The sequence below is a fragment of the Chroicocephalus ridibundus genome, chromosome 8 (genome assembly GCF_963924245.1).
Source record: "Chroicocephalus ridibundus chromosome 8, bChrRid1.1, whole genome shotgun sequence".
Lineage (NCBI taxonomy): Eukaryota > Metazoa > Chordata > Aves > Charadriiformes > Laridae > Chroicocephalus > Chroicocephalus ridibundus.
Genome location: NC_086291.1, coordinates 33167798 through 33276282, shown reverse-complemented (window position 1 = coordinate 33276282; position 108485 = coordinate 33167798). Strand labels below are relative to the sequence as shown.

Here is a 108485-nt window from a genome sequence, read left to right as displayed (position 1 = left end):
GCCGTCCCAGGGCAAAGGCGAGAGCCGCCTTCTCCGCTCCTCATCCACTTCCTCCCTCCCCACTGGGTACCTGCCATTGCCAGCTCCGCAGCCAGCACGGACATGTTTCCAGCGCTCAGGTGGTCTCCCACCCTTGCTGCCTGCAGTAATCACGCACGGGACACCGCCGGAGCATCTTGCCAGTGGGAGATGAGCCGTGCCAGGGAGGTGGAGGCACACAGCCACCTTGGCCCCAGGCTGGGGAGAAAAGCCCCTCTTGAGCTGCCTTCAGGGAGCAGAAACACGAGGAGATCAGGACGGGAGACGCACCTCAGCTCCCTTGAACTGTAACAGGGACTCCTGTCTCTCCCATCTCTTCGTAAAAGCCATAAAAGTGTTTTGCCCACAGCTGGCCAGAAAAGACGCATCAGGGATAAAGACCAACCACGTGTTTTTAGCTCCTGTCTCAGCTTTAATGGCAAGAGCAGCCACTTTCCCAACAGCTCTGTTTTCTTTCACTTGAATAAACAAGTTCAAGGCTTCTTGGTTAGCAGATATTCAGCTAATAAATGATAAATAAATTATAACTGTTTGGACCTACAGAAATCCCTTGTCCCTGTCTTCCTTGGGCCTTAAAACCATGATTATAGCTGTGGATTTAGGGAAAGAAGGGGAAGGGAAGTGCTTGACCACGTCAGCCTGGTGCTCCACCCCAGCTCACTGCCGTGCTGGGAGCACTGGTGTCGCAGCGGCGGTGCCATGCTGTTGTTGGGTACGGGCTCCTGGCGCCCACAGGAGAGGGTCGTGCCCGGTGTTAAGCAGGATTTCTTCTGTGTCCTTTTCCCCTTTAAAACTGTGCTTACAGGCTGCAGCCCCTTCTCCCACCTCCAGGTGTGCAGTCATAGTTGTGGCTGCCCCATCCCTGGAGGTGTTCAAGGCCAGGCTGGATGGGGCTTTGAGCAGCCTGGTCTGGTGGGAGGTGTCCCTGCCCAGGGCAGGGGGATGGAACTGGGTGATCTTTAAGGTCCCTTCCAACCCGAACCATTCCGTGATTCTGTGTGACTCTCCCCAGGGTTTGAGTCATCCCCTGAGCAGGTTATGGCGAGAGGAAAACCTCCGAGAGGCTGGGCACATCGCACATGCCCGCACACACACAGAGTGGGACGGATGACTTCTGGCAGCAAGACCACGGTCCCCGAGACGGCCGCTGTGCTGGGAGCCACACGCTGCTTGAAGGAACCGGGGAAACGCAACTGAATGGCAAAACCACAGCGGGGCCGGCAGCAACAGCCGCAGCCCATGGGAAAGGGGCACGGGCGATACGAGCCAGAGAGGAGAAACTCTGCACATCTCCACCCTGGCATGACAGCCGACTGAAACCTCCGCTTTGCTTCAGCCCCTGTCTCCCCACTGCCTTTCCCCATAGAAATAAAGTGATTTGGGCAACTGCATGCGCAGCTTTACCTTGTCCCTTCTGTAGCAGCTTTTGAAGCGCTTGGCTCAGGTGAGGCAAAGCCGATGGCAAGGAAGAAGCGAGGAGACACCTGTGGTGATCCCTGCAAAGCCCCCCCGAGAGGGAGAGACCCCTACAAAACCTCAGTAGGAGGGAAAGAGTCAATCGAAGGCTGTGTCATCTTGGGCACCGCGGTTGCTCAGCTAGAAGATGCACAAAGCCATCGGAAACACCGCGCTCACGACAGAGTCTCACACTTGGGTGTTTGAAGCCCTGCGACACGCCACAGTGCCCGTACCGCACACGCGGGGCTGATCCCAGGATGGGATCGGGCTGTTGCGGTGATGTCCTCCCTGCCAAGGCCGGGACAGACCCTCTGCCACGGCCACCAGCCCCCTGCACAAACCCCTGGCCGGCGGCTCCGCTCCCTCGAGGCAGCTTTTCAACTCTCCCCTTGGATGGGGTGGGAGACGCTGTTTGAGGACAGGCAGCTCGCCAGCGCTGGATGCGGTAGGTACAATATAGCCTTCTGTGGTGCTATAACTGGTTGGCTAGATGAGGGCAGAGCAGCAGATGTCATCTACCTTGACTTCAGCAAGGCTTTTGGCACTGTCTCTCAGAACGTCCTCCTTAGGAAACTGAGGAAGTGTGGACTAGACGAGGAGACAGTGAGGTGGACGGAGAGCTGGCTGTGTGACAAGACTCAGAGGGCTGTGATTAATGGAGCAGGGTCGAGTTGGAGGCCTGTAACCGGTGGTGTTCCCCAGGGATCAATACTCGGACCAGTATTGTTTAACGTATTCATCAACAACCTGGACGAGGGGACAGAGTGTATCCTCAGCAAGTTCGCTGACAATACCAAACTTGGTGGGGTGGCTGACACCCCAGAGGGCCGTGCTGCCATCCAGCGTGACCTGGACAGGCTGGAGAGCCGGGCAGAGAAGAACCTCATGAGGTTCAACAAGGACAATTTAGGGTCCTACACCTGGGGAGGAAGAATGTCAGGCTCCAGCATAGGTTAGGGGTGGACCTGCTGGAAAGCAGCTCTGAAGAAAAGGATCTGGGGGTCTTGGTAGACAGTAAATTATCCGTGAGCCAGCAATGTGCCCTTGTTGCCAAGAAGGCCAACGGAATTCTGGGCTGCATAAGGAAGAGCGTGGCCAGCAAGTCAAGCGAGGTCATTCTCCCCCTCTACTCTGCACTGGTGAGGCTGCACCTGGAGTACTGTGTCCAGCTCTGGGCTCCCCAGTTCAAGAGAGACAAGGAACTACTGGAGAGAGTCCAGCGTAGGGCAACAAAGATGATTGAGGGATTGGAGCATCTCCCTTATGAGGAAAGGCTGAGAGAGCTGGGACCCTTTAGCCTGGAGAAGAGAAGAAGAAGAGAGACCTTATTAACGTTTACAAGTATCTAAAGGGTGGGTTTAAGGAGGATGGGGGCAGACACTTTTTGTGGTTCCCAGTAACAGGACGAGGGGTAACGAGCACGAGCTGGAACATAGGAAGTTCCGATCAAATATGAGAAAAAACTTCTTTACGGTGAGGGTGAGAGAGCACTGGAACAGGCTGCCCGGGGAGGGTGTGGAGTCCCCTTCTCTGGAGACTTTCAAGACCCGCCTGGATGCAGTGCTGAGTGATGCACTCTAGGCGATCCTGCTTTAGCAGGAGAGTTGGACTAGATGATCTCTAGAGGTCCCTTCCAACTCTGAAAAATTCCGTGAAAAAAAAAAAAAATATTTTATCAGGCAGAGCTCTTCAGCGGGGTTACGCAATAGCCTGCGAGCCCGACGACGTACATGTACTCAGATGTCTTTATGCCACTCCATATCTAATTTAATTACGTGCTTCCTGTCTCATTTAGCTTAGCAGCCTCCCGCAGCTCCAGCTCAGTTGCCGGTATTATCAGGCCTTGTTTTGGAACACACAAAAAAACCTCATCTGTGTCGCAACGCCTGGGGCCGGGCTCCCTGCCTGTAACGGTGCCACAGCCTTGCTGGCATGAAGCTCCCCTCCTGTCCACAGGGACCGACCCTCTCAGGGTTGCATTTCCACCGGGGAGGTCCTGGAAACCCAGGTAGGGGGCCCTGTGGGGATCCTGCATGCTCTGGCTGGGAGATGGCTGGACCACGGGATGCAGTCGGGATACAGCTACCAGCTTCCCCCCTGGCAGGAAAACACTAACCCTCTCAGCCCCAGGTACTGCTGCTGTCGTCTCTGGGTTAGTATTGGTGAAGGGCCGGCAACTTTGAAAAATAGGGAAATAAAGTTTTCAGCCCCCAAAACTACACAAATGAGGCAGGTAACAAGGGGGGGGAAAAGGGAGACTGGTGACAGGGGGCAAAAAGTGTCCTTGCACATGTGCCCCAAAGCACAGCCAAGCTCCAAGGAGAGCTTCTGGTACCAGGTATTTTCCTATTTTTATATGGTCTGAGTGGAATAAGAAGGGGAGGATACAGAAACGGATGGGAAGGGGAGGCAGGGGGGAGGAGGAAGAGGAGAGGAAGCGCCAGGGCAAGCCACACTGCTGGGGTCTCGCTGCATGGCAGAAGACATGGGCCAGGCAGGCTCAGTGGGGAGCCAGACAGCTGATTTCTCCTAAACTGATGGGAAACTGCAGAGAAGGTGATCGGGAGCCGTAAAACCTGGAGACAGCACCCTACGCTCCCTGTGTCGCTTGAGCGGAGACTGCCAGAAGCCAGACGAGTCCCCCAGGGCTGTCCGCGTGAAATCAGGGAGATGCTGAATGCAAAGGGGTAGAAGGGAGAGACCTAAAGGCGCTGCTCGTATTGCACGGCTGGCCGGCCAGCCATCCCCCCCCCCAGCCTCCACCAGCAAGCTGTTGTGAAGCTCTGGTTGTGTTTAAGGAGAGACGTAGGCAAAGGAGATGGGGAAAGTGGTGCTGGAAGAGGATTGCCCGTGGTGGGAGGTGGCTGCTGTGCAGGCAGGAGAGTGGCATCGCTCGGAAGCTGGTGACGGAGGAGCAGGGAAGCAGCTGAGGCTCCGACCACAGCGGGATGTTTGCAAGGGGTCCCCCCAAGGAGCCACATCACACCTGGGTCTCGGCCATGGTCACGGCCTCATGAGATAGGGATGGTGAGGGGCTCCCGCAGGATGCCATGTCCATGTGGTTGCAGTTGAGCCTTGCTCCATCCATGCCTCCCCACACAGGGAAACCCCTACGCCGCTGCAGGACAGGCAGCTGCCCGCACAGGCAGCGGCGCTCGTCCCTCCACAGCTCCCAGGTGGCAACAGCCCCTCACCCTGCCCCACCGGGGCATTCCATTGATTCCCCACAAAAGCGCACGCTGCCTTCACGCGAGGCACGAAAGGGAATAGCTGCTCTGGAAATTTGTAGCAGTGCGGAAAGGGATTATTGAAATTAAAAAAAAAAAAAATTAGAATTACAAATGAGCTTTTCAAGGGGCAGCTGTTATCCACTCTGCTCACGTGTTCGCTCTGCACAGCGCCGAAGCACATCTGCGCAGGGAGAGCTATCTGACAGCAGGTATTTTTAATCTTCTCTTTCAGTTCCCGGCACCTGCTCTTTAAAGCCACTGAACAGAAAAAAAAAAAAAAAAACAAAAAAACACCACCAAAAAAAACCCACCCAAGGAGAGGGCTAAATATATCCTAACTAAGAGGGGAGACAGAGCAGCACTAATGGCAGATCTTCCCTTGGATGCATGTAAATTGTTTTGGCTCAGAGTCAGGCTTAGAGGGAAGAAGCGGCAGATGAAAAGGAAAAAAACAATAAAAAAAACGGGAAGGGAATTAGGGCAAAAAAAAGGGGGATAGAAAGAAGACAGAGCGACTGATAAATTCCACTGCACTGACTTCCAGAGAAAAACAAGCTCATTTAATTTTTTGGTTTTAAATGCAACCCTGTGTGGACCGCGTAGCAAGCACTCACCTTTTGGGAAGGAGGGTGGGCTGTGCGCTGGGCAAGGAGCACCCTCGGTGCGCCCAGGGCCGGGCTGGACCCGGGTCACTGCTGTCCCTCACTCGCCAGACCTGCTCAGGAGATGCTCTGCTTGGCCTCAGCCCTTCCCGATTGAAGCCCTTTCTCCAGGCGAGCGGCAGCCCCTACGGAGTCACTTCAGCCCCACTCCCCGGCTGATGTCCCACCATGAAATTTTCTGCTAACACCCAAACAACCCCCCCCCCCCAACTGCTCTTACTCTGGTCTCCACCCCTACTAACACCTCCCCTTCCCCCTTTAGTACCTGCGATTGTCCTCAGCTGCTGCCCGACCCTTCCCCAGCGAGCCCAGGCTCCTCCAGATTCCCTCAACTGGCCCTTGGGACTCACTGGGTCACTCCAACTTCTCCAGCTCTCACTGGGTCTGTAGCTCATGCACACCGTGGTCCCCAGCCGTGCTTTCCCTGCCCACCAAGCCAACCCTCGCCTTTCCCGTGCCTTACTTGTTCACCCCCGTTCCCGTGCCAGTCCTCATCCTGGGCTTTGCCGGCGACTCACCAGCCCAGCCCCGCTCGCCTCTCCCCGCTTTATCCACCAAGGGTGCATCAAGCTGAGGCCTCGATGCGAGCTGCCTGCTGGAGCCCAGGGCTGCTTTTTGTCGATGGAGAAAGCATTGGTTTGCTCTTCATGGCTTGATCCATCCACACTGCTCCCTTTCCCAGGAGCGCTTGCTCATGCATCCCCCACCGCCGGTCTTGGTACAGGCAACTGACCTGGCACAATGTTTTCACGCTTAGAAATAAGGCAGTGAGACCAAAACGCTTCCAGAGGGGCAGGCGGGAGCCGTGCCAGCCACGGCGTTGGGTCCACAGGAAAGGCTGATGCCCCAGCTGTGCCACCTTCGCTGTGGCCATTTCTGGCTGCGTGTCAGTGGGTTTAATGGGCTGATAAAGAGCGTTTGCTGCCCAGCCACGGCCACTTCTCCCCGCAGGACGGCAGGATGCATACGGAGGTGGTTGAGATGGACCACCAAGTGGCTGGTTCAGCAGCCCCGTGTCCCCTCGCCACACTCCCAGCAGGGAGAGAAGTGCTTGGTTTTCCATTTTCCCTCTGGAGCATGGCTGAACAAGTGGTTACCCGTTGCTACAGCCCTGACTTCACCCCTGGGAAGGTCCTGCAGATTTATGTGTGATTTCTGCGAGGTGGGAGTGAGTGATTTGTCTGCGATGAAGGACGCCCATCTGCACTGGCCACCACCACTCTCCGTGCTGCCTGCCTCCCCAGGATGAAGCCAGCGCTCCCGCTCCCACTCCACTCCGCTCCGACCATAGCTATTACCCGGGCGGATACCAGCAGCCCCTCGCTGCAGGGAACCTTTGCTGCAGCCTTCTCCAAGAACGGCTGCTCCTGATGCTGCTTCTGCCCAGGTCCTTGGCTTTGGGGTCTGGGGTGGGCAATCCCTCGCGAGCAGCAGCGGGGTGTACCCAGAGAAGGACAGCAATGTACTCCTGGAAAGCTCTTCAGATTTACCTTCCTTATCATCTCCTAGGTCCTACTGACAATATTTCTGACTCATCTCCCCAAACTACACCTCCAGGGAGACTGGATCTAAATTGCTTCAACAGAGGAGACCGATTGCTTAGAGATAACATGTCCCTTCTTCGCTGCCCCATCCAGCATGTCTGCACCGGTGAAACCAGCACGCAGAAGGATGAGGGCAGGGTCCGAGAAGGCACAAGCTTCTCCCAACCTTTTCCTCCTGGCCAGGACACACCCCTCCCACTTTCCACGCAGGAAAAAGCTCGACTCACACCTTTTCAGACACTCAGGCACAGAGCGAGTTCTCTCAGGCTGTTTATTACATCCTCACGGTCTCTATACAGTACAGGTGAGTAACACTTGACAAATATGGTGACACGACTCAGGGGGGATGTCATCCCCGGTCGGACATCTGGTATGGCTGAGGAGCTTCTCCAGCCCCGTTAGGGGAAGGTGAGGCTAGCAAACGAGCAGCTAATGCAGAGGGAAGGTCAAACTGAACCCGAGCCCATGCCTTCCCCTGGACGGGAAGGAATCAGACCGAACAGCCCACGTGTCCTGCCCAAAGAGCTCCTGCTCTTATCTACCAACACCAGCAGCACTCAGGCGCTGCCGGGGCAGTTACAGCATCAGGACCTAATTAAAATAAAAATGCGGCATAGGGGATGTCTTAGAAGAGCTGATCTTTCTGCCCCAGGTACCTGGTGACTGGCTTCTGAACTCACTCGGTACAGTGACATCCTCCTAAATCTCTTCTGAGCCCCTGCAATCGTGTTTCCCAAGGACCAAAGACATCTTACGCTGCACCTTGTTTGGGACTGGTTGTTGGGGTCAGATCCTCAAGGCCCCCTCCTGCCAGTGGGACGCTGCCATCCCGCCAAAGATGAAAGTTTTAAGAAAAATCTGAATTCCGCACGTCTGATTTGGTTTGCTTGTAGAGGAGTTGGGGAGAGACGTTATAGGAGGATGAGATGCTTCAATCGTGGTTTTTAAGGAAGGGGGATCTACCCCAGGCAGTGCTTTTACCCTGCTCTCTTCATTACCAGTAATCCCGCGGAGGACTGCATAAGCAAACACAAGATGCCTCCTTCCCCTCCTTGCTTTTTAGCTGGTGGCTGCGGGCACCGATAGAGCGACGTGAAGACGTTTCTCGTAGGATAACAGCGTTATCTGCGCCGTAAATGCAAAGCCGAGCAGCTCCTCATCCACCACATTTTAGGTCCAGCCTGGGGCACGCAGCACATGGTGCAAAGTGGGAGCCGTGGGGGCTACTGCAGACAAGCAATTCACACCGCGGCTGGCCCCCATACCTCCCTGCTACGCCGGGTCCCTCCAGAAGCAGGCACTGCCTTTTCACCAGAAATACTTTGTTTTTTTCCGTAATAAGCTCATCCCCCTTTGCCACCTCCCTCCCGTGCCCTCGGTTCCCTGAACTCCTGTTGAGTTTACTGCGTTCTCCAATTAGAGATACCACCCTCCAGTAAAACTGGGAGGAGGCACTGAGCAGAACGACTGACTTTACTAAGCAAATACGACACACGCGCACACACCCCCCGCACCTTTATTTACACTCTTTTTTTGATATGTCAGAACGCCGAGAGGAAGCCCAGCTGCCTCCCCACGGCACGGCTGCTCTCTCGCTTCGCCAGCCCCTGCCACAAGCGCAGCACGTGGAGCACGGATGGAGGAAGGAGACACAACACCGGGACGAGCCAAGCCTCCACAATGCCCAAGGGGTACGTGGTAGAGAAAAGCATTCCAGTCTAGCAGCAAAATGTACTTTAATTCCAGTTCTGTGGTATAATGCTTCAACGCCAGAGAAAACACAATACCAAGGAAGACGACAACTGCGGCAGCCCCAGGAATGAAAGATAATGCAGAAATTATGTGAAGCGTTTTCTTCTTATATAACGGGCAAGGAATAGCTTTATAGCGACAGGAGGAGGTGTGTAGGAGAGAGATGGCAAGACCAGAGACAAGCGTCTGGGGAAGTGGAAGGCAAAGACTAGAGGAGGGATAGACGGGGATGGAGGGTATGCAAAGGGGAGGGCACAGGAGGAGGTTATGTGAGACCCAGGCTCAGATTTATGGGGACGAGCAGTGCTGGTTGGCATGGACAGGAGTGCTCCAGGGAAGTAACCATAAAGAGGAGGAGGCAGGAAGTCCACGAGGACAGGGCAGAGAAAGAGAAAGGGGTTTGGAGGGAGAAGCAAGAGGCCCCCGGGGAGGGGAGAGTTTGCATGGACGGGTGAGAGGCACTCCAGGACTGGCATGAGGTATGCCTTGCTATTGCTCTGAATGCTGTAAACATTTTGGTTTTGTGTCTATCGATGAACATTCAGTTCAGTTTGATACATGTGCTCTTACGGGTAACTGGAAGCCTAGCAGAGTTCTAGGTCTCTTATTACTAGTCAAACTTACACACGAGGCAAACACAACACTGGCTAACATCTCGTTTTATGTCATTTTGTGCCTAAGTCTCCTATTTTAACATGCACATCTATGTCTCAGAAAAGCTTCTCTAGCAGGAGACACTAAGTAACATAGACATGAATTCACATGCGCTCTCACCCGCCCGCGCCCGCAGACGCGCACCCCTATTTCCCTCCCCTGCTTAGACGAGCAGGACTGTGCCCTTCACGCGTGGAGGGCAGGGACCCATCGGTACATTAACGAGTCCAGCAAAAGTGATGGAAATCATCCCAAACCCGGCTGACGGGCCAAAGCAGGAGAAAGAAACTCAAAGCAGATTTGGGTTCTGCAACTGCTTCTGGAGTGAACGACATCTGAAGCTTATAGAAAAGGCAATCTGTAAACTCTTCTTCCCTTTTGCTGTCAAAGGAGTTGGGAGCCGACTGGGGACGTGCCAGCAAACACACAGAATAAAAAGAGCTGAGCAAACTGATTTTTTTCTCCTCTCTCCATGCGATGGCACACTCTGACATTACTTGATACAGGAGCAAAATTTTGGAGGTGTGTGCTTGTGGAAGTCAGCGGGGGGGAAATAGGGTTTGTAAGTTATGAATATCCCTTTCACATCAGTAAGAGATGAATCAAAGATAGGATATTTGTCCTTGATGGGGATTAGTCATCACTCGGTGCTTTCCGAAGCTTTGGCTCAGTCATTATTTCCTTCATCAGCCCCTGGTTTAAGGGGAAGAGCTATAAGCTGCCTGTTTTAATTCACTTCAGACTGACATTTGGCATAAAAGAAGCAGCTGGTGCCAATTTCTTGTTTTTTTAAAAAAAAAAAAGAAATTACTTAAAATAACTAGTCTGCTTTCCTTCAAGAGAGACAAACTGTAAGAGCAGCAACAAAAATAACCGTGACAGACTCATATGCCTCAGACAATACTTTTGCTCCACTCTAGGCTCTAGGATGTTTCCCGTGGAGGATGTTCTCCTGCACCAGTTTAATGGGCAAAACACTTCTCCTACATCAGCCGGCGTGAATACAGTTCCTGTCACAACCGCAGCAATGCCATCTCCGAGCATGCCCCCCGCAAAGCAATTCCCCGGGTCAGTGGAGGAGAGAGGGGAGCTTGGTTTTCACACGGTGTTGACTATGAAGTTTTTTGATGAATTCTGACACAAACTGAAAGGATGCCAGCACTGATGCTGGAGGATCTTGCTGAGAAACGGTACCTCCTGGGCATTCTGGAGTCACACTCCGAGTAGGACCGGCCCTTGTAGCCATCAGGGAAGCCTGGGGATTGTCCTCACTTCTGAGTTTCTGTTCCTCATTCCTCAACAAAACCATCTTGTTCTGCTGTTTCCTCATGGCCTGGTTGTCTCTGGGACCCTCACCACCATGGGTGCCTGCAGGGCACTTCGCTGAAAAGTCTAGTCTGGGGTGCATCGGCTGGCACTAGAGGTCAGCATCATCCAAGCCCACTCAGAAGGTGTATTGGTGGCTTTAAGAGAAATACCACAAGGCATTTAACACGGCCTTCTGCCTTCTCTTTAAAAGCGATGACCGCATAAGCCGGCTGGTGGTGTCGCTCACATCCAGGGACGCTTTTTGCAATGTACAGTCAAGAGGAGGCTGAAACGGAGGAAGGCAGGGCCAGGCGAGGTGGCCTCCCTTCATCCCTTGTACCACAGCTTGTTCGATGCCACAGCCTTGGGAAGCTGAGCTGCCGCGTTGCAGCTGTTGGATCACCGCTCGCTGTGCCATTTTGCAGTCGCAGTGACACTGGGTACAATCGGCACCGCAGGCCATCTCAAGGGGAGATACTTCAGCCAAAGCAACCTGTGTCCCTGAGAGATCCCAGCCCATCCTGTGTTACGCAGGTGCAGTAGACGTAGTGTTTCTTGGAAAGAAGAGTTCTTCCAGCCCCTCCTCACAGTCGGTGGCTGTGCGTCCTCCCTTGCAGGTCAAGCATTGAGAGTGTTTCGCTGCAATGTGGGGTGATTTGCCCTCCTCCTTCCCTTTTACCTATAGCAGGAAGGAGCTGTATAGGTAACGTGACTCTGTTCCACTTCCTATAGCCCAGATACCACCAGGGACAGGCACTGGATGCATGACTCCACTCCTTCTGTCTTTGACTCCTTCCAGAGCATTGCACAAGTTTGCCCAGACACCCGTCCCGTTAGACCTTCTTTGCCAGGTACCTTGTTTGCCGTAAAGCTATGGGCCCACGAACAGCTACGCTCACGGTCAGTTGAGCCATGCACAATGTAGACCCCCTGGATGAATCTGGGGCACTTTCCAGTGCTCACTTTTCACCAATCTTTTCCTACGAAACAACTGGAGAATTCTAGAGCCGACCAACCAGGTACTGAAAAGCAGGTCTCCCTACTGAGGAATCCACCTCCAAAATAAAACATGCATGCTCACCATCCCTATCTTGATCCTAAACCTATTTGTCCTCATGCACAGCATCCTTACAAAAAGCCTCAAAACCTGCTTCCTACCTAATGCACGGAGAGTAACTTTTAATATCCAAGCAAGCTTTTCGTATCTCGTTCCCAACACTTTATGCTTAGAATTCAGCCTGCCTAGTTCACACCACCATTACACTAAACCTTTATCGCCAGTTTTCTGATGTAGCAAACCTACCCACCGCCCTCAACTAGAGCAGAAGTTTACAGTCTCTGATCTGTGGGCGACAGAGAGAAGGAAAAGATCCACAAGGTCACTTTCTAGGCCTTCATAAAACTAAGAAAATAGACCTCTGGTCTGTAGGCTCAAATCCACAGACAGGCTGTCTGCTTCTGCACTAGAAAATATTGCAAGAATCTTGACGGCCGACAAGCTGGAATGGGGCCTTCAGATGGTGGGCGTTACTGCACAGCGCAGAGGAGGTGCTACACAACTGACATCTGCACGGAGTCTTCTCCTGCAGCTGGCTATCTGGGCTACGGGAATAAGGCCAAGTACCCCTTCACGCACCACTTCACCCCTGGACGCTCGCCCTGCTCCACTGCATGCTTCCCTGCGTCCTGCTTTTAAGCAAGCACCGTGCAGCAGGGCTTGTGTCTTCAGGAGTTCTTTACACGGCATTGAACCCACAGTGGACAATCGGTAGGTAACAACAACAGTCAATAATCAGTAAACAACAAAAATAAAATTGTGATTTTTCATGTTACCTCTCCCTGCCACGCGCTGGTCAGGTACTACATGAAAAACGCTATCTGCAGTAGCAGACAGGTCTTGTGCTCGTCTTACATCTCAGCGTGGGGCAGATGGGACATTCCTTCTCGCGACTCTTTCCCCACAGCTGGTGGGTCGTTCCCAAGAAGCCACCAAGCCTGTTAATGTCTCTGGCCTCCAGGAGCCTCTTTGTGTTAGGTTTTGGTACAGTGCCCTAGCACAATGAAGCCTGAACGGCGACCGGAGTCATGAGGCTGAACTACAGTACAAATAAATAATATTAATGGAAAACACTCATTCGCACTAGAAGACTTGCCTGACCAGGTCTAGCGAGAGCTTTTGGCATTACCTTCCTCACGAGAAAAACTCAGCTGCTCGACAGTCATACGGAAAATAGCACTTATTCCCCATCCCTGGAAGATAAGCACGTCAGAGGTGGGGAGGGGCTGTGACAGGGTAGCAGCTGGTGTCATAAGGTGCGCCACCGAAATGGAAAGGTGAGCCGAGTTCACTGATGGCTTCTGCTCTGGGAAGCGGCATGAATCATGTGCCTTTGCCTTCTCTCTCCTCCCCTCTCTCCCTCCCCACGGTCCCTGGATCCAGACCCCAGCGGCCAGGTGGGAGACGATGCTTTGGACTAGTCTCGGCTTCACAAGTTTCAGAACTGCCCTTAGGGCCCCTCCAAGCGGAGGGGAGAGATGAGAGCCAAGGAGAGGACTTGGAGGGATGGAAAGGTGCAGCAGCATTATTTACACACAAACCAACGGAGTAATTTTAAAGGAAACCTGCCTTCCCAACAGATGACCCCGTGACTAGAGAGGATTATGGATTTGTGCTAGAGAGAGGCAACAACTGCAAGATGCTACCGCTAACCGAAAAAAGCACAGAAACTCAGAGAGTCCTAATGCCACACATCTGGATTATGCTCTGGAAGCCTCCTCTTCCCTTTCTCCCTCTTTTCTCATTCCCACTGCCTTTAACACCGAGGAAGTTTCACATTTAGACATGGGTTTTGGCTGTTGTGGGAAGCACGTGGTTTCTGAGGCCCCATCACTGCTCTAGCTGAGCCTCCTCTGGGTTTGAGACAGCAGGTCTGTGTAAATTTTGGATCTCAGGAACCTGGGGTAAGAGTCTTTCTCCATCAGGCTGTGCACCTTCCCCTGAGCTTGGTCAAAGCAAGTGAGGGAGGGCTCCTGCATGTTTCTTCTTGTCAGCTCCCGCGTCTGGAAGTCTATGTTCACCTGGGAAAAGCAGCAGAAGAGAGTTTGGTATTGAGCGACCAGTTTGCCCGCTTAAAATGGCACATTTCACCTCAGCTGTTCCTGTAAAAGCAGCAGAACCACCAAGGTCCTACCCTTGTCCATGCCTAAAGAGCACCCCAAACTCTGCAGGGTTTAGCGATCCAGCGTTATAAATCCTGCCCCAAATTTAACTAGATTTATACTGATCTGAGTACTTCTGAAATCACGTTACTTTTCTTCAGGCTCTTAAGCATAGGTTTACGTGGCACATCTTCTAAAAAACTCTGACTTAGCCTAACCTCTCTCCTGTCGACCAAAATTTCTCTATTCACTTTATTCTTTGCGACATGCCCAAGATAAATGTGAACGAACTTTTGGCGGGGTTTAAACTAGTAGTACATTTCTTATTAAATGTTTTTAAACTCTGCTGTCATAAAATCAATTGTTTGATTTTTCCCACAACAGCTTGGTGTTACAATATCTTGCTTGGGGACGCTGAAAAAATAAACCGCCCTGGTGTTATGACTGCTGCTTGTTTGCAAAGCCAACAACCCGAGTTTTCCTGCTTTCTTTCCCCAGCAAAAGCAGTCAGCGTTTGTTAGGGTTATTGTTTAAAACCTGGCTGAAAAGATGATATTTGTTGTTATTAACCCAGAGTCCAAACTTAAAGGAGTCTAGAAAGTAAAGCTGTCTGCCTTAACTCAGACGACAGCAATAGAGACTAGCTCCCTGTGTCACTTAAGGGTCATTTCACATTCTAGCCAGCCAAAATTATGGCAACAGGAGCAAATTTTAGGAAAGACCCCATCCAACCTGCACTCACATTTCTAATGCAAATTCAGCCCTACGCTCCGGAAAAATCTCACCCAGCTTCGTGAATAACAGAGGGAAGATGCTCACTGAGGGCGATGGGGATTGACGCGTGCCCCAAGGTGCCTCCCACCACTTGGTGTAGATCTGGGCGCTTCTCAGGGGCCTCACAAAAGCCTTTCTAGTTCGAGGATGGAGCGAGAGAGAGCCTTTTTAGGGGGATCCCCTCGCAGGCACCTGCATGGCGATGAGCAGCCGTGCAATCTAGCAGGAGGACCGCCGTGGGAGAGCGGGTGCGGTGAGCACCCACCTGGTTGCGTTACGAATACAATAACACAACCCAACATCACGACGCAGGATCTGACAGTCGCATCAGCCTGTCAGTACTTGAAAGAGGACTTAACGATTCCTGGCTTCGGGTTGCGACTGCACTTTTTGTTCAGCTCTGAGTTATCGCTCGCATCCTTTAGGAGGTCTAATTGAGTTGGGAGTTAGTCAGCAGGTAAGCACTCCTCCCTGGAGAGACAACAAGTTAGTCATTCGTGGGATGCTTCTATACAAAATGTCCTGCGAGAAATGAGCCCGAGAGTCTGCTTGGGGATTGATAGTAAATGAGAGGAGTAAGGTGAAATACTCCTAGGAAGCTCATAGAGGTTAGGAAATGTAGGTTGCAGTTGCCAGCGAACTCACTGGCTGTGACTAATTCAGTCTCGTCAAAGTAGTTGCCCTCACCAGGGGATGAGTCACCATGAGCAGAGGCAGCTCTAGCAAGGCAGGATGGCATTCCCGTCCCCCACACCCACTCCTCACCATTACCTCCTCCTGGAGGGAAGGGAGGGCTTCCCGGACCCCCCAGCGCCCCGCAGGTCCCACCTTGAGGAGATGGACCTGCATCCGGCGCCCGAGGGATGCTCTGCCTGCCCGGGGTGCTGGCGTACCCACCTCTCGAGGAGCCTGCACGTCGATGAACTCCTCAAAGATGCGCTGAGCCTTGGAGGCCAGCTTGGCTGCCGAGCGGGTCTTCTTGAAATCCTCGCAGGCGAGCCAGAACTCCAGGTTTTCCTCGCTGAACTCCGTCTTCAGGAAAGCACGGAAAGCGGCCAGCCCATCTGCAAGGGAGACACAGGGAGTTACAATGGGAGGAGAAAGAGGGCAGGGAGCAGTCCATTTAATAAGCATCCCTCCGTCTACTCCTGCCTACGAAAGGCTGTTTGGTTTTTCTCACGAGGTCTGCGATAGCACAGTCCACGCTCCTGGGACACGTCCATAACTTATACCATCACATCAGCTGGTGTCTCGCGAGCTGCCACAAAGCCAAACACCGTTTGCTGTTGCTCTGAAAAAGTGTTTTGCCCAGCTAACGTGGCAAAAGGCTTTCTTCGGGATTGGGGCACCTAACCTTTGAAAAATTCCTCTTGAAAACATCCAGCTTCAATGATAGATCTCTTTGCCAACAGCATGTTGTGCGCGTTAATGCAGCACTTTGCAATGTCCTATCCATCATTAAGAAAAACCTTTAATAAAACATAGCGTCTGTGGACTTGTCTCCTATGTTTTCTGTCACTTTGCTTTATTGCCTTGTGACATATTTTTAGTTCTTCTTTAAACAGAGGAAGGAGCTTGGAGAGTCTAACTGTTACAGCTACAATAAAGGGGAGAGAGGGAAAGGGCGCAGCATAATTACTACTTGTCTAGTCGGTGGTAAAAGTGTTCTTATCGCTTGTTAATGCTTAGCAATTGTGACATTTCAGTAATGTAATCTGAGTCAGCTGGGGCAGATTAGAAATACGGAAAGATTTATTAGGCAATCTGTGTCCTCTTAAACCCCTGCCTGGGCGTATTTATGGACACAGCTATTGTTTTTTATTTCCTTTCCCTGAATGGCACCAGCAGAGCTGAAGTAGCTGAAGGTTTCCCACATGCCCTTTCTCTTTCCTTTAGCCTGGGAATAGATTTGGCTCCTAATTTTTATTTTTTTTTTCCAGTTACATGTTTCTAACTTTTCCTGGTCTTTTTCTATCAGGTCTGAGTATTTGTAGTTCATGACTGGAAACCTCCTGAGTCAGCACTGGCTACTTCCAAGCAAGCGTCTAAAAATATTGATGGAATCAGGAACGTATTTGGCAAGGTCAGACTCCCCAAAAGGATGAGAAGAGCAAGCACATGTGCGCCCGACAGGGACAGGCAAAGACCAATGAGGGTTTGTAGGACCTGAACTCCTGCAGTGCTGTGGGCTGGGGGCTCCACCTGCCCCCTTTCTGCTGTAGGAGATCTTGGCAGTGCTGCCTTCCCTCCCTCCTCCCCGGGGCAGGGGGAATGGGAGCTGGGATGGAGCCCAAGGGGCGATGCCTCTTGCTTGGTGTGGGTCATTTTCACACATCCACGGCAAGCCCAGGCCCACCGGGGACAGGGGCTGGCCACGTCACAGGATCTGTCACAAACTCCCTTACGGCTTTGTCCCTGTTTTCTTGCCTGCACCAGGTACGCGAGGAGAAGCAGCAGTGTAACACTGCCCTTTTCCTCCCTTGTGCGTCCTAATCTTATTCCCGCTTCTCTTGTTTCCAGTAATAACTTAGGACACGGAGATGTTTTTTTCAGTTCTGGGTCCTGAGCCTCAAGCCCTAAGAAATGGCCCCAGGTGTCGAACAGCAACTAACAAGCCTATTTCTGGCTGCCCGTAAGTCAGTGGAGACGTCTGAACTGCCCAGATTCTCAAAGGGGAAGGCAGAAAAGATATTAGGCCAGACAGGACCGCACTACAGGCTAAACCTCCCCACTCCGCATTTCTCAGAGCTCCTTCAGTAACGGGCTCTGCTCTGCGAACTGCTCCATCAGCGCTCGGCATTGCAAAGAGCACAGCAACCGGCCACTAAAATGGGGACGTCCCGTCCCAGCGACGCTTGCTTCTTCCGTCAGCCCCAGGAGGGAGGGAAATTAGCTGTATCACACCAACTCGCCCCGCCACTTCTTAATTAACGTTCTTGTAGGAGGAGAGCAGGGTTTCAGGCTGCTCCTGTGGACAAAACCAGGGCTTTTGTCCATGAGCACTGCAGAGCAATTAACAGCGCAAATTGTGGGTTCAAGCCCGGGGCAATAGAATGACATTAGCCCCGGAGACGCCAGCAGAGCAGAGAGTGCCAAAGGCATCTCCAGGGGCAGGGGACCTGTCAGGATCATGCTGCCCGTGGCTGCTTTGAGCCTCTCCATGCGTAGATAAATATGGTGAATGAGAGAAGTGTTTTAGGGCTGGTCCCCTTCCTGAAATCTAGGAGACAGAAAAATTTTTTGAAGCCCGTGTCCCCTGTAATGCTTATAAATTCACAGGGCCGGTGTGGGAGCAAGGGTGAATAGACTTGTGAATAGAGCGGGGAGTCTTTGCGGGAGGAAAAGGAGAGGACGAAACGGCGGCAGGCTGACAGGTTTCAGAAAGAAGAAAGTACAAAAGGGAGAAGGCAGCGGTTCCCCAAGATGTATGTCATTTTATATATCATCAGCTCCCAGGACATTTGACGTTAAACTTTCCAGCACCCAAGCACACTGCTATGACTCCACAACTTCTGTTCTTGTCCCTCCAGAGATCTTGCCGCCCTTTCTCTGTCCTGGTCTTTTTTTTTTTTTTCGTCCTTGAACAACAGCCCCAGAGCCCAGCACTGACAGAGGAACGCTTGCAGAAATAGCAGCTTTGCGTGGCAAACGTAATATCTACAAGATACAATATCTGCAAAATATTATCCGCTAAAAGAAGGGGATGTCATGATTGATGAGGTGAGAAAGGCGTTTGCTTCAGCCCTGCCCCAGAGAGCAGCCACAGCAGGTCCCTCCTGGGACCAGGAGGTTTCCATATGCTCTGCCTCCTGCTCTCACGTCAATCAGCTCTTTTTTATCTTGAAGTTTAGACAGCAGATAGATAAATAATGGCGTCTGGCTGTTCTCCACTTCTTTATATGTTCCTGTTCCTCCTCACAGCCTTTGAGGAGCTGGAAATGATGAGGCTGGACCTGGGAAGACCTTGCAGAGGAGGCCTTGGCCACAGGAGAGGTCATCCTTGACTTGAGGCTGCCTGGCTCTCCACAGATTTCATCTTCAGCCTTTGACTGCCTGCCAGCATTTACAGCTGTGCTTGGCAGCCAGAATTTGGAGATGGGAGCCCAGATGACCGCACAGTAGTAAATCACTGCCCACAGGTTTATCACGGAACAATGACAAATCTGATTGAGGGGAGCAATTAGGTAAGGGGGCTGCCACCACCTGAGCTGGAATTTGACCAGGATGTCGGCTTCAATCTCCCCCTGCACATGATGGCTATCAAGGAAGCATCCCTCACCAAGTATCAGCATTTCAAAGCTCATCCCACCCAACTGGACAGCTTTTTTACTGGGGCAACCGGCACTGGATTGCAGTGTGGTACGAGCAGGAGAGCATCACCTACTGAGTCAGCCTCCTGAAATATCCTGGAAGGCAGCCGGAGCACCTGAGAAGTGCAATTCCAAAGGGGTGCTTGACAGAAAAAGCACAGAAATGAGAAGCAGGATTAGAAGTTTTCAGATGCAGCAGCACAAGATATCCTTAAAATCTGTAGCCTAAAGCCATGGCCATTCAAGAAGACAGAGATGTACTGGTATAGATGCACGACCTTTCAAGACAGCTATTGGACACTTATTATAGAATCATAGAACAGTTCGGGTTGGAAGGGACCTTAAAGACCACCCATTTCCAACCCCCTGCCCTGGGCAGGGACACCTCCCACCAGACCAGGCTGCTCAAAGCCCCATCCAGCCTGGCCTTGGACACCTCCAGGGATGGGGCATCAGGAATTTGACTCAACAGAGTGGTGAGCCTTGCTTGAAGCCGAAGGAGTAGATCAGTACTGATACAGCAGGTAGGATGAAAGCAAAGAAATGGAGCTCTTCCACTGAGTGTCAAGAGTCTGAAAGACGAGCAGAAGACATTAGCTTTTTTTTTTTTTGGCAGTGTAAATATAAGCTTCAGAAGGACCTGCCCTCCATTCAAATAGACGAAGGGAATGCACAAGAGGGTTGTCAGGAAGGATTGTGCCAGGTATTTATAGATAACCCCATCCCAAGCTCTTGCAATGAACCACACAAATATAACCCTGCAGGTCACCGGCAAATTAGACAATGACAAGGATTTGTGTTTTATAGATGGGGACTGCCGGGCAGATCAATAACTATGTGAGGATCAGGACATCCCAATTCAAATGTTGTCCTTCAGGCCATGGAGATGGGATTTTTTTCCAGCAAGAAGGGCTGTGGAGGAAGGGACTGAACCGGAATCGCAAAAAACACAACGTAGGTCTCAACTAAGGCACGCTTCAGCAAGATGAGGAAGAGACAAGATTAGTGGCTTAAATCATTCAGGCAGACAGCTTAATAAGCAAGCATTAGCCACTGTCAGAGTAAGAAAGCAATCAACAGTCCTATATTTAATGCATGCATTTCACGCCATTGGGACAATCAGCACCTCATGCAGCAAATAAAGGGTAGAGTCCTTACGGCTGGCAGATGAATGGATTAGCTCTATGGAGCATGTTGGGTCCAGGGCTGAAGAGACAAGGCCACAATGCTCTGCATAGCGTACGTACATGCTCTCGCTGCTGCTGAGCATTGCTTTGGTGAACGTTAGCTGCCTGTCACCAGCACAACGCTAATGCTAACGCTGTTCCGGCTTAGAAAGAACCAGGAGGAGGTTGGGATGTTCCTGTGCTGTGCAGGAAGAGGAGCAATGTGTAGACAACAGAAGGAGGAGGAGGACACTGGACGTGCTGGAACATGTCCAGAGAAGAGCCACGAGGATGATCAGAGGGCTGGAGCACCTCTCCTATGAGGACAGACTGAGGGAGTTGGGGTTGTTCAGTCTGGAGAAACGAAGGCTCCAGGGAGACCTTATAGTGGCTTACCAGTATCTTAAGGGGGCCTACAAGAAAGCTGGGAAGGGACTTTTTAGGATGTCGGGTAATGGGAGGACTGGAGGGAATGGATTAAAACTAGAGATGGGACAATTCATATTGGACGTTAGGAAGAAGTTCTTCACCATGAGGGTGGTGAGGCACTGGAACAGGTTGCCCAGAGAAGCTGTGGCTGCCCCATCCCTGGAGGTGTTCAAGGCCAGGCTGGATGGGGCTTTGAGCAGCCTGGTCTGGTGGGAGGTGTCCCTGCCCAGGGCAGGGGGGTGGAACTGCGTGATCTTTAAGGTCCCTTCCAACCTGAACCATTCTGTGATTCTATGACAATAAAGTTTAGGCAGAAGAGCAAAGAGATCACCAAAAAATTGGTGGAGGGGAAAAAAAAAAATAATAAATCACCCTTGAGATAAAAATGGAAATTCAGCGCAAAGGTTTTCTGCATCGGATGCTTCGTTGAAAAGTGACTAAGGGTTGAGTACAGACTGTCCTGCCGGATTCTGGACAAATGACAAGCCATGTGTCCAGCCCCGCGAGGGATGCAGAATGAGACATGCCATTGCTTGTATTTCCCTCCACCGCCTGTCAAAAGAAATCTCCATCTGGCTGACCAGTCGGTACCTCCTGGGCATGGGTACAGAGGGGGGATTGCTCCTCTCTTACATGCGTGCACACACGCTCTGCGGACCACACTGAGCCCCACGTCCCTGGGAGCTGTCGCTAAGCCACACGGGCACAAAATGGGAAAAGATGCCAAAATCTAGCATGTTAAAGCCACCGCTTTTGCTTCCTGAGCAGCCAAGGAAGCATGCTACGTACGATGTGTCTCTTGCTCTCTCAGTTCCCTGCTGCAAAGTAGGATCAAGCCCCTCTGTCCTGTTGTTTGCCACGCTCAGAAGCCCTGACCCAAGGGAACACTGCAACGCTGCGCTCGTTGTTACAGCAACGAGGCTCCTGCTGTAAAAAGGAGATCAACTGGCTGACCCTATGCTGTCAAGTTGACTTGCTTCACCAATGGGTGAAGCAACGAGCAAAACCAAGTAGGATACCTTTGCACTGACCTATTCATCTGGGGCCGTCAACACAACGGAGCTGAGCTGCATCCTACCATTCGGCACTGGCTGCTCTCAGCGGGCTGGGCTGAGGGACGCTGGGGTCCCAGTGCCAGTGCAAGAGGGAGGTGAGGGGAGCAACAGAGAGCGCCTTCCTGCCTCTCCTGCTCACAATCTCTTGCTAACGTCAACACAAATTATTCTTTAAATGACCGGGGAATTAATCCGGATCTGACCACTCTATACAGAGGGGCTTTGCCAGGCCTGGGAACCTCTGGCGACAGGCAACTGCTTCAAAACCCAGGGGTTTTCAATGCTCGGCTCAAGATGCTGCCAGAAGTAGCGTGTCAGGGTCAAACGCTACCTACGGAGACCATTCATTAAAACAACACGGGGAGAGGGAAAGGAGGGGCTCCACGGGGCCATCACCCTTCGAGGGATATTTGACAAAAATGAGCATAATGAAACTCTCCACAGAATCTGTATAATGCATAATACCCGTTCGGATCACTCCCTCCATTTGGAGACTCAGGAAAATAGGAAGTGGAAGGGTACAAGTTGTTTGCCTTTCTTGTAAAGAGTACCGCAGCCCGGCGAGCCTCCTCCATGTAGAAGGGCAGCCTGCTCGCCTTGGCCCTTCAGGGAGTCTTTTAGGGAGCTCTGATCCACTTTCTTGCTCCTTGGAGCTCTTTTTTGCATCTGTCCAACCTCCTGCAATATCACCCGCAAAGACTGCCCCATTTTCAGCTGGTACATCCAGCTCCTGAATCCGACTTGAGCGTTCTCTGTTTTTTTCCCCCTCCCCCCCCAAAGAACAGGTTGGCTGGAAGGGACCCAAAACCACCATAACATCCGACTCAACCCCCTGAAATCAGCATCACAATCTCCCTTCCAAAATAGACGAACTGTCTATCTAGCAAAGGAGGAGTTTATGACAGAAGTGTCAAGCAGAAGCAGCCTAGACCTGCTGATGCTTGTAAGCTCCAGGGGAAACCCCCCCCCTCCCCCCGAGCCCAGCTGGTGCTCAGCCCATGCCCCCAAGCATGAATTCAAATTCTCCCTGGCTATCTGTTCACCTGGGCAGTCACGGGGAAATCAGACTGAGACAATTCTGTCCTCCTCTCGGCGCTGGAAACAGCATATTCGCTGGCAGCTTTACCACGGACGGATGCGGGCAGGCCAGGCCCTGCTCTTCTTACTCTGAAATTTCGGTCAGATACAGCACAAGACTCCCTCACCGAACATCAGCACAGGTTTCTAACAGCAGAAACGCAGCTCTCTTGTTCTGTTTTGACAGCAGATCTTTGGCAATTCTTCTGTGTTTTGGATGTAAGTGCACATAGGCGAAACCACAACGATTTTACAAGACAATTCCTTTAATGGGTATACGCTCTCCTCTCCTTTAAACGTGTGTAACTGAAGTAACACTTCTGTTTCCAGAGAGCTTTTCGTATTTGCATTGTTATAACCTTTGACTGCCAGGCTAGCAATTCCAGAAACTTCAGGTGCAGAGCAGTTGTTATATATTCCTTTAGAAAGCAGTTTATTAAACAACACTTTTTTTTTTTTTCTCACTGATCACCAGGCTATGTCACCATGACTGCTGATAAAAAAAGATTAATTTAAATTTTAAAGATCACCTCTGTTGCTATTAGGAACTGAATATTTTTCATTAGGTGCAAGAGAGTTATCAGAACTACTTTCCATTCTAGAGGCAGGAAAAATTCTGATAATTCATTTATCACTCTTATAAAGCTAATTTATTAATAAAAACAGACACTCTTGTGGAGGCTGTTGGACGAAATAATTGAACTAAGGTTTGATTTAGCATTCACAGCAGTCAACTGAAGAGGGAACGATCCGTATAATGTCAGTACACAGACGGGTAAATTCACTGGCTTTTGTAACCAAAGCACTTTTGCCGCGGTCTGTATCTAATCAGGGAAATTCCAACTTTTGCACTGATGAAGGAGGAGCAAGGGGCTCGTGTACAGAATTGTAACATTGATGTGAATATCCTCTCCTCCCCCTTCCCCGTCCCCCAGGCAGCCTATGGTCTTTTTGGTGTATTTTTCCCATCTTGTTTTGAATTTTAACAAAATAAATGTTCCCTCTTAGCCATACCCAGCTACACCATATTTTTTTATTTTTTTTCCCTACTGGCTGCAAGAGCAATGATCTCAACAAGATACTGCTGCTAAAATTATATATTGCTTTTTCTGCCTTGGACAGCCAGCCTGTTTAAAGTTGTCACTTAATTCCTTGCCAAAACTGTTGTCATCTCTGCAGAGATCAGCAAAATTACACTTTATTTTAAATAATAATATAATTCTACACTTAGGTTTTAAAATGTAAGCGCGGAAAAAACCTGTATCTCTAAGAAAACCAGACGGTTCCTGATTGCAATAAAATAGTTCACCGCCCACATTGACTTCTCCCCAACCTTGACTCGCTCTTGTTTTATTCTCCAACAGAAACACATTAATGAACGTATACTGTGAACCTTGCTGTCCCGTTTATAATTTCTCAGCATGAAAATGTCGGTGAAGCAGAATACTATTTTCTGGACAGAACTGATAGGATTGAGCTATTGAATGGAGCGAGGGGTGCTGATCATACGTTTGCATAAGATTTCCGGATGGGAAATTTTCAGGTTTGCATTGGTAACTGTAAATGAGATCCTGCTGAGGGCTACCACGCGTGATTTCTCTGCGACAGAGTGAGTTGTTCAAGGTTACTGAACCCCATGCAGTGTTGTGTCGCGGCGCTCCCAGCAAAGGCTGCGCTTCAGCACGGCATCACCACGCAGCAGCTCAGAAGAGCAGCTGGAGGGAGAGGAGACAAGCCGGTGTCGCAGATCTCAGGGGGCTTTAGCGAGCTGAGAACCTGCCGTTTGCTTGTGCGGAAAGACTGGACCCAGAGGCGCTTGCCAAAGGACGGTACGCATGGCTACAGCCTTGGGGTCCTGCTTCCAGTGCATCCCCAGGAGCTGGAGAAGGCTAGACCTTGAGTTGATGACTTTATCGTTGTGATCATCCAGTCAAGAACAAAGCCAGGAAGGGAACTCACAGAAACTCACTCACAGAATCACAGAATGGCCGGGGTTGGAAGGGACCTCTGGAGATCATCTAGTCCAGCCCCCTGCCAGAGCAGGGTCACCCAGACCAGGTGGCACAGGAACGCGTCCAGGAGGGTTTGGAATGTCTCCAGAGACAAAGACTCCGCCACCTCTCTGGGCAGCCTGTGCCAGGGCTCTGCCACCCTCAAAGGAAAGAAGTTCCTCCTCACGTTGAGATGGAACTTCCTATGCTCCAGTTTGTGCCCGTTACCCCTTGTCCTGTCCCCGGGCACCACTGAGAAGAGCCTGGCCCCATCCTCCTGACACCCACCCTTTCAGTATTTACAAGCATGGATAAGGTCCCCCCTCAGCCGTCTTTTTTCCAGACTGAAGAGACCCAAATCCCTCAGCCTTTCTTCAGAAGAGAGGTGTTCCAGTCCCCTCAGCATCTTGGTAGCCCTTTGCTGTCCCCTCTCCAGCAGTTCCCTGTCCTTCTCGAACCAGGGAGCCCAGAACTGGACACAGTACTCCACTCCCTCACCTTTTAACCAGAGGACAAATCCTGCCTCTAAATGACCGTGACCGTTGCCTGGTGGGTAGTAAGCGGCTACCTGAGGGACCATTCCTGTGCTATGCCATGCAACGCGATGTGATGCACACTTAGTTTGCCGTAGCTCCAACAAGTATTAAGGGTACGAAGGGAAAAAAAAGTTTGAGTTTGATCTCTACTCACATTTATGGGATAAAAGGATGTCAAAAGAGTCTGCCCATCTTGTTGCTTCTTCTGTTGACAGTCTTCTGTAAAGGAAGGAAGAGGCAAGTTACAGACAACCCATGGCCACTGATCCACTCTGGGGCTGTTCGACAAGGACACCGAGGAAGGCTGGATTCTTCTCACCTTTGGAGGTCTACAATGTAGAGGTCTCCAGGTGAGCAAGTCACCCTGGGCTCCCTTTAGAGTCAGTGAGGAGATACCAAGGGACTTGCAGGGACTTGACTCTCTTCACCTCACGTCCCCCGGGCAGGCAGGTAAAAATAGGCCAGATGAATCACACCCGAAAAGGGACAAATTTTTCCTCATTGACTCTAAGCAGAGGCTCAGAGAACGAGTTCAGCTGCAGACATTTACATTGTAAATGCCAAAAGCTCAGTGAAATGAAAGCCACCCCTGCAGAAGTGTTTGTTTCTCTCTCCTGACTTCAAGGGGAAGGTTAGACTAGATGTAAGCAGTGACTTGTGATCAGATGAATCCCATCCCACTCATCTCAAATCAGGACTCTGGACTGCCCGAAGCACCTACCTGAGATGTTATGCAAAACTAATATAGGACTTTTTGGTACTGTTTAATGACAAGACCAAGGAGGACTATGTCCTGAAATTGCTGGTCATCTCATACCGAGTCAACCACTCAGACTTTGAATTGTGATGACAGAGGGGTGAATTCCGTCCTCAGATAAGTGCAGACACGTCCCACATACAGCAGCGGGGACTGTGCGCATGGCCGGTCTCACGGGAGAACTTGTGTCAATGATCTGGGTATTTTCTGAGGCTGTTCCTGCTGTATCAGCGCTGTTTTTGTTTCCCTCCTTCCTTGTGGCTAAAAGAACTACTCAAAGCTTACACAAAGCACAGTAAAATCAAGATAATACTAGAGAGGGGGAAGGGGGCAAGGAGGAGAAGGACAGAAATGGGGTTGGGGTGGGATGCTGCAGCTATACTCACTTCAAAGCCCGGTTGGGCTTGTCCGGAAGAATAGCTGTGAAATCATTATATGAGTCTGATTTGTGAGACAGGCAGCCCAGGCGAGTCCTCATCCCTCTGTTCCTGTGGTCGATGTGGGGGAGCAGGGGTGTGAGCAGGGGAAAACCAAAAAAGACGACGATTATAAGTTTAGCCGGAGAGGCAAAAAAAAAAAACCCAAAAACAAAAACAAAAATAAAATCAACCAAAACAAAAAAAATAAAAATCAGTGGCTCTGTGCCTCATCAAACCTGTGTCCTTGGTTCCCTCACCTGCGGGAGGGACCCTGAAACGTCTCCAGTAAGATGCCAAGCAGACGCTAAGGACAGACCCAGCACCAGAGCAGGTGAAGGCTCACCCACAGCAGTCGTTCAGCTGCTCGGGCTGGCAAAAAAGGCTTCTAAAGGCTGCGCTTTGGGATGGTTTCTTGAAAGACCTGCTCTGGTCAGGTGTGGGAGGAGAGCAAAGGGCAGCAATACCAGAAATCAGTCACCACAATCCAGCAGCACCAGAAACGGCACAAATACCAGGGGCTTGAGGGGGCTGGAGGAAGAAGAGGGGGAGCAAGGCACCTGCAAGGGGAACCTGTGCTGCAGAGCCATGAGACACCGGCCGGGATCTCAAGCAGCTTCTTTAGACTCCAGGTTACATAAGCAGACTAAAACTGCCTCTTTCTCGACAGGCTTATCCGGGCGGAAAATGGCTTTATTGCTTTTTTTCCTCTAAATTTCAAACCAGCCCCAGAGCCTTCGCTCCTCTGCCGGCCCCTTGCGTCCTTACCAGCCCCTTCCCGGGATAGCCGGCGCGTCCGCAGCATCCTTTCATTACACAACCCCGGGATGGGGAGGAATACAAAGGGAGAGAGGGAAACATAACACACACATGAATTATACGGGACTGGCATCTTCTCCTCTCAAATACATATAGATGCCGGTTAATGGTTTTACGCGGCCTCTAGAAGGACACAGCCTGTGATTTGCCTCTCCAGCCCAAGGGCATCTCTTCTACTAGCTTCCCCCAATGTTGAATGAGGCCATTCTCTCCTCCGGACCGTGGCAGGAGGATTTATCGACCCAGTCTCCACTTCTCGGCTGCTGGACCCACTTCCCAGCTGGAGAAAGCCCTTCTCCGAGCCCTCCTGCCAAACAGATGCCAAATACTTTCTGTGACTGCAGAGGGAAGCACAGTATTTTTCCTTTCCCATGTGTAATTCTTGCAGAACACTTCAGCACCAGCAACTGAGCCAATCTGTAGCACGCCTGTTTCCCTCTTCTCCTCCCGCCCTTCGGAGAGTTTCTATTATTGCACATTTTAATGTAACCTTAAAGCAAATTAAATGTTAATTAAATGCAACGAGTGTCTCCCTGGCGCAGCGCAGGCAGCTCGTAGCACTTCACAAGCACAAAACCTGGAGACCTTCAGTCGCAGGAATTGTTGCACAGCCTCAAAATACGGACCCATGGCCAGTGGTCTTGGGATGCTATTGCTACACAAACCTCAACCATCGATGCAAAAATACCGTTTGCAAAGCATCACGTTCCTAGCTGAGCATGCTGGACCTGCTGCGCTCAAACGCACACTGAGTCTGCCATAGGATCTTTCTGGTACCTTTCCCGATACCTCCTGCCCCCAACCTTTATCTTCCCTGCACGGTTTGTTCTAGCAAGCTCACGAATGTCTCAGCAAGAGGTGTGACATGCATTACCGCAATGCTGCTCAGATTTCTCTCTGATGCCTGAGATCAAGGGACTGCAGCGGGGAATCAGAGCGTACGGGGGACAGAGAGGCTGCGCCACGAGCAAGGAGCTTGTCTCTGATGGAACACTGATCTCTAGGTGAGGACTTCCAAGACAGGACATGGGAGAAAGAGAGGGAAAGAAACAGGGTCCGCAGGAGGTGGAGAGGCAAGGGAAGGGCAGGAGGGAAGAGGGGACACTGCAGCGAGCGGAACGGCTCACTGGACGAGGTAGACAGCGACAGGATGGGCAGGGGTGAGGGATGCATCATGTCTTTTCAGTTACCTCCGTGGGATCAGTAAGGCAGCCATTCAGGCATCCAGTTATAGTTAACCCTTTAACTGGCTGGCTTGGACAGCAGTCGGGGCTGTTTGCAGGAGGCAGGAGTGCGGAAAGGAGGGATTTACTGTTTCATGTCCTGGCACTTAAAAAATATATCAAAGAATCCTCTGCCAAAAAAGGGAGGGCCAGTTGTTCTCAACCCATTTGATCCTTGCCTCCTAGCGCAGAAGGTCGATTTTTCAGTGGAAGACGTTCAGAGTTGAGGGATGATCACAGAGGAGAGACAGCATTTCCTTCTAAGACCAGGGCCGCGGGTTAAGTCCATCTTCAGGTCTAAAGTGATTTGAGTTTGGCGTCACAGCTCACCGCGGAGCAGCAGGAGTTGGTATTATCGCACCCACCATTCAAAACCTCTGAAGGTCTCTCCTCAACAGGCAGAGCTCCAGGCTGACCTCGCTAAGAAGACCAAACTACCTCTTGTCCCTGTCCTTCCAGGTCATGGCTGATGTTACTGGCCAGGCATCATGGAAAAGCTGGCGCTGCAAATAAAATAACAGGAGGACTTCACGCGTCTGCGGATGCTGGTCCTTTCACCATCACAGGCTCAAGCACTCACACAAAAATAACTCAAAGAAAGCATCTCCTCTTCAGGGGGGTGGGAGCCTGCAGGGAGCAACCAAGGAGATGCACAGTCTGCAAAGGGGAGGGAGGGATGGAGGGAGGGAAAAAGGGAGGGAGGGAGAGAGGGAGGGAGGGGATGGTAGGGACCCCGTGAGCCTTGGCTTGAGAACAAATCCCACATCAGAGAGTGAAGGCGAGGTCCACCAGCCAGCAGACCGACGGGACAAAGAGCAGGGCTGTATAGTGAGCAAAGGGCAAGGTTTCTTGTTTGCCAGGATAGGGCCAAGCTCCAGATAACCTCCGTGTCCTCTTTCCCAGAGGGAACAACTGAGGAAGAGACAAAGGGGCTGATGAGAGTGGAGACTGTGCAAAGGAGCCAGGTCCCGGCTCTGCTGGGGCCTGGGGAGATCCCCGAGCTTGGGCTGCCCATCGCAACATCCCTTTTAAAATCTGATTACATTAAAAACGCACAAAGCCTCTTCCCAACTAAATTAATGGAACTGGGATTGCACTACATGCCAGTGAGTGCATTTCCTTAATCCCTACCCTGACCGGCTGCTTCGATGCGCTTTAACTGAAATCAATCCTTGTAATTCCTTAAGCCCCTTTAAATTTCCTCATTAACAGCCTCACTCGCATGTGGGGCCACGGCACACGATGTCCTAGAGTCCAGCAGCCCCTACTCCTCTTTCCCACTGCCGTTCCGAAGCGAAGGCTGGAAGCGGAGCCGGGTGCCCTCTCCCTTGCAGCCTCCTCTAGCAGCCTGCGTTTTGGGGTACTGTTATGAAACAGCCTTCTGCTCGCCCCCTCTCCCACCCTCTTGCCAGCCCCCACGACAACAACCTGCCCGGCTGAGCAGCACCCAACTTCCCTGTCATCCCAAAGTCTGTCTGACTTCATGGACCCCGAGACCTATATTGCCTGTGAAGGCAATCCCACTGCTAGGCTGACATCCCCACGGATATTTCCTGCGATTGCAAATAAAGCCAGTCAATTGTGACTTTAGGAATATAATCTGTGGCGCGGGGTAAAGGCATCCCTGTAGGTTTTTTGACTCCTGCTCCATCATTCATCCTACCTCTCCCTCTATGAAAGGACCCTGGTCAAGGAGAATTGCCAGTCTCATCATGGATGTGTTTTGGGGGCTTCTCCTTGGGAGAGACAGAAAGGGAGCGATGCGATTATGACATTCAGGTCACCAAACCACCCCAGGAGATCACCCGAGCAAAGATAAAGAAGCCATCCCAATAGAAAAAATTAGCGGCACAAAGGTTAAAAAACAAACAAACAAACAAACAAACAAACAAAAAAAACCCGAACACCCAAACCCGTGAGACCTCAGGGGCTTCAGGAGATTAAGAACATCCATTCACATGCAGAGAAAGCCAGAAAAAAAAGAAAAAAAAAGAGCGACCACAGAGGCACTGCGGACAGACAGACAGACAGACACAAAGATACTCACTGCCTTAGACCCGTCCTCTCTGCCGGGGGGTGTGTGCTGTCAGCGCGGGCAGAGAGGCTCTGGGGAGAGAGCAGAGCGGTCTTCTTCAGAGACAACCAACCCCCTGCACGGCGGCGAGGGGGGGCTGAAAGTCACACTCGGACACCCCTCCCTTCCCCACCCCTCCCCGGGCAGCGGCAGCGGCGCAGCTCGGAGCGGCAAAACGCCGGGAGCAGCCTCAAGCCGGCGGGCTGGGGATGGGGCTGGGCTGCGCAGCCGGCCCCCACCGCTCGCAGCCCTCCTCGCCCGCCGCCGCCTCCCCAACCTGGCCGCAGAGCCCCGGCTTCTCCCCCGTGGTTGGAGATGGGGGACCGCTCCCGCACGGGCGGCGGATGCCAAATGCTGGCAGGGAGCATCCTTGGGAGGGGGGGGGGGATGCCTGCGAAAGCGCTCGCTGTTGTCACCCTCGGTATGTTGGAATAAAGCAGCCGCCCACATCGTTTTAATCAGCTCCTCTGAGGTTTAGGGGAAGGTTGCTGCCCTCGGACCACAGATCATTAAGGGTTGCCATAAAACAGAAGGGATGGGAGAGTGTAATTAAAGAGCCCCGGTGTCAGCAGGGCTAAATAAAATTGTTAACAGGCAAGGGAGCACCCTATTGCAGGGCATGGGATGGGAGAAGAAAAAAAATCCACCTGGGAAGTCAGCGATGTGACTGACCCCTTCCATCCGTCTCCCCTTCCTGCACCTGATGTGCCCGGTCCTGCCCCACAGCAGGCGCCCTGCGGCCTCCCTCGGCACGCTTGCCCCACGGTACAGTCTCCCATTCCCTTCTCTCTCCTGCACCCACACCCCCATCCTCCAGAGGATGCATACGGGGTGTCCGGCACACCCCAGGGACTCCAACCCGACCCACGGCACCTCCGTGGCAGGGCTGCAGCACAGCCCCCCAGCGCCAGGCTTAGCTCGGCCATCAGTAACAACACCTGGGTGTCATACAGGCTGCACGAGCTCTGACATGGGTCACTGACTGGCCGAGGGCTCCAACCATGGCACCTCTGTTGCTTTTTTTGATCCTGACAAAGCTGATTCACTAACAGAAAAAAAGAAAAATATTATAATAATAATAAAAAGTCCTCTGCATTAAAGAAGTCATTGCCTTTTTCCTGGAAACTTGTAGTCATCTGCCTCTTCTCTGCTAAAACACCGCTGGGACCAACATCCCGGTGCTACTCGCAGGAAGCACGTCTTGAGATAGCACATTATCACCAGGCAACATCCCTGGAGAGAGAAAGAGTCCTGCAAAACTTCCTACAAAAACACCGGGCTTAGCAGCACTGCAGCAGTGATCCCAGCTCTCCATCATCTTGGATCCCTTCCTTCCCAGCTCAACAGAGCAAGGAAATATTTGCCTTGTTCTCATCCTCCCATTGCAAAGCCCAGGTCATCCTGGCTTGGATTAATCACGTCTCCAAGTTATCAGAAGACAAGCACTGGGGAAAAAAAAGAAGCCACAGCTGATAGAATCTCCTCTCAGCCAAGGTCAAAGGTTGAGGTTCATCTTACGCCTCTGGTAAACAGGCTGGTTTGTTCAAGTTAAATAACAGTCAGCTTCAGCCCTTGCCCCAGACCCGAGCCAAATTTAATACAACATCACCAAGGGTTTAACTTCTAACATGTCGTTTTTGTTTTAATGTGTTTCCACACTTCCAGGTTGTCTCTGGGCCACCACAGGATGTCACGAGCAACACTGTTTTCATAACACTTCCAGGACGTCCCTCACGTCTCATTTACACACACAGACATTGTGGCGTAAGGGAGGTCAACAAAACGTTCCATCAAAAAAACTCTAGATAATTCTGGTCCGTTTTTCAGATACCTGGACTTTGCCATGGTCTCAAACAGATCAAAAACGCTGATCCGCTAACTCTGGAAGGAATCTATCAGAGGACCGCATGAGCAGTCCTGCTCCTCCTCCTCCTCCTGTTTTTACACCAGTTTTATATATTGCCATCTGATAGCCATCGCCAGTATGGATGGAGCCCCCAGTTCCTGTTTCTCCAGTACGTCAGTACACCCTTTTCGTGACCTCAGTGACATCCCGGAGCAACCCACAAACGACTCCCAACATCAATGTTTTTCTCTTCCAGTTTCCTGGGCCAGGTGTGAGCTAACAGAGAACAAAAATAAGTGAGCTGTGTTGACACAGGCACTATGGGAAATGTAATTAAATTGCAGATAAAGAGAATTATATTTTTTACAGGGTAATATTTTAGAAAGCTTCTGTGCAGTAGAAGAGGTTTATAGCAAATTCCTTCTAAAATAGCCCTCCTGCTTCTGACTACTCTGTAGCTTCTATTTAAAAGCTTTTAATAAAATAACTCATTTTGATATTAGGCTTGAATCCCATCCAAAATTTTAAATCTCTCCAAGAAATACTTTAAAGCAATTTCCTCATGACCCGCTAACAGCAAACACACAAGCAACGAACACGTGCGGCGCCGGGGGTGCTGGCTGTCACCGGGCAGGGTGGAAGGGAACTTGCCAGCCTGTTCCCTGGACGTTAATTTTCTCTCCACCGTCTCCAGGGTCCTTTTCACTGTGCCTGTTATTTTAAATGCCTCCCTGCTTATTCCATGTGTTTTGTCCATTGATCGTCGTTCAAGCTTTTGTTACCCAAAAACTTCTTCTGGACCAAACACCTCCACCGGTTTCACTTGGTCCCAGTTTCTGCCATCCAACTGCTAGATAAAATTACACGGCCTGAAGGCATCTCTTCCTTCCAGCACGGCTGCCCACATCCAGCAGGACCAGGAAGGCAGCTCTGGCTGGTAATTGTGTGGCTTTTGCCTCTCCAGATACAGGGATGCTCCTCCTGGGGCTGGCAGATGACCACCCTTCTCAGTTTGGAGCTGGAAGATCAGAGGACGCCTGCACTGACTAGCTCATTTGCGTGGCTGACATCTCCAGAGGGTTTGCCTTAAATAAACTCCTTCACCTTGACATCTAAGCAGACTTCTCCCTATCTTTCACTCTTGTTCTGTTTCCTCCGGGGGTCTGCTGCTGCTTCTCCGGGATTCCATTATTTTATGTTTAACGAGCCGTCACGCCGAGCCTGCTGCTGTCTCTTCCACTTCTCATTTCTGACTTCGTGGCCTTGTCATATTTACAGTGATCCCCGCCACAAGGGCTTTGAACTTCTTTGGGATTGCGTTTGCTCTTACTTTGCGACTTTTCCGGAGTCTGTGCCAGCATCTCTCTTTTCTAGTACCGTGCCACAAGGAGCTTGTTTGAGGATGTGCTTCACAACTTGCTAGTCCAAGAGGTTTTTCCCTAGCGCCAAGAAAGTGCTTCTTCAGACTGCTGTGATGTTTGGCAGCTACATCCCCATCGGTGAAGTCATTCTTTGGTGTGTTTTCAGGAGATCCTGTTGCCTCTGTGATGTCTCCAGAAGATGCTCGGTGATGTAGGCTCTGTGATTACAAAACGCCGATTCCACGAGGCCGGCTGCCTCCCGCAGTAGTCACTGCTTTGGGAATTCAGGCGACCTGAATGCAAAGCCCGCCCTTGACTCAACCACAAGCCTTCAGCCACGGTCCGCTTCTGCTGTGACCCAAAGGGGCTTTGGTTTTTTTCCTGGAGGACTGGAAGGAACAACCACCCTTGACCTGGGGCGATGATCCTAGCAGTTCTCTCGTGACAGGAGGTGTCATTTGATCTCCTCTGACACATGGCCATTCAAAATTTATCCAGACTGGTACCTATACGGACCCAACCGCAAGCTAATTGAAAGTAGTCATTCATTTATCTCTAGAGCTTGCTGTTCTCCACCGCTGTTTGCAATTAAAGCAGGAAGGAAATTGTTCATAACTGACATCTGACAGGCAATGCTCTGCTCGCTGTGCCAGGCTGCCTGCCTGCCTGCTTGTTTTAGGGTCCAGGGGAAAACACGCATGGCCCAGCACGAGGGAATTACAACTGGCAAGGATAGCTTCCTAAGCTGCAAAACGAATCACAGGCTTGTCTTAGTTGTGAAGAGAGCCACGGGGAGGAAAAAAAAAAACAAACAAAAAGAAAGGAGCTCCAGTAACATCAGGAAACATCCACAGATGTAGCTCTGAATGTTTTTAAGGGGTTAATTTTTCTATTCACCTTAAACCTCAAATAATTTTCCGCATCAGCCCAGGCAAGCAGGAAATCCTGAAAGGCGAAACAAGGAGAGCTTGAGTTTCAGGGGTAGGTGGGGAAACCAAGCATCTGATCTACTGGATGGGGGCTTGATAAAAGCAGCCACCTCCCATGTGCTAACGAGGCAGGGCAGGAGATAGGAGACACCCACTGAGCTGAGCTCCCCTTGAAAACAAAAGACTGCGTTTAAAAATAAAAACGAGTTACATAAAGTGTGAGCCACGGTTCTGTCTCCGGCTTAGCTCGAGAGCATGGCAGCTATTTAAAATCTTCCCTGTGTCAATGATAAAAGTGTCTCCTGGACACGTTTGCAGCTCTCGGGCGTTGCGATTGCTGCAGCAGAACAGATGCCTCTGCTGCGAGATGGCTCCTGGCCCCAGCCCTCCCCATCCCCTCCCCAATTCCTCCAGGCAGGTAGGATGCAAAACCAACAGCTAAGCAGCATAGAAGGCTCCGGGCTGAGAGGGGCAGCGTGCAAGACAGGAATCAAAGGGAAGAATTTCCCCTTTAAAGCACTTTATTACAATTTCATAATCGTCCTCTGAGGAAACATGCTCCCGTGCCCAGGAGCAGTTCCGCGTAAAGAAGCGCGTCGGTACCTCGGCGTGTGCGTCGGAGAGGATGCTGTTAGTGGGGAGCAGGGAGGCAGAAGGGATCGGAGTTGACACAGAGCTGCTCTGTGCAGCCTTGGAGTCCTCCCAGCTTTCAGCATTGCTGCTGCCATCAATATGGCAGCGTCTGCAACACAGTTGGTGTGTATGGCTGGGAAGCCAAGGCACATCCACCCCGACAGACAGGGCTCCACGAAGATCCCCTACCCGCGGATGCTCCATCCCTTGCACGTTTTGATTGAGATCTGGTGCTCGACATGGGCCAGGGAGCGAGGCTTGCTGACAGATGGGGTTAATTTTCTGCTGAGAGATCATTCAAAGTGCTTGCAAGCAGCCTGCGTTTTGCTAGCTGAACACTGCAAACCACTCATTTATTGAATGTTAGAAATCAGCCCCGAGATCTCGGGGTTGCAGTCACAAATCCATTTATGACGGGCAAGGTCTACGCTTCTCTGCTCTTATCACTGCTATTTCAAAGGCTCGGGCGTACAGGGCGCCCAGGTCCCACAGCATGGATTTACTGGGGCTATTAACCACTATACGGATACACAACGTGGCTCTGGGAGGTCATTCCCACTGCAGCAAAACACCTGAGCACGTGCTTAACTTTAGACATACGAGCAGTTGAATGACTACTTGTACGATGAAATACAAACAGATTTAACAGCACGGGGATTTCTCTTTCATCTCTGGAGGCTGCGGCTCTAGCCTTAATTAAAACATAAATTGAAGCGAGTTAGATGGGCTCGTCCTCTTTCTCCAGCAGACGGTGGCTCTTTCATAAAAATGTCAGCTGCATCCAGCACCAACCTCTCCCCGGGAGACTGGCCTGTGTCCTGCCAGTCTGGATGGAGACGCACACCGAGCTCTGCCAACGCCTGCACCAGTCAAGCCCTAAGGAGCGGGCAACATCTCCGGAGCCGCCTGGAAGGTCTGCAGGGCAAGAGGCCAGGCTTGTCCCGCCAGCGCGCACGGCACTGCTTCGGAGGAGCCTGGGGCTGCAGGAACAAGTCTCAGAGAAGGGCAGCACAACAGGACGGCAAAAGCGCAGCCCTTTACGCAATGTGTCAGCTCCGCAGATGGAGGAATGCGACTGCATTTCTCCGGGATTGGGTGCAGCGATAGCCCCAGAGAGAAGATGCTAGCACGACGGGTCCCTCGTATTTCCTAGCTGCGCCAAATGACCAGCTTGTTTCCCCCCACCCATCAAACAGCGAAGAGACGGTCCTTGCCGCTGGAGGGATCTCCATGAGCTGCAGCAGCCCCCCCAGTCAGGGCTGCAGGAAAACAAGCCCCCTCGGCTTAGCCCCCGGTTCTTCCCCCAAAGAGTGCACGCTCTCCTGCCCATCTGCAAGTTTTCACTACAGCCTCTGCTCAATGCAGTCCTCTCGCCTCCGACACGTTCTCCTTTCGCTCCAATTAGTCTTATTTTTAACTAGCTCAGCCCCAGCGTTCAGCCCGGGTGTTAGTCACAACGTCACAGATGCCCTGGATGCAAATATTCAAAGGAAATGCAATCCACCGTTTTAAAATAACAACAATGGCAAAGGCTGGGGTGGGGGTGGGTCAAAAATGAAAAGACAGTGAAGATCTCGGAGCTACAGGCACCAGCCCAGACGGATGTTTTCTCCCAGCATCAAAGGCCCACCGCTAATCCCATTGAAACGGAGATCACACCAGAGCCAGTCCCGCTCCTCCATCAGCCCAGCCAGGGCTGGGGTCAACGTAAGAACCACGCCACGGTCTTTCACCGCCTGCTAATTAGAAGCGGTGTCTGTGTCCCTTTGACCGTTTCTAAGATGCCAAGGGAAGGTTAACGCACCGGGAGAAGCTCTGCCGTAACATTAATAGGCGTGACTTCTGAGCAAAACCCTCCCCCTCCCACTTTGCTTGCAGAGACATCCTTCCCCACAGAAAACTGGGGCAGGAGCAAGTGAAAATCCCTCCCCCGGAGACTCATAACCAAGCGGACGACCACGGGGGCCTTTCCTCACCCACCATGGCCCTCCTAGCTCTTACCTGTCTTGCAGCTGGCAGCGGGGTGGTGGCTATGTGGCTTTGGGTGCTTGATGGAGCTTAGCCAGCTTTTGGGTGCTGGTTGGGAGCCCAAGGAAGAGTGTCTGCAGACTCCCGGTGCATCGGGGAGGGAGAAAGACCCAGCTCGGCCACAGTTATCCCTGGAGGAGTGGCGGCCACTTTTCCTGGCTCCCTAGCCCTCCATCTCGTGAAAAGAACAAGAGCTGATGGAAGGAGGGGGGTTGCGAAAGAGAGGGAAGGGGGAGAAGGGAGAGGGAGAGCGCGCGGCTCTCGCAGATGCACACACGCAGAGCAGACAGAGGCTTGTATAGGATGGCACTGCCTGACTTGCTCTCATTATTCCCACAGACTGGCCGCTGCCCAGGGGGAACTCACCGGCATACACTGCTGGCCGGGGCACGGTGGGGAAAAAGGGACAAGGAAGAGATTAGGACCTCACGGACCATCGGAGCAAGGAAAACTACTGCCTGGGCACCGGGGGCTTCGTAGTCTTTGTTTGCTTTTACCTGGGAGAGGAAGGGCCGTGCTCGAGGGCCGGAAGGGGTTGCGGTGGTAGAGTTCAGCTTTTCTGTGACAATTCCTTTCTTCCTTTGGACATAAAAAACATCCCCAGCCCCAGTCCTCCTCAGCTGCGCCAAGGGATGGCGTAGGGCTAGCCTGACCTGAAGCTTTTAAAGATGGCATTGCATTAAGACAGACAGAAAGTGGGTTGCACATACACAACGCACCAGCATCATTTAAAGCTCAGCCTCCCCGCCCCATTCCCGTTATCCGGACGGTGCCGATACAGGTCCAAAGGCCTGGCAGGGCTGTTGGAGGTCCAGCCATAACACCTCCCAGCTGCATAGTGCACAGAAAGCTGCGTGCAGAGCTGCCTGCAATTCCTGACGCTCTGCTGATCCGCTGCAACGACAGACCCAAAACACCAGGGATTCGGAGATCTAGCCGCAATCCTCCCCAAAGGGGCACCAATTCCTCACTCCACAGATTTCTACGATGTGCTTTTCTAAAGCATCATGTGCTTAGAAGCACGCGCCCCTTTGGACAGAAGCAAGAGCTTTGTGCCTAATGCCTTTTTCAGCTTTTTGAGAGATCCCACACCGCTTCTCCCCTTCTGCCCTAGTGGCTTACCACTCTGAGGGGCTGGGTCTCACCTGGCGTGCTCAGTTTAGTCAGCAGGATTAAAATAAAAGCAAAGTCGGATGCTTAAGCTAGTACACCCTCCCCCTGTCACCCGTTTGCCGCAGATCCCTACTCCAAGGTTTCCTACTGGTGATTTCTGAGACACGTGGATGCCGAGCCACATGGCTGCCTTTAATAAAAACCAGTAAGTGTGATGCACTGAACTACTAGCGCAGAACGTCTCCAAGTCAATACCCTCCACAGCTGTTAACCTGAGAGCACACCGCATTGCCAGGTCCGTCTCTCTCTCTCCAAGTGACAATACTCAATAATATATCTTCAGGACTCACCTGAGATCACACACACGTCCTACAGCAGAGCAGGATCGGGCCCAGTCCTACTGAGCCAAAATCCAGCACCCCAGCCGCCTGCGTGTCCAACTGGCCTCAGGATGTTGGTGCCCAGCTCCAGGAAACATCTCCCTCACGGGTCACTGCCAGGAGCTGTCAGAATGTGTTTTGAGTCACAGCATGCCACCAGCCCTAGAACAGAAAAGGTCTCACTGTGGATCCATAGCTACGGATGGCTCCTCTGACCGTACCAGCAGATACACTGGCCCAGGGGATAATCGTTTGAGGACCTACACCCAGGTATCCTTATTTCCCCTGCAGCAGGAATAAGAAGTTGAGATTTGATGCTATGCCAAACTCCCAGCGCCGTCCCTTGCCATCAGAGACACGCCAGCAGCGCTGGGGAGCTGGATCCCTTCAGGCTGCTGAAATAGGGAGTAACACCACTGCAAGGCGGGGGCGCAGGCATCTTTTCCCAGCCCTGCGCCTCTGTATTACTTGTACCCTAATAAAGCCGCCCGGAGTTTCAGCGGATGTGAATCGGCTTTCTTACAGCCTGGGGCTGGGTGATTTCCAAATGACATCCGTTCTCTATAGGGCTGCTTCTAATGCAGATATACCGCAGCGCAATCTCCCAGTATATTCACAGGGGTGGGGGCAAACCGCCTCTAGGGAAAAATATACCCACACCGGTGTCTTCTGGGGGAGCGAGGAGCCATCTCCTCTGTGCCCCAAAGCGTGCAGCCAACCTTCCAGTTTCTGGGATACCACGCGGTCTGCCGGGCAGGCATACCCTCCGGCATCCTCGCAGCCACGCGGCTGGGGTCCGACTTTCCCTGGGGTGGGAAAAGGAGAAGGCACCTCGGATGATTCGCGACGCGGTGTCCTGGCAGAGTCACGCCGCTCGCAAGGGGACGCTGCGACAGCACCACCGTCCACTGCGAAGGTTTTATACGGGCAGGGACGGCTTCTCCCTGGGTGAGCCAGGACTTCCAGCTGCGCGTGAAAAATCAGAGGGTTTGTTTTGTATGCGTGCGAAAGCCTAAACTTAGCGAGCAAGATGTTAATTTGTGAGGGGAAAATAGGCCATATTTATGTAACTGTGAAAAGCTGCAGTGAAGGCTACGGATCCAATGGGAGAGGAGGGTATGTTCAGGGCTAACGACAAACGCTGCTATTCACTCGGCTTTGTCAAGAGCTCCAGCAACTGCATATTCATCGCCCTACACCCCAGAGAACCGGCTTTGAGGCTTTCCAGGCTAAGAATAGAGGTCTTGTTGTGTTTGCTGCTCCACGGCCCGGGTTTTGTCCGGGATTAGGGGCACCGGGGTGTGGAAGCCTGGCTGAAGGAGCACTGCAAATGGCAGCATCCACGCACGCCTGTGAGCGGTGCGGGGCTCTGGGCTCAGCAGGGGTGGAGAGCACCGAATAAAGGGCGAATTCATTCACAGCCACGCAGGACGGCATTAGTGCTGGCCATTTGCTCGCAGAGACATCCCCCGTGGTGGCTGGGGCACTCGCAAAACACAACTCTCTTGTGCATAAACAAAACCCAAGCATCTTTCAAAGCAGGCAGCGGGGGCGATGCCATTACTGAAATCAGCAGCTCGTCCTGGCTGTAAAGTCCGATGGCTCGGATCCACCTCGGGAACCCTTGGTCCCTGCAGGGGCAGACAGCTTCACTAGCAGCCTGCCTGCCCGTGACATTTCCCTCCCCTTCCCCTCACACACACATATTCTGCCCTACTTATACCAGGTCGTGAATCCAGCAATACCCAGCCTTGGAAATACAAAGCCCAGAGCTAGTCACTCAGGTGTTTTGCAGACATCCTACACCCTAAGAGGTCTTTTAGCTCCAGATACCGTCACGTGGCAGCGCTGGCATGAAACAGCACGTCTGGCTTTGAATTCGTGACCCTGGGACTCTGGGAAAACCCTTTAGTAGCTAAACTGGGCTTGCAAATGGCAGAAAAAGCAAATATACTCCCAAAGGAAAACCAAGAGAAAAAGCACTGCATTGTGGATGCTTCTGTAGCCTCTGGTTCTACTAGTCCCTCATCCTGGGGCCATGATCCTGGACACCTGTCTGAAGAGAGCAGGAGGTGATTCCAGAAAGGATGGTGACCCAGGGCTTTGAATGTCTGTGAGCAGAGCCCAAGCCAGGGGCAATGCTGAACAAAGGCATCGACCGCAGATGGCTTATTGTAACTTCTGTGCGACTGAAGTCCAGCCTGGGAGGTAAAGGAGACCACCGCATCACAGGGGACCATCAGACCAAAGGCTACAACTTGATGTTAAGGGCTGTTTTCAAACAAATGGAGGCAGAAAAGAGTTTTTGAAACACACAAGGGGAAGCTCAGCAAAACGGATTAATCTCCTGAGGCAAAGCACAGTCTCTAGAGAAGGTCTTTCTTGCTAAAACATCACAAAACAGAGGGCTCTTTTGGGAAAGGACTCTGAAGATAACGTCTCTCTCCCCTAAAGTAAACGCCCCTGGGAGCAACACTCTTGGTAAAGCATTTCTGGAGACAGTAAAAGGTCTTTACAAAACCTGCTATTAATTCTTCATTTACCCTTGCTGCGGCAGCAACACACAGAGCTCAGAGGTAAGCCATCATCTTCCAGTGCTCCTTCCTAATCACAACTGAGAAGGATATAACAATGTTCCTGCTGCTCTCTCATTTCCTTCGGCCGTAGCTCACCGCTCGTTCAAAGTAACCCACTGTGAGCAGCAACTCTGCAAAATGTGTTTTGGAGTCGTATTCCGGCTGTGTGGCGCACGACAACAGGGGACTTCCCATCTGTTGCTGTTTGTTTAGTCCTTGCATTGCTAAACTAACATCTGGGAAAACTGCTGAGCCTCCATTTAAAGAGCGGGGCACTTGGAGAGGAGACGTGCCTCTCTTTACCCCCTGCGGAAGACGGTGTGACCCGCGTACAATCACTTGCCTGACAATGGAAACTCCTACCCACTTAGCCTTCACCGACACTGCCTCCAAGACTGGGGATAGTGTAATCCTCTCTCTCTAGCTTTCCATTGTCTTTCCAAGGGGCTTAGCAGCGTCCGAGGGCCCAACGCCTAACTTCAATGCAGCCCAGCTCCCGAAAACGGGCAGAAGAAATTGCCAAGAAGTGGGAAAAAAAGGTATAAAACAGAGCTACTCCAGATCAGGCAAAGTTACAGGATTGTCGCAGCAGGGAAAGTCAGCAGCTCAAAGATCCAAGGGGAAAAACATCAATATTGAAAATTCTGTAGGAAATACGGAGGCAGAAAATAGCAACCGAGCATTATTAAAGATCTGCTGCAAGGGAGCATTGGAGACCAATCCTTCTGCTCCTGGCAATGCCTGTGGGGCCAGCCAAGACTCTTTGGATGCCTTAGGGAGAGGAGGGTAGATGCATGTAAAAGCCTGCTCTAGCAGCTTGTATTAACGTTTGGTCTAGTGGCTACTTAAAACCTACCTGTCCTCACCGTGTGTTAAAGCCATAACGCCGTATTTATTAGCCGAGTTGCGCATATCTTGCTTGCAGCCTCCTCGTGCATGACTAAAGATGTCCAAACAAGGTGACCCACAGAGACAGGGCTGTATTTCAGGATTTTCTGTCACCTGCTTTTGCAAAGACACTATTTGCCTGACAGCAGGCAGACAAGATGCTCCTGAGTCCCCACAACTGCGCGGGCAAGTCAAATAGATCCAGACCCAGACGATTCTGAGCTCAGGGTGCCTCCGAAAGTGGTGTGGATGCAAGTTCCAGAAGTTCCATGGACTTCAGGCAGCACCCAGAATCTGCAACAAAGGTATAATATAAACAGCCTCTCTGCTCTTAAAAAAAAAAAAAAAAAAAAGGAGTATTGGGAACATGATCACCCGCTGGGTCCGTAAGGTTACATCTGAGAGAAATATGCAAAGAGATTAAGTAAAAAAAAAAAAATTAACAATAAGGGACCCTCACAACTACATGAACATCAGTATATCCCCCTCCTGGAAAACATCAAAATGATGGAACGGTCAAATGTAGAACTAACTGTCAAAGCGCAGCAGCGTAACAGGTCAACTCCGCACGCGCCAGGAGTCAAGCTTTAGGCCAGCACCACACGCGACACCAGAAAGAGAACGGGATTTGTTCACCCACTCAACTCTCTCACATCAGTCTCTGCCTTCCCTGCTCACAGACAGGAGGAAACAGCTTTTCTGTATCGAAGAGAATCATTTAACACCCAAGTCACGAGGCAGCACGCGAACAGCGCGGCTCTCGGCCGATCCAGAAGCACAGACTGGGAATTACGGCAGCGTGCAGGTTCTCTTCAAGGGCACCGCTCCAAACACCAAAGCCAGGTATCGTCGCCGAGACCACACCACGCTGAGCAGAAGGGGGAGATGGCGACGCGTGTTTTGCTGTCTGCATGACTGTTCGCACCCCAGCACGGTGTTTGCTTTTTCACACCAGGACAAGTTTGTTGACTCATGTTTAGCTTGTGACCCAGTATAAACATCAGCAGCTTCTGCTGTCGGAACAGCCGGTCGTCTGCTGCTGTCTACAGAGCTGGCTTTTTTTCCTAATTTCAGCAACCTGCATTTATCTTCATGGCATGGCATCCTAGTTTTTACACCTCCGTTTGTCAAAGTTTGAGTCCTAACCACATCCCTCTCCCAATATCATAGAATCACAGAATGGTTCAGGTTGGAAGGGACCTTAGAGATCATCTAGTTCCACCCCCCTGCCCTGGGCAGGGACACCTCCCACCAGACCAGGCTGCTCAAAGCCCCATCCAGCCTGGCCTTGAACACCTCCAGGGATGGGGCAGCCACAGCTTCTCTGGGCAACCTGTTCCAGTGCCTCACCACCCTCACAGGAAAGAATTTCTTCCTGATATCCAATCTAAATCTACCCTATATATCTAGAGATATATACCCTATAGATTCTCCAAATTTGCACTAGTTTGTTAATAATCACATGAAACTATGTTTTCTGTTCGCCATCCAAGACTGAAAGAAATAATCCTGGGACAAGCATCTGAAAATACACATTTAATATTTTTTTGCCCCTGGGTAGCATCATCCAACCATTTTGTACCCAATTTCATCTACAGTCACGTGAGGCACGACTATGCCAAAAAGACTTGGTATGTTGTCACGTACTGCCTCTCCCCTAGCAATAAGACCTTTTTATCTTGTCATAGGATGGTATTACTTTGGTTTGAGATTGCTTTCCTCCAAAATAACCCACATGGTTTACTTGTCCAACGTCTTGCAGACTGCTTTTGTTTCGGATTTTTTTTTTGTTTTCTTCTGTAAATGAAAATCAAATTGATCTGTAATTACCCAGGTCCTCTTTTTATTCCTTCTAGAGGCAGGTACTGCACGACTTTTGTGGCAGTCGGGTGCCTCACCTAGCCACTGCAATTTGTCAAAAATCACCACAAATGATTCTGAAATCGCTTCAGCTAACTTTTTAATGAGATTCCTGACACTCAGACAGCTTGAGACCACCTGATTTCCCAAGAGTTATCTGGAATGTATTTTTTTTTCCCTCTATTCTAAGCAGAGATCTCACTATTTGTCATTATCACTAGCAGTGTACTTGGCACTTCTTTCTCTTGAACTTTCCAGCAACGACTGGTATCAAAAAATAAAGCATTAAACATTTTGGCCTCCTTGACATTTTTTCCATGGGTCTTTCTGTTCCCATGATTACCCCACACGTATATTAATAGTACGAGGAGGATCAAAGAAAGTGCTGACCTGCTCATTTGTGGCACTTACCAGGGCTACTGAAAGGAAGGGTTGTCAAGGTTGTAACAAGTATTTCTTACGTTAAGGGATCGTGAGGAAGCAAAAAGCATTTGTCCTGCAGGCTTAGAGATATAAGCTAATCCCACGGTTACAAAGGGAGAATTGTGGTTATGCATTTAGTGGTGGCACTTTAGGTCGCTGTCACCAAAGGCTCGTTCCCTTTGCTCAAAAGGCAAGCTCCGAGTTGGGCAAGCTGGAAGAAACCGGGCTGTAATACTGAAATAGAAACCTGGAATTAAAAAAATAATTTAAAAAAAAAAAAGCTTCATTTGGCCATGTAAGCTTTGCAGAACAGTCCAACACCACCATCTATCAAATATTACACTAAATGATTTAAATTACAGATGCCAGCAGTTAAGCGGTAACCGTTTGTACAGTGTCGGAGTGCCCTGAAGATAGATTTGGACAAGCCCAAGGAGCTGCCAGGAGGCACTACCTCCAGAAGCCCCTGCCCGTGCCCGCAACAGGGACGGCAGTGACTATGGGAATGGAAGGGAGTCATCCCCGGACAGGGAAGAAATTTGAGACACTAGCTCCGGGAAGGAAAAACCAAACTGAAACAAACCTACGGCAGTTCAAAAGCAAGGTCAAGTGAAACAACAGATCTGCCAAAGAGATCATAAAAGTATTAGGCTCAATTAGAAACATCCTACTGTTCAGTAGCATCATGTTCAAGTCCTGGCTGTTGAAAGCAAAGCAGGTTAAGCAACTCACCCTCCCCATCACCGTCACTGTTTCTTCTTTTACGACACTGGGGTGGACACAGCCTTCAGCAGACTTTGGTGAGACTTCTCATCACCAATTTTGCTTATCCTCTGGGTATACTTAATAAATAAATGAACACTATAAACTGACTTTCATGTGAAATGCCATTTTCTGTTCATGGATTTGTTAAAATGCATAAACTTTTCTGTAACTGAACATTATGCGATGTCTGTTCTCCGTAATAAGATGTATAGTATCACAGAAGATATAAATAAACACATACTGTACATCTCCAGCTTTTAGGTCACGCTACCGTGAAAGGCTAAGGGAAAAAAAAAAAAAATGACAGTACACTTTATGATTTCAAAGGGAACCGTGACCCCAAGGAAAATGCACAGAAATCTACGTCACTGTCTATTTAAAGAACGGCTTCAGTATTTCCTACTGTCGCATGAGAGATTCTGATTATTTTGACAATTTCCAGTATTTTTGAAACTTTCTAAGCAGAAGCCACAAGATGGCAGCACGAATTAACCGCATATTATTTTACTTCAAGTCTGCTTAAGCAGTCTTCATTTCCCTGTTCCCCCAACCTCAGACACTTATTCCTATTCCTCACCTGCGCTGCAGCAGCTGTTTAGGAGGCCACACAGTGTGCTGGACCCAAAACCTGGTCTTGGTTGAAATAATGAAGGGCCGCTCACCGGGCATCCCTCAAACCCTTCGATCGGCGCTGCCAAGGAAGCGGTGAGGAGCAGAACGGGGGGGGACGGAAACGACCTTGACGTGAAGAAAAAGGTCTGCAGGCTCACAACTAAGATTTAAACAGAAAGTTGTTTAGGTAAAATTAATAACATTATAAACTCGCAGAAATTGCCTTTCAGAAAGTATCTTTCCAGCTGAATGTCATCCTGATGACGTAGTGCCTCCGTGTAATTTAGTCAGCGGAGTTATTTAACTGGTGAGTCTACATTTAATGGGTCTTTGTATTCATTACTATTTATCTCATCTTCCACAAATGAAATTAGTAAAAGCATGACAGATATTTGCTTCAGGTGGCTCCTGCAGCTGCATCGAAACCAGCAAGCTACCTCCAAAGGCAATTGCGGGGAGAGCTTGGTCCTGTGTATTTCTGTGGCAGCTGCGCTAAAATTATGCTCCTTCCATTAAAAGAATCATTTCACCACCACCTCCAAACATTTGCCTGGGATTTTCTGGATCTGTCTTTAGTTATACAATATTAACAGTGAAAACATGGAAAGAGAATTCATGGCTTTATACGCGTTTTCGCTTGAAATTCTATTTAAAGCATTCTCGGGATTTTTACAAGACATCCTAAACATCCAAATCAAGCTTTTGCCTTCCATAATTGCTTTTTTTAAACTTTTACTATGAATACGACATAGTACTTTTTACTTAAACTCCAGCATTTTTTCCTTGTAAAGAAGTACGGGGGTTAGAGATGCACTAGCTTTCTACGTGAGCTGTTACAGTATTCCTGAGATGCTCCCCCTGGGACAATACCCTGTGTGACCTTGAGCTGATCAGCCCCTCATCCACCCACCTCTCCCGTTTGTTCTCCCATATGTTTGTACAGAGCCGCAGAAAAAAAAAAAAAAAAAAAAGAGGCATTCTACAGTTACCGGGGGCTGTAGCAGCCATGAGAAATCTCACTCCCATTTTGCTCTGGACACTGTTCTGCCACTCAAAGTGAAGCGATGCTATTGGAAAGGATTCGAGTCGCTCACTACCACCCTACTCAGAGCCCTGGCACCGTAATTGCCGTCAAATTAGTTCTGTTCATGCCACAAAAACCACATTTAAGGCTTTTCTTTTACAAAACCGTGCTGGATGTCTTTTTCTTTGTACACAAATACAGAAAGTAATGACAAGAAAAACTGAACGGGTGACAACTGAGGAGCCTGCATTTCAAGGGACAGCATCAAAGAACTGAAGTCTTCATCTACAATTCTCTTCAAATTGCCGAGCGAACAAGCAAAATTCTCAGGACTAAGTGTTTTATATCCATCACTTTCCAAATAGAGGGTAATATAAAAAAATAAATAAATCAATCCAATAGTTCACTGTGATTGTTGTTCCAGAGAAAACTGCCACTGTACAACTGCCTTGTACTAACCGTTCCCAGAAATGTTTTTATATCATTCACTTTGGCATACACCTGCTACTTGGGAAAGTGCTGCCAAAGCTTCCTCCTTTCTTTTTTCAGGTACTTTGTGATCTTTCTGATAATAGTTTGTTGTGGTTTGGCTTTGATTTTGTTTTTTGTTTTTTTGTTTTGTTTTTTTTTTCTTAATAGTAACTGAAGGACATGGTTAATACTAGTGTTTACACCAAAAGAAGTTATCTAGTACCTTGACACAGTACAGAGCAGAAAGTGAAGGGTAATAAATACAAACAGTAAAATATGGGGGGAAAAAGCAAAACCAAAACTCTAACCAGCCTACAATAGCATCATCTTTTGGCCGCTTCAGCTGTCGATGCGTGTTACGGAAGGTCACTGCCGACAGCACAGGAGATATGCAGTGATTTCCACAGGAAGGCAGATGAGATAACCTAAAACTCCACAGCTTAAAATTCAGGGGATTGAAAAAACGGAGGTTAAGAGTTTGTGAAATGATGAGGGGAATAGAAAATATAGAAGGAATGAATACTGAAATTCCTTCTAATAACCTAAATGGAAAGGTACACCTCATGAAATGATCCGATGAGAGATTCAAATTAAGCAAGAAGTACTTTTTAGAGTAACGCATAATTTAACAGCAGAAGTCATGGGTACAGAAATACAAATACATTTAAAATATGACGGAATTAATGGGAGAACTGTCCGTAACGTTTTTTCTTCAACTCTAGTTTGGCACTACACAAAGGCTATCAAAACATAACAAGAAAGCTGGAGCCTGACGGATTATTAGAGGCAAATGCGACCAATCCAGGCTGAATGTATCTGTCACAGAGCTCTGTTTATTGTAAAATTGTGGCTGGCACAGCTGGTGACTGCATGTAATCAACCTTTTTTAATTACATAAAACAACGCTTTGGAAAAAAAACCAACAAACTAGAACACAAGCCTAAAATAAGAGCCCAAACATTCAGAGGTGAAGTCACATGAAGCTTACACGGGGGATTTCCAACTGGTAGCGTTCAGGTGGCTGTCAGTTGTCTGTGCCTTTTCTGCTGCTGTTAAACACACGGGCCACGGAGCGTACCAAGCATCCTCACGAGACGGCTGGTTACGTACGCCGACAACAGCGAGCAAGTGTGGTCAAAACAAATCATTGTGCAAGCAACTAAAGGTATAAAGTAAGCAGGGAAAAAATAGAAACTCTCCTATTTGAGAGCATAAGCTCTCCTTATCCTCTTACCATTATACGCTCTTTTGCTGAGGCTGCCTGTATTCACCAGATGCTGGACATCAATGCGGCATCACCCGACCCCACGCCTGTTCCATTCCTCCCAGTGGGAGAGATGCTGGTGACAGGGCAGCAGAGCCATGCCTTCCCGGGCTTGGGGATTCACCACACGACTGTACAAAGCACCAGCTCATTTAAATTCTCTGGAGTAGAACTTGCCCAACCCTTGCGTGTGGAGACACCCAACCATCACAAGTTGATCCCCACCAGCAAAGACCCAAACCAAATCCTCAGGCAGCTGGTGATTCTATTCCCAACAAAGCCAACTGTTCCAGGTAGAGTACCCAGAAGCTGGACAATTCTCTTATCCATCATATATAACTCACACACACACACTGAAGAGGTTGAAGGAAGAGCAGAGGAGTCACAATGACACGTGGAAATCACTGCAGGAATCTGGAGATAGTAACGATATGGGCTTTGTCACTAATTTTATCTGCATACATACTGTAGCACGGGAGGCTGCTCCGTGTGCCAGAGGGGCGTTTCTGGTAATAGCCGACAGTCTCAGTACCTCCAACACCAGGAGGAGTCTGCATATACTAACTCTATTACTGCTTGCCGGTTGGACAAAAAGAAATAGTATAAAGGCACCCCCAAGGACTCTGGACTCTCATTAAGTTGATGAACAGATTTATACTGCTAGTTTGGCTTAGGCCTGGAGACCTCTTCTGGGCGGGGAAGGAAAACAACCAACCAACCCACCCAAACCATGCAGCAATGTAGAGTCACCAACCTTTTCTTACACACCACGCCTCTAGTGAAAGATTACTTAAAGATTAACTCTTAACAGAGGAGTCCAGGACTTTGCATCTTCTAGCAATATAGCAACATTGCTCCATAGGTTTGTCTCACACAGGAGAAAGAAGAGGGCTCTGTGCAAGCGTTGCAGCTTGTGGTTATGCTGTAGCTTATTTTCAGCAGGGCTTTCTGATGGAGGTTGTGCTGAACTGAATTATTTGGTTTAACATCTGGTTTTAGGATCACAGGCCAGCAGCTCTTCTCCAGCAAACATGAGATATTGGTCTGCAATACGACCGCCCTGTATTTCTCTGCAATATCTTGTCTAATCTTGCTTCCACCAAAACAGGCAGCCAAGTATGCCGACAAGATTGTGGTTTAAAAGTGACCTCCTGTAGATCAGGCTTCCACAAGCCCAAGTGAAACCTTACACAATGCTCTACAGAAAACAGAACAATTAACGTCTTCCCTGTGGCAACATTCACTCAACCACTGGCAAACTCACACACTTGCACTTGTAAACCACCTGGATGCACAAATCCAAGCACAGGTGGCATACATAAATTTGGGATACATCTTTTCCACTGACCTAATTGTGGCAGAACTGCATCAGCTCCAATGACATGTTTTGTTGCATTTTTTTTTTCCCCACTGTGGCTAATCGTAGCTGTGTCACGCACTTTTAAGTGCTGTGAGTCCTTAACAGAGTAATGGGTAAACAAACATCACACAAAACAGCTTGCAGGGGAGAGGGATGTGTACGCCTCGGAGACAGCTTGCTCACGTGTTTTAACAAGTGCTCTCAAGAAGAACGTTTCAGTCAGTGTTATGTTTCTGCCCAAAACTCTCAGAGCATCAGTTATCCTTTGAACGCTTGATAATAATCCTAATTCAAAGAACTGGGTCTCTCCCGATGTAAACAGCATTTGCTTTTGCAAACAGTTACTAACCAAATGGTACAGTACCCCTTAGTTTACAATTAAAAGGAAAAACCCAGCACAATATGTTTACAGTTATTATAAACAATAGTCTGGGGGGTGTGAAGAACTTCGCAGAACTGTTATTTTCTGTGATCCCATGCCCTCAAACAAGCCTCTGACATCCCCGCTTTAGGAACACACATGACCCTCAAGCAAACCTCACTACCAGCAAAGAAACGAAATCACAAAATCCAGCATCCTCTAAAAAAGTAGTTTGAATATAACATATAGCCTTTTAGTGTCTGTATTCCACATCACCACTTACAAGTTAAGGGAACAAAAACACCTAGTATAATTCTCACAAGGTGAGAACCTCCTTTCCACCCCCTCGAAATCACCACCAAAAATTTTTAAAAATTGTTTTTAAACACAGATCTACTTTAAACACAGATCCAATTTTCAGCTCAGCTTCTGAAAACTGATCCTCACTCCATTACTGACAGCTTCTACTTGGGGAGGGAAGGAAGTAAAACAAAGGTGAATTAATTTAGATAAGAATGAACAGCTCATACAAGGAAAAAAAAAAATCAGGAATTCACAGTGTTTGGCTAGAATGCATGTGAATACCAATCCAGGACTGTGTTTTGGGTTTGTTGTTTTTTTTAAAAGAGTATTTAACCATGCTCTGAGACTAACAATAACAATCTTAACATGGGATAAGAAAGGATTTTTCTTTTACATACATAACTCCATCATCTTATAATCTGCAAAGCAGCAGTAAGTCAGCTCTACTGTTACTTGTATAAAGTACTCAAAAAACAGCCTTAAGGAGATGAGCCGCCTCCCTCACTGTTCCTTATCAACAGGACAGTCCAGTATTTAAAAACAGCAATGCTGCACACCATCATGTAGTGTTATCCCACAGTGTGGAGGCTGAATTAGCCAATAACCCTTGGAGCAGCCTAGACTCTGTTGGAACATGCAAGACAGAATCTTCCACAGAAGGCTGGAGTTCAGAATCAGCTCAGACATGAATTGCAGTCTTCCTTCTGTCCTCATGCACTCCCTCTGGCAGATATCTCCTGCTGTCCTTCCCAGCTGGGACATAGTAGCTCTCCTTCTTCTTCCTTCGCACCATCTTCCTAGCTTATTTAGGTAATGTCTTCTCTCTTCCTCAGCTCCTTCACCTTCCTCCTTTCCTCCCACCAGTTCTCTACTTTCTCCAACCTAGGCAGAGTTAAGAACATCTACTGGAGTGCCTCTGCAGGGGGCTTGCTATATGCTACAGAGCAGAGCCAAGTGGCTTGGTCTGGGAGGATGCTGCTAGAGCCCGTGCTCTACTCAGGATGGAGTCGCTCCTGCACTGTGGCCGTCCTGCTGTGGGACAGGGATGAACAGTTACTTGCAAGGGACTTGCCGCTGCATCACTCACCACACTTATCAGCAGGTTTGCAGGACCAGGCAGAATTCACAGAAGAGCAGCAAGCCCGCTACGCTGTCACAGATTTCTTGTCATCTCCTGGAGGGATCAGGGATTATGAAGAAAAACTGGCAGCTTGCTCTTGCAGAGAAAGCCCAAAGCCAAGCTCAGTCAAAACCACATTGGCAGATAAACTTTATTTACAAACATACAAACTTCAGAATTAGCGCACTGAAAAGCACCAGGACCACAGGCCCCAAAGACAGATCCTCTTTGACAAGTATTACGAGGACAACCATTGCAAACGTTACGAACACTGCTCTCTCCCTCTTTGAATCCCCCGTGGCAAGCTCTGGATGATCTTGTATTCTCCAACACAAGGTAAGCTGCTGGCTGCACTGCCATTTTGCTGTGAAGTGTCCAGACCTCTTGGGCTAGTATAGCACTGCTTTATTTTAACAGTCCTCAGCTACAAGATTCAGTGATTATCAGGAATATAAATTATCTTGCCAGAGAAGCTGACAACTATCTCCTCCAGATGGGAGGAGAAATACTTTACAAAGGACATGTAAAAAGTGGGGAGTGACAGAAGCAGATCCCATCCTCCCTCCAATAGGACACCCCAAAGCCAAGTCTCAATGTTCCATGCTAAAATTATGTTCTTTTCTTTTGCTTTTCTATTTCTCCTTCCCATTACCAACCTGAAGGCGAATTCCTGTCAGGGAGCCCTCATACTTATCTCCCATTCAATCCCCAAACTGCCATAGTACGGTGGGGCTATACTGCCCACCCACCCCCTCCCATAACAGCTGATGTTTTCTGAACTGAATTCTAGTATTTAGAAGCTGTAACCACCTGCGGTTAAACACATCACAGCTTACATCACTAGTTTTTCTTTGCCTCTTTTTCTGCAAGAAGCCAGGAAACCTGGATGTGATACGGCTCTAGTTCTTCTGGAGTGACGTAGTCTGGAGCATTGCCCATCAGGTCTCGTCCCCTGAAGGATTTAGGAAAAGCAATGACGTCTCGGATACTTGGAGCGTCAACGATGAGAGAGATCAGCCTGTCAAGTCCTAGACACAGAAAACAAAGCGGTGAACCACTTGAGTTATGGCCCAATATTACCTCCTCCAATTGAGAAAAATCTGAAAGATGGAGTAGATATCACTAAGCTCGAAGAATAAAGCTGAAGCAAGTAAGGGGAAAAAATTAATCTCAACCAGTAGAGAGAAACAAACGTGCCTGAAGAGCAGAAAGGCTTAGGAAAATAAAGCTTTTCAGTATTGCAAAAAAATTCTGCAGCACACCAAGGACTACAAGAGAGAGACAGTGCCTTTGCAGAGACAGCATAACAAGCCAGGGCAGTTAAGTCACAGAACGCTGTCAGGGCTCTGTTTAACTGACCAAATAAAGCTCTTGGTCAACCAGTTCTGAAGGATTACAACAACTAGGAGGAATTAAAAAAAAAAAAAACTCACAAGAGCGTCTGTGTGATTGGATGGAGGGAAGTCACACTGGAAGACCACAGGTTAAAATGCTAGCTTTGGGTTTTGTGGGGTTTTTTTTGGTTTGTTTTCATGGGTTGTTTTTTTTCTTTTCTTTTTTCAATCCACAGACTTGCAAAGTTCTAGGAAAAAAAATCTGACACAGCTATAATGCTGTACACAGCACTGTGCTGACTTTGGAGGACGCCATTCCACAACAACTTAAGCCAACCTAGGTCAGCACCACTGTCTCCTCCCACTCTTTCTGACTCCAGAGTTCCATCTTCTCACTGTGTTGGCACAGGTATCCATCAAGTCCATGCTGAGCCAGATCAGGGAAGTAACTTGGCAGCATTCGTTAACTGCCAGTTTAGCTCTCTGAATTAGTGAGCAAAACAGATAAGGAAGAAGGGAAGCGAGACTGAAGCAGAGGGCGAGGTTGTGGCAGTGACCCAGGGCATGAAACAAAGTACCATGCTGTCCCAGGCTTCAGGGCATGCACTACAGGAATGAGAATAAAGATGATGTAATCTTAATGAACACACTGTTTTTGTAGAACAGTGAGCGGATAAGGATCACACTTAGAGCCACCAACACGTGATTTGGTCCTTGCATAAGAACTAGATCACACTAGGACGCTGGGGAGGAACACCAAAACATTCTACACCTGGTGACAAGACCTCTGTTTTCTTCCACAAAGCAGCTACAGAGATGGAAGCACTGTGTAAGCCCACACAGTGTTATCATGTTGGTGGCGCCAAATAGCAACATCAGAACAGCCATCTCTGTCAGGGGGAGATGAAGCTTTTGCTAACAAGCATAAGGCTTGTTAATGGGATCTAATAGGCCAAAAAAAAAAAAAAAGAAAAAAAAGTCGCAAGACACCTGTACCCTAGAGAGCTACAGAGCACTTACCTAAAGCAATTCCTCCATGAGGTGGAGCTCCAAATTCCAAAGCCTCAAGCAGATGGGAAAGCACCTCAGAATCCTCCTGCAAAATTATGTAAGCGTCACTGGACAAATAGTGTTCTTCCTGCTAGCAACATAAGATAAAGGTACGATGAAGCCATCCATCACTCAGGGCTAGGAGTTGTTTCTTTATCAGAGAAGCACAAAAGCGTTTCTTTCAGAAGTTGAAATGGTTCTCCAAAAGAATGTTAGAGACATCTGTAAATGTTACCTTCAGCACTTTCTCCAGCACAAAACGCTGTTGTTCTGCACTATGAATTCTGATGGAGCCACCTCCAACTTCATTGCCATTCAGCACAAGGTCATAGTGTTGGCTACGGACCTACAGAAAAAAAATGAACAAGCACCTTAGCAAGGCTAGGGCACAACTGCATCTAACAAACATAACACTGCTCTCAGTGGTACCTTGCAGGTCAGGTACCACTCCTATTGGAGGCACGGACTGCTGCTGACAGAGGTAGGAACAGTACAAGTCCTTTTGCAAAGTTGATCAAAACCTGAATCAACATGGGATGGGTCAGAACATAAGACTCCTCACCTTAAGAGGCTGTTTCCTATAAGGCCCTTTTGTCAGGGGCACACATGGGTATTTGCCACTCAATAATCCGGAAGACATCTCTTCCAAACAGACAAATACAATATACCATCAGTTCCATGAAACAACATCTCTTTTTACAATATAAACAGCTGCTACTTGCCTAGTTTTCTATGACAGGTAACTGTAAAAGGTTCAGCATGGCAGGCACGAAGTCAGTTACCTTTGTGGGATCAGAATAGAGGAGGCTGGTATCTGAAGGATGAGGGGCAGTGAAGGGGTGATGAGCAGATTCCAGTTCAGTGGGATTCTCTTCCTTTGGGAGGAAAAGGGGGAAATCCACTACCCACAGAAAGTGAAAGGCTGTGGGATCACGGAGCACCAGCCCAGCCGCCTCGAGAAGGTCAGCAGTCTCCAACCGTAGGCTTCCTAATGCAGAGCACTGCAAAAGAGAAAGGAGAGAATGAGACAGGGCAATTTTACTATCAGCGAAGTCGCTCAAACACCGACCAGGGAAAGAGTTTTTCATAAAGGTAGTATCACAGACAGCATCAGTTGTAATGCATTGTTGCCTTAAACACTTTTGCCTTGTGTTCTGAAAGATACTGCCTTCCTGCTGAAGCAGCAGCAGCTCCAGGGTTTGACAAAGACCAAGTAAGGAGCTGGAAAGTCGATTTTCTTCCAACTGTTCCATCTTCACAGATCTTTGCTAGACTAATCTCAAGCTCTACATAAATGTGGATTAACTGGGGAGCACAGGTAAGATCTTCACTTTGCAGACAGAGAAACGAAGGCACAGAAAAAGAGTATGGCAAAATTTTGGCTATCAAGCAAAGCATAACACCTTGTCATAAACCAGTGCTTGGAAGGCAACGTCTGCTGTCAAGAATACAGAGAAGGGTAGGGACAGAATCTCCCATCACAGCTGCGTTTCGCTCTCATCATCTGCTTATGGGAGACAAAATTACCTAATCAACCTTGTTTTCCAATCTGTTTGACGCTTTAAAAATTAAGTTAAGGTGAGAGAAGAGGAGGCACTGATTTGTTCCTGTTTTATATTCCAGCTTTCATTTCAGTTCCAAGTTCTTCCCAGAATTTGACTGGGGAAAAATAAAAGCAATAGCTATGTTTCATGCATTATTTGCTGTTGCTATAGCTTCAGCTCCAGAGAGACACAGAATAAGATGGTGACCTATTTTAATAATAAGAAGAATTAGACTAAGGTCAGATAACATCAAAGCCATCAGCAGCAACATTCAACATACACAGCCACCCAAGAAATGCCTCCTACCACTTGCTTGTGTTCGCCAGCTGCCAGCAGCACCACGTCATCCACCTGCATGTTCAGCGCTTGGATAAGCTCCGACTGCTGCTTCTCACCAAGAAACTTTGTGAGCAGAGACTTCAAGCTTCCATCAGGCCTGCAGATAATTTCCATGATTTCCTGAAGAAAGATAGGAGTATGTTCATTCCAGTGCTGCCCTCTCCTGTCTTGAAGCATCACATGCTCAGGCACTGACTTAGCTATTAAAAACTCTTCTTCTATCTTTCTCTGCCTGCAAGTGCCTTTATACACACTTTGTCATTCACCATTTCCAATGCCTCAGCAGTGTTTCTGTCTCACCTGGTTAAACTGGGATTTTGCAGACTCCTTTAATGACTCCAAATCTTTATTTTTAAGATATCTCTGGGGAAAGAGTAGGAGAAGACATATTAAACATCAGCAAAACCAATGGAAAGTCTGACTGGGATTCAAATCTACTGACTGAGCTGTTTCTAAACTTCTCAAGTTCTTTTGTTTCCAGTACAAGTTCTTTTGAGGGCTGTGGAACAGGACAGGGCCCACAGCACTAGACTGCAGGTGGGTGTCTCCTCCAAAGGCTGCTTTCAGGAAGAGGCACCTCTAGGTTGTGTATCTGGCTGTGGTTTTTTCCTGCCTGCTCACAGATCAGATGTAGCTCGTCAGCAGAGTCAGAGTCAGATCATGCCAGCTCACTGCCTCCAGCATGCAGGAACAAGGGTATAACACCACACTGTTGATGCGGAAGGCATCGTTCAATTTGGAGGAACAGAAGGAAATTAACTGGGCTGACTCTCATGTGCAAAGAAGTTTAGTAGATGTTGAGGATGTGCATCAAGATTTTGATTTTTTTTGTTCAGCTACTCTAATGCTCAGAAAGGCTCAAGAGTCCACTTTTGTTTTGCTTAAATGCACACCCTACTGCCCTCTCGTGGGAAGCCAGTAACTTGCACTTTGTGCCAAAATTAAGGCATCCCAAGAGAAACCATGGTCAGAAAGTCCTGTTCCCCACATAAAACTCAGTGTTTAGTGGATTTTTCTTTTCCATACTGCCCAAGCTGCAAAGATGCCCACAGCCAGAATTAAATCTGCTTCCCTGCCAAAATACAGGGCCGTGTCAAATAATCTTTTACACCCACTGTCAGCCTTGGATTTTGTCCATGACGTTCTCTTTACAAGACATGAGTTGTGCCCACAAACGCGGGAAAAGCAAACATGAGAAGGGCACGTAACCAGATGACCTTTTTCTCACTAGTCCATACCTGGCTCTATACCCATCCCTTGCCACAGGGCACAATTTATTATTGAGAGGCACATCAGAAGCCATCCTTGACACAAGCAAGCTGAAACCCAAAGAGGCTTCCCTATCCTTGAGTGACCGTGCAGCTCTTTTCTTCCTCCCCTTCCTAAGGGCAATATATTCTTCCTGTCACCTGATTGTCTCCATTCCCCTCTTCTACAACCACTCAGCCCAACCTGACATCAACCATAACCAATCCCAAGTTCGCTGAAGGGCACTACTCCTCCAGTAACAGCGAGGAACATTTCCATACCAACAAAGGAATTCAAATTGGTATTTTATTTATTTCACATAAACCATAAGCAGTATGTAAAAGCATCACTTACCACTCCATGAGGAATACAAATGGCTTTGACTGTGCCATGTGGGTAACTGAGTGCATCCTGCACAAACTGAATGTCCGATCTTCGTAAAAAGTCACCGATATCCACTATCTGAGAAAGGAGAGATGACAGGAAAAAGCAGCAGTGGTAGGAACATGAAACAAAAATCCTGCACCTGCGTCTTAATGCCGTCAACACTGGGATATCATTTCTTTGCTCAGAGAAATCAAATGGTTCACAGAAGGAAGTGAATGGGGCCAAGGTGGAATAACGATTAGGAGGCTGAGCACTGCAGAAAAAGAAGTGCAAGAGAGCTAGGAAAACCTAAAGTTGAGACGGTGACATCCTACCACAGCGGAGAGAGCTGTATACTGAAAAAGAAACCCCCAAAATTAACTCCTGAGGAAATATAAGATGCTTTCTTGCTTTTCAGCACTGCTCCTGTTAATACGATTGTCAATATTCTTATTTCATACTTCCATACACAAACAGTGTATGCACACAACCATAGCTCGTTATCTCAAAAGTATCTTCAGGCCATGAAAAGACTGGAGAAGCCTGTCTCATGAAGCACACTCACCAGGAGTATGCTTTGGAATGCGGTAGAGAAAAGCACTTACAGTATCTGTGGATGCCTGATGGGCTTCTCTTCCTAAGACAGTCAAGATACATTGCTTCCGAAAACTCCGTTATCTTTAAAATGTTTTAAAAACATACATTTCCCCACAACCAAACAATCAAACCCTCTCTTCTCCAAGAGATGATTACCTGTACAAAGCAGTAATGATGGGATAAACACCTTGGGTAAATGACAGCATTAAGAACTCCAGCCAATCACGTATACGTGATTTAAGCAAAGGCTTTTCTTAAAACACTAGCAGAAAGCAGAAGCTGCAAGTTTCCAATGGGAAAACCCTCACCTTCATCCCAAAACGAGTGTCTGGTTTATCAGTCCCATAGTTAGCCAGTGCCTCCTCGTATGTCATCGAAGGGAAAGGAGTCGTAATGGAGCCTCTTTGCTCAGGCCAGGAATATTGCAGGAGGCCCTCTATCAGTCTCTGGATCCCAGCTTGATCTACAAATGACATCTCTATATCTATCTAAAAAGAGAAAATAAGAGGGGGGATTCCACATTAGCTACAGGTTTTGCCTTTGCATTGCTACTTGCAGAAGCTAGAACTATGAAGCCAGCATGAAAACAAACAATATGCTGCATGAAATCATATCATGACTGCATTAGACTGAGGGTGTGCTTATGATCTCACTACAGCCTGACAACTCGGGCAACAGTCTCCTCGGAGAACTGAGTGAGGTAATGATGACAACGACAGAGGGAGAAACCGTGTATGAAGCAGGCTAGCTCTGCCTGGGATCTCAAGGCCAAGGAATGGGATGCTTGACCCAGCAGGATAGGAGGAGATTGCATCATCAAGCATGACTGCTGCAACACAATTCCCCACATCTATGGCACCCGGGATATACAGGTATCCATCTGTGGATACTCCTATGGCATCTATAGCACCATGTACAGTCACCCAAGGACAGTAACCACCCTGTGCATGTCCCATACTAACTTCAAAGGGCTGTGTCTGTGAAATACACAAACAACATTGTAACCCCCGGGCAGCACAAGTGCTAGCAGAAACTAGGCCTTCAGAAGGGAAAACAGCTACAAGCTGTTTGGGTTGAGGAAGAGGGTGAAAGGCGCTGAGAGCTGGTTACCTGAGTGAATTCAGGCTGCCTGTCAGGCCGCGAACCTTCATCTCGGTAGCAGCGAGCAACCTGAAAGTACCTGCAATAATACTTTTACTTAGATAACAATTTAAAGTACCCTAAATTTAATTGTGGCTATAGAACTGATCATAAAAAAAAAAAATAAAAGGGAGAGCTCTGCTCCCTTTGTAGCAGATGTTCACAGCCCTGGTTGTTCGCATCCCCTCAAAAGCATGAAATTTTGAGTGGAAGCAACTGCATCAGCAGCTGTATCCATCTCCAATCACATCTTCCGGAGGCACGTGGAGACTACCAAATTAGCTGTGTCCCAACAGGGCCACACAGAACTGCTTTTCCCACCTTCTGCTCCGAACCTTGACTCTATTAACAGCCAGGCAAAATTCACTCATAGTCAAGACCTGGCCTGCAGTTCACTGCATGAACAATTGTCTCCCTCTCCTTCAATTTTATTTGGAGAAACACGCCCATTAAAAGCTTTGTACTCATGCACCCTGAGAACGTGCTTTTCTCATCTCAGGAATGCTCGGCTGCCCAGCTTCATCTCAATTACTACTATAGGTTACTCTTGGAGGGGCTTTTATCACACACTAGATTTTCCTGTCCTTCAGGCAGACTGTGCTTCAGGTCAGATCTGCATTTAAAACAACAGTGAAGATTTCAACCTTCAAACAGGACGCATCTCCTCTTACTGGGAGGCATTATTGCTGGGGGGGGTAACAGGCCTCGCCTAGCTGAAAAGTACTAAGTATTTAAGGATCCCTCTTCAAAACACAAAACCTTTGTCAGTAAGTTTTTTGGGAAGTATCTACAACTCCACAGATCAAACCAAGCAAACCCAGGATAGGACGTGAAGAGAACAGGAGTCCAAGAAACTCTTACCTGTCCAGGCCTCCAACCATGAGGAGCTGCTTGAACTGCTGAGGACTCTGTGGCAGACAGTAGAACTTGCCCGCTTCCCTCGAGGGCACAAGGAATTCTTTTGCTCCCTAGCATCAGAAAGAAAAGCTTACACAGTTAGGCAAATAAGTGGCCTCAATTCCTGGCAGAGAGCACAGACTAGAAGCAAAAGAGGAAAGGACCTATTTTCCCTGTTATGAAATCCCACTTGTGATTATACATTACACTTAAAATCGGTTGATCAACTTGGTCAAAAATAACCCAACGGAGGATTCTCCACCTTCTGCTCTGAGAGACTAATGCATAACAATATACCATCCAAACCAGGGGTTTAAATGCAAGAACTCCATGTGTTAGATGAATCAACAATTCCTGGGCTAAACCTCTCTTCTCTGTGATTATTTTTGAAATGAAAGAAAGGAATATAAACTCAGAAATTAAAATAACTGGAAGTAGTGTCACTGCAGTAAGCTACTAGTTAAGAGATAATTGCTGGGGAAACAGTGCTTAGAGGAAGTTTTTGAGTTTTATAATCTGGCCATCCCAGGACAGGGCTTGCATTCAACACGCACCCTACAAGACAGAAGCTTTATTCATCTGAAGGTTCAAAATTAAGACAAAAGATATCACCTCTTCCCTTTCATAGTCTCTACTTTAGAAAGGATCCATGTATCATATCAGAAATTTGCACATTAATTGTTACTTAATGCAGGAACAGCAATGAAGGCCAAGTGGCAATTGACAATAATTCAATCATGCAACCTACGCAATCGCAGGAGGCTAAAATGCAATTCTAACAGAATACATACCCCTGGCGTTCTTTTAAAGAGCGTTGGAGTTTCTACATCCACAAACCCTGAAGAACAAATGCATGCTTCAGACACAGAATATGCTGAGAGCGGGGAGAACCAGTATGACACAAAGTAAGCTAGAGTAGGGTTAGCCAGCAAAACAGGTAATCAGCACACCATGTAGCCTCTCCAAAATCTACAGATTTTGCTGCCTGTAAGAACAACCTGTGTAACGACAGATTTAAAGGCTCTGAGCTACTCTGATGTCCTGCCAGAAGTGTTGTTAACAGAGGACTCCATACAGCCTGCAAAATTGTTAATTCTCTATCCATTTTGAACTAGGCTTTGCTTTTCCAGAAAGGATTTCCTGATTTTAGATAAGCAAAAGCCCCATATGAAAACCATTCCTTTGACATGCCTCACACTAGGCGACCAAAAGAGGGAAACTACCTGCAAAAGGCCTTTTCTCATTGGATATAGGTCATTTGAAACAACTGGTTTGTAGTTTGCTAAGAGATTTCAACATATGCTGTTCTTCAGGCCTTCCAGCATCCCTCTAAAGGCCCCACTGCAAGCAGACATGTCCTTACTAAGTGGGACCTGTTTGGAGTAGCAAGCTAATTGGCAATCTCTCCCAGCAACAGGAAACAGAAGAAGGGAGGGCTAAAATTTTATTTGCTGCACGCTGTTCTTCAAGCACTTTTCTTACCATGGAGGTTACACAGATATTCCCGCATCCTCATCACTATCTGTGATCTCAGCCGCAGGTTATACTGCAACTGGAAGCTACGCAAGTCCAAATAGCGATACTGCATCCGTAAGGCCTCTGATTTCTGGAGAGAAGAGATAATTAGGATTAAAAGACAAAATTCAAATTGCATGTCCAATGAAGCTGCTCCTAAAGCCACAGGACAAAAGGGGGAAGCTAAAAAAGGATGCCTCTCTTTTGCCACAACCCATTCATTAACCCACAACCTACACAGACAAACATTAGCCACTGAGAGTGTTTCCATGCACAACAATTACTTTAAAAAAATCCAACCCAAACCAGACAGACATTTACTGTGCTAAGTGCTGCCTCAATAAGCTCAGGATTTCAGCCTTCCTTATTCTCAGTCCACTGCAACAGACTGTAGCAATCCTACTCGCAATTTTTAAGCGGAGGAGTAGTATCATACAGAGAACTAAAGGAACAACAGGCAGGAAAACTAAAGCACTGCAGATGATGTAAATTGCCCAGGACCCGTAACACGGAAGGAACAGGACCCAGTTCTCCCAATTGCAACACCTATGTATCAGCCACAGTTTCAATGGCACGGAGAATACCCTCTATTAACAGTGATAACAGTGATTAACAGCCGCTCCTATACCATGGAGCCTGCACTAAAACTAACCTCTTAAAGACTGTGTACTTATGGAAGAAGAAAATCCTCTGGCTGACTAGCTCCTTGTCCAGATAAGACTAAGATCCCTGGCCTTAAAACACAGCAGTGCATTGGCAGGTTCTGTTTCACACTCTCAAAAAAGCTAGCATAGCCTGATTTCTTTCGCTCTTCCCTTTACCATCTGTTCTTACAGTAATATTGGAAAACCTTGTGCACTGGAATCATTCAAGCCTTGTTTTCTGCTTAACTCAAATCAGAAATACATCCCCAATGCTAACAAGCAGCACCCCTATTTTAAATACCATCCTTCCCCCAAAGCAGAGCTGGGAGAACCAGCCAAAGCTCTCACATGTTTTGACATCGCCCTGGGCAAATTCGCAATTGATTGAAAAGCCACCACTTCAGTTAAAAAAAGGAAAAAAAAAGGGGGGGAAAAAGAAAAAATGTGGACACCTTGATAAAATCCTTGATTTCAAAAGGTAGCTTCTTGCAGGAGTTTAGGACCTCTGCAGTCTCCGCCTTCACTTCAATATCCCCTGTTGGCATTTTCTGTAACAGAAAGGGGAAAAAAAAAAAATAGATTCAAAACTTAGGGAAAACAATTGGACAAAGGTATTTCACAGATGGCCAGGAGAAAAAAAGAAACCCATGTGATTATCCTCCCTGCCTTCTACCATAGTATAACTCAGCGAACTTCTCTCAAGGACAGATTTCTCCTAGATTGCCCTTCTGTTCAGAAAAACACAAGTCACCTCACCAAAGATGGCATGTTCTTTCTCAGTAGCATTCTGATCTCTACAAGAAATATAATTACTTTTCCTTTGCCTTCTCTTTGAAGGACATGCTGAGCACAGAGGAACAGTCAGGCACAGACCCTTCTACAGCACATGCATTTGGACAAAATACTAGTTCCATTAGCTTCAATGACACCACGCAGTATACATTTTAGTGTGCATTAGCGGTGTCACCATCAGTCCTTAGTACAAGTCAAAAAAAAGGCAACTTGTAAGGAACTTCTCAGAACTTCCAGTTCCGTATGCCAGTTCTCAGAACTAGTCGTCTTTTTCTTAGATGTCAAGGGAGAACAGACAGCTTGCCCCACTTAGCACTGTGCCACATCAAAGTTCATTTGATCCTACAGAACTCTTCCTGTTTATCAGGGGAAAGTATATACAACCTTCCAACAAAATGAAAAATGATTAAAAGAAATAAAGCCATCTCTTGAAGGCTGCATTCTTTATGGACACCTATAAGCAGTCAGAGCAAAAAAAGTTACCATCATAAATCCACGTTCTCTTTTTAGGCCTGCCAGTGATAGGACACGTACAACCCTGACAGATTAATCTATGGCAAACTACAGCGAGAGCTGAGGAATGCATAACTTTAAAAAATTATTCAATCTCTGTTTCCTATATAATGAGAACAGCAAAATCTATTCCAAGTGAAAAACAGGTCATCACATGCTGTGGAACTTGTGATGACAATACTTATTTTCAAGAAAAAGGAATTCTCAACCACACTTTGAAAGCCTGAAAAAGCCAGCCATTATCCTTTCAAAGGGCTGGAATACAATTTAATTCCTGAGTGTCTGTAATGCGCTTTGAGGTTCTCTTAAATTACACGTTGTAGCAGCTATTTCATCTCACATTATCATATCAAAGCTATGACACAAAACCCACCATAACTCTACTATCCAGTGCTCTTTTCCACAAGAAATAAAACCCCTGAGAGACTCTAACTTTCTCACCGGATTCTCCTGCCCTGGTGGCCGAGGGATCACAATTCCAGTCACTCGCACAACAGACTCCACTGGGGCATTAGACAAGAGTTTCTTCACATGGGCGTGTGCCTGCAAAAAGACAATGTCTCAGTGGAATTTGAAGAGCAGGACACCATGCTCAAGGGCCTCATTTCTTAATGGCTTGTTTGTATTTGGGATCACTCCAGAGGAAACAGCATTAATGCTTCTGTTGCAGTGTCAGATCAGGGCTCTCATAAGGCTTAAATCTACTTGTGAGTCAGAGCACTCAGTCTGACAAAGTACTTCATTCTGCTCTCCAGGTCTCCTGGACCCAAGCTACCAAAGGAAAAATAAAAAGAATAGAAACTCATATTTTGGTAGCACTTACCTCATCTTGTGGAATGATGATCTGGGTCAGCCCCTGGAAATCCCTCAGAACAAGAAACAGGCCTTGCCTGATCCATGAAAAAACACAATAGAAAAAAGTTTTTTCAATAATTCAGTTGTCTTCTGCTTTTTAAGCCAAAGCACATGGCAACTATCTACTTTCTGTACCTTGTGACTAATCTCAAAGCACTTTCAAGTAATGTATGTACAGGTGCTTTTCCCACATCTGAATCTAATCTGAACAATTTGTTTCAGATTTTGCCCAGCGACAGACAATGTGCAAATAACCAGGAGAGGCAGGATTTTAATCTGAACATTAATCCATGCAGAGAAGAGATTCTGAACACGTGGGATTTCCTGCTGGGAAACATTGTTCAGATAAACACATTTAGATAAGCAATAAAACTAAAGTTCACATGGATACAGAAAAAAAAAAAATCCAACCACAAAACAAGAAGGAGAACACTGGCCCCATAAAAAAGTTTCACATGAACAAGCCACACTCCTAGACCCAGAATCATAAATTTTGATCTCTTCAGCCGCAGTACAGACAGCTACGATCATACTTAATCCATCAAGAAGGTGTCAAATGGAACACGCTCTGGCTGTCTTTAAAAGCAAGAGTGCAACCATCTCACCACAATAATCCTAACTGTTTCCTGGAACTCCATCCACAACTGCTCAAAGATGAGATGCTCAGGACCTCCCGAAAAAATGAAAAAAATCCATGCAGATCATCACTGCAGAACAATGCCGGATAAAAAGCAGCCTCTGGACCGTAAAACGCAAAACACGACTTTTGATACAAAGTACTTTCATCACAGCCACAGGACCTATCTCCATTGCTGTACGCAGACATGCTTTTCACCCTACTTTTACAAAATGTTAAACTCCATTAGGAGTTTAACGCCACCTACAGCAAACTCTCGGAATTAACATTTTATCCTCTGCTTACTATCTTTTTTCAGCGTTTCTTTTTTAAGCAAATCTTGCATGCTCTAAAATGGCATCGTTAGATCCTGTAGTTGAAAAGACAAACAACATTGCTTAAATTTTAAAGGACACTATATAAAAGAAATTATTTGCTCACACCTGTTAGAATTGCTATAAATATGCTATTACTTGTTTATCTCATATACAACAAGGGTAATAATATATAACTGCTTTACAGCACTGTCATGAGGATAAATTAACATTTGTATGAAACTCTGAAATCTTAAATCCTGATCTGGCACAGTTCTCAACTGTTTTATTCGCTTCAGAAGCGACTACTGCAGGATATGAAAAAACAACCTGAAGCATAAGAAAAGTGTTTGAATCCAGGCCTAGAGCATACACTGGATTTGGTAAATAAGCATATTTGTTTTCACCTTGGTTCGCACCTACCTTTGATACTGAATCCACCCATACAGTGTGACCTCTTGCCCCACGTGAGCAGAGTGCAGCTCCCCACAAGTGTTGGTCCGAGTGACGAAACTATTGAAGTCTTGAATAAAAATAATAAATTCTTTTGTGCTTTTTGCAGACAAGCAAGACAAAACAGTTACGGAGTTCTCCCCCACCCCCCACAATAATTTACACATATACAAAGAAATTACTCCACATGCCCCCAATACGACTGCTGTAAGACATTAGGACATAAACGTGACATGAAATAATGCTAAACAAGTTTTTAAGAGGAGTTATTTCTCTGTCTCCGTCAAATTTTCACACAGAAATCTGAACACAGTCTTGCTGCAAACTGTCACCCTGTGAATTTCAGGGGCAAGAGAAGAGAACGCTGCAGATCAGTCCTGAGGCACACTGATAGTTCCACATTTGAATCTAGAAGACACAGCAGAAAGGAAGCTTGACAAGCCAAGACTGAAACATACTGACACCCACCATGTGGGTGTAAATTGAACAGATTCCTGCCTGCAGCTACTGATACAAGGCCTGAACCATGACCACAGAAGACTTCACACAGACCCCAGCAGGCCTGGCATCACAACTTACGTTGTAAAACCAAGCACACCGCTTACAAAACTTGCTAGCGTTTCAGCTTGCAAGAAAAAGTTTGAAGGATGCTATTACCTAGACATATATACTTGCGTACAATTATACAAACTAGTCTCCCTTGCTACCTTCATCACAGGCTGTAAAGAGTAAGGCAGAGGGCAGGGCGGCTTGTTTTCACGTTAGGCATTCAGCGACCCCTGTTGCTTACAGATTGGGGGCTACAGAAGAAAGAAAAGAGGAAAAGGGGGAAAGAAGAAAGGGGGGGAAAGCACAGTAAAAACTCAAAAAAAAAAAAAAGAAAGTTAAACAAGTTGATTTTGATATACTTTGAATCACAATTCACTGTGAGATGCCATCGGTCAAACAAAACCATTATTTGGAGAAAACGTTTTAAAAAGTGATCCAGGGAAAAGAGTTTATCGTGAGTGTGCCTTTAGACTCCTCTGCAGACTACTCTGACCTGGGTCCCAGAGGCAAAGGAAAAAAAAAAAAAAAAACTACCAAAAACCCTGAAGAGGCGGCGGCGGGGACAAGACAAACGCTTCTTTCTCACCTGGAGCCGCCGGTGCCGGGGCAGGGGCCGCCCGGTGCAGAGCCCGCCCGCAGCCCAGCCGAGCCAGCGGGGGCAGCCCCCTGAGCAAAGGCCGCAGCAGGCGGGGAAGGGCCATTTCACAGCCTGCACCTGAATCACAAACCCACGAGTCGTTAAAAATAAAGACGCGGAAGGCAAAGCGCCATCCCCGGAGCCTCAGCCCTGCACCGAAGCCCTACCTCCCGGGGGAGGCCTGAGCCACCGGCGGGGAAAAGAGACCCTGCGGCCAGGGCCGGGAGCGGCGGGGAGGCCCCTGGCTGCAGCAAGCGGATCGCCTCACGGTAAGACCCGCTGGGGAAAGCTCTCCTCACCCTGACCCGCGGCCAGGCCGAAGGAACCTCTCACCCGCTCCTTCCCCCGCTTCCGCCCGCCACAAAAATGGCGACCGGGGGCGGTACCACCCCGCGCGCCGCGGGGGCTGACGGGAAGAGGGTTCAAACGGCGCCGGGCGGGGAGTGGCGGGGCCGGCGCCCGCCATGGAGTCGGCGGGCGGGCCGGCGCGGATGCCGCACAGCGTCGGCCGGTTGTCCCGGGGGCCGCCGTTCAGGCGGTCGCAGGGGCGGCTCGGACTCAGCTACGGCGGTCAGCTGCTCTCACCGCCGACGCCGCGCTCCCAGGTAGGGCTGGGGCAATGTCGGCCGGGCCTAGCTGTCCCCTCAGCCGGCCCTGCCAGGCAGGAAAACCGCCCCTCCGGCACAGAGGGCGGGCCGTGGCGGCTGGGGGTCCCTTTGCAAGCCCTGAAGGGGGAAGCTATCCTTGTTTGTTAGATTTTAATATTATTTTCTTAATTGTTTCCCCCCACCCCCCCTCAGCATAACGCAGATCCCCAGAAAACAGCGTTTCTGCTGCGCAAGCAATGGACCTTATACAGCGTGACCCCTCTGTACGGGTTCTCTAACGCTCACCTGAAGCGTTACGCTCGGCTGCTTAGTGCTTTTACCGCTGCCGAGAAGCAGAAGGGACTGGCGGTGGAAGTGGGGGTTGAGCTGGACATCAAAGTGACTGTCTCCAACATTCCCGACCTGAAAGGTAGTGACCGAGACCGGGATGCCATTCTCGTGCAGGTAAGGAGGCTTCCTAGCAGTTTTGATAAGCTAAACCCTGGCTGTACGGAATAATTGCTGTAGTATCTGTTGAGATTTAATGAAAGAGAGTCCTGCCTAATTTCAACTCAAACAGAACATCTCATAAGCAATCGATGTGTTTAATTGCAGCTGTGAGTTCAACTCTTTGATAAGATCAGCGTAAGACTATAGGGAGCCATCCTCTAATTTTTTAGCTTAGCAGTCAATTTACTGCAAGAACTTGGACAGGTAATTTAACTTCTTGGATAAAGTTGGTATAATCCTATCTCCTGGACATAGTTTGAGTCTAATTAACACTCCTGAAATGTTTGTCTCAAGTGAAAGATGCTACTGAAATGCCAAGTTCAGTATGGCAATAGTTGTAGCATGTACTATGGATTGGCTTTTCTGAATAAAAATCAGTGTAAGCTCTGATTTCAGGACTGTTCCTAATGAAGTAAAAAGTGCTCTTCCCACTGTTTTCGATAGAATTCCACGTATCTTTTAGGGATGTAGTGGATAGACTGAATAACTGTATGAGCTTTACAGGAAAGAATGTTGCATGAGAGGTCCTGAGAAAAATGCCAAACACTTGAAATTATAAAACAAAAACCATCTTTGGCTAAAAAAAGTCAAATTAACTCTGTAGCATTCAAATGCTTCTTTTCCCCGTCCCAGCTTTCTTTGAGATCGTCAGCTTCCCAAAAAAACTCAGAAGAGAAACTGGTATGGTCAGGCTGCTTCTGCTGTGTGTCCGGAGATCATCTCTCCGAGAACCTGCCAGAGGACTTCACTTGTTTACCTCTGTTTCTTGTGAACGGGGCAGAGGGTTACACCTCCATTGTTGGAAGCTGGTTTCAGAAGACTTTTGACTGCTGCTTCCGCCGTTTAGCCATCAGCCCTCTCAATCTCAGTTGGATGGCAGCAATGTGGACTGGATGCCAAGTGGACAAAACCACATCTGCCATGGAACTTGTTTTCTCTGCCCCCTGCCTCCCCTACCCTCTGGATATTTCATATGCCATTCATCCCGAGGACGCAAAAGCTCTCTGGGATACAGTGCAAAAAACTCCAGGAGAGATCACTCAAGAAGAAGTGGATATTTTTATGGACTGCCTTTACTCTCACTTCCACAGACACTTTAAGATCCACTTGTCAGCTACAAAACTGGTGAAAGTTTCTACAGCAATTGCCTCAGCACACTGTGATGGGATTATAAAGGTGAGGTTTCTAAGTAGCATGTTGTCCTAACTAATGCTGGGGAAAAAAAATAGCTGTACCTGTCTAGAAATGCCTTACTTCTAAAAAATGAAGGTTTCACTTTTCTTATGCATAATTTCCTACAAGAAGTTGTTAAACCCTCAGCTTTTATTAGTCACAATTAGTTCTGGAGTTGGGGCAGCTATCAATACAGTGTTTTACTACTGTATTGCAGCAGAAGCTACTAACCCTAGTCCTGGGCCAGAAATAGGTGTACTAGCTGCAGTACGAATAGCAAAGTTTCTTTGCCCACTGGCCAAAACTTAGTCTTAAAAAGATCCCAAACTTAATCAAAAACCTTTAAAAAAATTCACTAGCTTTCTATTGCAGTTATTAAGACACAGAAGACAAATATAATAAATCTGCTATATAGAAATAACTGGTGTGTGGTGTGCTAAGAGATGGATGATCCTAAGAGTCAAAACATCTTGCTTAAAACTACTTCCCTTTTAATCCTTTTCATAAAGGTGCTGGTCTCCCTGTAGAGGTATCTATAATATGCTTTAAAACCATGGAGGATTAGTCCTTCCTGAAGTTCTTCAAGGAATGCAATATGGTCTTCTGAGTTAAAGAACAGTTTGTGTAAATGCAATTGCTTAAATTTAGTCTGTCCATGATGCACTGACTTCATTGTTCTGGGTACAGAGGGAATGTTAGAGCCTACAACTTGGGACCTCACTCACGCACCTCTTTCCTGGAGCATGAGTTCATCAAATGAAAGAAAATTAGCTTTGCTGGGAATCAGTTCTTAACAATTTCAGCCTTTGGTAGGACAACAGCAAACCACTAAATGTTAGTGTTAACATTGCCTAGTTTTACCTGCAGTAGTTCAAAAGTGTCTGAAACAACTTTTTATATCACAGGGAAGGAGAGACAGATACTCAACTACACAGGCATTCTGAAGAAGGGTTCTCTCCTGGAATATGTGTTGTGTAAACATATTCAGTATGGGAAAACAGGGATATTGAAGGAAACTGGCATAGTCTCCTTCCTACAGAAGCAGGGGTGTAGCGTAAGGAGCAGAAGCCCTAGGATTCTCACCTTCCAAGAAGCTGGAGTAGGAGCAGGGCATTTCTTAGGTACCCTGCTTCACATGGGACAGGAGCAGAAGTCCAAGGGCTCTGAAAGCAGCAGTATGTAGGCATGGTGTTTTCTCTGTATCCAGGGTCAAAACAGTAACAAAGGCACCTTGCAAACAACAGAGAAGCTGACTAATCACATGGAACACTAAGTAGTTGGTTTCCAACCATTTAAGGGTGTGACGTGCTCTTTTTTTTTCCTTTCTTGCAGTTTCTACAAAGCAAATACCTAGCTGGAGTGCTGACGCTGCTGACAGAACTAGCAATCTCTCAGATACAGTGAGAGTCATTTCAGCAAATCTTCATGCTAAAAAGGGTTACTGTTGGAAGATGTATGCTGAGAAACTGATTGGAAACTCACTCCTGAAACACCTTCTTTCCTTTCATGCTGTCTGTCCTAAGTTGGACTCTTAACTCCTATGCTGTAATTCAACATCATGTCCAGCAAAGACAAGCAGACATTTTGCCTTTGCTACAGTACAAACTTCTAAGAGCTTCTTAAGCACCTTTGTTTTATCAGTTGCTCTTCATTTATGCGTAGGTTATCAGCCAGGGGCTAGGAAATAAACTTTGCAAGTTCTTGGATGCAACTTACTGATGGGTATTTCTGTCTCAAATAGCAAGCTGCTTTTCACATTGCTAGATAGCCTAAGCTATACAGACCTTAGCCTAAACTGTGACTACTCTTGGGGCAGCCTAAAATGCAAAGCCAAGCACATCCAAGAAGGGGTGCGTGCTGTACAATGCAGGTCTCTAACCTCCTTTCTAGCTTGCTAAGGTCAGTTGGTAGCAGTCATAAAGCAGTCATCTATGTCCCGGTTAGGCTAAGGTGAACAGCACGACTGACAACTGCCCTGTGAGTCCTCTCAGCCTGTTGGTCCTCTCAGACAAGTTAATACATAGGAAATTGAGGTCTGTGTATAAGCTAGATATTTACTATGCTTTGCCTGATGTTTGTAGTCTTGGGTGTAACCTTTTAGGCCAGAGAGCCCTCAGGGCTGGAGTTATGGGTGGTAAAATTTTATACTGTATCTCTCCCTTCTACAGCAGGTAGGAGTTGAAAGAGCTAGTGGACAGTGCCTGGCTATAGCTTAAGGAAGTAGAATAAGTACATGCGAAGTCTTATGATTTTTGTATTGCTCTACTAAATGAAGTATTTGTCATCTTTTGCCAATAGTTTGGTCTTGAGCAAAGTAAAGGCCACCTGTGCCCAATGAAGTATATACTTGTATGGTGCTTTGCAGTTACAGCTTACCTGACTAAACTAGTTGTTCCCTAATAAATAATTCTGTGAGCAGCAAAGGTTAAAGTCTAGTTTCCTATACAATTCACTTGTAATGGCTTCACATTTGTGCAGCATCTCTAAGGTCTGAGGAGTTTGTGCTGTGACCTTCCCCCAAAGGAGGGATGCAAGTTTTCCCTTCCCAAAATTTTAGGATCTATGCATCAACTGTCACTAAAAGCATTCTTCATTCTTTTCCCCAGCAACACTGAGATGAACCAGCTATGTAAGTCCCTAACATGACCTAATTACATGCCTAGTTACTAATCTACTTTTAATAATCTATTTTTAGAATTAGGCAAAGAAACATGGACTTGGTTTTAGGTTTTGTTTAGAAGATGGATTATATTTGCTTAGTAAAGTTCGCAGTCTGTAAAGTAATTACTCTTACCCTGGTAGAAGCAACTAGGCAATCTTCTGAAGGTCTTGACAGCTCAGCAGCTATTTTAAACTATCAATTCTGGTGCTTTAGTTTCCTTTTATAAAACATCTTAGACAAAGTTTGCTATCTTGACTCAAAGGAACAGTGGGTAAAGCAGGAGTAGGATGGGCTGAGACCAATGGTATGAGGTTCAACAAGGCCAAATGCCGGGTCCTGCACTTGGGTCACAACAACCCCATGCAGCGCTACAGGATTGGGGCAGAGTGGCTTGAAAGCAGCCTGGCAGAAAAGGACCTGGGGGTGTTGGTGGACAGCCGGCTGAATATGAGCCAGCAGTGTGCCGAGGTGGCCAAGAAGGCCAACAGCATCCTAGCCTGTATCAAGAATAGTGTGGTGAGCCGGACTAGGGAAGTGATCATCCCCCTGTACTCGGCACTGGTGAGGCGCCACCTCGAGTACTGCGTTCAGTTTTGGGCCCCTTGCTACAAGAGGGACATTGAGGTGTTGGAGCGTGTCCAGAGAAGGGCTACAAAGCTGGTGAGGGGTCTGGAGGACAAACCTTATGAAGAACGACTGAGGGAGCTGGGGTTGTTTAGCTTGGAAAAGAGGAGGCTGAGGGGAGACCTTATCACCCTCTACAACTACCTGAAAGGAGGTTGTAGAGAGATGGGGGCTGACCTCTTCTCCCTGGTGACAAGTGATAGGACAAGAGGAAACGGGCTCAAGTTACATCAGGGGAGGTTTAGATTGGATATTAGGAAACATTTTTTCACTGAAAGGGTTATTAAGCATTGGAATAGGCTGCCCAGGGAGGTGGTGGATTCACCATCCCTGGAGGTGTTTAAAAAAAGGGTAGATGGGGCACTAATCATGGTTTAGAAGTGGCTTTTGTCAGGGTAGGCTAAAGGTTGGACTCGATGATCTTAAAGGTCCCTTCCAACCTCAGCAATTCTATGATTCTATGTATTTGATTTGAAAACAGGACTGTTACACCCATGGCTTAGTTTTAAATCTAACCTTTCCAACAAATTTGCATAAATAGTTTCTAAAAAACTAAATTCTATGTAGCCTCTTTTAACCTCTTCCTTGCCTTAAGAAGACAGACTAATAGCATATAAAACTCCAGCAGAGTACGTGTATGACCTACAGCCATACTCAGCTTGCAAGAGTGATGCTTTGCTACGTATGTGTGGTATCTACTACACTCTAGCTGTAAGGTACTGCAGGAGTGAAAAGCTACTTTTATTTTAACATGCTTATCAGCAAATTGGAGAATAGCCCTCATTGATAACTGCAGTTACGTGAACAGAGCTAGATTTAGCCAGATAGCACAGATACTTTCTTCCAGAAAAAGCTAGTTCTGAATGATGTGCTTCTAAGCAATTGAGCATAACACCAAACAGCAGAAGTTTAAGCCAATTTTACTTGGACTAGTATCTAAAAAAAAAAAAAAAGCAACATCTGCATCCACACAAACTATACAACAGCATAGTCCACCGCTTCCACCCCAAGGAACAAACAAAGAAGAGCGTAGAAGAAATTTATTAAGATAGCACTATTTATACAAGTTACTCATGCTAGAAAAAAGCATAAATGATACATGTAAACATTTGTTTACAGAATACTTGTTTTCCTTGTAAAGGTGCAAATGATCTTCATATGTAAACACAAGAATACCGACCTTTAGGGGAAAAGGGGCTTTTAAAAAAGTTTTAATGACCCATTTATTACTGTAGTGTAATTTTTACTATATTCAAGCACATTAAAATCTGAGTTACATGAATGAAACTATGAAGTTAAAGAACTTAAGATGTCAGCACTGCCTTTTTCATCCCAAGAATTTACAGTCCTCTTACTGTTTTAAAAGTCAGATTTGGTAAGGTCCAAAGTTATATCAGGTGCAAAATGTCATTCTTTCATACTAGATAGAAATTACAGTACAAACATATCAGAACCTTTGAGTCTAAAGTTCCTCCTTCCTCTCCCCCCGCCCCCGGGTACCTCTGCAGTCACCAAAACATGACAGTTACTCCCAGTGCCAGCAAATAGTCCCTCCCCTCCAAACTCTTTAATGAGCCTCATACCTTTCCCTGCTCTAAACACACACAGGCAAAGTACATAAAAATCACTAAAAGGGAGGATACCATCTCATCATGGTCAATGTTTCACAACAGGAATTCTAAAGACACAGACAAGAGGCAGGAGGGCAGCTAAGATGATGCTGGTCTAAGCTTTTTTCAGCAGGAGCTGACTGCGGGTCTGGCGTTCCAGCAAGAACCTGAGAAGTGAGTGTTGATCTAGGCTAGTCAGAATCAACAGACGATACCTGCATCCCAGCTTCAGACAAGAACCGATATCTAGCAGGCGACGTGAGGAAAAGGTTTTTATATGTAAGCAACAACTAGTTGTTTCTAGGTTCATATACAGGGGAGGGGAGAGACAAAAAACTGAACTTTTGTACCATACACTGTACAGTAAAAAGGCATCATTTGAAATCCTTTTCACTCTCACCCTTTTTTGGGCACTTCACTGATTCAGTCGATAGATGAGAGTTCCAGTTCTACTTCTTGCCTCCAGCAAGACTGAAAAGATAGTCAGGGCACCCATCCTCATAGCTCTCCTGTACTCTAAGAGACCCTAAAACATACCACAAGGGTTGGAACCACAATAGCTGGCAGGACATAGCCCTGCCCTACCCACCAGCTTGTCAAAACTCAAATTGCACATGCACATATACATATATATATAAAATACATATATATATATGCGCACACATATATATGTAATATAAAAAGCTGGAATCATCGCTGTGAGCGATACAAAGAAAATACATGATACAAATTAAATGAAAAAATAAATATACTCTGTGCACAGAAAAGCTTCTGTGCAAAGGTGGCACCTTGCAGGTCAAGTACTTTTTTGAAGCTCTCTGTAAATAAGGCAAAAGCAATGTTTTCTGTATCACTTTCCTCTTTCACCCACCACACAGCTGCCACATCCACTGCTCACAGCAGGAGGGAAAGCAGGAAACCCGCCTCCTTGCCAGACTCCCAGTATCAGCACGTGGTCTCTACGTCAGCATTGTTTACGCTACAATAGCTTTTACAGTTTGGTTTATTCAAAAGTGTAGACTATTTAGAAAAAATACCGACATAAGCAACACTTATACTTTTGTCCAGTGGTTCCCTGGAGTCTGACAACGTGGTCTCCCATTGGGCAAACGCTCACAGAAGTCATTTTTGTAATTCCATAGAAAGAGTCACCGGCAAAGAGTTACATTGGATCTAGACCGTGCATACTAGAGCTGCAAGGAGGTCCAGTGTCAACAAGTCTCTTCAGTTTTTCTAGGAATGAGAACCAAGGGGTCTCCCTCCCTCTTGATGCTTACCATATATGGGATTCACAGTGTGTCATTTTGATAACACCTACTCCTCCTCCCAGCCGCCGGTAGTTCATCCCACCATACAACCTGCAAAGACAAGGTTTCAGTGGTCACACTGGTTCAGCCCCTGCAGGGAGCTACCGCGGGAAAGACTGAACCAGCCTTTGTAAGCACAATTACACCATCGTTAACTTCTGGTTAAAGCAGACCATGACAAGTCAGTTGGGTAGCAGTCGTTTTATAGACTTCCAAGAAAAACAGCTGCATTTGATCATGCCTTTCTCTCTCAAAATAGAAAGTGCTTCTCGTTTTGACACTGCAGTTTTCCACTACTCAAGTAATCACTTGCTTTCTCCTCGTCTGGTAATACGCAAGATAAAAAATAACTTTGCAGGCTGTAGCTGACCTTGGGCTACATTTTGGGTAACACAAGAGCAAGGATAGGTTTGCTACTTACAATTCAACTAATTTCTTTTATATTTCTAATACCCTAAATTCAGCTGATGTAACAAAGATGTAACACATCCCAAGCACCATCTGTTTCTCCAAAATACGTTACTGAAATGGTGCCTGCATTTCATATGGAAATCTGATCCCTATAGACTCCAGCATCCTATTCACGTCAGCTGCATATTCCCCTCTGTGCCACTGAAGTCTGCTGGCAGAAAGAGGAGAAGCAAGTCCTCCAAACAACTCCTACCAATGCCATTTGTTAATCCTGAATTGCATTGGAAGCATTCCTTGGTCAGGCTACACAAATAAAAAATATCCTTCATAGAGCAAGAAGTTCAGCAAACAAAAGAAAGAGAAGGCCACAGACGCTGATCAGCTATATTGAATGCAGTGGGAGGAAAAACCCAGAAGCTAATACCTTGAATAACCTCCTAAAGTTCGGTGAATGCTAGTCCAGGCAGTAACACCCAACTCTAGAGATCTTATTACTGTTACTGTCACTGAAAGTAGCTGAAAACATTCAGCTAAGGAATATGAAGTACATATTACTCTCTACTCAACTGGTTTTCTCTGCAGTTCCAAAGGTGTTGTCCATAACTCAACACACAAGGGCAAGTTCCTCCACTGCTTCTGATGACAGCTTATCCCATAGGGAAAGGGTTAATCTACTAGTATTACTAGGCTGGAAGGAATAAGGACATTAATTTTTTCCTATTCCCCACCCCTGCCAGATTACTAAAGCAGCAAGAATACAGATAGGAGCTTGAAATGCAATACTAATTAGATTTGGGAATAAAGACACAAGCAATTGCTTTCAAGTGTAGTTATGACTAGAAAAGAAAAAATAGCCTTTCTGCTCAGTACATGGTTTTGATCAGCAATTTCATATTATTTCTCTCAGATTAAATTCTTCTAATCGCTGTCCTGCAGATTTAAAGGGGAAGAACATCATATGCTTGATGTGTTCTGTTTCAGCTCCTCCAAAAGGATTTGGATATCAGAGCCTCAGCTTGAAACCAAAAAACGAGTAGGCCGAATTCCACATCATGACTGTGAGCTCCTTCTGCTAAGGGCAAGCTTAGTTTTATTGGGAAGCAGGAGAGACTGCCCAAAATAAACAGAGGGGGCATATGTCTCTCAGAGTGGTCCATTTTTGTTATGTTCAAAAGCAGCACTTAAAAACAAACCAGGTTTTGGTATGACCTTTTGCTTGCTACCCAAAAAGCCTGTTAAATCATTTATTTTCCCCGTGTCTCAGTAAGCTATCTATACACCATTTTCCTACCTGCAAAAGATGCAGTGAGGTTTTATTTATGAAGTGTTGATTAAATCTGTTGTGATACTCACGATGGGAAAACTATGGAAAACTTGTATTTTACTTAAAATCAAGTCAATGGCAGACATCCGCAAGAAAATGTTTCTCAACTGCCATAGTCACAGACATGGGAATACTGGGATATTTTTCAAAATGCGATTCTCTTTCTTAGGCTTTCGTGAAAACCAACAATCCACAGTGCGAATGTTACGCTGGTTACCACACCATGGTGTTCATCACATTTCTAATTTGGCTGGTACAGCTCCAGTTGGGTGACAGCAGCTCCAGCAGGAGCTCACTATTTGATTGCTTCACAGACTTAACAGTTACCTCCACGTGTTAGCATCCGGATCAAACACCTCAATGGTCTTCAAGTACGTTGTGCCATCAAAACCCCCCACTGCCATCAGCTGTCCGTTCACCACTGCGAGGCCAACCTGCAAAAACCACCACAGATAGCTATTAGCTGGGATTCCCTGAAAAGAAGGATTAAAATGAAAACATTAATAAAAGGATTTAATAACCATGTTTGGTGAAAGGCAAGTCTGCAACAGAGGGTTTTTTGGGGGAAAAAAAGGACACACAAAATAGCAAGACATTAAAAGTTAAACATATATCTCAAAATAGACACTGTCAAAGAAAAAGCAGAAGATTCACCTTATTACCAGCTACAACAACTAGAACTGCTTGCGTGATAATAGACACATGAGAACCTAAGCTTCTATCAGACAAAACTCACTATGTTTTGGACTAAAATTCTTGACCAAGTATGACACACACGCATCAGAATAGCTACCAGCCTACAGCCCGGAACGCTTGCTTAAACTAGGAGAACCATATGTGAGCCTCTGGCCTGGTCCTCCAGGCTGGAGCTTGGACCATCTCTAAGCACCTTGGCCTCCAGCCTTTCTATTTTGTCTTTCTGCTGAAACACAAAATCACTGAAGTGTCAAACAGTTCTGTGGTTTAGGAAGATCACTTCCAGTGAAAACATCTCATGGCATAACAGAGAAAAGACGCCGAGAACACAGTGTCAAATGGTCCTTGTTTTGGCTTTGAGAAAGTGAGGAAGAACTCAGGAGGGCTGCAGATACAGATGCATCTGTTTAGCAGTTTCTACAGAAAGCAAAGAGAGAAGCAGCTCATGAAAAGTCAACGCCTAATTGGTAACTAAGAAGTAAAGTGTTGGATAGTGTACTGTATGCTTTGAGGACGGAAATAAATATGTATCCTCTGTCTCCAAAACCAGTAGTTCCTCAAATTATCATTCATACTTGCCTCACCAGACACTGAAATACTGACATACAGACAGAATTAATCCACTCTTTACTATATAATCCGGTATCCAATGATAAACATTCATAACATTTGCATCTGCCCAAGCACGATGACTACTTAAAACAGTATGTTAATCTTTTGCTCACACGTCTACAGAAAGCAGGAAGATTAGCAGTTGATGAGAACATGCTGTCACTCCCCATATTCACAGGACTCGGTGAAGAGAGGCGACGTATTAAGTGAAAGCTCAGAAATCCTGTTCCCACACACATCTCAAGGCAGTGAAAAGACTTGGCTGGATGTTTGTATCTAAACACATACTCGTCCCATTTCCCAGCTCTTTCTTTTGGGCAAGTAGGTATGTTCACCTCCTAATTCATCCAAAGTGGACTACAAGATGAGACTCAGGTACTAATTTTGATATTGTTCTCTAACAGTATCTCATACCAAGTACGGCTACTTCACCAATTAAAAACCTAAACTCCTCCTCTGTTTCAGGCCTAAGTAGCTGACTCCATATAAGGGACCAAAACTATTAAAGAGACTGTCAAATGACTCCATTTCCCCATCCTCAGGCACATTACACAGTTGTCTGTGGCAGGACACAACCACCACTTCATTCTCTGGTCTTGCTAAAGAGCTTTGACTTTTTGCAAAGCTTTCCCCTCACAGAAGAGACGTGAAGGTACAGAGGAAGCAAGAGAAAAACCTCACAAGAGATTTGTATGTGTTTATGTATACACCTGATTATGTACAGCAGAGACAAGCAAACCAAGCCAAACTCACTCCACTCCGGCGGGATGTCATGGCCACAACAGGAGACCACTGGTTGGTTCGAGGGTTGTATCTCTCAGCACTACTGAGCTCTGTCGTATCATCTCTGCCGCCTACAGCATATATCATGTCTTGGTACACCGCACAGCCCAGGTGCTTCCTCCTCGTCCCCATGGGTGCGATTGTGTGCCAGCGGTTCTCCTGGGGATTGTAGCGTTCCACTGCAGAGGAAAATGACACATCTTTGGACAACAGCGTTGGCAGCCAGCGGGGCTTACCACCTTTAAACCTGCATCCAAAGTATTGCTCAAGCTGTAAAGAGGCTACAATTTTCACACATAAAAAAATACGATGAACCAGTTTGTTATCTCTCACTCTAACACTTTTCTTCTATAGAATGCTTGCTGGTATCTCTCCTGTCTCCAGCCCTACGCAGTCAATCACATTCAGCATCTTCACTCAAGAGGGAGCTGGCAATGCTACAAACTGACCTGCATTATCATCTTGCAGTAGTTTTACCCTTCGCACCTTCCTTCCTACAGCAGAAAAGGGGCTACTGCAGGAAAAAAGATGTGCTTGCAACTGCTATGCAAATGATCGAAGTACTGTATTCAGGACACGCTGCCAAATGCAGCATCGAGAAAGAAAAAAATGACACACAACCAGGTAATAAGCTCACAAGCCTGGGGAGTGAATTACTGTATGACAAAAATCATATTTAAAGAAGAAATAACACTGCAAACTGACGTCTAAAATATTCAATAGCAATCTGAGGACACTAAGGACAAACAAGACCGTGACAAGTGATGACTGCAATAAGGGAGAGCAAAAGGCATACCAGTATTGAGAGGAGAAGTCCCATCAGAGCCTCCCACAGCATAGAGGAAGCCCCCTAGCACAGCCACTGCAACTCCCAGGCGCCTGGTGCTCATGGAAGCCACTCGAGTCCATTTGTTTTCTTTGGGATCATACCTGGCAAAAGAACAAACACCGAAGCTTAGTGAAGTGTTGACATCTTCACAAAGGGGCAGGAAGACTGACCTTATCCTCTCCAAACAGAAATCCCCGTAAGATTTGTACAGTACTTACCTCGTCTCCAGCTCGTCCACATCAACTGCGCCTTCTAAACGACCCTCTTCTCCCTGTGCCCCTCTTTTTTTTTTTTTTTTTTTTTTTTTTTTTTTTTTACTTCCCCTCCCCAATTAAGAAGTACCTTTCCACAATGTTGAGGCAAGAGACACCATCCTGACCACCCACAGCATAGAGGTAGCCCCCAAGAACTGCTACTCCAACACTGGTCCTGCAGGTGCTGGTGGGGGCCACATCACTGCTCCACTGATTGGTCTTTGGATCATACCTAGGAAAAAAAAAAACAAAACACACCAAACAGCACAAATTACTCGTCTAGCTATGCTTCAGACTCTCCCATGCTTGGGAACTACTAAGGCAGTGAAACTTGCCTAGCTTGAGCTTAAACTGCAACACAGCTATTTCAAAGTTGGATAAAACCCCTGAAGTGATATAATGCACCCAATACGTGTTATTCCAGGGATGTTCAAACTGCAGATTGAGATGATTCAAACTGAAGATCAAAGGTTCAGGTTCGTAAGACAGCAGGTTACCAAGGACTGGCTGACATGCGGCAACTTGCATCTATGCAAAGAACAGCAGAGTTATTCTGCTGTATGTTCTCTGCAGCTCACACAAGAACTTGGGCAGCACTGGAACCCGCACTTCGAGATAAAAGATGAAGGAACCAGATGGACTTGGGAATCCAGAGACCAGAAAACACGGTGCATAGCAGAAAAGCACAGGACATGGGAGATGTAAGACTAGGGTCACGATTTGGGAAGCTGGGAATATGCAAGGAGATATGTAGGAAGAAGGGGAGGCTCGAGGAGAAAGGAGACACTTGTATAGCTTGTTGGATTTGTTACAGGGCCAAGATTTAGAGTACTAGGAGTGCTTGAGTGATGTGGCTTTTAGACACGGGGACTGCCATATGCAGCTCCCAGAAACAGGAAGCTTGACAAAGCTTGTTTGACTTCTGTCTTTCACAGGTCTAAAACTGACCTATTTTCCTTCTTCTGTATAAGTGATTGCAAGGTTCCTGAATTCTCCAATTACCACTCCACAATAAAATTCTAGGATCTTTCCCTCAACATCTAAGAAATGCTTACTGTAACCTCAACCTTCCCCAACAATGCTAAAAACAAACCAGCAATTACAAATAAGGTTAACCAGGATCATCACTTCTCCCATCAATTATACCCAGACCCATCTTTTACATATGCCTTCCTTATACCGAAGGCTACACCTTGTCTCATTAAGCTGGGGATAACATGACACAAGCCTTTATGCATGAAGTCCTAGTTCAGCAGTAAACCAATACGATATTGAAGGCTACGCAAGAGAGGAGGAAGTGTAGATAAAACGTAATATAAATTTCACGATTTCAGCAGAACAAGAACGTAGCTGGCAAAATGAACTAATTTTTTAAGAGGCTGCACCCAGATTTAAACATTCTGAGTCAACATTTTGCACATTGGCCTTATGGAGACCTACCTTTCTACACTGTTAAGATAAGAGGAACCGTCATGGCCTCCCACGGCATAGAGGAGGTCATCCAGAACGCTGACTCCAACACCACAGCGCCTTTTGCTCATGGAAGCCACCATCCGCCACTCATTGGTTTGAGGGTCATAGCGCTCAACACTGGAAATCGCATCCCCGCTACACCAGCCGCCCACTGTAGGAACCAAACACAAGAAATAGCATCATAAGAACGCACTGAGCTCGCATACTGTGTGTGTGCCTGGTACAAATAATCCCTCTGGACTTCATCAGCTTTAACCCAGTAGCCCCATCTCTGAGTTACTCATTCTGAGGATTATAATTAGAGGACAGAATGTGATTTTCAAGAGGATTAGTTTGGAAGTACTGTGGCATTCATAGCACCAAAGAAATCACACAAGAAAGTGCAAGTTATCTCATCTCCAGATATTAATGCACAGGTCACTTCAGAAATATGTTGTGAAGACTGACCTTACGGAAACACTATCACCAGAAAACCCAGACTTGAATCTCCCGACCTAAGCCAGCAGGAGCTATACATACCTGCAAAGAGCACTTCTCCACAGCGGATGGGTTTGCGCGGTCTAGTTCTTGGTCCTTGCATCAGTGGCCTCTCTTGGGGCAACAACAGATAGTTTTTAGCTTCATCCACTAGATCCCTGTGCATGATAGGAAAATATTAGTGCCAGAAATTCATCTGATGCCAGTCTCAGAAGGTATGAATCAAAACCAATGGCAAGAGCCGCCAGCACTAGTCATGCACTTCAGGTATTCACAAATCACTTAAGTGCATGAATAGCTCTAGTTAAAACGTACACTGTCACCTAAATACTCATCAGCTGTTTACAAGTCATTTACACAGTGACAGCAGTAGACCAGTATCAATATTTGGCCAGAGTTAATAATAGATGTCGCTTCCTATAAAAGACTGATAAAAAAAACCAAACTGTGACAAGAGATTTGTCAGGCTTACCACGCAGAAAAGAATAACCCAGACTGCCTCAAGCTAAAACTTAACAACCAGTTGTTTTGCCTAGGAACAAAACAGGAGTTGAAAAGCACACAAATACATAATACACACACATCACCAATAGATGGAGATAGTACCCTTCGGATGAATATTTTCTCCATCAGCTCTGGCCAGCTCACACTGTCCATCCATTCATGACTTGCCACCTGGACTAATCCTAATATTCCAAACCCTTGAATAAAACAAAAAAGAAAAAAAAAAAGTCCTCCTTCCCTCTACAAATGTGGAATTCCCCCACTATGAATTCAGGAAGAGAAGTTTAGCCTACCCCCTGAAATTTTTTTACATTAAGCACAAGAAAGATTGCGTGCTTTACAGATGATACAGAACTCTGCAGAACTAGAAAAAGTGAGACTCATCCTGTAAGAGGAGGAAATTACAGTTTCCCTGCACTAGCACTGTAGGAAATAACAGACACTAATCCCAGAGGCCAATTCAGTTATCAAAGTGCAGACATAGAAAAACTACTTTTAAGTCCTAATGAGGTCACGAATGCCGTGCAAGTGGTAAGCCGTAATGAAAGGCTTAGAAGAAACAAACAAACAAAAAAAAAAACAAACCATGAAATGGAAAGCAATACACTGAAGGGTATTTTACCAACAGTCAAACTGTGCACTCAAAGTTTACTATTTCACTGAAAACCTGAAAGAACAAAAACACTTCTAGGGCACACTATTGACTATTATGCAAGCAGTACACACTTTCTTGCATGTCTTCTCCACCCAGTTTCAAAAGAGGAAATTGTGAGATATCATCCATTTACCACAGACAAATCAGCAGGGTTTTAGAAAATAGATGCAAATGAGGCACCCAGATGCAACAAAATCCAATTCTGTAAATCAGTGAGGAGATTTACCGGCATTCCTCATCGCTCTTAATAAGCGGATCAGAGCCCACTGTACCCACAAGAAACTTGGGACTCAGCAGCGGTAGACGCACATGCTGCAGAACCTAAAACACAGAACATATATAGTAAATCATATATACCCACAAAGATGTAAGAAGCCAAATGGAAAACAACAGTGGCTAAAAAGTTTTGATAAAGAAGTTAATAATTCCTCTGGCAAACTTGCATGGTCATTCACTCATCCAAACTCTGGCATTTTAGCTGAATGCAGCTCATCTTATAGCACCTTTGCCTTTTCAGTATCAATTTAGATACCCAGCAGAAAATCAGTCTTCAAAAAGGGGCAATCCCCTGGATCTATTAACAGCTGAAAAGAAGACCACAACTGAAAACAAAATTACAGATGTCAATACCTAAGTAAACACGTGTTTCAGGCATAGAAGTTTTATAAACCATTCAGGTCTCTTAAATGTGACTGGTATTGTGCAGTAACTGAACAATAACAAGTAACACGCCTTTCACAACAGCTAAGAATTTAGAGGCGTAAACAGGTACAGACAGAGGGACCTAAAAAGGCACATGGCTATAAAGGCATTAAGAGCTACCTTGAGAATAGGTGGGTTTTTTGTTGATTGGTTTGGGGTTTTTTTAAACAATTTTCAAAAGCTTTCCACTAAATAGAGTTGCATTTAATGTCTATTTCCAAAGCAGAAACACTGAGGCAGGCAGACTCTCGCCTCTTTTGATCAGAAAGCCCGAGACTTCAGAGGCTTTCCGGCTGACAGCTTTGTCAGAACGAGTGCTTCTCTGTGAAATGGCTTGGCTTAGATGAAGCATCGTATTTCAACAAAACCATTCTGACAAGCTCCAGTATAACATCATGAAGGCTGAGGCGTAAATCAAACAGCAGAGCTTAAAGATACACAGCAAATGAAGACAAGCTTTCTCTTACCCACTATGTTTTTTTATACAACACTCAAAGCAATGCAGGCAGGTTTGTCTGGACAGACTACTGGAATGATCAAGTTTGGCAAGTCCTACCTGGAAACAATTCAACAAAGCCCCTATTGAAGGCTCCAGCCACTGCACCTTCCAGCCTAGATGAAGGGAAAGTGCAAGACACCTAACACAGGTGGAAGTCAGAGAGAATTACTGGGGCTTTGCATTCATTCAGGACTGTGACACTGCTGTGGCACCACCATATCAAGCCCTCATTACTCTTCCCCTGGATAAAGTGATCTCGAATGTTACTATGCTCCAGATTACCTGTGGCAGTTGGGGTCTTCTCTCCTGGATGCTGTATTTCACCCAGGCCATCACCGCATTGAACACCTGCTCTTCGCTGCGAACATTTAACTCATCACTGGATATAATGTCTATGAGCTGATTGGCAGGGAGCAGCATGAACTCCTCACTCTCCATTACCTGGTTAAATGGAAAGGGGAAAAAAAAAAAAAGAAATTAAGGACAGCAGCCAAAGCACCACAGTCCTCCAGCACTTCAGCACAACTCTAAAGAGGATACAGTCCACTTGAATTAGAGTCTAATAGACCGATCCAGCAGTGCCAAATACCCATCACTGTTTTGACATCAAGACACACGAAGGGTTTGCTGCACAGAGCAAAACGCAGACCCTAGCAACACAACACAGACACCTTTAGATGGGGATATAAGCGAAAGGGAATTTTACACAAAGTCTTTTTGTAGGACACTTTTAAAGGGTTAAACCACAGAACACACTGATCAGTTTCAAAATTCAGGAAAGACAAAGCCCTTCTTTAAAACCAGTCTCCTTGTTTGCTGTGTCTAACATATAAAGCAGAAATAAAAATGTTGCACAGGTGGTAAGTGACTGAAAAGTGGCATCAGAATAAGGAGGCTCTATTCACAAGAAATCCAACACAACACAGAGCACAAAAATAAAAGTCTCAGAAACAAGTTACCACAGGTATTGGAGAGAACACAGAAAGTCTTCCTGAATGCCGATTTGTATTGGAACAGAAAACATTTCAGGAGAGGGAGACCGACTCATTTGATTCTGCCTCTTTGCTCTAAAATATATACATGGAGTCTGCACAAGTCCAGATGCACTTAAGAGGGAAGCAGAGCCTCCTAAGGCCCTAAGGACTGATCTCTTGTGAAATTCAAGCCACCGACAATCTGCAGACATGTTAATTCCTTCAGTGCCCAAGACAGCGACTGAGTTTCTCAGGAGGCTTTTGCTGCTGCTGGAGAACTGCTCCCACCACACGGCACATGTGAGTCAGTCTGCGACTGCCTTCAGGGGTTACAGAGCTCACGCACAACCACGTCTTCTGCGCTGATCCCAGGTAGATGGGAAAGATGCAAGAATCAAAAATAAAGAGAACTGCAGAAATAGTTTGATTGATAATTGCCAGCTCAGCTTCCCTACAAGCATTCCCAGTCTGTGGCCTGTAATCTGAGAGGTTCAGCGACAGAAAATAACTGAATATTGGCTTTTCCTTATCGTTTGCGACCACATTAGGATTCCAAGACTTATTTTATGATTTGCAGCGTAAATGAAAGGAAAATACATTCTTTGATACTATCATCTCAACAGCAGTCAGCTGTGCAGTCCTTTTAACTACCTGAAGAAATTGAGAGCACTGAACGAATATACAAAAACTGCCAAGTACTGAAAACAGCAAATATAATTAAAAAGAACACAACAGACAGCGAGATCAGTTACCAGACTTTGATCTAGGATCCCGTGGGCTTTCAGGGGCAGTAAGAGCCGCAGCAAGGTTAGCCCACACACTCCTTCAGCCTTAGGAAAAGAACTGTGTTGGTCATTAGAGATGTTTACCAGCATTTTTCCTCAAGTTTCCCTTCCTTCTACATAGACTAGCTTATGTCTAAACTTTACCCTGGCAGTTTGTAAGCGCAGCCTCAGACTCTGGAAACAGAGGCTCTGGAAATTTATGAGTTAAGGATGGTCATCCAGATTCGCCCCTCCACCCTCAGAAAACCCAGTTGCATTGATGGCCTCACAAAACTTTAAGTACTGGAAGCACTTCTGCAAAGCAAGTTATTACTACTACGCAACTTGTTAGTTTACACAGTAAAACAAATAATTATTTAAAATGCTTTGCCTTATTTTGGCTTAATTATCAGGACACTAATAATTACCTGGTTAGTATTAATGGTCTGTTTGACTGACTTGCCTATTAAACAAGAATTGGATGGGCTTCACTTCCTCTACAGTATTCATGGGTATGACTGCTTTTACAGATAGAATAAATGTCAGGGTATCCAACATGGAGTGCAATTTTTGTCTGTTGATACAAAGTACAAGTTGTTCATCCTTAAGTATATTTTTTGCCTTCACACAGATGTCAGAGACCAAACAAAAAAATACGAAGGCTGTTCTTGTACAGCGGAGTTGTTAATAGAACCGTTTCACATTACACGCACAAGATTCACTAGGGGTTTTAGGCAACATATTAAATTGAGGGGAATGGAAAACTTGGAAAAACATTTTACCAAGAAGTTAATGATGTAATGCAGCAATACACATAAAAATTAATAGGAGTAGAGGTTAGCACAGCAGAGGACATGAAGCAAGTCAGACTGCGTTCAAAGTAACTGCATGGGTTGGCAGGATGCCTAGTGCTTAATATTTTACATTGCTATTCAGGAAATTCCCATCTCGCATTTCTTTTTGCCAGCTTGGAGGAATGACAATACAGCCTCTGCAGAGAAAGGCAAATTTTTCTATCAGTTCTCAACCTCCACAGTGGAGGATGCTTAAGTAGCCAAATCACTGGATTCCATCAGGGATTACCAATCCACTCTCCAAATGGAAAACAACAGCAGAACAGAAAACAATCCCAACAAGCAGCACCATAAAGATTGTCTGCAGAGAAACACTGGAAGCAGAAGTGGTGAACGTTAAGGATGAAGAGCTGCAAAACTCCCAGGGCACAGAAAGGGACAGGAAAACCTGCCCAGACCAAAGAAATAGTGCTCTAATCTAACCAATTGTTTTCCAAAGGCCATGATTCAGTTAAGTCAACTATAATTTGCATCATCATCATCGAGGAGGAGGGTGTTTTCCAAAACTTGCCTTTGGGTGCTTTAACAGGGATAAGGAACACAAGACGTTGTCTTCAAAAAAACCCCAGAACAGGCAGCTCTCACCAGCCAGCTGCATGCATTAATGCTAAAACATTTTAAAACAAAATTGTTATGCTCTTAAAGTTATTTAGAGGCTTGCAAGCATGCCCTACTCATGTAATAACAAGAAGCGCACAGATCTAACCAGTAGAACGACCAAGCACTGAAAATAAACGACCATCTGGTTACCATCCTGCTCCCCAAAAAAAAAAAAAAGGCAGAAGAAAAGAAGTGCAGAGCAAGCACAGAGCACACGAAGTGGCCAGATAAAATACAGGGCTTTTGGGAAATCACCAAATTCTACAAAAAACAATCTCTGATCTTAAACAGCAAATTCTATTTTCTAGTCTTTATGGTGAGGAAAGAGGTATTTCATTGCAACTTTTAGAGTAAACTCATGTCATGTGTCTACAGTTAGATAACAAGTATTGTCTTCAATGTGTCTAACAGTCAAGTTCAACTCTGCTTGCTTCTGCTCATAATTTTCTTAAGTACCACCTGACTGAAATTAATACAATTCCAAACTGTTTCCTGCAGGGAAAAAAAGGGTTGGCAAGCTGCAATCAATCACAGCACTTACATACCAAGGAAACTACATTAGCATCAGGAGTTGATACTGGAGTTACCCCCTTTGGAAAGGATCTACCCATGAAGCAGGTGGAAAGAGGAGGTTTCTCTGCAGCAGGCTACCTGTTCCAAGGGATGGAAAAGCAGAGTTTCTGGAAAAGGCAAGAGATTAATCTCTCTAGCAGGGGAACAGACATTCATGCTGAACACACTCCTAGAGAGTACCTGCTTTCAAAACATAGGCAAATCCTTGCCCTAGAAAGGCTCAAGAAAGACACCACTTAAAAGTGTTGGGCTCCTTTCTGCATCTGGGTGTAACAGTTAAGTAAAGACCCACTCTTCTCAGACTTGCTCATGGAATCCTTCATTATTATGCTGATCCTTCCCTGAACCATTTGCTGGTAAATTTTTTTCCCCAAAAAATATCATCTAGGCAGGATTAACAAAGGAAGAGAGACCTGAGTTTATAAAGGTCAGCTACAAAATTACACATATTACTTACTTTCAAATAAATTCTGATGAATAATAGATGCAAAACCCTAGTCCTGCTACAGCAAAGGAGCTGAAGACTCCACTGAGGCAGCTGTATGCTCCCACACACTCACTTTCCCAATCCATAAACTCAACATCATTTCTTTTGGTTCTATTAATGTGTTGTCCTTACTTTAACACCCCTCTCCCCTTCAATCATGTAGAGCCCAGAACATTTCTGAAAGGGGAGTGGAACATCACACCATTATGCAGCCGTGTCAGATGTAGCACCCAACGCCAACTATATCTGCGACCCTGCCTTCCACGTAGTACTCGCCACACAAATCTAAGAGAAGAAATGCTGCGGATCACATATAAACCATCACTACAATGCAGTCCTGTAAGTACCTCTTCCCTCTTTCTTCTCCAACTAGTGTCTGGCACCTGTCGCTCTTAGGGCACACAACAAATGTAAAGGCAGAATTTAGAAAGAAGCACAAAATGAGAGCTGCCCCAGCTCTCACAGGACACATTCACACCTTTTATGCCACGATTCCAGCACGCTACCTTCTTACCTCCTGGAAGTTATGCTGTGTGAATTTGTCAGCAATCCTCAGCAGTTCACGGCACGAGTGAGTGTCAGCAAAAGCTCGGATGCCCAGGCAATTGGAAGGGTCCAACTGTCTCTTAAGGAACTCGCAGCAGGCCTCCTGGATCTCGGCCAGCTGGAGAAGGCAAGCAGCTGGCAACAAGGTCTGGACATTTCCCTCTTCCACAGTGATCTGAGAGGTGTATGCAAAGTCAATCAGCAGTTCCATGGCTCTTTCATCGATGTCTCTGATGACAACTTCTGTCTGCCGACTCTCTGCCAGCTCCCCGGTGAACATGGCTCGGAAGTAAGGGCTGCAGGCTGAGAGAATCACCCTGTGGGCGTAGATCTTCTTCGCACCGACTACTAGCACCACATCGCACAACTCCCGGTGCTTCCGGAGAAGATTGATGACTTCCAAAGTTTGTCGAGGGTGCTTGTCAGAGATGTAGGGCATGCGAGCAGGTTGCGGCACCCCTTCTGGCAGCTTGTTAGGATCTCCGAGTGTGCAACGGCTAGTCACATCCATTCCGGTCTCTCCTGGTCGAGTACTGGTACACCTGCAGCGGAGGAAGCCATAAGACAGGATCATCATGAACTAATCTACCAGCAACTGTCACCCAAAGCTCTAGCGCTCGCACCGATTACGAGCTCAAAACCAGCAATGCCCATAACTCCATGGTGGAACGTGGAAACAAGCATGTGATCACGTGAAAGAGGAATCTGTCTCAAACCAAAGCGTACCCAGAAGTAAACAAATGCCAACTTGCAACAGGCTTATATTTATACCTATTTTTATATGCTTTCTATGACACACCGCTGTAATATCCAACTACACATATTTATTAACTGAACCTCATAATAGCCTTGTACGGTAGAAAAGTATTATCCCCATGTCATAGAGAGTGACTCAAAGCAGAGCAGATTAGCTGACTTGCCCATTGTCACTTGAGTTTTCACAGAGCTGGAGATGGATTTCCAGCTGCATGATTTAACCAAACTTCTCTGTTCTTCTACCCACATTTTTTATAAGGTCGCTCATCACTGTGATATCTGAACACACTAAACTGTCACACAGACTTCAGTAACATAAAATGGCCTGCAGCCTACCACGAGTATCTTTCAGGTTCACAGAATATCCATTTAACCATCACCTCTTCGGATGTTTTTGAATTATTGAGGCTTCTGACTCAACCCACCTTCCCTGACATGTTTCAAAAGAAGGTTAATCTTTCCCAAGAACGGCAGACTAAAAACTGCAGAAGGCAATCGGGATTATCAGACCAATCAGGAAAAAGTCAAAACAACCAAAGTATCTATCCATGACTATTGGCCTACCAAAAAAGGAAGAAAATAAAGTCAAGTAACTTTAGAGATGAGGAACCACTTGAGAATATATAAACCAAGTTTCTGGCACAGAGTAGGAAAAACTCCCAGCTTCGCGTGCAACATTCTAGCTATCTGATATCCTTCTTTACAAAATTTCTGGTACCTTTCCTTTATCCCCCACGTCCCTGAGCAGATGTCAGCTCTACCGTGGCTTAAGTGCAACACCCCCCTGCACAGCAGCATGACAACGCTGACAGATCACGTTTTGCACCATGTAGGCTACTTACTCAAGAGAACGGGAATGCAGTATTGCCCTGAGCCATTCTGCAGTTCCGAAGGGATGAACGAAGATGACACATCTCATACCTCACTTCGTAGAGACGTCTGCCTACACCCCAGGCTCCACTATCAGATTATGACTGAAATCAGCGCTAAACAAGGAGAATTAAACCCAACTCTATTTTCAGCAACCAGACTAAATAAGCACATCAGTGCACACGTAGCTGACATGCCATTTTGCATGTTTCGAGCTTATGTGAATTTCTGCCGTGTATCATATGCACAATTATTAAAAGGTGCATGAGCACCAGTGACATATCAATTACTATGAAAATAAACAAAATATATGTAACTATTGCCTCTTTCCATTTTAAAGAAAAACCATCACTTAAGAACAATTAAAGCACACTGAGCAAAATATCAGAATACTGTTGGTTATGAATTATCCAGAGTGCACTGGCTGCTGGAGACATAATGAAAGACCCAATACATCTCGTGCATTACCAGCTTCTCTGGCGTACTGACATTTGTGAGCTGTCACTACCTCACTTTCTTCATACGAAGAGTTAAAAAGAAATCTAACTTCACTTCGCCATTGCTCAATGTATTTTGCAGCATGCTTGCAGGAAAGAATTAAAAAAAAAATAACTCACATATTTTCCTCTCATCATTATGTCAAATGCACTTTCTAACCACAGGGAAACCAGTCTCACTGCAGCAGTTCGAATTATTCACTTGCATCTTAGCCTGTTTTCCCATTCCCCCCGCACCCCCTCTTCTTGATCATCATATTCAGATGTTTCAGACCATTACCTCTTCCTCATATCTTAGTTACACAGATCCAGCTGGCTCTCCCCTCTGGGTTTTGCTGCTTGCTCCTGTTCAGCCTCTGCACCTTAAATGCCTTGTTTTTTCATCCCTACTCCATCTTTTTTATATCCATCACTGTTCTCCTTTTCTGACACCTCTGACAAACCCTTCTGCTGTTACACTGCCTCTCGCTCTCCTCCACCCACTCTTGTCCCTCACAACCCAAATTCACCTTGTGGGGTTTGACAACCATTTTCAAAGCTCTGCCAAGTTCCTCACGAACAATGCAGTTCTCGCAGCAGCATACACAAACTAAGTTTAATGGCACCCCTACAAAAACCCCAAGAAACCTTGGCTAAAGATTTACCAAATTGGCTTACTTTCATAGTCCTTAGCAGCTAAAGGCCAGAGGGTAATTTAATCCCTCTACCAAGAGACGGAGAAAGGTGGTGACAAAAATCCCCCTGTGGAGTTTAGCTCTTGCTATACAGGCCAAATGGATTTTACTGTGCCTTAGGGATTTCAAGTTATGTCAAATCAACCCCTGGGAGAAAAAAAGAAAAAAAATAAGAGCCTTATTAAGACACATGCTACTGTAATAATTTTGGACAGTCTGTCTTGACCAGGCTGTCAGTCAAAGCACCTATGCACAGAACAACCATTCTTCAAATAAGAACCCATTTCACATAACTACAGCTCACAAGAGGCAGTCTATGTCCATGACAGGATCTCCTTTTGGAAAGCAGAACCCCTTTGTTATGCCTGTTGGCTTTCCTCAAAGACGACTCCCAGTAAAATCAGCCCTAAAGCAGACCTCAAAGAGCTTTTTGGACTGGCACAGGTTCTAACTACAAAAAAAGATTAGGTGAAGGCTATACTGCCACAAGGAATATGGTGTACCTTGGCAATCCCACCACCCAAGAGTCTTCACTAACACAGAGCGATGGGGAGGATGACCTTATGCCACGTGATTAGTTGGCCAGATTTAGGCAGTAGCCCTAGTCCTTCCTAGCCAGGACAGAGCAGGATTTTTCTGCCCAGAGGAGACTCTGCTGAACACATCTTTAACTAACAGAAAATGAGTCTGGTTAGTAAGAACTGGAGGCAGTCCTGCATTGTTCCCACCAGCGTTTATCCGAGTGCCTGCACTGTATCCAGCCTCCTTCCTCCAGGAGAGAAAGTGCTGGTTAATGATTAAAGAAAACTGAATGGACGGGAGAAAGAGTAATCATCAAATTAGCACTCTTGATTCATCCACAGCTTCTCTCTGGGTAACACAGACACTAGTGATCAATGGGCTTGGGAATTTCCATACTGGATCAATCCAGATGCTTGATGTTAAGCACTGTGGGTTGCTGCTAGGCACAGTAGCGTGAATTAAAAGGACACCGTCTGATGGCATGTGTCTCCACAAGGATAATAATTTAACTGCATTATGTGTGTATTATGCATATATATGCATAGAGAACGAAACGATGAGTCAGTAGCTTAGAGGTGTGAAAGACAGAAGGCAGCATTTGATTCTCACATGGCAGGCCAGCTGCCTCCCTCCACACACATGCAAAGCTAAGAGCTGCTCCCTGAATACTCGGGGTGATTAAGAAGGGCTGAGGATCGGAGAGGAAGTATGTATGCAAGGATAAAAGATTCACACTCAGCTACGCAGATATTCTAGGCTTAGCTTCCATCAAAATGCAGGGCTGGGGAAATCAGCAAATACAATGAGATTAAGAAAGGGCTGACAAAGGATCAGTTTTTGTAGCACGCCGCTGGAAAGTACAAATGGGAACAGAGGCAGTCTGCAACACTAAGTCAGCTAAATAAATAAGCTGCTTCGCCTCCATTTTATTCAGCTATGCCAGTTCCCTAAACTTTATTCATTAACACAGGCATCTACGAGACATCCATCCTTAGAGCTTATAGCACCTTCTTCCAAAGTTCAAAAAATATCTAATAATACGTATCTAAGAAAAGAACTCTCCAATATAGTCACAGAGCTCCTTAACTTTAAAGTCAAAGTAGCCTGCATTTTTTGTTTAAGATAACATATGTTTTAGCATGAGATTACAAGCAAGCTTTAATACAGTTCAGCAGAAAACAACAGGCTGACCTAAGGCCTGTAAAACAGAACAAGTCTTGGGCTGAAAACTTCAACCAAAATCCAAAAATCACACACATTGCTCTAGGGGATTTCAGTAGCAATGGATTTTAGTAGCAAATGAAGAAAACAAACCAAGCCAGTAGTGATTTCTGTCAATGCCTCGCTTTGAATTTAATGCGTGCACAAAGAAAATATTTCCTATACTCGTTACAGACCTGCAAGAACAAATATCTTTGATTTGGCCCAGCCAAAGGTGAAACCTTCAGCAACAGAAGTGACCACCACAACACTGCCAACTAAGTAAACGGAAATGTTTAATTGTGGCAATCAATACCCTAGGAATTAGTTAGCTAGAAGTCTAATTATTAGTAAAAATGCCACTGACTTCTTCTCTTACCTAGACAGCGAGGTTTAGGTACTCGCGCTCAATGCGGATGAGTTATGAAAACAAGCAGATAAAACTTGACTACAATATTATTTTACATTATTCAAAAGGAGAACAGCAAGGATCTGGTGTGTATGTCCCTATTTATACTGTTTAGTTTCATTTTCACAGAGCAAACACAGAAAACTCCATTTCACCAAGAATGAGGATGTCCATATGCAGAAAGATGAGGTTGTTACTGGAGTCCTCCGTAACCTTCCTAAGCCTTTTGCAGTTTGTTTTGGCCAAGAGAGATGTCCAAGCAAATGATTAATTTCCCAAGTGCATGCAGGTCCCCAAGTGCACAATCAGGATTAACAGCTTCTCCCCCCAGGGGGGTCTGGCGGCCTGTGCTCCAGCGCTGCTGTAACCAGGGACTGGGCTGCCAGGAAAGAGCTGCGTGAGAGAGCACCAGGACACCATCCCCACTTTGCTTAGGTGCCGCTCAAGCCCCCATGCCTGGCATGAGCTATGGGAAAGATACACCTGTACCTGTTCACAGAATCATAGAATGGTTTGGGTTGGAAGGGACCTTAAAGATCACCCAGTTCCAACCCCCTGCCCTGGGCAGGGACACCTCCCACCAGACCAGGCTGCTCAAAGCCCCATCCAGCCTGGCCTTGAACACCTCCAGGGATGGGGCAGCCACAGCTTCTCCGGGCAACCTGTTCCAGTGCCCCACCACCCTCACAAGAAAGAATTTTTTCCTAATACCTAATCTGAATTTCCCTTCTCTCAGTTTAAAACCATTACCTCTCGTCCTACTGCTACACTCCCTCATAAAGAGTCCCTCCCCATCTCTCCTATCGGCCCCCTTTAGGTACTGGAAGGCCACTATAAGGTCTCCCCGGAGCCTTCTCTTCTCCAGGCTGAACAACCCCAACTCTCTTCACAGCAGAGGTGCTCCAGCCCTCAGATCACCTTCGTGGCCCTCCTCCAGACCCGTTCCAACAGGTCCATGTCCTTCTTATGTTGGGGTTATGGGGTCATGTACCCCACTGATACTGATCTACTGCACTGACTTCCTGGCTTGACCTCAGCCCTCCCTCATCACTACGGACTTGCCTGATGAGCCCCAGACTCCTGGCTGACCCTGGTCATCAGATCCGCTCTGCCCTCCTTGCTTGGGTACTGCGGGACTATGCCCTTCACTGGAGAGGTCCCTTCTGCCTTGCTTCTACCTTCAGCAAAACAACGTTCGCTTGCCGCTGCCTGACAGCAAGAAAGAATAGCCTGCCCCAACTATCACTTCATTTCTAACGCAAGATAAATCCTGTTTGAACAGCAATGCATTTTCTCTACTATAATCTTGACAGAAATAGCTGCAAGGCCTTTTCCGTTCCAATTGTACTTCCCATCCTCTGAATGCTGCATGCATTTGATACCAAGTCACCATGTTTACTAACACAGTACTGACCAAGTCCCACTCCCTTCTTCTTGCAATACCTAACAGGACCCTCACATGTGGCACTAAATGGCTGCAGAGCCCTGAGTAAAAGGATAAAAGGAAGTGCTCCACCATCTGCTTAGCTGGACTTCATAAGATGATCTGTAAGCCTGAAATCCAATCAGGAACCTTTTAGCATTTTCTGCTAAGATATGCAGTAGAATAACAAACAGAAATTTTAAAAATCCACACAGACACCCTTAAAACCTGCAAGCATATTCAAGAACTGAAATCCACAGCTCACGATAGAGCCTTGCTAGACTGCAGCCATACAACACACCTAGGCACAGAGGTCAGCCGAAAGGTTAGTTCAAAAGTAAAGCCATCTAAATATGTCAAATGTGTAAACCATGCTCTGCCCTGGCTTGCCAGAGAGGGAGGGAAAACAAAAGGTACTGAAAGGTCTGGTCTGCATCCATTACCTGAGTAAAATTAAAAAAATTTAAAAAAAAAGCCTGAAGTGCCAGGATCAGCACCACAACAGAAAACCTCTACTTCTTCAGCCCAGTGCTGTCACCCACCACTACAATTACCCAGTCCAAGTGGCCAACAGAACTTCCATGACAGCAAGTCCAAAGCCACAAACCCACAAAAGACATACAAACTTCAGCACTTTATTTCTCTGCCTCAACGCGACATGCAGGAAACGGCAGACATAACAAAATAAATTTAGAATCTCAATTTTTCCATTAGGAAGACAGTAGAGAGGAAACAAGAACACAAGCCAAGATAGTCACCAATTTTATGTCATTTTGCAAAACCTTTTTGATAAATGGAACACAACATAAGAACCTGAAAAGCTGTGATTTTACATTGGTTAAGATTTAAACAGTCTCCATTGTGGAAGACTAAGACGGAAGAGAGCAAGTCTGCTACTTAATCTGTCTTGGAGAAAAAGGAACACATTGTAAAAGTCACATACAGCTCCTCATTGTCTAAACCACACTTCTTATCTTGGCAAAAATATTGAACAATAGATAGCCCCAATGATGCCCACATCATGTCCCAAGGTTTACTCATTAGCTTAACTGAAGCAGCGGCACAGTCTCTTTTTGTTGCGCTTGAGGGGTTCATTTAATTGAACAACATAGTGTCACTCTTCAAGGGTTTAAATGATTATTTATTCCTTACCTCCTTCCACAACACAGAACCCACGCTAATGGGTTCTGCAAATGCTGTAGCTAGAAATGCTCTACATATTCACCTATGGTTAAAATGCCTCGCCTTCTCTTACACAGCTGTTTACAGAATTATCCATGATAAAAGTTTCCCTACTTTCAACATCCTAAGAAGTGCAGACAGACTAAGCAATTTGCATGAGTTGTCTTTACTTCATGTAGAGGCGTGGAACTTAAGGAAACTTTGCTTCCATGCAGCCTGCATCACATCCAGAAATATAACCGCTGTTAAGTTTTGCCACGGGATTGCCATGGGAGAGCGAAAAGCAACTAGAACTAGCAGGCAATCCCGTTTACCAACCTGCCATCGTGCTGATTTACCGTGACAATTTTTTCTCTATATAACAGGCAACATTTCTGACATAACCACAGCAAGAACTCCCTTGAATTAAACTTCAGCTGCATCTTCAGCTCATTAGGACTGAGGCAGCTGGCATCCGTAATTAGAAAAGGAAATCTCCTTTTCACCCAAGACCTCTCCCCATCAAAAGGGCTAAACTCCTTTAGTTAAGGGAAAAATAACGCCCCTTAGAAATCAAGTTTGAATTTATTCCCAGGCAGTTTATTTCACACAATTTAAATACCTAAGTAATTAAATACTGGATTTTAAATAGTAAATGGGGGAAGCAAGGGGGGTGGGTGGAGAATTATGATAACTTGTCTTTCACAGTCTTCGTAACAGTGTATTCATTTAAAGACATCTGGTCTTGTAAATACTGAAAACTATATACGTTTAAGTAAAGACTAAAGATGAACGCTTTATATTCTAATTCTCCTAGCCAGGCCTTTAAAAAAAAAAAAAAAGACAAACACAAACATTTTATGGTCTAGGCACTTATGAAACCAACTCACATATTTTATCATATTTAGATAAGAGGACAATTGTTTTTCACGTCTTACCTGCGCATTGGCTTTCCGTCCATGCACCGTGAAGAGAAACCTTCACCTTGTGCTTCAAGACCTGATCCAAAAGAGGGGAAAAAAAAAAAAAGGGGGGGGTTATACTCTGAAGCAAAAGAACCTTCTTTCCTCTCTTTGGTCTGGCTCTAGGACAACAGAACTGACCAGATCCAGGTACTAATACGCCTTCAAGCTCTCATCCAGCTATAAAATTCACAGCTTAGATTAACGATGTCTGGATTGCAGACAGTAAAGCAGAATAAAATATAATCATCATTAAAAGTAATTTCATCACAGCTGCATAATGATTCTTTAGGCAAATGGAACACACACATATCATAAAGTCAGTAAACCGCCTGCCTCCCTGAATCCTTAAAATTGTTCTACCAAAGGAAAAAAATATCTCAAGTAACAGGGTGCTCGCTCTCACTCCTTGCTCAGAGCCAGGAGGTATCGCCCCCTCATACATTTACCGCAGATTTAAGGCAGGCTGGCACCTAATAAACACCACAGCACTGCTCAACAGCTACACTGCAGAGCCAGAATTTGATATAAGATAAAACTCGTGTCTGGAAACTGAAGATAACTGTGTGCCCCAGAGGTAAGAGGGATGCTAATAATGGTACTACATCTGCAAAGATTAATGATGCTGTCTGATGCTCACTATTCTTCCTCTCCAAATATTCATTTTCTGAGAGGAATAACAATTGCAAACTGCATAGGCCTTCCATATTCAACCACTAACTTCTAAGTCTAATGTAGATTAACCCTTTCTACAAGGGCATCGCTCATCCCGATTTCATTTTTAATGACTACTCAATTAGGAATAAATTCAATTCAGTCATTATTTAAATCAGTAAGCCTAACTTTTTATCATGTATTAAAAGAACAGACACGTGTTCTGCTTCTATGTTGATATTCACAGATTTCTTCCCATCCAGAAATGGAGTGAGAAACGGGAAACCAGCGAAACTGTAGGAGAAGCAATGACAGAATGAGACTGAATAACTCTTAAAATAAACAGAAGTAGCATTTAAAATAGAAAAACTTAAATTTAGGAAGAATAATATCATTTTTGGAAGACTGAGATTGTCAGATTGGAGCCCTGCATCCAACAATAACAAAATACTTCTGGCACAATTTAAATTAAACTACAAAATCTTTCTCGCTTTATTTGGCTAGGTGAACGAGAACCTTATTAGATATGCAACATTCTCCAGGTACATTATCACAGAAAACACAAAACGGAGCAGTCTGCCAGCTAATGAAGAACAAGCTCAGCCTTGCTGCCCTCCGACACCTGCAAATTACTCAGGTTCATACTTTCCTGCAAATAGAGAAAGCCAATTCCTGCCGGTTAGGGCACCCCATCCCGATTTACAGCCGAGCTACGGCCGCCTAGCCTCTTTCCCCGGCGCCGAGGGGGTTCCCTGGGGGAGCCGGACCCGCGGGGGACCCGGGACGCCCCGCCGCAGCGCGGCATCTCCGCCGCTGCCCGCCTGCGGGAACACGCTGCAAAGCGCCCTTCCGAGCACTTCGCACACGCTGGGAAACGTGGAGGACGCTATTCTTAGCCCCCTGGTTGCATCAGATTTAATCCCTTTAAAACCCACATGAGAAGTCGAGGGGGGGGGGGGGCGCGGAATTTTGGTCCAGGGTCCTCGATTTCGCGTTCTCCCCGGGACGGCTGCCAGGTGAAACGACGGTTTTCCCAGCAAAACGTGGCGGCCCTGCCCCTGGAGAACCGGCAGGCACCAGCAGGCTCCCCGAGGCGTGCGGCCGCTCCTCCCGCGGGACGAGCACCGCTCCCCTCCCGCCCCCTTCCCCTGAAGACCCCACGCCGCCAGCCAGCGGCAGGCAGGGACGCGGACCTCCGGCCCGCAGGAGGAGACCGAGCCGAGGAGCCGGGCGCGTTCCCCCAGGGCGGCCGCAACCCCACCGGCCCCGGCAGCGGAGGGCCCAGCGCCCCGGCGGCCTCCCGACACACGCCGCTGCCGGCCCTGCCCCGCCGCCCCGGCGGCAGCCGGGCAGGGCAGCGCGCCCGAGCCGGCACCGCACCGGAGGGGCAAGGGAGGACCCCCCCGGCCGCCCGCAGCCCAGGGAAGCCGCCCCCCCTGCCCGCTCACTCACGCCGGGCAGGGGGGTCCGCCGCCGAGCCGCGGTCCCGCAGCAGCCGCGCCGAGCCGAACCCACCCCGCCGGGCCCCTCCTCAGCGGCAGGAAGCGGCCCGGCCCCGCCAACCGCCGCCGAGCCGCGCCGGGCCGCGCCCGCCCCTTCCGCCCCCGCCCCGCACCGCCCTCCCGCGGCAACGGCGGCGGCCCCGCGGCCTGTCCCGGGAGGTGGGCCGGTCCCCGGAGGGCCCGTGTCAGCCCGGCTGTGCGCGACGGCCGGGCCCACCTGACCCCGCCAGGCGGCGGCCAGTGTAGGATGACCCCGTCCCGCGGGGTGACCCGTGTTCTCAGTAGGAGCCCGTGTCCCTGCGAGGTGACCATGTAAGGTCAGCACGGGCAAATTGAGCACAGTGTAAAAAATACCAATTGTTTGTTCTATTGCCTCTTTGTGAAATGATGTTCACGAGTTGATGACACGGTGGTTGCTCAATTGACGAGATAAGGAGCAACAAGATACAAATCAAAATAAGGCCAGTAGAGTAGATTGTCCATCACAGTCAAGGTTTCCACAGAGAATGAAACGGTGAAGAAGATGAGTATGACTCAGACGAAAGCAATGATTCCCTGAGTGCACTCCAGGGCAGTCCAAGCTAAAGAATCCATCATGTACAATTCCTTCCCTACTGGGACAAAAAGATCACCCAATCTTGGAAATTACTCAAGCCTCTGTGAAAGCTGAAGGAAGTCAGGATTCGGAGATGGTGGTGCCTCTCCTTGGTAAACTAATAAAATGAATTATAGAATCATTTTGGTTGGAAAAGACCCTTAAGATCATCAAGTCCAACCGTTAACCTAACACTGCCAAGTCCACCACTAAACCATGTCCCTAAGCGCCACATCTACGCATCTTTTAAATACCTCCAGGGATCATGACCACCACTTCCCTGGGCAGCCTGTTCCAATGATTGATAACCCTCTCAGTGAAGAATTTTTTCCTAATATCTAATCTAAACTTCCCCTCACGCAACTTGAGGCCATTTCCTCTCGTCCTATCACTTATAAACATGAAGTGATCTGTGATTGTACCCTCAATCTAGACAGTGTGCCACCACTTGTTTCGCGTGGCTCGGTCACTTCTCAGTTGGGCTGGTAAATCTGCTAACGGTCTTATTGTGTTTGATTGCGTTAGTCCATGGTATCGTGGGGTACTCATTCAACTTCCGGATCAGGTCGAGACAATTAAGACCTGATGCGTCTCGGAGTCTTAATTGTCAGGGCTTAGTTCTCGCATTTGCAAAACGGCCTGTCTTGTGGAAAAGGCATTTCCACAGGTTTCCCCTGTCCTATTTGCATAAAAACTAATTTTCCTGTCCCCACGGCCCCCTTCCCAACAGATCTCAATTCAGGGGATGTAGCGGGAATGTCCCAAGGACGAAGTTCATCACCTTGGCCTTCAGCTCTATGCAATGTTAGAGCAGCCACTTGTAACAACGGTCCCTGCGATTCAGCTGGGCCCTGCTGAGAGAGCATGGGCTCCTCACCCCCATCTTGACAATGGACCCCTCTTGCCCATCTAATAATTAAGAGTCCATAAGGTCCAAGCAGCATTTTCTCGGAGGGTGGGGAAAATTCAAGGGCCTAGGTCTAAATCTTCTGCTTCTCTTGCAAATAGACCCTGTCACACCAAAGTCGGTACAACTGTTCAGCTGTTAATTCCCCGGGTTGTCTTTGATACGTTCTCTAAATTTTTCGCAGATCATCTGTACTAAAATCATGAACTTTAGTGGTATCCCATCTCTGCAATTCGTCTCCATGTGGGACATCAGTAGTGAGTTCTTGTTTAATCAGGGGCCGTATTGGTACAGAGTCATTTACTTTACTTACTTCCTCATCAGACCCATCTGGCCAATTCCAAACGTCTCCATCCCGGTTGCTCTCATACACAGCTGTGCAGACTTTTATGGGCTCTAGATCTCTACCTTATAATAGCATTTCATGGTGTTTCCCTGCTTTCTCCATAACCTGTGGCACTAGTTGTTTTTCGAGATGTGCCCTTTTCCCAGACTCGCTGCCAGCCTTTAATTTAGCTTTACATCTCAATCCTTTGTTGAAACTTCACTCTTCCACTTTCTAATTTCTTCTTCTAAGTTCTCAGTCTGTTCATTCTCAACTTTCCCTATCACAGCTAACAGCCAGCACATCCCTTCCTTCCCTCTGTCTCTATTTTACACAAATCCTTCCAATTACTGAATTAATTCCATATGGCTTTCAGATCATGGCTTATTGCCCTCAGTCACTCCTTATCTCACTTAAGATCTTGCCATCCATTTTACCCATTTTCCATAAAACCCTTTTGCAAGAGATACCATTTATCAGGGGAATCAGTTGTCATTCTAACCCAAGGATCCTGCCTACTACACCAATTAATTCTGTCACCCAACACTATGGGGACAGTCAGATTTGTTGGGGATCCTTGGTAGAACGATGACAGAAAAAGTTGTTGTTACAATCAAAAATTTATTTTAACCTGGACCCTCTGTAGTTTGTGTCCTTTTACAAAATTAGTATTGGAGACACTCTGCAGATCAGGGCATTTTAACAAATTAAACAAAACTTGAGCTCCAAGTACACACACAAAACTCACTCAAGCCTCAGAGGAAGCAGCCAAGGGTGAAGGGGACACCAACAACCGGCAGATCATGGGTCTGCCATCCAGTACCAGCAGCTCTGGTCTAAATCCCACCTAAGTCCCCCTTTAAAGGAAAAGTGGGTACCTGACAAGCTTGCCCATATCTAGTGGCCACCTGCCCCACAATACGGCACACTAGGAGTTAGGAGTAGGGGGCACAGCTGAGACAATTACCCGCTGGCACGGAGCGGCAGTCTTCCACCTCGCTTTCGCAGCCACGCTGGCTGGGTGGTGGCTGTGAGGTGCCCCGTGGGTGCGATGTCCCAGGAGGAGCAGCCCACATCCCATCAGGGTGCCCATGTCCCACTGAGGTTCCCTGGGGGACGCCCATGTCCCATTGAGATGGCAGTGGCCACCGCATGCCCAGGACCCTGTGGGTCATGTCCCTCCAGGAATAATTCTAGGCTAATCGCACTCCTCATACTCAACGGTTAAGATTTTTGTTGAAGTGAGTGAATTTTTGGCTTTCCTCTTAACATGGGCTGCCACTTTGTCCCCAGGAACCATGACACAGCTGCCCAGATGGAGCACAGGACATGACCCAGCTGCTTTGCAGGGCCTGGCAAACCACGTGACTGCTCTGCATGGCTTGGTTGCCCTTGGCCTCTGGAAAATTGTGAAGAGACTCCAGGGGCAGGTGAGCAGTTCAGGTCAGTCACACAGGAAGGGACCAAGTTCTGGGGAGCAGGGAACCACAGCAGCCTTGGCCACAAAGGCCTCTTCACACCATGAAGAGGGGCAGGCTTTAGGAAGTGGGTTGGTAACAAGTCCTGTTGTAGCATTTTCATCCAGCTAACAGTGAATTCTCTTCAGGGTGATAGCCAGCTGGTACGTCAGGACATGCCTCAGCCCACCAAAAGGTCCTGGGGTGAGGGCATCTACAGTGACTACAACCTCTTCTGCTGGCTGGAGGCCATTATTGCCCTGATGATCATGTTCCTGCAGGGTAGGTTGCCCAAGCCCACCCGGCACCACAGCCAATGGGCATTTGGCAACTCTGATGAGGATGTCTGGGGAGGGTCCCCTTTTCCACCCTCCGAAAGGTACTAGAGGCCAGGGCTCATCTCTGTCTCTCCGAAGGTGACAGCAGAGCATGCCTGTGCAGCAGAGACATCTGGGAAACTCGGCGAAACTCCTGCTGGGAGCAGCCTATTTCCTCAATCTCCTAATGCTGTTCAGATCAATAAGGTGTTTTGTTCCTGTAGCACGTGTCATTTCGGTACCGAGGGGATCCAGGGAAGTGGCAACATGAAAGGCAGTGCTGCGAGCTCAGCTGCTGTTTGCGGGCTTGCAGAGCATGTGCTCTGGGAGAAGTGGGAGAGCTGGAGCAGGAGAGAATGGGCATCCATGGCTGTGAGCTGCCCCACAGGTGCCCATGTTCCAGGAGGAGGACCCTGCATCCCGGCAGGGTACCTGCCCGTGTCCCAGTGAGGTTCCCAGGGAGTGCCCATGTCCCAGTGAGGTGGCAGTGGCTGCTGCATGCCCAGGACCCCGTGGATCATGTCCCTCTAGGAATAATTCTGGACAAATTGCACTCATTCTCAATGCTTAAGAGCACCTTCATGCAACAACACTGCCTGGGAAACACATCAAAGCTCCTGCTTAAGACCAACCTACCATCTTCATTTTCTAGCATGCTCCATATCAACAAAATGTATCATTCCTTTAGCATGTGCCACATGAAAAGTGAGACCTTTTTCCTGTTGACTCACATACTGCCTGCCTCTGGGTAAGGAAGGTGCTGGGCTTTCTTTTAAGATTCCTGGCTGGTGAGGCACACAACCATTTCTGCCTCAGTACCCAGCAGTAATGCAAGGCAGAAAACAGCAGGCCTCTACAGGGTGAAAGTTAAGTTGCATCAATCATGAAAGAATGAAATGCCTTCTGCAAAGCATGCGTTTTGGACCATGCAATTCTCTCTTTTCATCAGAAGTGACTGAGGCTGCAGATGTACATGGTTCTGTGATCTGACAGCTGGACGGCAGCCAGGTGACCAGGGGAGAAAGCCAGCCTTGTAAGGACCGTCAGGGAGCCCTGTGGATGCTGGTCTCAGCTTTAATCCCCTACAACAATCCCCCCAACTCAGATCTGAGTAGCATTTAAACATTCGCCTCCAAAGATGCACAATAGAAAATATCTGTCCCAGGCGCAACAGCATCCATCTCTTTTCTCTAAGACAGAGGCAGCAGTAGCTCACAAGGATGCAGCAAGACAAGTGAGGCTTAGGAACGGGAGCAGGGGTTACTGATCCTAGCTATGGCCACAGCCAGAGGCGCGTTCTTCACCAGAGCAATCCTGTCCCTGCCTTGGCAGCAGCACAACCAGGAGAGGAGAGACCCACCAAGGCCTGATGCACCTCTCTTCTGTAGCCGTGAAGGAAAATGCAGATTTTGAGGAAAGAACCTACAGCCAGCCTAGGGCAGCCATTACTCTGGTTAGCTTGAGGAAAGGCCATGGTAGTCTCTCATGAAAGCAAGCCTGCCTGCTGCGATCTATAATGCGGTAAAACCTTCACAGATCTAGGACCTGGAGAAGAGAAGGCTCCGGGGAGACCTTAAAGCGGCCTCCCAGTACCTGAAGGGGACCTATAAGAAAGCTGGGAGGGGCTGTTTGCAAGGGCATGTAGCGATAGGACGAGGGGCAATGGTTTGAAACTAGAGCAGGGTGGGTTTAGATGAGACATTAGGAAGAAGTTCTTTACACTGAGGGTGGTGAGACACTGGCCCAGGTTGCCCAGAGAGGTGGTGGAGGCCCCATCCCTGGAGACATTCAAGGCCAGGCTGGATGAGGCTCTGAGCAACCTGATCCAGTTGAAGATGTCCCTGCTCACTGCAGGGGGGTTGGACTAGCTGGCCTTTAAAGGTCCCTTCCAACCCAACACATTCAATGATTCTATGATTCTATGACCTGTAATTCGCCCACTCAGCATCACCATCTCTTGCACAAATACCTCCAGTTGGCACAAGAGACCCACATGCTCACATACGGCAGTGACACATGCTGAGGGGAACCACAGGCTCCCCGCAGTCCTGGGCAGCATGCATCCGCGTCAGATCCAGCTCTCCCAGTCCTTCTGTACGCCCCCAAACTTGGCCCTAGGTATGGCGCTCACCTCCCATCCCACAGTCCGCCCTCCAGGCACGCTGCAGCAGTTCACTCTCCCTGCGGAGGGGCAGCAGCTCAGGCAAAGGAACCCCTCTCTGCCCACAGACCAGCGGCTGTGCAGATCTGGGCGCAGAGGACGGCTGAAGACGGCCACCCGCCCCTGTCCCGCCATTTAGCTACTCCCTGGGCCGCCAGCCTGCCCTGCCCGGGTGCCCTCCCGAGGAGCGGCAGTTCCGCCGGCCGCCGGCCGGTGGCAGCCTCCCTCAAAGCCGGTTCCAGCCGGTTTGGGCGCGCCCTCTAGCGCGCGCTCCCTCACACCAGGGCCCGCCCCGCCCCGCGCGCCATATTGAAAACCTCAAGGCCGGCCTGAGGTGGAGCTCGACGGGCAGCGGTGGTGGGAGTCCCCGTGAGGAGGGACAGGGACACAGCTCATAGCCAAGCTCAGGGACGCAGGGGGGAGGGTTAAAGCTGGCAGCAACTCATCTCCCAGCTGAACGTGGAGCACAGTGGCCCACCGGTGCCATCTGCCAAGGCCTTCCAGGAACCTGATGTAGGCACTGGAGGTTCGTGGCTTGTGACTTAGGAGGCTGACCACAGGAAAACCTTGGCATTTCTCAATGCCGAAAATACTTCAAAAATCACAGAATGGCTTGGGTTGGAAGGCACCAGGGGGAGGCAGATTGTCCAACCCGCCCTGCTCAGGCAGGGCTGCCCAGAGCCAGTTGCTGAGGACCTTGTACCAGATGGCTTTTGAGTATCTCCAAGGATGGAGACTGCACAACATCTCTGGGCAACCTGTGCCAGTGCTCAGTTACCTTCACAGCAAAAAAGTGTTTCCTGATGTTCAGAGGGAACCTCCGGTGTTTCAGTTTGTGCCCATTGCCTCATGTCCTGTCACTGGCTCTGTCCTCTTTTCACCCTCCCTTCTGGAATTTATATACGTTCATAGGATTAATTCTCAGCCTTCTCTTCTCCGGCCTGAACAGTCCCAGCTCTCTCAGCCTTTTCTCATAGGAGAGATGCTCCAGTCCCTTCATTCATCATCTTCATGACCCTTCACTGGACTCTCACCAGTAGCGTCTCTTGTACTGGGGAGACCAGGACTGGGCACTGTACTCAGGTGTGGCCTCACCTGAGCAGAAGGGAAGGATCACCTCCCTTGACCTGCTGGCAACACTCCCCGTAATGCAGCCCAGGATGCCATTACCCCTCTTTGCTGCAAGGGCACATTGCTGTCTCGTGGTTAACCGCGAGGTCTTTTCTGCAAAGCTGCTTTCCAGATCGGTGTCGCCCAGCATGTACTGGTGCATAGGGTTGTTCTTCCCCAAGTGCAGGAATTTGCACTTCCCTTTGTTGAATGTCATAAGGTTTCTGTTAGCCCATTTCTCCAGCCTGTCAACGTCCCTCTGGATGGCAAGACAACTCTCCGGTGTATCAACTACTCCTCCCAGTTTTGTGTCATCAGCGGACTTATTGAGGGTACACTCTGCCCCACCATCCAGATCTTTAATGAAGTTGAACACGATTGGACCTAGTATAGACCCATGGGCTACACCACTAGTTATTGGTCTTCAACCAGATTTCATACCACTGATCACCACACTCTTGGGCCCAGTCATTCAGCCAGTTTTCAGTCTATCTCACTGTCTGCTCATCCAGCCCATAAATCAACAGTTTTGCTATGAGGATCTTGTGGGAGACTGTATCAAAAGTCTGACAGAAGTCAAGCTAGACAATATGCCCTGCTCTTCCCTCATCTACCAAGCCAGTCATTTCATCATAGAGTGTTATCAGATTGTTAAGCATGACTTCCCCTTCGTGAATCCATGCTGACACCAAGTGATTTGCCCCAAAGTGGTCTACCCCTTTGCTAAAAGCAGTCTCACTCTTGCCTGATACCCCAACTAGTGCTAATGCCACACTGCCTGTAAGGTCTTTTGATGAAATTCACTTGACTGCCATCTGTTCAAGAGACTTACTGGGAAGGGCTGAACTTGTCCATCTCTCTGCTGTCCTGAGAGCACAGAGGGATTTCACAAAAGCACCATAAGCCATGTGTGCACCAGGACTTGCCGAGAGCTAGCTGGCCAGCCAAAAGCCAGAGCCACTGCATTCAGCACCTCCTTCTTCACCAAAACAGTCTGTGCCAGGAGCTTTGCTCCAGGTCTGGCTTTGACTTGCAGAACTAAAACAATGTTGGCCAAGTCTGCTTCTACACTGGGACTGCAGCCAGCGAAATACAGCACCAAACAGGAGACAAGAAACACCAGCATCCAGTTGTTCTGTCTTTATTTACAGGGGAGCGGAGGCCCGTATTTCATCTTGAGGGCTTTCGTGGCTGCTTAAGCCCTGAGAAGCCTCACCAGTTCTGCAGGGCTTTGGTCCCCGCTGCCTATGGCTGTACCTAGAATTAGCCAGTGCCAGCCCTTGATTTTGGCAAAGCTGACATGCCTCGGGGAGTGTCTGCAGACAGGGAGGGGGATAAAG

General features: G+C 47.3%; 5 protein-coding genes across 12 annotated transcripts in view; 1 reads left to right on the top strand and 4 right to left on the bottom strand.

Moving 5' to 3' along the window:
- Positions 1-7187: 7187 nt before the first annotated feature.
- Positions 7188-30801, bottom strand: RGS8 (regulator of G protein signaling 8). The gene is given in 7 exon segments (XM_063344000.1): positions 7188-13725; positions 15478-15644; positions 25299-25363; positions 26288-26389; positions 30407-30465; positions 30711-30761; positions 30763-30801. Coding segments are annotated over 7 exon segments (666 nt in total). The 3' UTR covers positions 7188-13542.
- Positions 30802-48198: 17397 nt separating this feature from the next.
- On the bottom strand, positions 48199-67532 carry DARS2 (aspartyl-tRNA synthetase 2, mitochondrial). Of its 5 annotated transcripts, none has more exons than XM_063344007.1 (18): positions 67103-67525; positions 65938-66037; positions 64553-64619; positions 64171-64272; positions 62877-62972; positions 61748-61871; positions 61057-61103; positions 60230-60336; positions 59339-59408; positions 58537-58716; positions 57620-57727; positions 56318-56380; positions 55985-56137; positions 54917-55135; positions 54370-54480; positions 54105-54180; positions 52587-52778; positions 48199-51662 (listed from the first exon to the last, which is right to left on the bottom strand). In XM_063344007.1, exons 1-17 carry the CDS (start codon positions 67215-67217, stop codon positions 52591-52593), a joined length of 1926 nt encoding a protein of 641 aa, XP_063200077.1. In that variant the 5' UTR covers positions 67218-67525; the 3' UTR covers positions 48199-51662; positions 52587-52590. The 5 variants fall into 5 exon arrangements, with proteins under 5 accessions (XP_063200077.1, XP_063200078.1, XP_063200076.1 ...); XM_063344008.1 differs by lacking the exon at positions 48199-51662 and adding an exon at positions 51670-51804; XM_063344006.1 differs by lacking the exon at positions 48199-51662 and having other exon boundaries at positions 51873-52778; positions 67103-67231; positions 67453-67532.
- A 58-nt stretch (positions 67533-67590) lies between these two features.
- On the top strand, positions 67591-72154 carry CENPL (centromere protein L). The gene is made up of 4 exons (XM_063344011.1): positions 67591-67758; positions 67954-68205; positions 68884-69426; positions 70756-72154. Exons 1-4 carry the CDS (start codon positions 67618-67620, stop codon positions 70825-70827), a joined length of 1008 nt encoding a protein of 335 aa, XP_063200081.1. The 5' UTR covers positions 67591-67617; the 3' UTR covers positions 70828-72154.
- Positions 72155-73734: 1580 nt separating this feature from the next.
- KLHL20 (kelch like family member 20) lies at positions 73735-100354 on the bottom strand. Of its 3 annotated transcripts, XM_063344081.1 has the most exons (13): positions 100224-100354; positions 98094-98154; positions 89612-90185; positions 85128-85286; positions 83871-83965; positions 82528-82643; positions 81976-82159; positions 80624-80767; positions 80249-80382; positions 79423-79631; positions 77689-77795; positions 75597-75677; positions 73735-74845 (listed from the first exon to the last, which is right to left on the bottom strand). In XM_063344081.1, the coding sequence occupies exons 2-13, from the start codon at positions 98114-98116 to the stop codon at positions 74836-74838; spliced, it is 1836 nt and encodes a 611-aa protein (XP_063200151.1). In that variant the 5' UTR covers positions 98117-98154; positions 100224-100354; the 3' UTR covers positions 73735-74835. The 3 variants fall into 3 exon arrangements, with proteins under 3 accessions (XP_063200151.1, XP_063200153.1, XP_063200150.1); XM_063344083.1 differs by having other exon boundaries at positions 73735-75677; XM_063344080.1 differs by lacking the exons at positions 98094-98154; positions 100224-100354 and having other exon boundaries at positions 73735-75677; positions 89612-90232.
- Positions 100355-107764: 7410 nt separating this feature from the next.
- UCK2 (uridine-cytidine kinase 2) overlaps positions 107765-108485 on the bottom strand; it is a 21926-nt gene continuing 21205 nt past the window's right edge. The window contains exon 7 of one of the 2 annotated variants that reach the window (XM_063343457.1): positions 107765-108485. This exon is cut by the window's right edge and continues 1921 nt beyond it. The gene's annotated coding sequence lies outside the window, so the exon portion shown is untranslated. The other variant, XM_063343456.1, reaches the window with a different exon arrangement.

Coding starts and splice junctions, on each gene's coding strand:
- DARS2 (XM_063344006.1), bottom strand. CDS start 67,217: ATGGCCCTTCCCCGCCTGCTGCGGCCTTTGCTCAGGGGGCTGCCCCCG. Junction 64,273..64,552: donor TCATCATTCCACAAGATGAG/GTAAGTGCTACC, acceptor GTCTTTTTGCAG/GCACACGCCCATGTGAAGAA. Junction 56,381..57,619: donor TTTGTATTCCTCATGGAGTG/GTAAGTGATGCT, acceptor CTCTTTCCCCAG/AGATATCTTAAAAATAAAGA.
- CENPL (XM_063344011.1), top strand. CDS start 67,618: ATGGAGTCGGCGGGCGGGCCGGCGCGGATGCCGCACAGCGTCGGCCGG. Junction 68,206..68,883: donor GGGATGCCATTCTCGTGCAG/GTAAGGAGGCTT, acceptor TCCCCGTCCCAG/CTTTCTTTGAGATCGTCAGC. Junction 69,427..70,755: donor ACTGTGATGGGATTATAAAG/GTGAGGTTTCTA, acceptor CCTTTCTTGCAG/TTTCTACAAAGCAAATACCT.
- KLHL20 (XM_063344080.1), bottom strand. CDS start 90,220: ATGATGATCCTGTCTTATGGCTTCCTCCGCTGCAGGTGTACCAGTACT. Junction 79,632..80,248: donor GACTTCTCCTCTCAATACTG/GTATGCCTTTTG, acceptor TTTCCTCTGCAG/TGGAACGCTACAATCCCCAG. Junction 77,796..79,422: donor TGACATCCCGCCGGAGTGGA/GTGAGTTTGGCT, acceptor TGGTTTTTGCAG/GTTGGCCTCGCAGTGGTGAA.